This window comes from Stenella coeruleoalba (assembly GCF_951394435.1).
Source record: "Stenella coeruleoalba genome assembly, chromosome: 2".
Taxonomy (NCBI): domain Eukaryota; kingdom Metazoa; phylum Chordata; class Mammalia; order Artiodactyla; family Delphinidae; genus Stenella; species Stenella coeruleoalba.
This window is the reverse complement of record NC_137147.1, coordinates 2,679,150-2,821,913: the sequence shown is the minus strand read 5'-3', so window position 1 is coordinate 2,821,913 and position 142,764 is coordinate 2,679,150. Positions and strand designations below refer to the sequence as shown.

Sequence of the window (142,764 nt, the reverse complement as noted above, 5' to 3'; positions counted from 1 at the left end):
TCAGCGACATCAACTGGGCAATTTCCGCCTGGAAGGCGAACGTCTCCACCTCCTCCTCCTCCATCGGCTGGTCTTGGGTCTGGGTTTCCTCGGGCATCTGGAGAGGACACGGAGCCAGTGAGGCCGCCGGACGGGGTCCCGCCACGTCCCGCGCCCGCTTCGGAAGCCGGTGCGCGCACGAGGCACCGGCTGACAAAGGGATGACCTCATTCCGGGGCCCCAGAGCCGCCGCAGCCCACGCCGGCCGCACGGGCGCCGCTCCCGCGCGACTCCGCCATGACACCCCCCCCCCCTCCGCCGGCTGGGAACCGGGCCCGGGGACTCCTCCCAAGGCGCAGAACCCAGGCCCCCGCGGCCCCGGCCCCCGCCCCCGCTCCCCCAGAGCCCCAAGGCCCGCCCGCTCCCGCAGCGGGGACGGGAGGAAAGGCCGCAGCAGGCCCGAGGCCTGCGAGACGCCACGGCCGCCCCGGCACCGCCTGCCGAGGGGCCCCGGCGGAGGGGGTTGCACCCGCCGCCGTCTCCCGCCCGGCCCCGGATCCCCGTGGAGCCCCCCCACCGTGGAGTCCACCCCCTCCGGAGCCCCCCCCCGCGCGAAGAGCCCCCGCCCGCCGCCCCCTCACCTCGGCTGAAGGACCGCAAAGGCTCCGCAGCGACGCAACACCAGGACGTACAAGCAACTGGCGCGCCGTCCCCGCGCCTCCCTTATATAGAGGCGAGCCCGCCCAGCGCGCGGCGCCTTTTCCAGAAGCCTCCCGAACCTTCCGGAAGAACCCTCCCCAACCGCCGCCGCGGCCGCGCGCCTGCGCCTGCGCCCTGGACGCCGCCCGCCCCTACCCTGGGCCCGCGCGGCCCCACGCCCTCGCGCCCCGCCCCCCACGGCCGCGCCGCGCGCGCCCGCGCGGACCGCAGGACGCCTGCGCGGCCCGGAGCTCCCGGGAAGGTCTCGCGCCTTCCGGGGCCATCACCCCTAGCCCTGCCCCCGCGCCCACTGCGTTCTGCACGCCGTCGGCCCCGCCCCCACGACCCCTGCTCCGCGCGTGTCGGCCCAACGGCCGCCCTGGTGAACCGCCAACCCTGTCCAGGCCGCGGGGAGTGCGACCGGGGGCTGAGTGCCCGGGGACTGAGTGCCCGTGCTCGCGGCTCTGTGAAGTGCAGAAAAGTAAACTCTCGGTGGTTAAAACGTGTCCCCAGGTTGTGGAAGCTTCGGGTCCTCCACCGTCAGGGCCCGAGACTGGGGGCCCGGGGCCAGGTTGGGGGCCTTGAGGCCGCATGTAGGAAATCGAAGCAGGGGTGAGGGGTCCGGTCCTGTGTCACATGTGTACGCCCGGCGCACTGATCAGAGGCTCAGAGCCACGGTTAGGGGTTTGGGGGCCCGGGGCAGCGATTGGGCATCCAGGGCTGTTTCGGGAGGTACGGGGCGCACTTTTTTGCCGGGGTCAGCGATTATGGGTTCAGGGTACAGGAATTCTGGCAACAGGTGCCTGCCAGAGCCTCGTTATGCAGAGGCCCGGGGCTCCGGCCTGGGTGTGGGGTGCAGAGGTGTGTGAGCGAGGGGTGACCCGCGTATGGGCATGGGGAGCAAAGGGGACCCCTGGGCCTCGTGGGGCTCCCGTGCAGCTGTTTCTGAAGCTGAGGCGGGATGGGGAACGAGGGCTTCCCCACACATCGCTATAGACCCCACCTCAAGGCAGGCCACCGCTCGTATTTGGGGACTGGTCCTGTCCTTAGGCCCCGCTGCGACCAGGAAGAAATGTTGAAACGGACACAAAATACGGAATTCTCCCAGCTCTTGCTCAGTCCCTTGGGGACTTGTACCTACTTTGGGTTTGTTGTAAAATCGTATCCTTCAACGCGTTGCGGGCCCTAGTCTGGAATTCTGGGACGTGGTGACCATGCAAACTGACGCAGCTACGCGCATCATGATTTTGTAAAGCTCATCTCTTATTCTTTTGTGTAGTTTGAGGTTTCCATACGAAGTATGTAATTCATGGTTGGGGTGATTAACTTGCTTTAAGAGCCAATTTCTAAGTGGGAATTCCAAACGTGTTTAGAATAGTGCCAGATCACGGAAGAATTTTGGAGGCGGGGTGGCGTCTTTGGGCTTCACCCAGGTCAGTAAGCGGGGGCGGGGGCTGTTCACCGTTGAGGAAACCAACGCCCGGCAGCGCACCCCTGCCCCGTCCAGGCCTCTCCCGGTAAACCCTCCCCCTCCTCCCGGCTCCTTTGTCTCTAACTCCTCCCACCATTGCCCCCCCTCCCCCCGGAACAATCTGGAAGCTCCTTAGGTTGTAAACAAACTTGACTGACGACTCCCTCCACTTCCTAGTCTCCAGAGAAACCCAGCTTTTCCAGCAACAGGGTTCTCCGCTGGGGCTGGAGACCCTTCAGGAGGCAGTGAAATCAACGCAGGGCGTCCTGACTAGCGTTAAAACAGGCAAAATAGACTGGAAACTACCAGCCACGTGGTGAGGGTAGATGGGGGTTGTTATCGTTCGCTGGGGTGCGTTGTAAAATGTGTTTCTGGCCCCAGCTGTGTGTGGAAGCTCCCGGCGGCCCGGGTTTTCCCTGCGGCCTGGGCTGGGGGCGGGCAGTGGGGAGGAAGAGGAGAGGGAGCGGGGGAGGGGAGATGGGGTGGTAGCGCTGAAGTTTCGTTGTCGCCACTGCCACTGTCAGCCGCGCAAGGGCTGCCCTCCTGTAGCCCGGCAGCCGCCCTCCTGTTCTCCTGACTCGGAGGCCCGGCCCGCATCTTTCCACTCCACTCGGGCCACTGCCCGGGCGGTGTAAGATTTCTTGTAGATGAGCCGTTCAAGGCCCCGGCTGTGAAATTCTCGGTTTCTGGAGCTTTCTCCCCTCTCCTCCAGAGGCCGCTTGGGGAGCCAGGGTTTCCCAGCAAGCTCCTGCCTTAACACCCTTCTTCCAAATCCTCTTGCGCTCCGGCTCTCGCCTGCCTGCCTACCTCAGTCGCTGAGTACGAGGATCGTTTTGGCCTCGTCCCTCCAGACGCCTGGGACCGGTTCCACACCAACCGCCGGTGCCCTCCCGACCCCTCCGCTTGGTTATACCAGCAGCACGCTGGGGTTTCCCTCCTCCCCGCTGCTACTTCGCTGCCCCCTCTTAAGACTAGTCCTCTCCCCCTGGCCTTTCGCTGGCCCTCTTCCAACTCCAGACTCGGGTACTGACCTCACTTCCCCCACCTACCTGGCTTTCTTCCAGGGCTCACTAGCCAGATGACTGTCCCACCACCTTCTAGAACCCCAGGCATCCCCGCAGGGGACCTGGCGTGGCCCCTGCCACTTCTATCTCCTAGATACCTCTTGAATCTGTCCACTTTCCTCCATCCTCGTCCCCCACCCCTCCCCCAGTGCTTGGAAGCCGCTCACCTGGAAGCCCTCCGTAGCCGCCAGACTGCTTCCTGCCTCTGCTCTGGTGTGTCTCCGCTCTGTAGCTGGGGCGAGCTGTGAGAGCCCAGATCTGGCCCCGTCAGTCCCTTCCTGCACACACTCCCCAGACACTGGCTGACACCCCGTCACTCCAGAGAGAAAGACAGCTCCTTACCCAGGCCTGCCAGGCCTTGTGGGTGCCCCTGCCGCCCACCGGTGCTCAGTTCCCGCTGTGCTCCGCATCGCTCTCCTTTCAAACCTGACTCCACAGCGCCGTGCGTACACCCTTCCTTCCACCAGAAACACCATCCCCTCTCAGTGTTCTAGTGGACCTTCTGCAAGAATTTCCTTAGGGACCCCTGCGCACCCCCAACTTACCTTTCTACCAGGCCCCGCCCATCCCCTGATGGAAACAGGTCCTCAGGATGTGGGGCCCCTTCCCTCCTGGCTTGGGCACTGCTGAGCCCTCCAGCCCTGCCGTCCACTCTCACTTCTTCCTTTTGCACCCAGCCGTCTCCTGCTCTCTCAACACTAACACATCTCCAAGTCCTGCAGATTTAGCTCCTAAATATTTGTTGAACTCATCCCAAAGTGATCTTGCTGTCAGGAATCTGACCATTTTTCTCTACCATTTGAAACCTTTCAGTGTCCCTCCATTGATAAAGTGGGACACAAGGCACGGACCCTGGATGCAGGTGTCCCAGATTCAAATCCCAGCTCTGCCACTGCCTATCTGCGTGACCCAGGCAAGTCACCTACTCCCTCTGTGCCTTGGGTTCAGCGTCCGAAAAATGGGAGTGCAAGTGTCTTCCTCATAGGGTTGTTATGAGGCCTAAATGAGCACATTCTGTTTTTGGAAATGGCCCAAGACAGGGCCTGGCACACAGTAACTGCTGTATACATGTTTATTAAAGTAAATAAATAATTTTCTGATTTTCCTTTTGATTTCTTCTTTGACCCATGGGTAATTTATAAATGTGTTAGTTTCCAAATACTTGGAGGTTTTCCAGATGTCTTTTTTGTTACTGATTTTTTTTTTTTTTTGGTTGTGTTAGGTCTTTGTTTCTGCACACAGGCTTTCTCTAATTGCGGCAAGTGGGGGCTACTTTTCGTTGTGCTGCGAGGGCTGCTCATTGCGGTGGCTTCCCTTGTTGCGGAGCATGGGCTCTAGGGCTTCAGCAGTTGCGGCACGTGGGCTCTAGAGCGCAGGCTCACTAGTTGTGGCGCACGGGCTTAGTTGCTCCACGGCATGTGGGATCTTCCCAGACCAGGGCTCGAACTCGTGTCCTCTGCATTGGCAGGTGGATTCCTAACCACTGTGCCACCAGGGAGGCCCTTGTTATTGATTTCTAATATTTAATTCCACTGTGGTCAGAGAACATAGTTTCCTTTTATTTAATTTATTGGTTTATGGCCCAGATTATGGTCTATCTTGGTAAATGTTCTCTATGCAAAATAATTATGCTGAGGGAAAGATGCCAGTCGTTTACATAAAATTTTAGGAAACAGCAAACTGCAGGGACAGCGGATCAGTGGTTGCCTGGCTGAGTGTGGCCGACAGGAGCAGGAGGGAGGGATTCGGCATGAGGAAACTTTCAGTTGCAGCATGTGGGATCTAGTTCCCTGACCAGGGATGGAACCCAGGTGCCCTGAATCTGGAGCGCGGAGTCTTAGCCACTGGACCACTGGGGAAGTCCCTTGGTATGAGGAAACTTTAGGTGATGAATCTGATCGCTATCTCGATTGCAGGAGTGATTTCACGGGTGTTTGCCTATCTCAAAGCATATCAAATTGTACTTTAAACATGTGCATTTTATTCCATGTCAATTATATCCCATAAAGCTGTTTTTAAAAAAATTGATGTGTAGCAATGACCTTGGAGAAGTGTTTACAATCAAATTATAACTATATTGGAAACTCATACTTTGGAAAGAGGTACAGTTGACTTGGAGCAGGATGTTTGCTATAGCACAGTCTGCAGTTGGCTGTGTGACTTTGGCAAGCTACGCAACCTCTCTGTGCTTAGGTCATCTCATCTCTACAACAGGGATGTGGGAGGATGCCCCGAGCTAATCCGCAGGAAACCTTAGTGCCTAGCACTAAGGATGGGGGCACTGTTGTTCCCTTGACGGAGAGCAGGGAGACAGGGTGACCGTACTGGCAGCCACAGAAGCACCAGGATGCTGTCCTGCGCTAGTGACCATCTGCTGGGTTTAGGCTCAAGCTTGAGAGGGAAGGGAGGGCTGAGAGTAGAGCCCCAAAGGCGGTGATGAATGCTGCGAGCAAGGGAAGGGGGCCAGCCCTCTGTTTCTGGCCATATGTGTTTTAGAATCAGCTCTAAGGTAGATTTCCACAGAGCAAACTGGTTTTCCTGTTGACTATAAAATTTTCCTGTTGACCAAAATTTTATTTCTTCTGGCAAATTTTAACCCATCCTTCAAAGCGCACGTTGGGCAACCTCTCCTGGAAGTCTGGGAGGGGGCAGGCTGCTTCCTGACATGCTGTCACCAGAAGAGAGGACGGCGAACACTCCCTCCCCCTGCTGTCCCACCGTTGTCAGCACTGAGTGTGGCCGGAAAAAACTTGTTTGCCAGTTTCGATAGAGGAAATGGTGTCTTGTTTAATGAGCACCATTCATTTAAGCCTATCTACTGAAAGCCCGTGTCCAGGCCCTGGGACACGCCGGGCGGCAATCAGGTCGCTGCCCTCGTGGTGGAGGCACACGTGCAGCCAGCACCACATTGACCCGTGGATTCATGAGATGCCGTGTGCTGGCAGGGTGTGGGCCCCACCAGAGGCTTCCCTGAGAGCTGAGGGGGGTGGGCGTTAGCCGCTGCGCTGGGGGGGGCACCCAGGAGAAGGAGAAGGAACAGTGCTTGCAAAAGCGAAATCTAGAAGGATTACTAGGAGTCCGTGGGGAAGAGGGAGAGGGCAAGGCGGAAAAGCAAGTGGCGGTGGGAAGAGCCCTTCCGTGTGATGGGGGAGGGGGACACAGAGCAGCCTGAGGCGGGGGTGGCACATCGTGCAGTGCCCTGAGCCAGGGGACTCAAAATGTGGCCCGAGGACCATGGCAGGTATCAGAGGCCTTCCCCGGGGCCCGGTCAGACCTGTGTCCACTCCGACCACAGTGCAGATGAAGGTCTGGACCAGTGAGTCCCAAGGAGGGCCTGCACCTGCAGACCTCGTGGGTGGAGAAGGGGCAGGCGTGGGAGAGACCAGGAGCGCGAGGTGACAGCCTGGGTGATGTGAAGGAGCCCCGTGGCGCCCTGTGTGCGGGGGCGGGGGGGGGGCTGCAGTCAGCATGGGGTGGCAGGTGACCGGCTCGGTGTCACCATGCTAGGCGCAAACATCTATGAGGCATCCAAGAGGATGGGCGTCCAGTAAACGGGGTGATGGGGATGTGACCAAGAACACGGTGGAAGGGCCGGCCAGGCGGGAGGGAACTGGATGTGTGTGGACAGGAGCACGACTTCCTGAAGACCACAGTCTCAGTGCAGCCGTGGAGCTGGGAGGGGGTGAGAGAAGGGGCTGGGGTCAGGGGCTGCACCTGCGGGGGCCTGTGGGCGCGCGTGCGCGGTGTGGGGTGTGGCCGAGGAGAGGGGTGGGGGCCTCTCCCTCCCTGTCCCACGCCCAGCCCTCCTGGCCTCCCTCCCGAGCCTGCCCCGAGTCAGGCAGAGGACGGGTGTGTGCTGCGCCCCCGGGCAAGGCACACGGAGCTGGAGAATCCCGGCCCCGCGTGCACCATCAGGAGCTCACATTCTAGTGGGGGGCGGGGAGATGGACCATAAACACGCTTGCGAGTGCAGGCCTGTCCTCGGGTCCTAAAGGAACCCGTGGAACTGGGCAGGAACGCAGACTGCTTCCCGGAAGCACTGCCACCTTCCCTTGAACCCATCTTCCAGCCTCTGAGTCATCGTTGGCTTCTCCCTCAGCCCCACATTCTGACAGCTGCCGAGTCTGCGGGAGCTCCTGCCCACGTCCTCGTCACCTGGCTGCCTTCAGCTGCCTCTCCCTGGGCTTATCTGGTCTGCATTCATGTTTCACCTGCCCACCTCCCGGTGCAGAAATGTCACTGGGCTCCCTAGACACTGAGCCAGAGTCCCGTCTAGGTGTTCAAACCCCCAGGCCCAGCTACGAGAGCATCCTGCTCCTGGGCCCCTCACTCCTCCAGCCACTCACTGTGTGACGTCAGCCCACATCCTGACCTCGGGGCTCTCAGCTCTGAGGCCCGGAACGCTGGCCGCCGACACCCACCCGTCACCCAGAGCCCGCCACCGCCAACCCTGATCAGGTGAGCTGGAAGTTAAGAAGAATATGGCAGAGAGTCAGGTACAGAGGGATGAAGGACAGAACGTAAAAGCGTGGTGGTGGTGGTTTCTGGTTTTGTTCTAGCCTCCCTCCTCCCTTCTCGGGCCCCTCGCAGCCTCCCGGGCAGCAGAATGACCCCAGGGCAGGGGATCCAACACACCCTGATGGGGATGATGGTGGAGGCAGGGCCCGTCACCCTTTCGTTCATTCGCTGGACAGAAACCATCACAGACTTTAAGGCCTGGCGCTGATCTACTGTCCCTGACCCTGCTGTCCACTGCCAGCTGTTTCCCAGACACACCTGGAACCTCAGGGCAGTTCCTCCTCCTGGACACCCTTCTCTCTTCCAGGCAACACTTGTAGGAGCTCAGCTCAGCTAAGTAGCCATCTCCTCCAGCCCTCCTTCTGTCTGGGTGCCTCTTCCACAGCTCTAGCCCACGGGGACGAACTGAAATTAGACTCTGTCTTTCTCATCTCTTTACCCCCCAAACCCAGCTCACAACCGGGCACAGAGCAGGTGGCCATCTACCATCTTTGTGCAGAAGTGGTAACTGAGTGTTGGAAGGAACCGGGTAGGAACCCTCCGTCCATAGGCAGATTAGCCTTTGGCGCCATCTACCGGCCAGGTGATTGGTTGTGTTTGGGGCCTCCAACTGGAGATGGATTTGATGTTTAGGAATTTCATTTTTCTTTATTTCTCATGAACTGGAAAGTTAGGAAAGAGAGAATTATGTGAGTTGCAGTCTAGATCACTATCATTTCTTTCTTTTTTTTTTTGGCCACGCCGCGCGTCTTGCGGGATCTTAGTTCCCTGACCAGGGATTGAACCTGGGCCCTCAGCAGTGAGAGCACCAAGTCCTAACCACTGGACCACCAGGGAATTCCCTAGATCACCATCATTAATGTCTCACCCTGGAGAGTTCGTGGCAAAGCTTCCAGCCTTCCACTGAGTAGGAATGAAACTAACTCTGAGAAAACAGGAGACAACTTTTTAAAATTTATATATATATATATATACACACACACACACACACATATATATTGTATTAAATTACATATAATTTGTATATATATGTATTTCACCACTAAAACCCCACATATATGAAAAAAGACCGGAGGATAGAAAAATGCCAACTTTAAATCGAATCTTCTGAGTCTTAAGATGGAGTTAGGGGTGTGCTCAGCCCTGCCTGGGCCTCTCAGCCTCCCTGACATCTCCTGGGATCCCCGGGTGGTGGCCCTAAAGCAGGGCCGGCGGGGGCAGCTATGCCCTCCCTGTTCCCTTCTCCATCTCGGCCAACGCAAGGGCAGAGGCCTTTAGACTGAGACGCACCCAAGGGCAACCTCTTGTTCAGCTGGTGGGAGAGCAGACCCAGCTGCCCTGACAGGTGCCCAGAGGGTGGGCAGGTGCCCAGGGTGGGGTGAAGTGGGTCCGAAGCTGAAACGGGGCGGGGGGACGAGCAGGTGTGATGTCCCTGGCTGGCCTAAGAGCTGACAGTTCCTTTCCAGCTGCACTGAACCAGGGGTCACCTGGCTGTCAGTTAGGACTCTGCCCATGTGGCCTAGGTGGTGGGCAGCTTGGTCGGGCAACGAATGGGGTCGTCGTTTTTGGCACTGACTCCCCATGAGGGGGTCCCTACCAGGCCCTCCACAGCGAGGTGATCCTGTTGCTTCTCCCCCTTCTCCCCACTCACCTCGAAACCCTGCAATAAAGGGTTCCCCTCCGTGGCCCAGACTCCTTCTACTTCACACCTCTGCACCTGTGCCATTGCCCCTGCCTCTCTCTTCTAGTCCTGCCTGGAAAACTCCCACTCCTTTAAGAGCCAGATCATCGTTGCCTCTTCCCTGCCCAGTGAGAGGTGGTGTCTGCCTCTTTGTCCCTCTTTTTCTTCCTCCTCTGCTGACTTTGGGGCAAGTCTCTTTAAGTCTCAGTTTCTTCATCTGGAAAAGGGGGGCAGGGATGGAACAGTTAGAGCAGGTTCCATCTGTCTTCATATGGTTCTAAATTTTTTCACTCAAGGCAGATCAACTGGGGCACAAGTGTGTTACTACATAGAACTGAGCGGTGAATGAGCTACTGGAAAATTCCACACTTTGCAAACACCCTCTACCTTCTCTGAAGTTAGGGCAGACAAGCGTGTGTAAATGTGTTACTTAACAAGTGTGTCCCAATGAATATGTTATGACAAATACTGTGCTGAGTTCACCGTTCAAGTTGCTACTGGATGTATAATAAGAACCTTTTAATTTCTAAACTACGTCACGATGCAGTATTCTGAGCAGCACGCCGACAGCATGCTGCCTGTAAATTCCGAGCCCTTCCAACAACTTGGCATTTCACTTAAAAATACAGGATAAGTAAGTCCACCCAACACGACATTTCAGTCAACGTTCAATCTCATTATCCAAATTAAAATAACGAGGGAATTAAACCTTACAAGTGTACGAAGGGGCTGGTGAAGAATTTCGTGCTCTAGAAACCCCAGGGTGTTCTTAGGGCCGGGAAGCCGCCGCTGTGCCCACCACCCCGCTGTGGATTAGCAACCTGCCCCTGTGTTCTCAGAGGCCTTGGTGTTCCTGTCATTAATGCGATCTCGTCTAATCTCTTTTTTTAAAAAATCTATAAATAAAATTATTATTTTAAAATTCCCCCTTTAAAACAGAAGGGTTGGCAAGCCTCCCAACATGTTTCCTTTTTTAGGGAGGATGGCAGCAGTGAGGGGAATTAAACTCAGTAAATTCTCTCAGGATGCTGATCTATCGTATATATATATATATAAAATCAGCTAGAGAGAGTATAGTATTAGCAGCCATGTAGGGCCACCCTGCTGAATGTTATTCGACATCACTGATCATGTTTTTAATTTTGAGCTTCATTTATTTTTAAACAATGAGCTTTATTTTAAAAATTTTTTTTGGCTGTGCCACGCAGCTTGTGGGATCTTAGTTCCCTGACCAGGGATTGAACACACACCCTCGGCAGTGAGAGTGCCAAGTCCTAACCGCTGGACCGCCAGGGAATTCCCCACCAATCATGTTGAAGTGCTGTGTTTACCATGTGTGCGTGTGTGTGTGTGTGTGTGTCCATCCTTAAAAGATGGATGTGTCTGAACATAAATAAATGGTTATCACATGTATTCTGTGGCTTTTGCTCAACACTGTTTGTTCATATTGGCTGGAATCACTGTAGTTATTCGTTTTTCCCGTTGTATAATATTCCACCGCACGACTGTACTACCGTTTGTGAATCTGTTCTGTTGGTAAACATTTGGGCTATTTCCAGATTTTTGCTATTACTAGCAGTGCTGCTGTGGATATTCCAGTAACATTTCCATGTTTCCTTGGGTACTGAACTCTTCAATTTCAGCCAATATAGCCAAATTGTTTTCAAAACAATGTTATCAATCGACACTCCCAGCAGAGTCCCCGTTGCTCTGCATTACTAGTAACACTTGCTGTGACATAGTAAAAATTGTTTTCCAACCTGGTGGGTGTGCAGTGGCCTCTCACTGATCTTAATTTGCATTTCCTAGATTAGTAATCATATCTTTTCATGTCTTTACTGGCCACTGATTTTTATTTATTTATTTAATATATTTATTTTTGGCTGCATTGGGACTTCGTTGCTGTGCGCGGTCTTTCTCTAGTTGCGGCGAGCGGGGGCTACACTTCGTTGCTGTGCACGGGCTCCTCACTGCGGCGGCTTCTCGTTGCAGAGCACGGGCTCTAGGCGCACAGGCTCAGTAGTTGTGGCACGTGGGCTCAGTAGCTGTGGCTCATGGGCTCTAGAGCGCAGGCTCAGTAGTTGTGGCGCACGGGCTTAGTTGCTCCGCGGCATGTGGGAGCTTCCCGGACCAGGGTTTGAACCCGTGTCTCCTGCATTGGCAGGCGGACTCTTAACCACTGCACCCCCAGGGAAGCCCCTGGCCACGGATTTGAATCCCTGCTCCATGGCTCATTTTGACCTCGGGGTCAAGTCCAAACTCCTCGGTACAGTCTGCCGGGCCCTGCCTTCATTCCGCCACCCACCTCCGGCCAGCAGCACTCTCGTCTCTGGACCCGTCGCGCCAACCCCCTCCCCTCCCCGCAGCACCCCCGGCCCAGCGCTTTCCCCCGTGGGCAGGTGCCCTAGAGCCTCCTCTTCTGGGAGCCCAGGGAACTGGATGCCTTTCTGCTCCTTCCCGGTACTTTTCTCGCATGCACTCTAGCCCTGTACTGCGTGTCAGGTGCACTCAGGCAGGGACCTGGCACCCTCTTGGGCACTGCTTGGACCCTAGCAGGCCCTGAGGTGATGCTAGTGCAACGAAGGAAGAATGGGCAGACAAGGGAATGAACAGCGATGATAGCGCCAACGTTTGCCATTCTGTGGCCCTCACCCCTCTCCAAGGGTGGCATGGAAGGCTGGTGAGCTACTTGGGAGCGTTTAGGGCAGGAATTTTAAACCTTAGTCCCCTTACCCTGAACACTACAAGCAACACACGTGGCTGGCTCCCTTGAGGTCGGACTGTCTCCCGTGGGAGCCTGGTGACCCAGAGGGTGGGACGGGGGTGTGCTCCCAGAGACAGACAGACTGGGCGGCGGATCCAGACACACGCCGGACACCCAGGGGGCACTTCGGCCTCTTTTGGGTCCAAGTGAACAAGCACCCCACGGGCGGCACAAACACCGTCTTCCGGACTTCCAAGCCAAACACAGCAGAGACGAGCAGTCACCTCCTGGTAAAGGCAGAGCCCAGTGGGGGCGGGGCCAGGGTTTCACCAGGTGTCAGGAGAAGTGTTCAAGCCAACACGACAGCAGCAGCCGCAACGTTAACACCTGGAAGCAGAGCCGGGGATCGGCCAGCAAGTCACCCCGACACGGGTGGGGGGGGAACGAAGCCGGTGAGAGAGGCTCTGCAGGAGGGAACCCCCGAATGAGGACAGATACCTCGAACACACACGTGCCAAGCACCTGCTACCTGCCAGGACCTGAGGGGGGCACGGGATGAACTTGGACCTGCCCCAGTAGGACATGCCCGGCTTCCTTAGAATTGTCCCGTCACTGTCAAGGGGATTGACATATGTGGCATGTTCTCATCCTGCTTCGAAAGCCAACTTGGGGACCAGAAAGGTGGACAGAGTCAGAGGAAAGGGAGCTGGGTGACCTCGAGGACGTTCAGCTCATCCTCCCCATCTCCCGTTCCCGAGGAAGGCGGCACGTCTACCCTTGGTGCCGGACAGGCTAGAGGGCCTGCAGCAAAGCCGGAACTTGGTGCTTATTTTCCCAGGCTCCACCGGGCAGCACTGTTCTGACGATGCAGGCGAGCTGAACTGGAGCGTCTGAAGCTCTGGTTGGGTTGCACAGTGGGTGGCTCGGGGGGCAGTCCCCCTGGAAACCCCCCTAGGAGGGCGTCTGTTTGTAGATGTGTGCAGTGGGTTTTCCTCCCGCCTGGAACTGGTGTTGGTTCTTCCTTGAGCACCACATGGGGTGGTTAATTTGATTTTAGGGGCCAAGTGGTATGAAAAACCAGGCTGTTTGCTCCCTGGAACCATGTGAGGGCACAGGCAATGGTGACCAGGGCATATGGACACAGCGGTGGGCACGATTCCTGCACTGGTTACATGGCTGTGTGTGTGTGTGTGTGTGTGTGTGTGTGTGTGTGTGTGTGTGTGTGTGTAGGCTAAATGCATGAATGACATGACTTCTGTAAATCGCAAACTTCTGTCCTCTGTATTGACAGGCCCTGGAACCAAACGCCTGGGCTCACATTCAGGCTCTGTCACACACTTGCCTTGTGATGGTTTCCCCTCCTCAGCCAAACGGGGACGATAATACCTACTTCCTGTGATTATTTTGTATAATTTTTTTTAAATGTATTTATTTTTGGCTGTGTTGGGTGTTTGTTGCTGTGCGCGGGCATTCTCCAGTTGCAGTGAGTGGGGGCTACCCTTCGTTGCAGTGCGTGGGCTTCTCATTGCAGTGGCTTCTCTTGTTGCAGAGCACGGGCTCTTGGCACGTGGGCTCAGTAGTTGTGGAGTGTGGGCTCGGTAGTTGTGGCTCGCCGGCTCTAGAGCACAGGCTCGGTAGTTGTGGCGCACAGACTTAGTTGCTCAGTGGCATGTGGGATCTTCCCGGACAAGGGCTTGAACCCCTGTCCCCTGCATTGGCAGGCGGATTCTTAACCATGGGAAACGCCTGGTACATAGTAAGTGCTCAGGAAGTGGGAGTTGATTTTGACTTGTCATCGTGTCTCAGCAGCAGCGCTAGAACTAGAGACCAGCGGCACAGCAGCCTGGAAGATGGTCACCCACCAGCGTGGTGGACGCTGTTTCTGCTCCCCTGGGTGTTTTTTCCATCCCCTTCCTCTGGTGTCAGTACCTTTGCTCCTTTGGGGCATGCTCCTATCTCATCCTAACCTATGACTCTGGACACATTGACTGGTTCAGGACAGGATCCAATTGAAATCGGACCAATCAGACCTTTCTAACTAGAATTGCTGGGAAGAAGCTTATTTTCCATTCAGATTCAAGGTTACACAGATGGATGTGAGTCTGGGATGTTGAGGCCTAAGTCTGGTATCATGGGGAGTGAATGTCACCAGGATGGTGAGATTTCAAGGTCCAGGCGTGGAATCAAGCTCCCCACCCCCCGCACCTCCCATGGTTTGGCTTTTTCGTTTAGGTGCTGAGACTCGGGATCCTGTTAGTTGCACCCAAAGCGTTTGACTGGTACGTCATGTAAGCATCTTCCAGCATTCTCAGGAAGGAAGACCTCAGAAGAAGAGCGCATTTCCTTTCTTAGGTAGAGCCCAGAGTGTCTTCCAAATTGAAGAGATGGAAACATATTTGCCCATGAGCAGGACTCTTGGGTCACATCAGAACCTAAATTAAGGACTGTTAAATGCTACTTACATTCACTGGCAGACACTCTTCATTGTCTAATCAGTTATTTCCAACCGCCTCTCCCTTGACAGCTCTCACTATGAAGGCTGGAAAGGTGTACTTGCTTTCCCTGCCCCTGAGCAGTCAGAGGGGTCATGTGACCCGGTCCCAGCCAATAAGATGTAAGCAGAAGTCTGTTCCTGGTGAGAGTGGTGGTGGAGGGCTGTGGTTTAATGGTTTGATATCTTCCCTTTCATTATAAGTTACCTCAAATAATTTTTGGCGGTTGGCAGTAGTATAAAAATAATGAAAAAGCTAAATGGATTTTCTATTATAAAATTTTCTAGTTTCTTTTCTTTCTGGATAAGAATAAATATAAGAAAGTATTTCAAACATTTTAAAATAATTTATTTATAAGGTAGATGAAGAGAGAATAGGCGTTGCTAAATGCCTGATGTTCCTTCCAAGAGACAAGAGATTTCATTCAACCTTCATTCAACACACACTGATCTAGGTCTGGAGAGTCCAGGGTCCACAAGGCTCATTTCCTGGTCTTGGGAACTCACTGTTGGGGAGACAGACATGAGAACAGGTAATTGTACTCCCCGACGTAAGTGTAATGATAAAACCAGGCTCAGGGTGTGATGGGAGCACAGTGAGGGCCAGAGGAGGCTTCCCGATGGCTAATGACACCTGAGCTGAGTCACAAGGAAGAGAGGGATTAGGGCGGAGGAAGGGCACGCCAGGTGGAGGGGACCACGTGTGCAAAGGCGTGAGGGGAGAAGCAGTGCGGCAAGAGCAGCTGGGAGGCAGGGAGCCATGTGGGGAGGAGGGCCCGTGGAAGAGGCAGGCCCGGATCTGGAAGGCCCGGGGCTGAACGGAGGGAGGTGGTCTCCAGCCTGCAGGAGACAGCAGGCCACTTGGAGATTTGTGTTCTTGGCGGTTGGTGGGATTGGGACTCAAGGGTCTCAAGCCTGGGCGCATGGAGACAATGAGAAAGCTGTAACAAGGGTCCAAGCAGAGAAGGGAGCGTCCCGTGAACTAGGCACCCAGCATGCGAGCCATTTACATCACATCCGTGTACAGGCCTTGCGGAGTCTGCCTTCTCCAGTTCCTTGCTCGGAAGCAGCCCTCGGAGCAATGATTCCTGACCTCTGAAAGCATCCACCCAAACCACTGTTCAACCCCTCCTGGAAGACTTCTGCTATTTGTATAGCAAAGAATAGCAAAATTCCTTTCAATCAAAGTATTTCATTAGCTTTTGACCTTCAGGGAGCAGAAAAGAGCCACCATTTCATCAAGAACCTTTTATTCTGTCACCTACGATCAAGTAGGGAGCTTCTTTAAAAAGACATCCTGATTACAAATCATGAATAATCATGATGAAGGCGAGGAGAGGGAAGCGGTAGTGGAGATCTGCGCGCCAGCCCCAGCTCCCCGCTGAGCTCATCCTTTGAGGGGAGGACAAAATACAAATGAAGGAGTGCATCATCAGAGTGGATCCTGGGAAATGACACAATCCCCAGAAACACTCAGGAAGTGCTGCGGTTTGCCAGAAACCCTGAGGAAAACAAAAAGGTCTTTAAGGTTATTCTTAGAGCAAGAGGAACACAGAAGGGATAGATCCACTGATGAGGGGACGATACCAAGTAGAGGGATGCTGAGAGAAGGCAGAAATAGCTTCAGGGACAGAAAAGCTGCTGCCTTAGCAGTTATTTCGGCAAAGTATAGGCCATTTCCCCCGATGAGCTCAGCCCTTTCAGAGGGCCTGGGGATGAGGACTCTGGCAGCTCCAGTGCTGCGGGGTGGGGTGGGGACAGTAGTTCAGGCACTCTCATGGTTCCATGGGGAAGGACTTCAGCTTCGAGAACTATAAGGAATTCCTAACCTTTGGGAGGTGTTTGTGGCTGCTGTCACAAATGATCACATCTGGGTGGCATAAACAGAATTTATGGAGGCCAGGAGTCCAATATCAAGGTGTTGGCAGGAGCTCACTCCCTCCTAAAGCTCTAGGGGAGGGACTTCCCTGGTGGCGCAGTGGTTAAGAATCCTCCTGCCAATGCAGGGGACGCGGGTTCGAGCTCTGGTCCGGGAAGATCCCACATGCCACGGAGCAACAAAGCCCATGAGCCACAGCTGCTGAGCCCGCGTGCCCCAACTACTGAAGCCTACGCGCCCGGAGCCCGTGCTCCGCAGCAAGAGAAACCACCGCAATGAGAAGCCCGCGCACCGCAACGAAGAGTAGCCCCCGCTCGCCGCAACTACAGAAAACCTGTGCGCAGCAACAAAGACCAAACGCAGCCAAAAAATAATAATAATAGTAAATTAAAAAAAAAAAAAAAGCTCTAGGGGAGGATCCCCCTGCCTCTTCCAGCCTTTGGTGGCTCCAGGCGTCCTTGGCTTGTGCCCGCATCACTCCAATCTCTGCCTCCAACTGCAGATGGCTTCTCCTCTGCGTCAGAGTGGCTCTCCTCTGTGCGTCTCCTTAAGGACACTTGTCATTGGATTTAGGATAATCCCAGATGATCTCATCTTAAAATCCTTAACTTAATTAATCTACAGAGACCTTTTTTCCAAATGAGGTGACACTCACAGGTTTCAGGGATTAGGATGTGGACACTTATCTTTTGGGGGTCACTATACAACCCACTTTGGCATCATAAGTCACTGTCAGAATCTGATGAGAGCTAATGAGCCCTGAACTGGGTCAGGTTCCTGGAAGCAGAGCCTGAGTCAGGGGTTCTTGCACAAGTGAGTTTTGGAGGGAGTGCTCCAAGGAGAAAGAGAGTGAGGGACGCAGGCTAGGGCAGGGGAGAAGGGCTAAGCCAGAAGGTGGTCCCAGTGGGAGATGCGCTCAACCTGACCTCAGGAGACGCCCTGGAGCATGAGCTGCGCTACACAGTTGTTCCCACCTTGAGGCCAGGGGGTGGCCTTTGACCCCCCCCCCAAGGCAGCCAGTTTCCCCTGGTGGGGGCAGGTATAGCCCCTCTGGCTTGGGGTTCCCTTTTGGTCAAGGAACATTCGTCAAAGGAGGGGGAAGCTGTGACTAACAGCCAATACTTATAGCAGCCCCAGGTCGTGGGTTAAAGGGATCTGGTCGGAGTACCCACAACACCTACTATAGACTCTCTAGAAAAATATCACACACACACGCGCACACACACACACACACACACACACACACACACACACACCCTGTTCCATTTCAGGGACTTCACAGACCCTCAGAAGCCATGGACTGCAGGCTTAGGACCCCTGACTACTCACCTAACACTTCTGGCCTCTCATCCCACCCTGCACCTTTTCCTCCTCTCTTAGAGGACGTGATGGGTGATATTTGGGAGGAGAACTGAACACTCTCAAATCAATCCTCTTCTGATCACCTATCTGCAATCGCATGTATCCTGGCCGGCTCTATGCCCCGGGGTGGGGGGGGGGGCGGTCTGTCATGGTCCCAACAGACTGAGGCAGGGTGGGTAAAATGAATTCAAAAGCAATTTGAACTCAAAGGGAAGTGTCTTTGGCCACAGAGGTACAACCCTTCTTTCTAATCAGCTTTTCAGTAATAAAGCTAATAGCTTAATCGCCACCTGTCCAACTCTTGTGTGTCTCAAGCAGTTCTGAGCTCAGGCAGGGAAGTGAGGTTATTCACAAAGCCCCTGAGACTGTAAGTCATCCCCTAGAAGACAGAGCTACTCAAAGTGTGATGTATGGACTGGCTGCCAGTCCACAGACGCTCACCTGACTGCCTGCCCCAGGATAGACTCAACACGCCATTTCCTTGATAAAGCTTGCGGCAAAAGAAAGTCAGCTGAACTCAACCCTGTGTGCAGGAACGAAGATGGTGTGCATTCTGGTGCAAGCTCTTCTCGTAGACCAGCACCTTGACCAGCACCGATGTAACCAACCACTGACAAAGCCGGGATGGCTGAACCCAGACTGCCTGATGGGACAGGTGGGAACTACCTGAAGGGCTCTCATCTGAAGCTGGAGGACAGGACAACGAGCAGAAGTTAAAGAGAAGCAACATTTGATTCAAAATAATGTAATGGTGACAAAAATTATGAAAGGATAAGTGTTCAGAGCCTTTGCTGCTGCTGCTGCACGGCCAGCTGGGATCCTACAGGCCCAATCACGGCGATGCAGGGGCATCCTGGGGAAGCAAGGGCTGCCTGGGGAAGGACCAGGCGGTACCCGTGGGAAAGAAGAAGGAACAGAGAGGAAAGAAGGGGAGGCAGTCGAAAGAGAAGTCCCGGGCTTCCCTGGTGGCGCCGTGGTTAAGAATCTGCCTGCCAATGCAGGGGACACGGGTTCGAGCCCTGGTCCGGGAAGATTCCACATGCCGCGGAGCAACTAAGCCCGCGAGCCACAACTACTGAGCCCACATGCCACAACTACTGAGCCTGTGCTCCACAACAGGAGAGGCCACCACAATGAAAAGCCCCACGTACCACAGCCAGGAGTAGCCCCCGCTTGCTGCAACTAGAGAGAGCCCGCGCGCAGCAACAGAGTCCCAACGCAGCCAAAACTAAAAATAAATAAAACAAAATAAATTAGAAAAAAAATAAAAAGAAAGAGAAGTCCCCTGGTCTAGATGTGGGAGTGTGTTCTTGATTGGGAGTCGAATGGGGGGTTTGGAGTGTTTTGGGGAACGTTTACCATTAACAGGGGAGGTGGACCTACCACGAAGGGTCCCTCACTTGCACGGGCCCCCTTGGACGGGGCTAGCAATATGCTCACATTTTTGTAAGTCTTGAAAAATTAAGCTACTTCACCGCCAATGGTTCAGACCACTCTCCCTGCTCCATTTCCACTGACACCCTCCTCCTCCTGTTGGAGAGCTACACTTGGTTTGGGTTCCTGGGCGGGGCGGATGTGACTGGGTCTCTTCTCTGTGCAGTCAGCTGTCACTAGCTTGTCCAGTGAGTCAAGGGTGCAGGACCAGCGGTTTCAAGGAGATGGGAAGGTATCCCACGGTGCCTGGCAACGGAAGTGCGTGCTAAGTGGAAGAGAAGCAAGGTTTGAAATACACGAAGCCAGGAGTTAGCTGGTGAAAATTCTTACAGTTACCAGAGGTGTGAGCTGTAAAAGGAGGATTCAGTGCCTGGTCAGAACAGAGGTCTCTTCTGTTAGGGATATACCCTGGAATGCAGTGGACACGATTATAAACACATCACACATTTTTTTTTTCTGTTTTGATAAGAAATACGTGAAATAGACTTGATCCAAAATCCTGTGTCCTCTCCAAGAACCAGTAGCAATACCTCAAATAGGCAAGTACACCCATGTGTGACGTCATGTGTTTTCTACATCCCAGTCAATTGGAATGCAAATTCGCGTATCTGAGGCATCGTATCCTAGTGAAGTTTGGCACGTGAAACTGTCCCAGAAGCAGCAACACAGCGCAGAAACAAGTGTTCCTGTGACAAGGCTCCCACACATTTTCATCAATAAGTCAACATATGAAGTATAAGAACCTTTGATTACGACAATGGGGGGGGCCATACAACACGGAAGTGGAAGCCCATTTGAACTTTTATTCGTATGTGTTAATGTCAGATGAATTTTGTATATTCTTTCTGAATTATTGATCACACCAAAGTTCAGATATGATGAGAAAGAGGTAACCTAGTGGACGTGAAACACAAAATGAAAGAAGACGAACAGAAAGTTTGAAACATTAAAAAGTGTCATTATATCACAACAACTAAAAATTCTTATGGTCCAAATCATGAAGATAAGGAGAAGAATCATGACAGCCAAGAAAAATAGATAATGAACCTTACAGCAGTAGAGTTGAGGAAGATTATGAGAATCAGGACATTCCCAGGTAGGAAATAAAAAAGCAGAAGGAAGATGGACTAGTGAAGAAAACGTTCGTACGCTCAATTGAAGATGAGCAGCAGCTTTCTTTAGATGAATCTGTTGACGTCAATAAATACCATAATCTTTCATTATGGTCTATTACAATGAGCAACCATACTTGTTAATTTGGCAATTATACTTCTTAATTTTCAAAAGCTCTTTTTTTACACCTAGTGTGTTTTTTTGTTTGTTTTTTTGTGTGTTTTTTTTGCGGTACATGGGCCTCTCACTGTTGTGGCCTCTCCCGTTGCGGAGCACAGGCTCCGGACACGCAGGCCCAGCGGCCATGGCTCACGGGCCCAGCCGCTCCGCGGCATGTGGGATCTTCCCGAACCGGGGCACGAACCCGTGTCCCCTGCATTGGCAGGCGGACTCCCAACCACTGCGCCACCAGGGAAGCCCTACACCTAGTGTTTTATTTTTAAATTTTATTTTATTATTATTTTTTATACAGCAGGTTCTTACTAGTTACTTATTTTATACATATTAGTGTATATATGTCAATCCCAATCTCCAATTCATCCCACCATCACCCCTGCCCTGCTTTCCCCGCTTGGTGTCCATACGTTTGTTCTCTACATCTGTATCTCTATTCCTGCCTTGCAAACGGGTTCATCTGTACCATTTTTCTAGATTCCACATATATGCATTAATATATGATATTTGTTTTTCTCTTTCTGACTTACTTCACTCTGTACGACAGTCTCTAGGTCCATCCATGTCTCTACAAATGACCCAATTTCATTCCTTTTTATAGCTGAGTAATATTGCATTGTATATACGTACCATTTTTTTAGTACATTTTTAAAAACATCTTTATTGGAGTATAATTGCTTTACAATGGTGTGTTAGTTTCTGCTGTATAACAAAGTGAATCAGTTATATGTATATATATATCCCCATATTCCCTTTCCTCTTGCACCTCCCTCCCACCCTCCCTATCCCACCCCTCTAGGTGGACACAAAGCACCGAGCTGATCTCCCTGTGCTATGCGGCTGCTTCCCACTAGCTATCTATTTTACATTTGGTAGTGTGTATATGTCCATGCCACTCTCTCACTTCATCCCAGCTTACCCTTCCCCCTCCCCGTGTCCTCAAGTCCATTCTCTACGTCTGCATCTTTATTCCTGTCCTGCCCCTAGGTTCATCAGAACCATTTTTTTGTTTGTTTTTTAGATTCCATATATATGTGTTAGCATATGGTATTTGTTTTTCTCTTTCTGACTTACTTCACTCTGTATGACAGACTCTAGGTCCATCCACCTCACTACAAATAACTCAATTTCATTTCTTTTTATGGCTGAGTAATATTCCATTGTATATATGTGCCACATCTTCTTTATCCATTCATCTGTTGATGGACACTTAGGATGTACCACATCTTCTTTATCCGTTTGTCTGATGGGCATTTAGGTTGCTTCCATGACCTGGCTATTGTAAATAGAGCTGCAATGAACATTGTGGTACATGACTCTTTTTGAATTATGGTTTACTCAGGGTATATGCCCAGTAGTGGGATTGCTGGGTCATATGGTAATTCTATTTTTAGTTTTTTAAGGAACCTCCAAACTGTTCTCCATAGTGGCTGTATCAATTTACATTCCCACGAACAGTGCAAGAGGGTTCTCTTTTCTCCACACCCTCTCCAGCATTTGTTGTTTGTAGATTTTCTGATGACGCCCATTCTAACAGATGTGAGGTGATACCTCATTGTAGTTTTGATTTGCATTTCTCTAATAATTAGTCATGTTGAGCAGCTTTTCATGTGCTCCTTGACCATCTGTATGTCTTCTTTGGAGAAATGTCTATTTAGGTCTTCTGCCCATTTTTGGATTGGGTTTTTTAAAATATTGAGCTGCATGAGCTGTTTATATATTTTGGAGCTTAGTCCTTTGTCTGTTGATTTGTTTGCAAGTATTTTCTCCCATTCTGAGGGCTGTCTTTTCGTTACACCTAGGTTTTTGACCTGAGCGATTTTGTGGGTGGTTGTACTGCTGTTTATGGAGAGGCAAAAGACTGGGGAAGAGTAAGTTTAGGGGTCAAATCAAGAGTTCTGTATTGTTCAACATCTGGAAAAGGAATAGGTAGCACTATTGAATTATAGGTCATTCATCCACTACTAGGTTGTCAACTAGCGCACTAGCTTTCTGTGGCTTTCATGATATTTTATGCTCCTCCTGTCTTTTTTTTTCTCTTCCTTTTGGGTCACACCACACGGGATCTTTAGTTCCCTGACCAGGGATCGAACAAGTACCCACTGCAGTGGAAGCACGGAGTCTTAACCACTGGACCACCAGGGAAGTCCAACGCTCCTCCTGTCTTAAAGTTACCTCTGGAAGGCATGGCCATGTGCAGCTCAGATGCTCCTTCAAGAAAGGGCTAGCTGCCCAGATGCAAGGAGTGCGCTTAGCTGACCAGCTCCAGCTTTTTCTCCTTCAGGGTCCATCTCAGCTTTCCAGCTGAGGTCATGCTCTCTTCAGGGCAGCTCCCAGCCCATGACTGACCAGGGCACTCTCTTTCCTGGGCAGTCCCATGTCAATGACAGGGCCAGGGGGCAGCGCGAGGGCCTAGCCATTTCCCCTGGCGCAGGACTTCTTTATGAAGCAGTCTTTGCTCTGGAGCTCCCTGCTGGGCCAGCAGAGATTTTGCCAGGTCTGCACTTCTGCCCTGTTGTCCGATGGCTCCCCCTCACATGTGTTATTCTTTTTTTAAAAAAAAAATTTTATTTATGTATTTATTTATTTGGTTGTGCCAGGTCTTAGTTGAGGCCAGCAGGCTCCTTAGTCGTGGCATGTGAACTCTGAGTTGCGGCATGCATGTGGGATCTAGTCCCTGACCAGGGCTTGAACCCCAGTGCCCTGCATTGGGAGCTGAGTCTTAACCACTGCACCACCAGGGAAGAACCCCTCACCGGTGTTATTCTTCAGTAAATCTGTACTCCTAACTCCGTCTTAGCATCTGCTTCTTGGAGAACCCAACCTGTAATACTATTTGAGACCAAAATAAAGTCTCAGTTTTCGGCTCTGTGCCATGTATTAGGAAGATCACATGAAAGCTTAACTCGCAGTATGTATTAATCAGATATTGACACAATAATGCTGTGTAACAAACAACCACAGAAGCTTGGCAGTATAAACAACAAGCATTTATTTCTTGCCTACACATGTGAGAGTTAGCTAGGGCAGCTCTGTTTCACGTGTCTCATTCTGGGATCTGGGCTGAAATTATAACAGGGAAGCTCTTTTCATGGCAGAATACCAGAGTGTAAGAGAGCAATCCCAAATGCCCATGCACAAGCACATTTCATGCCTTTGCTCACATCACGTTCACTAGCATTGACCAAAGCTAGGTCACGTGGCCAAATCCAAAATGAAGGGGTAAAGGAAAACCTGACCGCCCTGAGGTCACGGCAGAGGGTTTGGATGTATACTCCTCCTCCTCCAGAAGACCAATAATTCACTTACTGCCAATAATAGTCATATCAAGTCAGTATAAGACTTGACATAACCATACATAGTCAGCTCATACTTCCAGGTTACACACCCTTTCTGTAAGACTGTTAGTGTTCACTTGCAGGGTTTTCTTGGCTTTAAGGATAACTGAGGATTTCTGGGGGAGTCCTGAAGATTATTCAGATTAAAATGGCTTTCTGAATATGCAAAGGCAAAATCTAATGCTTCTTTATTACCAATGTCATATAAAGATTGATAATGCTTCTTGGTTCAGTGAACTCCGATGAACATGCTTGGTGGAATATATTCTGTGAATCTGTCTTGCTGTTAAGTAGCTCTTTCAGAAATATATATGTACAGGCAGACCTCAGAGATATTGTGGGTTTGGTTCCAGACCACCGCAATAAAGCAACTATTGCAATAAAGCTAGTCAACGAATTTTTTTATTTCCTAGGGCATATAAAAGTTATATTTACACCATCTTATAGTCTATTAAGTGTCCAATAAATAGCATTATGTCTAAGAAATGTACATACCTTAATTTAAAAATACTTTATTTCTAAAAAACACTAACCATCATCTGAGCCTTTAGGGAGTCATGGTAGTCACATCAAAGATCACTGATCACAGATAATAACAAATAATAAGGAAAAATTTGAAATATTGAAAGGATTAGCAAAATGTGACACAGAGACACAAAGTGAGCAAATGTTGTTAGAAAAATGGCATGGATAGACTTGCTGGATGCAGGGTTGCCACAAACCTTCGATTTGTAAAAAAAAATGCTGTATCTGTGAAGCACAATCAAGCAAAGCTCAATAAAATGAGGGTGTGCGTGCGTGTACTTTACCGAGGTATGTTTGACGTAGAGAATGCTGTACTTATCGAACGGGTGCAACTTGATGCTTGTTTCAGGATGTTGACGGTAGGCCTGATCTACTGTCAGTATGAAAATGTAGACCTCTAAGCTCTCATCTTCTGATGTTCCTGAATCTGATCTCCTGCACGGATCACAAACACCTGTCTTGAATCCTGGATTTCCAACTTTATGGAACAGGGTTATCAGAGTATAGCAGAATTCTCAGAACTTCTTACTGCTTTCATACTTCTTATTATAACCTAAAATTATTTTTAATTTTTTCAAAGTAATATATAGTTTAAAAATAAAATTGTGGGGACGTCCCTGGTGGCACAGTGGTTAAGAATCTGCCTGCCAATGCAGGGGACACGGGTTTGAGCCCTGGTCCGGGAAGATCCCACGTGCTGTGGAGCAACTAAGCCCGTGCGCCACAACTACTGAGCCTGCGCTCTAGAGCCCGTGAGCCACAACTACTGAGCCCGCATGCCACAACTACTGAAGCCCGTGTGCCTAGAGCCCGTGTTCCACAACAAGAGAAGCCACCGCAATGAGAAGCCCACACACACCGCAACGAAGAGTAGCCCCTGCTCGCCGCAACTAGAGAAAGCCCGCGTGCAGCAACGAAGACCCAATGCAGCCAAAAACAAATAAATTAATAAATGAAAATAAAATTGTGAACTTATTTACAAAACAGAAGCAGATTTATAGCTATTAAAAACAAACTTATGAAACCAAAATTCAAAAAGAGTCATGTACCAAAATGTTCATTGCAGCTCTATTTACAATAGCCAGGATGTGGAAGCAACCTAAGTGTCCATCATCGGATGAATGGATAAAGAAGATGTGGCACATATATACAATGGAATATTACTCAGCCATAAAAAGAAACGAAATTGAGCTATTTGTAATGAGGTGGATAGACCTAGAGTCTGTCATACAGAGTGAAGTAAGTCAGAAAGAAAAAGACAAATACCGTATGCTAACACATATATATGGAATTTAAGAAAAAAAAATGTCATGAAGAACCTAGGGGTAAGACAGGAATAAAGACGCAGACCTACTGGAGAACGGACTTGAGGCTATGGGGAGGGGGAAGGGGCAGCTGTGACAGGGCGAGAGAGAGTCATGGACATATACACACTAACAAACATACTAAGGTAGATAGCTAGTGGGAAGCAGCCGCATGGCACAGGGATATTGGCTCGGTGCTTTGTGACAGCCTGGAGGGGTGGGATAGGGAGGGTGGGAGGGAGGGAGACGCAAGAGGGAAGACATATGGGAACATATGTCTATGTGTAATTGATTCACTTTGTTATAAAGCAGAAACTAACACACCATTGTAAAGCAATTATACCCCAATAAAGATGTTAAAAAAAAAACTTATGGTTACCAAAGGGGAAAGGTCGGGGGCAGGGATAAATCAGGAGCTTGGGATGAACACACGCACACTACTATATATAAGCTAGATGACCAACGGGGAACTACTGCATAGCACAGAGGACTCTACCCAATATTCTGTGATAACCTATATGAGAAAAGAATCTAAAAAAGAATGAATATATGTATATGTATAACTGAATCACTTTGCTGTACACCTGAAACTAACACAACATTGTAAATCAACTATACTCCAATAACATTAAAATATTTTTTAAAATAAGGTAAAATTGTTCTAGAAAGCTATAATGAAAAAGAGCAGCCCCCGTTCTACCACTCCTCTTTCCTCTACGCTGCTACACACAGGCAACCCCTTTCAACTCTTTTAGCAGGTTCCAAATAGTCCTATTGCAGCTACTTAAAAAATTACCAATAGATACTACTGACCTTCTGTTATGATAGATGAAGATTTACCTCTTTTACTACCACTAACCCTAGCTTCTGCTTCCCCATCTTCTCATTATAGTTTACGATAAATTTTGGTTAAATCAATAATCAGGGTTTATATTTTTAAGGATATGTAAAAATAGTTCAACGATGAGCCAGAAGGGTATCATTACATGCCTCCCTCCCCCCCCCTTTATTTTTTGGCCAGCAGCATGCAGTATCTTGGTCCCCCACCAGGAATCGAACGTGTGCCCCCTGCATTGAAAGTGTGGGGCCTTAACCACTGGACCACCAGGGAAGTCCCCTCCCTCCCCTTTTTGATAACTTCTAGTTATTCTGCTAATGATTGCCTTGTACTTACATTTACACTGTTTTGGTTTTTTAAAAAAATTTTTTTCCTAAATTCTCCAACAGATCCTTCAAATACCTATCAATATAATATTTTCAAACCACTTAAATGCAGTGGGTCAACTATTAATTTCCTGGCATCCTACTTCCCACAACCTCGTATCCTTCTGCTCCAACCTAGCCCTGCCACACATTCTGGGAATTCCTTTCCTGCTTTCCTGGGCTAGAATCCTTGCTTCCTAGATCACGTGTCTTCCTCTTTCTTGGTGTAGCCCCTAGTTTTGCAGAAGCACATTCTCCAGGGACGTGGCAAACACTGGTGAGGATGCTGGTGGGAGTGTCAGCTGGCGCAGCTGTTCTGGACGGCCATCTGGAAGTGTCAATCAAAGGAAGAATACGTGAACCCTGTGACCCAGCAATCTCGCTCCCGAGCACTCCTCCAAGGGAAATGGTCACGTGGGCCCATGAGAGGATACACGTGAGGATGCGCACTGTAACGCCTTTGTGTATTTGTGCGTATGAAGTTTTCTGACCTCTGCAGATAATTTATACCCTATCACTTCACTGAATTCACTTAATAGCAGTTTTTTAGCTGATTCTCTTGGGTTTTCTAAGTATTTGATCATATTATCAACAAAGAGTAAATGTTTTACTTCCTCTTTTCTAATTTTTTTTTTTTTTTTTGCGGTACGCGGGCTTCTCACTGTTGTGGCCTCTCCCGTTGCGGAGCACAGGCTCTGGACACGCAGACTCAGCGGCCATGGCTCACGGGCCCAGCCGCTCCGCGGCATGTGGGATGTTCCCGGACCGGGGCACGAACCCGTGTCCCCTGCATCGGCAGGCGGACTCTCAACCACTGCGCCACCAGGGAAGCCCCCTCTTTTCTAATTTTTATACATCTGATTTCTTCCTCTTGTCTGATTGCTTTTGTTAATACCTTCAGTACAATGGTAATGGTAGTAGAGTCAATGGCCATTCTTGTCTTGCCCTGACTTTAATATGTTTTATTTATTTTTATTAGACAATTGGATTTCTTTACTTTTTTTTTATTAAAGTAAACTTACATAAAGTGCTCAAATCCTAAGTGTAGAGCTTGATAAAGTTTTTCAAATGTACGCACCCAGATAAAAACATAGAATTTCCAGCACCCCAGAAGGGTCCCTATATCCTCTCTCAATCATTATCTCCCTCAAAGATAACCACTATTCTGATACTATTCATGAGTTTTGTCTGTTTTGTCTGTTTGTTTTAAATTTTATCTTATTTGTTTTGGTTGCACCGGCTCTTAGCTGTGGAAGGTAGGCTCCCTAGTTGTGGCTCACTGGCTCCTTTAGTTACGACATGTGCTCCTTAGTTGTGGCACGTGTGCTTCTTCGTTATGGCATGCGAACTCTTAGTTGCAGCATGCACGTAGGATCCAGTTCCCTGACCAGGGATTGAACCCGCATCCCCTGCACTGGAAGGCGGATTCTTAACCACTGTGCCACCAGGGAAGTCCCGAGTTTGGTTTGTTTTTGAACTTCATATAAATGGAATTATATAGTATGTACTCTTATGCTGGGTACTTCCACTCAACATGTGGGATTCACCCATGTTGTGTGTGTAACAGTAGTTATTTTTCATTTGTGCGTGGTATTCCACAGAAATATATGAATATACCACAGCCCGTTTCACCATTCTACTGCTGATAGACTTTGGGTTATTTCCAGTCTGGGCTATTATAAATAAAGCTACTTTAAAAATGTTCGTATACATGTTTGTGTTGAACATAGTATGCATCTCAGTTAGGTCTAAACCCAGGAGAGGAACTGCTAGGTCATAGGACATGTGTGTTTTAGCTCATGCTTGCGCTTAGTCTAGTAGATGTTGCAGAACCATCTTCCAAAGTGGTTGTAAGCAGTTTACACTTTCAGTCGTTCCATTTCCTCACCAACAGTTGGTTTTTCAGTCCTTCTAACGTTAGCCACTCTCTTGCGAGTGCAAGGCTATTACTGTGCCTTTATTTCGTATTTCCCTGATGAGTGCTGACGTTTAGCACCTTTTCACATGATTATTGGCCACTGGAATGTTATCTTTTGTGAAGTGTCTGTTCAAGTCTTTGGCTTATTTAAAAAATTGAGTTGTCTTTCTCTTGTTGATTTGCTCTGTAGGTTTAAATTTTTCACAGATAATGTAAAATTATACTCCAAAGAGTTTAGATCAATTTACATTCCTATCGAAATTTATGAAGATGCTAGTTTTGCCACACACTCTCCAATGTTGGATATTATCAAACTTTTTCATGTTTGCCAATATGGCAAGGGTCAAATGGTATTTCATTATTACTCTATTTTTTTTTTTTTTTTTTTTTTTTTTTGCTGTACGCGGGCCTCTCACTGTTGTGGCCTCTCCCGTTGCGGAGCACAGGCTCCGGACGCACAGGCTCAGCGGCCATGGCTCACGGGCCCAGCCGCTCCGCGGCATGTGGGATCTTCCCGGACCGGGGCACGAACCCGCGTCCCCTGCATCGGCAGGCGGACTCTCAACCACTGTGCCCCCAGGGAAGCCCTATTACTCTATTTTTAACTTTTTTAAATTGTGGGATGATTCATACATGCATATATACATACAAAAGTGTGCGTGTGTGTTTAAAAGAATAAGAATAAAACCAATCAATACCACTGTACCCATCACTCAGGTTAAAAACCAGAATATTTTTGGATCTTAGAAGCTCCCTGTGTGCCTCTCCCTGAGGTAGCTACCACCTTGTCTTTTGTGTTATCATTTTGTATTAGTTGGCGGATGGAGAGGATAAAGTGCTGAAATAAAGATATTCAACATTGCATTAAGAAATAAAGAAGTTCTGGGGACTTCCCTGGTGGTACAGTGGGTAAGACTCCATGCTCCCAATGCAGGGGGCCCAGGCTCGATCCCTGGTTGGGGAACTAGATCCTGCGCGCAGGCTGCAACCAAGAAGCCGCAACTAAAAAAAAAAAAACAAGAAAGATCCCGCAGGCCGCAATGAAGATCCCGCAGACCGCAGTGAAGATCCCACATCCCGCAACTAAGGCCTGGCGCAGCCTGAATAAATAAATAAATAAATATTTTTTTAAAAAAAGTTTTTCCCATGCCAGTCCGATGTGCACAGTTCAGGCTGGTGGGGCAGCTCTTATTTTATGTGGTCATTCTGGGAACCTGATTCCTTACATCTTTGTTTTCCGCTATCACTAGGGCATTTCACCATCTGTATGGTTGAAGCTGTCACTGGCACTTGCAGGCGCCAGCGGCAGGAATGGTAAAAAAGGTGGGGGCGGGGCGCCCGAAAGTCTTAGACCCAGACCCAGAAGCAGCACGTCACTTCTACTAGGCCCCATAAGCAAGACCGTAGTCACACACTCAGCACCTCAGAAATGCAGTCCACCTGGACAGCCCTGTGCCCAATCACAGCTCTGTTACCAGGGGAGAAGGGGAGAATACGTTTTGAGATTTTATCACCTGGGTGTATACCTTGCAACAATATCTTTCAGTAAATAAAACAAAGAGAAAACTAAATGGCAAGGAGATACCTGGCTGTGTAAAGAAAGGACAATGTTACCGTGATCCAATGGAAGGTTTCCAGGAAAATATAAACTAAAGAGAGGTTCTAGGTCATAGCCTGGCTTCAGCTTCCGGAATTGTTTACAGGAGCCCCTTTTGGGTAAGATCAGTGGGCAGTTATGCAGAAAACAGTTCACAGAGCAGGCCTGAGACTGCTTTCCTTAGAAAGAAAGGTTGGCCCTTGCAACGTTGGCCCTTGGCTGGCATCTGGGAACTTGGATTTCAGGAGGGTTTCCACCAGTTCCTAAGCGATAAGTGTGGTTCGTGTGCGTAAACTATTTATGCAAACAATACGGCTTGTGTTGAACACCAGCTTTCCTTCTGGGACTCTGGAAGTTTGGTGTGTGCTAGGTGGAGGGTGACTCCAATCAAAAGTCTGGGTACTAAGTCTCTGATGAGCTGCCATGGTTGACATGCTTCACATGCGCTGTCACAATTTGATGCTGGAGGAATTAAGGTAGCCTCTGTGACTCCACTTGGAGAGGACTCTTGGCTCATGCCTGGTTTCCTCTGGACTATGCCCTTTCCTTTTTTCTTTTGCTGATTCTGCTTTGTATCCTTTTGCTGTAATAAATCACAGCCTCGAGTACGACACTATGCTGAGCCCTGTGAGTCCTCCTAGTGAAACCCCAAACATGGGGGTGGTCTTGGGGAAGCTGACACAGTAGGGTTATGAAAGTATGCTGGGAAACCCAAGTGTCACTGAGGTTGGAGCATTTGACTGGACTATAGGGTGGGTCAGTTTCAGGATGTCTCTCGTGACCGATGTCAAGATGAATGGGATTTGCTGTATTTTTCTGCTTCTTAGTTCGTCTTGGCCAACCTCCAACTCTCAGGAGTAGTTCAGAGAAGAGTATTTCTACGGAGCGAAATGAATGCTCTCAGTTCATTCAGGTGGCAGGGGATGGGAGGGAGGGCGAGAACTTCATCAGTGCATGGTCCAGGCAGCTAAGTACAGATAAGAGTCTGGGTCAAGATAACCAGAGCACTTTGTTCTCAGGCAAAATGGTACTACAATGTTGGTGGGCATCTCGGAGGCTGCTCCCATCTGAACTGGTTGTCCTTTACATCAGATGCAGAGCTATTCATCCTGGGATCTCTTTTCACATCTTCCTAGGGGCTTCTCATGTCTCTCCCCCAGCGTTAGGTCTCCTATTTCCCGTACTGTTTGCCTTTCTACGGTTACTCTCTTCTTTTGGTGGACATATCCTCTCGTTGCTTCCTGAGAGAGGGCACAGGGAGGGTAAATCCCATGTCCAAAAATGTCTTTATTCTGCTCTCATACTTGATTGATATTTGGCGTGGGTTTAGTTACAGGCTGGAAGAAGTATTTCCTCAGAATTCTGAAAGTATTTCTCCACTGTTCTCCTTCATTCAACACATTTATTTTCCCAAATATTTATTTATTTATCTAGGCTGCACTGGGTCTCAGTTGCAGCATGCAGGATCTTTTAGTTGTGGCATACGGACTCTTAGTTGTGGCATGCATGCGCGATCTAGTTCCCCGACCAGGGATGAACCCAGGCCCCCTGCCTTGGGAGCGTAGAGTCTTAAGCACTGGACCACCAGGAAAGTCCCAAAACATTTTTTTTTAATAAATTTATTTCTTTTATTTTTGGCTGCGTTGGGTCTTCATTTCAGGCTTCACTGCAGGCTTTCTCTAGTTGCAGCGAGCAGGGGCTACTCTTCGCTGTGGTGCGTGGGCTTCTCATCACGGTGGCTTCTCTTGTTGCGGAGCATGGGCTCTAGGCGCGTGGGCTTCAGTAGTTGTGGCACGAGGATTCAGTAGTTGTGGCTCGCGGGCTCTAGAGCGCAGGCTCAGTCGTTGTGGTGCAAGGGCTTAGTTGCCCCGCGACATGTGGGATCTTAGTTCCCTGACCAAGCGTCTAACCCCCATGCCCTGCATTGCAAGGCAGATCCTTTACCATTGGACCACCAGGGAAGTCCCTTATTTTCTGAAGTTTCTTACAAAAAAAGGTCATCCTGGTTTTGATTCATGGATACAGTATCTATTTACCTAAGAATACTAGCATTTGTTTTCAAATTTCATCTCTTTGCATGACCTGTTTTCTCCAACAATGCTTCTTTTAGTTCATTTGTTTCTCGGATGTACGGATAATCCTTGGTGGTCTGTTTACGATTAAGAGACGGAGATTAAAAAGCTGGTAGGTCTGAGCACATGGTCTTTAGGACTTTCAGAGTTTGGGGTTCACTGCAGGATAATCGGCATGGGCCATTTCTTGGGGGAAGCTTTTATGCCGGTATCTCGGGAACTGCCAGGTTCTCCAGAAAAGAATCCTCTAAAATTTCTGTATTGAGAGTAAAGGCTTGGTGGCCCATATCCTGGGAGCCTAGTGGGGAGAAGGAGGGTTCAGCATCCTCAGTGGTCACACGCTCACTTAATCCTCATATTCAAGACACTACTTGGGACCTTAATTTGGCTTAGAATCCCCTGTACAGAAACTCTTTGTTTTGCCTTTTCCAGAGAATAAACTTTCAGATTTCTGCTAGGAGGGGGAATCTAGATTTGCAAGGGTATACGTAGGATAAACTCCAAGAAGTGGGATTGCTGGATTGAAGAGTACATAAGTTTTAGATTTGTATTAGTCATTGCCAAATTATTCTCTATTGAGCTTGTACCAATTTACACCACGACCAGCAAGATATGAGAGCATCTGTTTCTTCAGACCTTGTAAACAGCAAACTTTTTCACTTTGAAAACAGATGGAAAATATTTTATCTATGCTATTTATTTATTTATTTATTTGTGGTACGCGGGCTTCTCACTGTTGTGGCCTCTCCCGTTGTGGAGCACAGGCTCCGGACGCGCAGGCTCAGCGGCCATGGCTCATGGGCCCAGCCACTCCACGGCATGTGGGATCTTCCCGGACCGGGGCACGAACCCGTGTCCCCTGCATCGGCAGGCGGACTCTCAAACACTGCGCCACCAGGGAAGCCCTATCTATGCTATTTTAATTTACATTTTTCTTAAGTCTGAGATTATCTTTTCATGCTTGAGACGTACTTCCATTTTGTTTCCTCTTAAATGTTTGCTCACATCCTTTTGCCCACTGGATTGTTAGCCTTTCTTTGATTTCTAGGAGCTCTTTACTTTTTCCAGTTTCTTGTTTGTTGATTTTGCTTACAGTGGTTTATCAAAAGGAAAACTTTTTTTTTTTTAAATAAAGCAAACACTTTTCTCTGCAAAGGTGATTCAGAGAATTCATATAAAGGCAGGAGAGGGGCAGCTGACTGGGGAGTTTCCAGTGCAGCTTGCGTGATACAGCCGTGGGATCAGGCGCACCTGCTGGGCCTTCTGTTTTCCCTGGTGGGAGTGGCCGACTGGATGGGAACCTCAGTCTCCACCGTGCCTGCCCTTCCCTAGGTGCCCAGTTAGCAGGGCTTTGGGCCTAGCCTGAGCTCTATCTATCACATCTGAGTTTGGGGGTATTAGATACAGGGGGAGCAGAAGAAAACTGCCTGTGCTGAATCATGTCTTTCCTTGTTTTTTTTTCCGTTTATTTTGTTTTGGAGAGAAAGGTCCCTGCAAGTCCCCTTCCTGGGCTGGGAAGGGACCAAAATGCCATAACAGCAGTAGGGATGACAGCGTCCACCACAGATGACCTTTAAAGAACGCAGGTCTGAATTGGGCCGGTCCACTTACGAGATTTTTTTTCAATAAATACCTACTATAGTACTACACAATCTGTGGTTGGTTGAATCCAAGGATGCAGATCTGGCAATACAGAGGGCCGACTGTAAAGTTATACTGAATTTTTGACTGTGCAGAGGGTCAGCAAACCCCTGAATTGTTTAAGCGTCAACTGTATTGAGGGGGAAAAGCATTTTTTAATGTGGTCAAATTTCTTCTATGGCTTCCAAGTCTTGTGTCATATTGAGAAAGATCTTCTACTTCTGAGATTAAAATTGCCTCCCCTCATTGCTTCTATTATTTTTTCTTTCTTTTGGCCACACCCCACGGCATGTGGGATCTCAGTCTCCCAACCAGGGATCGAACCTGCGCCCCCTGCATTGGAAGCATGGAGTCTTAACCCCTGGACCTCCAGGGAAGTCCCTATTTTTTCTTTTTTATATTTTAATTTTTCATCTATTTGGACTTTTTTCTCCCAGATGGCTACCCAGTTGTCCTAATTCTCTTTATCAAACATTCATCTTTTACTTACAGATTTTAAATATTTTTTAAAAAAAACATACAAAATTTTTACGTGTATTTGTGTTTATTTCTGGAATTCTTGTTCTGCTCCATTGATCATGTGCCTTGCTACATTATTTTATTATAGTTTTATCAAACTTTTAATATTTGATAAGGCTGATTCCCCATTTATTCTTTCTTTTAGAACTCTCATGGGTCTCCTTGTTTGGTTTTTTACTTTTTCCACTTGAACGGTGAAATCATCTTGTCTAGTTTCCAAATACAGTTTGGAATTTTGGAATCACATTAAATTTATAGATTAATTTAGGAAGAACGAATACCCTTATCATGTCGAGTCTTTCTGTTCAAGAACATTGTGTGCCTTTCCACTTGTTCAATTGTTCTTTGGAGTCCTTCTGTAGCATTTTAAAGTTTCTACCATAAAGATCTTGCAGTTCTTATTAAGTATATTTCTAGGTGTTTTATCTTATTCATAACTATTGAAAATAAAGCCGTTTATATCTCTGCTAACTGGTGTGGCTTGCGTACATAATGACTTCTGCACAGTAATTTTGTACCTAGCTACCTTACTGAAATTGCTTACTGTTTGTAATGGTTTCTCCATTCATTTTCTTGCATTTTCCAAACAAATATCATTTGTAAATAATGATAACTTTACTTTTTTCCCTAATTTGTGAGTTTTTCATATCTGAAATTCACTTGTTTTTAGATATCCTGATTACCTCTAGCATCTGTATTCGTCTCTTATGGCTGCTGCAACAAAGTACCACAAACTGGGTGACTTAAACCATTTACTGTCTCACAGTTGTGGAAGCTAGAAGTTTCAAATCAAGGTACAGGCAGGGCCATGCTCTCTCTGAAACTTGCAGGGGAGAATCCTTCCTGCCTCTTCCAACCTTTTGGGGTTTGCTGGCAATCCTGGGGTTCCTTGAATTGCAGCTGCAGCACTTTGCTCACTGCCTGTCTCATGCGGTGTTCTCCCTCCCCTGACTCTGTCTCTTCTTCTCATGAGGACAGCAGTCATTTTGGATCTGGGCCCACCCTAACAGTGTCATCTTAATTTAAGTACATTTGCAAAAGCTGTATTTCCAAGAAAGATCATATCCACAAGCACCGAGGGCTAGAACTTTAACATCTCTTTAGGGAGGACACGAGTCAACCCATAACAGCATTGAAATGTTTTCCTCCTTTTTTTTTTTTATAAATGCATTTATCGTATTTATTTTGGGCTGCGTTGGGCTTCCTCTAGTTGCAGCGAGTGGGGCTACTCTTTGTTGCAGCGCACCAGCTTCTCATTGCTGTGGCTTCTCTTGTTGCGGAGCATGGGCTCCAGGCACGCGGGCTCAGTAATTGTGGTGCAAGGGCTTAGTTGCTCTGCAGCACGGGGGATCTTCCCGGACCAGGGCTCGAACCCGTGTCCCCTGAATCGGCAGGCGGATTCTTAACCACTGCGCCACAAGGGAAGTCCTATATTTGTTTTTTAACAGCTGCTATGTATGGCATTTCCATATTTTATTTATCTAATTCCTTACTGATGGCTATTTAGGGAATTTCCAATTTTTCACTATTAAGAACAATGCTTCAGTGAAAATCCTAATATAAACTTTGCACATTTGTGCAGGTAAATTCCTAAAATTGGAGTTGTTGAGTCAAATCACATAACTACAACAGGTATTTTGATAGTGATTAACAAACTGTCCCCCAGATAATAGCAATCTACATTCCTACCAACGGGGACTGTAAGTGCCTTTTTCTTAATACTTTTGCCAACACAAAAATCTGTGGCAACACTATTATCAAGTTTTTATTGATAATTTATGTTTTCCAACGTGACAGTAAAGAAATTTTTGTTTTAATTTGCATTTCTTTCATTATTAGAAAAGTTGAGCATCTTGGAGCAGGGAAGTTCTTTCTAGGCATGACAGGAAACTCAGAAGTCATAAACAAAAAGTCTGATAAATGCAACTTTTGTGAATTGCTTACTTATGTCCCTTGCCTATTTTTTAAACTGTGTTATTTTTCCTTTCTCATTGACTTAAAGAAGCATTTTTATTTTTAGGGACATTGTCCCCTTGCCATATGTGTCACAAATATTTTTTCCCAAGTTTGTTATCTTTTTAAGCGGTGTTTTGCGCCATGCAAAATATAGAATAAAAATAGACTAAGACTTGTGAGTTTGGGGTGATGTTCAGACAAGACTCCCCTATTTCACGGTTACCAATATATTTATTGAAGTAGTTTCTTTTTGGACTCATGGTTAATTTTTATATTTAAATCTTTGATCCATCTGGAGCTTATTTTGGATTGAGGAAGGAATTAGGAATCCATATTTATTTCATTATAAATGGCTAGTTGGTTGTTCCAGTACCTTTTATTAAATTAACCCTGCCAACTCTATTATATGTCTTTTTTGTTGTTGTTGTTGTGTTGGGTCTGCGTTGCTTCATGCGGGCTTTCTCTAGTTGCAGGAGCGGGGGCTACTCTTTGTTGTGGTGCGCGGGCTTCTTGTTGCAGTGGCTTCTCTTGTTGCGGAGCACAGGCTCTAGGCGTGCGGGCTTCAGTAGATGTGGCACATGGGCTCAGTAGTTGTAGCACGCAGGCTCAGTAGCTGTGGCTTGCGGGCTCTAGAGCACAGGCTCAGAATTTGTGGCGCACGGGCTTAGTTGCTCCGCAGCATGTGGGATCTTCCTGGACCAGGGCTCGAACTGGTGTCCCCTGCCTTGGCAGGCGGATTCTTAACCACCACACCACCAGGGTAAGCCCCAAAACAGATCTTTAACTTAACAAATGCATCTTACTTCCTATCACAGGCCCCCAACCACTATTCTACAGAAGCCTATGGCTAGAAATCACTCAACTTTACTGGCTGCTTCTCAACAGCCCAGTAATATTACCCCAGAGAGTAGCTGAGAAGTTCTACTAATCACGTATAAGCAGCTTGTTAATTTTTTCTTTACATACAGCATACCAACTCTTTTGTTTTCAATCTCCTCTCTCTTTCCTGTTTAAGGTTCTCAGACAACAAGTTAGAAATTGTTACTGAGGCTATTAAGCTCGAAGGTCCTCACTCTAATCTCTAAAGAGATAAAACCCACAAAGTTCATTGGGCTGCTTGGACAGGCTGTCATTGAATCTGTAACTGGAGGAGGTTCACAATGAAAAACAAAGCTAGCTCAAGTTCTAGCCATGAAAAGCGATGTCTTAATTTGGGTGCAGTTCTAAGAATACTCTAAGAAATAATTCAACTGGTTCTGTGTCTGTGAGTGACACAATGTCACAGCCTTGTGATGACTGATTCTCTCATTCTCTTCCTATATTTTTTCCTTCATTGCTATGGTTTGGAGCCCACATTTCTGTCTTCTCTCTAGAGTCTAAGATAATTAAAACAGCACACATGGAATTGTATTTATATGAGGTGGGGGAGACAGCTGTGAGTCTTTTAAGGCTGGGAGTAGAGAGACTGGGCAATAGATAGAGGTGTTTCGTTTTTAAGTGGAGAAAAAGAGCACTTCTGTTGACTAGCATTCCTTGCTTAGCACATTTGCACTGCATGGAAGGAAGCAGTGGAGCAGCAGTGTGGGAACTTGTCTAGGAGACAGGGAACATCACTGCTGAAGCATGCTGTCCTGGAGTGCACAAGAGGGCCTCACTACCAGAGCATGGTGGAGAAATTTGTTTTGAAAAGAAGAGATGCCTCTTCCCTTGATTCTTGAAGAAAAGAGTAAGAATGCGTTCAGAGAGAGATAAAAATGCAGGTACAACCTGGAAATTGAGGGAGGTTCATGCCTCATGGCAGATTCCCAAACTTTCTTGTTTCTCAGAGCCCTTAGCGTCTCAGTAATTTCTTCACCTCACCCCTAGACCAAAAGAACACCTAACAGTTCTGTTTATTGTTTATTAGGTGTGTCCAAACAACCCAATACGTATTTATTCCTAATAATTTAGTGGCTGTTCGAAAAATAAACAGGGCCCTGTGTAGTTTGCTCTAGTTTTGATTTAATAGCACATACAACCTACTCATTTAAAGTGTATAGGGACTTCCCTGGTGGCGCAGTGGTTAAGAATCCGCCTGCCAATGCAGGGGGCACAGGTTCGAGCCCTGGTCCGGGAAGATCCCACATGCTGTGGAGCAACTAAGCCTGTGCGCTACAACTACTGAGCCCGCGCTCTAGAGCCCGCAAGCCACAACTACCAAGCCTGCATGCCACAACTACTGAAGCCCGCGCACCTAGAGCCCATGCTCCGCAACAAGAGAAGCCACCGCAATGAGAAGCCTACACACCACAGCGAAGAGTAGCCCCCACTTGCTGCAACTATTGAAAGCCCGCGCACAGCAATGAAGATCCAATGCAGCCAAAAATAAAATAATTAAAGTGTATAAAATTCAGTGGTTTTTAGTATATTCAGAATTGTATGGGACTTCCCTGGTGGTCCATTGGTTAAGAATCCACCTTCCGATGCAGGGGACACAGGTTCGATCTCTGGTCAGGGAACTAAGATCCCACATGCCCTGGGGCAACTAAGCCCATGTGCCATAACTAATGAGCCCATGTGGCATAACTAGAGAGCCCACGCACTGCAACTAAGATCCCACGTGCAGCAACCAAGACCCGATGCAGCCAAATAAATAATTAAAAAAAAAAGAATCGTGCAACGATTGCAATCAATGTTAGAACATTTCTGTCACTTAAAAAAAAAGCCTGTACCCATTAACAGTCAGTCCTCCTTCCCCCTCACCCTTCCAGCTCTAGGCAACGACTAACCTATTTTCTGTCTCTATAGATTTGCCTGTTCCTGACATTTCATATAAATGGAATCACATGATATGCAGCCTTTTGTGTCAGCCTTCTTTCACTCGGCATGTTTTCAAGGTTTATCCATGTCGTAGCATGCACTGGTACTTCATTCCTTTTTATGGCTGAATAATATTCGACTGTGTGGATAGACCACATTTTGTTTATTAATTTATCAGTCAGTGGACATCTGGACTGTTTCTACTTTTTGGCTATTATGACTAATGCTGCTATGAACATTCGTGTACAAGTTTTTGTGTGGACATGTTTTTACCTCTCTTGGGTATAATATACCTAAGAGTGTAATTGCTAGGTCATTGGTAACTGTTTAAACTTTTGAGGAATACCAGACTATTTTCCAAAGTGGCGGCACTGTTTCACATTCCCACCAGCAGATATGAGGGTTTGAATTTCTCCACATATTCATCACTTGGTATTATCTTTTTTTTTTTTGCGGTATGTGGGCCTCTCACTGCTGTGGCCTCTCCCGTTGCGGAGCACAGGCTCCGGACGCGCAGGCCCAGTGGCTATGGCTCACGGGCCCAGCCGCTCTGCGGCATGTGGGATCCTCCCGGACCGGGACACGAACCCGTGTCCCCCGCATCGGCAGGCGGACCCTCAACCACTGCGCCACCAGGGAAGCCCTATCTGTCTTTTTGATTATAGCCATCCTAGTGGGTGTGAAGTGGGATCTCATTGTGGTTTTGATTTGCATTTCTCTGATGACAATGATGCTGAGCGTCTTTTCATGTGCTTACTGGCCATTTGTATATCTTCTTGGAGAAATGTCTATTCAAGTCCTTTGCCCGTTTAAAAGCTAGGTTGTTTTTCGAGTTGTAGGAGCTGTCTATACATTCTACATACAAGTATCTTATCAGATATATGATTCGCAAACATTTTCTCCCATTCTCTGGGTTGTGTTTTCTAGTTTTGAATTTTTTAAAAAGAAAACCTTTGAATTTAAAAAAATACGTTTGCTAGAGAACAGACTTGTGGTTGCCAAGGGGGAGAGGGGTGGGGGAGAGATGGAGTGGGAGGTTAGGGTTAGCAGATGTAAGCTACTATATATAGAATGGATAAACAACAACGTCCTACTGTATAGCACAGGGAACTATATTCACTATCCTGTGATAAACCATAATGGAAAAGAATATAAAAAAGAATGCATATAGATGTATAACTGAATCACTTTGCTGTACAGCAGAAATTAACACATTGTAAATAAACTATACTTCAAAAAATTTTTTTTAATTTAAAAATACATGTTTGAGGGGCTTCCCTGGTGGCGCAGTGGTTGAGAGTCCGCCTGCTGATGCAGGGGACACGGGTTCGTGCCCTGGTCTGGGAAGATCCTACATGCCGCGGAGTGGCTAGGCCCATGAGCCATGGCCGCTGAGTCTGTGCGTCCGGAGCCTGTGCTCTGCAACGGGAGAGGCCACAACAGTGAGAGGCCCGTGTACTGCAAAAAAAAAAAAACAAAAAAACGTGTTTGCTTCATCTGAATTGCTATTCTTCCCCTTTTAATAATGTATAGTTTAAAAATCAGCATATTGGAAAAAAAAAAAAGAGCATATTGGGACTTCCCTGGTGGCGCAGTGGTTAAGAATCCACCTGACAATGCACGGGACATGGGTTTGAGCCCTGGTCCGGGAAGATCCCACACGTCGCGGAGCAACTAAACCTGTGTGCCACAACTACTGAGCCTGCGCTCCAGAGCCCACGAGCCACAACTACTGAGACCTCATGCCACAACTACTGAAGCCCTCGTGCCAACAGCCCGCGCACCACAACAGAGTGGCCCCCGCTCGCTGCAACTAGAGAATGCCCGGGCACAGCAACGAAGACCCAATGCAGCCAAATTAATTAATTAATTAATTTTAAAAAACAGTATATTTTGTTACTTTACTCCAACAAGTTTCTCTTTTGAGACCTGAATTCGAATTTTGTTTCTGCTAATAGCTAACTCTAGGGTAGTAACTTGGACAAGTCACTTCATCACTCTCTTTTCTCAAGTGTGGACAGGAGATAAGGGTACCTCCTTCACCAGCTTGTGCATGAAGACCAGAGGCTGCGTGAGCACTCGGCATAGTGCCCATATAGTAGGCGCTCCCCAAACGAGCTGTATTGGAAAACCCTAAACGAGCTCTTTAAAAAGCACTTTTATTGCAAGACGTGTGAAATATTAAGTATTGCATCCACTTAATAATGATTAAGAAAGAATAAGATGCTTTATGCAAGATCATTTTGTACATACCATAACTGAACAATCCCAGTGGTGTGTCAGTTTAACCATTCTGCAAATCTGAAGCAGAAAGCTGGAGCGCTCTATTAAGGACACTATATTATGCGATGTTTTCCAAATTTGTTTTCAAGTCTCACAACGCTGTTATAAGGAAGTACCAAGTCATTATGTACTAATAGAATAAACTCATCCACCAAGATAAATCTGGGAGATTGGTTACTGTACATAATGAGTCAGTAAAGAAGTCGAATGTGGTTCCTAAAGACACCCGTCTATGCCCGTTTCTCTTTATAAGGTCACTGTGGCAAACACTATTTCTCTTCAAGGTTACAAAAAAAAAAGCTTTTCAGCATCTTAATGAATTAATCTCTGAATCAGAAAAACAGTAAGTTTGGTCTAAAGTGAATACTCCGTATGTACTAAGCTGCAAAAAAATCGTATTTTTTCATCAACAAATATTCCTCCTCTTCTCCTCCACCTCCTGGATTGTCCCACTGTTCCCACTTGCTCCCTTGGTGACCAGATCCAGGCTTTAGAGACCATCAGCTAAGGTCTGCCAAATACATGCCGGCGGGCCAGACTTCTCTCCAGACCCGAATATTCAACTGCCTCCCGGACATCTCCTGTAAATGCCTAATAGACACTCCACACCCAACGCGCTCAACACTGAACTCCTGGTCCTCCTTTCAAGACCTACTCTTCTCCAGCCTTTTCATCTCAGTTCACGGCACTTCTATCCTCCAGCTGCTCATGCGTATTGTGGAGTCATTCTTGACTCCCCCATTTCTCCCACGAGGTCTGCTGGGAAATTCCATTGGCTTTGGCTTTACCTTCAGAAAACAATTCTCTAGCCCTTTTTCTGGGGGCGCGGGGGGCGCCCTGCACTGTGTGGCTTGTGAGATTTTAGTTCCCCGACCAGGGATCGAACCTGGCAGTGAAGCTCGGAGTCCTAACCACTGGACCGCCAGGGAATTCCTTCTTTAGACTTTCTTATCCTCAACTGCTACCACTCCCTGAGCAAGCCTCCATCCTCCTTGGCCTGGGTGAACACCGCTAACCTCTGAAGTGGATTCCCCATCCACTCTTGCCTCCTTTAGTCTACACTCAAGCCAGCAAACAAATGGATTCTTTTTTATTTATTTTATTTTTGGCTTCGTTGGGTCTCCATTGCTGCGCGCGGGCCTTCTCTAGTTGCGGCGAGGGGGGGCTACTCTTCGTTGCGGTGCGCGGGCTTCTCATTGCTGTGGCTTCTCTTGTTGTGGAGCACGGGCTCTAGGTGTGTGGGCCTCAGTAGTTGTGGCACACGGGCTCAGTAGTTGTGGTGCACGGGCTTAGTTGCTCCGCGGCTTGTGGGATCTTCCCGGACCAGGGCTCGAACCCGTATTCCCTGGATTGGCAGGAGGATTCTTAACCACTGCGCCACCAGGGAAGTCCACAAATGGATTCTTAAACCCTGCAGTGGTTTCCCTGCTCACTCTGCTCTAGCCACACTGGCTGTCTCGCGATTCCTTAACATGCTATGCACACTCCTGCCTTGGGGGCCCTGGAGGGCTTTTTCCTCTGCTTGGTCAGCTCTTTCCCCAGATCTTCCCATGGCCCACTCCGTCACCTCTTTCAAGTCTTTGCTGAAATGTCACCTCTCAAGGAGACTTATCTTGGCCACCACATTTTAAACTGCGAGCTAGTCAGCACACTCCCAACCCCCTTATCTCGCTCTACTTCTTTTTCCTAGCACAATCATGGCATGATTTACTTATTCATGCTGATTATCTTCTGTCTTCTCCTTACAAGAATATAAACTCCATGAGTGAGGGATTTATGTTTTCTGATGTATCCCGAAGGCTACAACAGAGTGGCATATGTAGGCGCTCAAATACATATTTGAGGAGACAAAGAATTTTAACAAGGTCCCTCATATGTTTGAGTGTGCATGACAATCTTGCTGAAAGGCAGCAGTGCATCCTAAAAGACAAACATCAATACAAGACAATTAGCATATGCTGATAAGTACCAAAAGAAAATAACATTTCAGTATAGTACACAGGACAAATGAAAGCTCAGAGAAATGCCAAAGAAGTTTAGAGTGGTAATTTTTAAATTTGGGAGGAAGGTGGTCACACCTCTTTGAAAGTCTGATGAAAGCTATAGACTCCGATGATATAATGAATATGTACACAAAATTTTGAATACTATTACAAGAGGTTCAAACACTCCCTGATGCTATGAATCCTGAATGGAGAATCCTTGGTTTCAAGGATTGTTTTATCACCCAGGGCTTGGGAAAGGCTTGATGAAGATGGGACTCAAACTAGTTCTTAAAGAATAGGCTATGAAGAGGAAACAAGAGGAGGGTCTTTTCAAGCAAGAGAAAGGGCTAAGGGTGACGGCAGAACAGTCGGACTGGAATGGAGGATTCATGCAAAACGTAAGGACAGGCTGAGAATTGCTCGGTGTATGACTTAAATAACATGGATATTCAAAGTCTTTGAGAGTGTTTGGGCAAAAGAATGTAATGTCTAAAGCATTGTTTTAAGAAAATTAATTTGGTAGTTGTTTATAGGATGGAAGTTGAGAGAAAAAAGTGAAATTAAGGAAATACTCATGAAGCTATAATGATTCAACTTTGAAGATGTGGAAAGGGAACTGATAAGGTGAATTTGAGGCACGAATCCATGTAGAAATGCCTGGTTTGAAACTGAAAATCAGAAATAAACTTTAGGTCAGGCCCAGTTATATAAATTTGGTGTTATTTATTGAATCTATGAGTGTGGGGGGGAAAATGACAAGAGAAAAAGTATTAAGAACAGAGATTATTCAAAGGCTTTGGATAGGACGAAGTGAACAGCCTATTATTGCTGTGATCTCAGTAAAATGTTAAATTTATGTAGAATAAAACCTTAAGAGAAGACTAAGGTATACAGGTATTATGGGTAATTGAAAGTTGGTAGTTAATTTGAGGGCTGCTAATATAATTTTTATATTTTTGCGGTACGTGGGCCTCTCACTGTTGTGGCCTCTCCCGTTGCGGAGCACAGGCTCCGGACGCGCAGGCTCAGCGGTCATGGCTCACAGGCCCAGCCGCTCCGCGGCATGTGGGATCTTCCCGGACCGGGGCATGAACCCGTGTACCCTGCGTCGGCAGGCGGACTCTCAACCACTGTGCCACCAGGGAAGCCCTAATTTTTATGTTTTAATTTTTGCTTGCTGAGGTTTTTTTTTCCCTCCAAAATGTATTATTACGCTTTTTTCTCCTTGATAACTAGGGAACACAGCTGACTTACTTTTAGATGATTCAGGATGTCACTATCCCTCAAGGAGAGTATACACATTTCCAATGTAAAATAACATGGTTATAGGAAATTTGAATAAATCCATGGGACCGCAGAATACATCCTGGTCATTTTAAAAGGCTTCTGATATCTTTTTGACCTTTAGCAGAAGACAGATAACATCAAAACAACTGTAACACAAAATTTTAGGTGTTTTAGGTATCTATTCTTTTTTAAAAGTTTACTTATGTATTAATTTTGGCTGCGTTGGGTCTTCGTTGATGCGCACAGGCTTTCTGTAGTTGCGGGCGGGGCTCCTCTTCGTTGCGGTGAGCGGTCTGATTATTGCGGTGGTTTCCTTGTTGCGGAGCACAGGCTCTAGGCGCACAAGCTAAGTAGTTGTGGGGCACGGGCTTAGCTGATCGCGGTGGTTTCCTTGTTGCAGAGCACAGGCTCTAGGCGCGCGGGCTCAGTAGTTGTGGTGCACAAGCTTAACTGCTCTGTGGCACGTGGGATCTTCCCAGACCAGGGCTTGAACCCGTATCTCCTGCACTGGCAGGCGGATTCTTAACAACTGCGCCACCAGGGAAGCCCATAGGTATCTATTCTTTAAGTAGGATTTACTCCACTGCTTTTTTGCCAGCATGTACAAAGGATACAGAATTTTACTGTCAAATGCATTATTACATCATTGGCACAGTTTCCACTGTCATTACCTGCTTATGTATATAAGATGTTTAGGATTCGGACTCCTCTTTAGAACCTACCGCCCTCTACTTCTTTTGTGACCCTCCAGCTATGATTTGTACTTCGGGGGATAAATCATTCTTGGTGTAACAGATGTTGGCTCCCCACCACCCCCACCTGAAATTCTATCAGGATGTTTCTGTCACTTTAGAAACTTTCGTATTCTACTGCAACATGCCAAGAAACCCAGCTACAAAACGGTGATTGTTTAATCTGCAACACGTGTGCCGGCCTTAAATTTGTTTTTCTGCCTTACAATCTAGACCTAGTACAGTATATCCACACAACTATGCCTAGTGAACAATTCTGCAGATTCCACTTGAGCCTTAAAAAAAAAAAAATCAACAGCCTCAAACTTCACTAAGAACTCTTCATAAGCTGTTGAGCAAGAGAAGTGAATCATGCTTAGATTCAGCCTCTGGTTCCCAAAGCCATTTCCCGACCTGACCCGACCCTCCCTTCTCTAAACACCTGGTGGAGACAAACTTAAGAAACAGAAGCGCCAACACAACCTGCTTTCCTTAAAATTAGCCAATGCTCACTACAGATAGGTATTCAGATATTTGACTTGCAAACACAGATGCTGTGTAATCTATACGCTCCTCTCCCCCTGCACCCTACCTTAAAAACAAAACAAAACAAAACATGGTGAAGCGGAAAACTGAGGTCCTTCAGTACCTTCTCGGAAAATGACTCGGGGAGGTGCACAGGGGTTTCCTGACCCGGGCATCCAGACGACTGTGCGGGGTGGCCGAGGGGAGACCCCAGAACAGGGGGACCGGCCCTCTCCCGGACTCGGGGCTCCCCCGCACCCTCCTGCGGGTGTAACACTGGGGCTTGAGCGCTCGGTTCACGGCACCCCACGTGCTGACCCAGAATCTGCGTTGTTAGAGGCGGCTCTCTCCTCCGCTCCTCGGGGTCCCGGGACCTTTCAGGACAGGGCACGAGGCAGCCGAGGAGGCCGCCGCGAGCTCCCTTCAGCGGCGCGGACCGCAGCCCGCTGCGGCTTCCCCTTGCCGGCTCAGCCCGCCGGGCGGCGGAGTAGGCGGCACCACTAGGCAGCCCTCTGACCCCGGACAGCAACACCTGCGCCGCAGCGGGGTGGCCCGGAGGCCCCGCCCGCGGGAGGAGCCTGCGGACACCCCGCAGCGTGGAGCGCGCCAGGTGAGCACGCCTGCGCAGTCGGGCCGTAAACAAGCCCGCCCCTTCTCCTCGCCGGCCTCCGCGGGGCCGGCTCACGGGTGGGAGGGGCCAGGAGGAAGGGGCGGGGGGAGGGCGAGAGCCCGGGACGGCGCCTGCGCGGTGGGCGTGATCCGGGCACTTAGGGCAGGATGAACGCTGCTTTCCAAGATGGCGACGGAGGGAGGAGGGAAGGAGATGAACGAGATTAAGACCCAATTCACCACCCGGGAAGGTCTGTACAAGCTGCTGCCGCACTCGGAGTACAGCCGGCCCAACCGGGTGCCCTTCAACTCGCAGGGATCCAACCCTGTCCGCGTCTCCTTCGTAAACCTCAACGACCAGTCTGGCAACGGCGACCGCCTCTGCTTCAATGTGGGCCGGGAGCTCTACTTCTATATCTACAAGGGGGTCCGCAAGGTACCGACCCGGGCGTCACCGGGGCTCGCCAGCGGCGTGAGCAGAGGCCAGGAGCAGGGCGGTGACAGCGGGGGCCAGGGTGACCGATGGGCTGGCCGTCGCTCTTACTTTTGAGTGGGCCGGTAACTCCACTGGAGTGCTCCTGAGGAAGGGGGATTCGGGAGTGAGGAGGGTGGTGGCGGTGGTGTTTCGGGGGGAGGCGGTGGAACGGGACCGCGGGGCGCGGGGCTCCGGCTGGGAGGCCCCAGAAAGGGCCGGCTGCCGCCCCTGCGGGTCCGTCAGGCTCTGACACGGCCCGGGAGCGGGCCTGCGAGTCCCCGGAAGAGGTGGGGTGGCCGTCTGGTCTGCTGAGACCGCCTCGCCTCCCAGGAGGGTGGAGAGTCTCGCTCTGGGTTAGAGACCAGGGGCGCGGGGCGGCTTGGGAAAATCTGTAAGGCGGAACCGGGTCTGGGAAGCGGAGGACTTGAGACTAGGTCAGAAAGGACCTGCTCGGCACGAAGGGCTACTCCACCTGCTGCCACACTGACACTTCCTAGGAGCCTCTCCTTCTGGTGTTAACACTTTGTTTCCGAAAACATCCGAGGGAGGACGGCTGTCACTGCCTCCTCGAAGGGAACCTTCTCCTGAGAGAATGTTAAAGAGGGTCCTTCTGTCCCTTATAGGTATGGGAAGGGCTGAGTACTACTACAGTTAAGAGGTCCAAACGATGTTTCCAGTGGACTGGGCTGGTTCATAGGGGTTGTGTGTGAGCGTGCCCAGATCAGTCTTGTCCAACAAGTCAGACTGTGTCACAAACAGGGAGGGATATGCCTTAAAAGCTACTTCACAAGAACCATTATTCTTGGCGGGCGATTTAACAGGAATGCTGTCAAGCATGTAATCATCCTTTAAAAATATCTCTTTAAAAGAAGCAACTTATTAGAGCTGTCCTTTCATTGGCTACGTAACTTTGTTCTCATTGAGAACTGCTTACTTCTGAGATATGTGGTCTTTGAGTTGACTCTTGAAAGAGTGAGGAGATTAATGCCCTCCACAGTACCTGGACGTGGGAGAAGGTGATAACAGATTAATTTATAAATAGTTAGTTAGTGTGAAAATAAATTGTGTATATTGAAGAGCGGACATTTTCCAGGATTTACTGTATCCAGAAGCAGTAGGTTTTTGCTTGGTTACAAGAACTAGGGACGTGACGGTGGTATCTAAATGTAACAAGTTGTCTCATTTGTTCGAGGTGAGTCTTTTTGTTAGTGTTTATAAGTGTACTACTGTGTTTGAGGTATCTTGATATAAATTACTGAAAGTAAATCTCTTGACTTTACTTTTTCGGAATTGGAAAAGTGTGAAGTAATTAGTAGTCTAGGAGCTGAAGTTTTAGTCCTATCTCCAACTTTGTCACTGACTTTTTCTGTGACCTTGGAGGAGTTGCTTAACTTCTATCTGCAGCTCTTTAGAAAGAGAATATTGCGATGCACCCGTTGTGATTAATAGCATAATGACTGTAATGAACTTTAAAGCCCCGAAACACTCAGTAGATGTAAAATATAGTTAAAATAGTCATTAAGAGCATCTGTCAAACAGGAGCTGCTATCTTGAGATTGATACAAGGACTGAAAGGATCAGCTTTTTCTCTGGTGACCAGTTTAAAATTTTAAGTTATTAAATGGATTTACATAAAAATTTAAAAGTGCATAAAAACTAAATATATTAATGATTACTAGTGTAGGTGTTACCTTTTTAAACAAGTTTTCTTTTAAAGTATATTATTTCTGAAGCATTCTAGTGGCAAACCTTATCTGGATCTGGTAGCTCTGGTTTGCATCATAAAAACACGTCTCTTGCCTGGAAGTATCATAATAGTGTCCTCTTTTAGTGGGATACTATTGAATGAAGAATAAACTAGGAGAGCTTTTCAAAGCTACAGCAAAAAATTATTTTAAACAAGACAAATCTTAAACATGTAGATTTGCCTTCAGCTGCATAATTTACTTGAGCACATTAACTTTTTTGTAAAGTTTCATGGTAGTATCTTGTAGATATATTTGCATTATATGGTGGACATTTCAACTGTCTCCTAGCCACTGTAATTTTTTAAAAAATTCGTTTTCCATGAATGAGTTTGCATTTATTTTTTGTTATTTCTGAATACAAGTGATTGTTTTTGTGACTTTTTTTCTGATTTTAAAACAGAGCAGATACTTTTCCTTAATCAAAAAACCAAATTTTACTTTTTGGGGTTAGGAGTTATAAATCCGTTTTTGACATTTGGTCGTTTTGACTCTTTAAAATTTTTTTTTCTTTGGGGCATATAAAGTTTTACAACAATTAATCAGATTATTTAGAACATTCAGAAGGTTTAAATTGGATGAATACATTCAACTTAAATCTGCATGTGAAATGAGTGGAAACTAGGTCTTTTTATTCTTTTATTAAAGTATAGTTGATTTACAATATGATATTGGTTTCAGGTGTACAGCATGATGATTCAGTATTTTTACAGATTATACTCCATTAAATGTATAAGATAATGGCTATAATTCCCCATTTTATGCAATATATCCTTGTTGCTTGTCTATCTTATACATAATAGTTTGTATCTCTTAATCCCAGATTTAGGAGATAGTCTAAAATCTAAGCTAAGGAGTGTAATCTTCGTCCCTTTAAAATACTTACAGGTCAGTTTCTAGAGCTAGAAGGCACCTTCAGTTTATGGAGTCTCACCCTTCAGAGAAAGCCAAGGCTAGAGAGCGTGTGCAAACCTGTGATGCAGTTTCTTCCTCATGGTAAAGAATTCATTGTAAAGAAGCACAACTGAATCTAAAGAACTGTCTTAGAAGAGACTGATCTAGCTTTTTGGTTACACAGATAACCGTATACTCCAAGCACTTCAGAATTTACCCCAGCGTTTTACCCTATGTTATCTCATTGAATCTTGCAATCCTGTGAGGTAGATGAAAGCATCTTCTTTTCTTTTTCTTTTCTTTTTTTAATTTAATTTTATTTATTTTTTTATACAGCAGGTTCTTATTAGTTATCCATTTTATACATATTAGTGTATATATGTCAATCCCAGTCTCCCAATTCATCACGCATCTTCTTTTCAAAACTGAAGTTCGGAGTAGGGTTTCTTGTGTGAGGACATCTAGTTTTGTGAATTTGTTTTGCTGAGCTAAAAATAATATGAACATTGATTTAATATGGAGGTGAACTCAGCATTTCAGCAAAGATTTGAGTGACTACCAAGGGGATGTGGGGTAACCAAAGATGAGTGAGACACTGCCCCTCCTCCCAAAGAACTTTCAGCTACTAGCTTTCAGATCTCTTTATAGCATACTTTGCTTTCCTCTTTTTAAAAAAGAGGTGGTTTTAGGATAAAGATGCCAAAGGTGCTGGGCTTATTGTACCAACCCTTTCATTTTATGGAGATCTGTTTTTACGTAAATGCAAATGGCTACCATTCAGATCTAAGTTTAAACATCACTTCCTCAGTATGTCCTTCTTTGAATTCGCAGGCTGGATCAGTTTTCCCTGTTACACGTTTTTATAGCATCCTGTACTTTGCCTTTCTAGCACTTTTCTCAATTTGTAATTCTCTGTCTCTTCTGTAAACAAAGCTCCCTTAGAATAGGATGTCTTTTCTGCTTTCTCTGTCTTCCTGGTGCCCAGCACAGCATCCAGCATAGAGTAGACCCCTACTGTTAATTTGTTGAGTGAATGACTGGATAAAGCATCTCTGTCCATCTATGTCTTACTTTAAAAAGATCTTTAGGAGCTAAAAATCTGTTCAATTTTGGGCCCAAAAGTAACAGGTATTTTTAGTAGCTCACATCTTTTAAAAGACATTTTTATTTAATTAAAAAAATTTTTTTTTTGGCTGCGCTGCATGGCGTGTGGGATCTTAGTTCCCCAACCAGGGATTGAACCCAGGCCCCTGGCAGTGAAAGCACCAAGTCCTAACCACTGGACTGCCAGGGAATTCACAAAAGACATTTAAAATTATTGGTAACAAATTTAGCTTCTTATAACTGGGAAATTATGTAGCAAGAGACAGTGAAGTAGTGGAAAGTAGGCAAATGGTGCGGATTACTTTTGATCTACTTCTGTCAAACCATGTTACCTACCAGATCTATGTACTGTCAAACAACTTTTCAAATTAAAAGAAATTGTTTTATTGAAGTATAGTTGATTTATAATGCATTCGTTTCTGGTGTACAGCAAAGTAATTCAGTTATACATATATATATATACATATCCTTTTCATATTCTTTCCCATTATGGTTTATTACAGGATACTGAATACAGTTCTTGTGCTATACAGTAGGACCTTGTTGTTTATCTATTGTATATATAGTAGTTTGTATCTGCTAATCCCAAACTCCTAATTTAACCCTCCATGACCCCACCTTTTTTTTAATTGAATCAAGAATCTTTTTAAAGCTATACTCAGAATTACTTAACATTCAAATCAAAGAGCCTTTACTTTTTTCCCCCTCCATCTTAACATTCTAGGCCACAAATACACTGTCCAGAGATTGAAGCAATTCCTACAATAGATGAAAGGTAGAATTGGATGGTGTCCAGGGCCTTTTCAACCCTTAAGGTTGTATAATTCTGTGCTCAGTAATTTTTAAATGAAAATGCATCTTTGTACTGGGGAGATGTCTTCATGTCTTGGATTCTTTGCCTACTTCTCTGAATGGGAATTGGGAAGAGTGAGGTGTGTTGTGAAAGCAAGTTGAACACATAGTGACTCTAGGTCTTTGTGCTGGAAAAAGCTTGGGTACTCACCAGGCTGAGATGAAGCTGGGGCCAGAAGTCCAGTTAAGAATAACAGCTAAAGGGCCTTCCCTGGTGGTCCAGTGGAAGCAGACTCCGTGCTTCCACTGCAGGGGGTGCGGGTTCAATCCCTGGTCCGGAAACTAAGATCCCACATGCCGCAAGATGCCGCCAAGAAGTAAATAAATAAAAATTAAAAAAAAATAGCAGCTAGAATATTTTTAGAGCTGGAGTTATCCAGGAGGGTAATGGGTTGACTTGAGAGAGAATGAGCATTCCATATAGGAAATATTCTGTCTCTTTATCAAAGACTGCAGGACTACCTGTTGGTGACTGAGGGATTCATGCTTTGTGTGGGAGGGTGAACTTAAATGCCTTTTAAAGGTTTTTACCCACAGACTAGTTTTAGATACTGCATTGCTCCAGAGAGGATCATGTTCGCACCCTTCTGCCCATTTGTTATTTTCACATCTCTCTGCTCTCCATTTATTATTTAGAAAAAGGCTTAGAAGTCTAGAATTTTTTATATCAAATTCACTTTAAGAAATTTTGTACCTAATTTAGTAGGGCATATGTGGAATTGGATGGGAATCTGTTTTGTTTTGGTTTTGTTTTCCCCATTAAGGGCCACTTAATGACTTCTGAAGTATTGATATAAAGATTTAGTTATTTGACTATAGCATCTTCTATACCGAGGGAAAAGCATGTTAATTTATCCCTTAAAGCAGGCTTGAGAAACTTTCATATGATACCTTGGTTCTCTTGACCTTGAAGAGGAGGATGGTGATGAGATTTTGAGAGACTCCATGGATGGATGTAAGCAATGGTAAACTCCCAGAGTGTGTCAGTGAGATCCATGAGCTAGTCATGAATGTCATTTTTTCAGCAAATATTTGTGGGGCACACCTACCAGATATGAGGTACTAGATATGTTTTAGATGCTTGGTATAGACAAAGTCTTGCCCTCAAGAGACTTGTCACCTATATTTATTAACATTCAGTTAATCATCTCGTGCCTTTATTTGTTTATTGTGCTCTGGTAGAAAACTTGAGCAAGAATCAAAACATAGTTAGTGGATTTTGTCACTGAGTACTTTGGCTATATGCCTAAAGAGCCTTATTTTAAAATTAATGTAGGGCTTCCCTGGTGGTGCAGTGATTAAGAATCCGCCTCCCAATGCAGGGGACACGGGTTCAAGCCCTGGTCTGGGAAGATCCCACATGCTGCAGGGCAACTAAGCCCTTGCACCACAGCTACTGAGCCTGCGCTCTGGAGTCCGCGTGCCACAACTACTGAAGCCCGCGTGCCTAGAGCCGGTGCTCCGCAACGAGAGAAGCCCGTGCACCGCAATGAAGAGTAGCCCCCAGTCGCTGCAACTACAGAAAGCCCGTGCGCAGCAACGAAGACCCAGTGTGGCCAAAAATATATAAATAAATTGAAAAACAAATTTTTTAATAAAAGTAAATGTAAAGATTTTTGTAGTTTGATATTTGATGTCTTAGAGAACAGTTTTATTTGTATTTCAGCTAGGTTAGTTTGTGCAGAAATATCAAATGTCTTATTTGTTTATTCAGGAATAGATATCAAAAACAGAAATAAATTGGCAGACATTCTCAGTTTTAATTTTCAGGACATTTAAAATTCAGAATATCAATGACAAGTTATCCTCTGAACATTTGGCATCTACTTTTCATAATAGAGTGCAAGATGCGTCTTGCTTTGAAAAAAGTAATCCTCATTCATCAAGTGTTTATTGCTGAATTGTTATATGCAAGTTACTACTGTCTGCTGTGGGTGATGTGAGGGTAAATTAAGACACTCCTTGTCTGTAAGGAGCTTGTATTTTTGTCTTGATAATTGTAAGGTAAAGTAGGTGTGTGCTCAGCACATGGCATAAGCAGTATAGGCATCAGGTGGAATTAAGGAGTAAAGGTGAAATGAAGAGGTATTTCTCTGCCTAGTGGAAGAATTTTGGGTTGGATTTCAACTAGATGATTTGTCCCAAAATGTTGTGTACAGATCACATTTTTGTAAATTTCCAAATGGGTAGCCTTGTATTTTTCTTTTTTTTTAAATAGATTTATTTATTTATTCAGTTAGTTAGTTAGTTTTGGCAGCGTTGGGTCTTCGTTGCTGCCCGTGGACTTTCTCTAGTTGCAGCGAGTGGGGGTTGCTCTTTGTTGCGGTGCGCGGGCTTCTCATTGCGGTGGCCTCTCTTGTTGCCGAGTACGAGCTTTAGGCACACGGGCTTCAACAGTTGCAGCGCGTGGGCTCAGTAGTTGTGGCTCGTGGGCTCTAGAGCACAGGCTAAGTAGTTGTGGCACGCGGGCTTAGTTGCTCCACAGCACATGGGATCTTCCTGGACCAGGGCTCGAACCCGTGTCCCCTGCATTGGCAGGCGTATTCTTAACCACTGCACCACCAGGGAAGCCCAGCCTTGTATTTCTAATTTCAGAAATGTTTTATCTTCATTTCTGATTAAGCCTTACTTGGCAGTTACTCTTACCTTTCCCCACTTTCCATTTATTTATGTATTTATATTGGACTGTAGTTGATTTACAATGTTATGTTAGTTTCAGGTATGTAGCTAAGTGAGTCTGTTATACACATATCCACCTTTTTTAGATTCTTTTCCCATCTAGGCCATTACAGAGTATTGAGTAGAGTTCCCTGTGCTATACAGTACGTCCTTATTAGTTATCTTTTTTTAAAATTAATTAATTTATTTTTGGCTGTGTTGGGTCTTCATTGCTGCGCGCAGGCTTTCTCTAATTGCGGTGAGCCGGGGTTACCCTTCGTTGCAGCGCAGGCTGCTCATTGCGGTGGCTTCTCTTGTTGCGCAGCACGGGCTCTAGGTGCGCAGGCTTCAATAGTTGTGACTCGTGGGCTCGGTAGTTGTGGGTCATGGGCTCTAGAGCGCAGGCTCAGTAGTTGTGGCGCTTGGGCTTTGTTGCTCCGCAGCATGTGGGATCTTCCCGGACCAGGGCTCGAACCCATGTCCCCTGCATTGGCAGGCAGATTCTTAACCACTGTGCCAACAGGGAAGTCCTATTCTACGTATAGTAGTGTGGTATATGTCAGTCCCAATCTTCCAATTTATCCCTCCCCCCCACTCTTATAGCATTTTTCTCAACTTCACAGCTTCTCTTCCAATTGGTAATTTGTGAACTGAGTAATGTTTTGCATTGTCAATTCTATTTGGTAGTATGGAATTTTTAAAAGTAGGGTATATTGTACTAAAAACAGGCCAAATAAGTCTGTGCTACATTTTATCTTGTTTTGTAGCAGTAGGAAAATGTACTTGAAACTATAGAATTTATGAGAAAGAAGCAAGAACCATTCACGAGGAAGGAATTTTTAAGGTTTTTGTATTTTAAAGTAAGAAGAGGAATATTTTAATATATTTTCAAGTAACCAAATTGTAGGTTATCCCTGTGACCTTAAGCTGTTTTTCCTTTGGTTGGTTCACAGCCAGCTCACTGTTGGGCTGTGTGTGTTTTTTGTTTTCCTGCTGCAGCAAAACTGGTACAGGTGCTCATTCTCTACTTACTTTGATCTTCATTTCAGAGGCTCTGTCATGTCTTAATGCTTCATTTAATAGATATTTGAGTGGTTTTATGTGAAAAGCAGTATACTAGACTATGGGAAATCAAAGAAGTATAAGACATCCCTGACCTTAAGAGGATATCTTCTAACCAAGGAGGCAAGATATCCACACACTCATTTATTCTACAAGATTCAAGTGCCTGCTCTATATTGTTGTTGAGACAGAATCTCAGCCATCAGGGAGTTCACAGTCCAGTAGAATAATAAATGGCTTGTCCATCCACCTAACATTTATTGGACCTATAGGCCTAAAGACAAATAAGACAGTCCCTGGCCTAAGGTGACTACAATCTAGTGGGAAGATGGATGAGTAAATAGTGGTGAGATGTACGGTGTCTGCTATTTTAGACAGTATTCACTTCTTAGGGCTTTTTTTTTTTTTTTTTTTGCCACACCATGCGGCTTGTGGGATCTTAGTTCCTTGACCAGGGATTGAACCCGGGCCCTCCACAGTGAGAGCACCGAGTCCTAACCACTGGACTGCCGGGAATTCCCTAGGGCTTCTTAATCTGATTAGAATTTAGGAGGTATGTCAACCTAGATGGAAAGAAATATTTTACATCCTTATTTTTAACTGAACTTCTAACTGAATTTTAACATGTTCTTCAATTATGAATATAGGCAACAAATCACAGTAGTAACAGACCTGTGACTTTATCACCAGTGAAAATCACAGATGTTTGCATATCATATTATGGTTGTTGCAGACATATCAAATATCATTTGTACTCATCACTGCTTTGAAATTACAGTAGTTAGTGGATCTGCTGCTAGAGCCTTTCAGTGTGAAATAAACTTTAAAAAATCCTAAATTTGTTTAATGTAGTACAACTGTATTTTAATATAATTGATCTCCTTTGTAATCTTTTGTATTTAAAAACATCATTTTGAGAAGGAGTCCACGCACAGAAAGTTTCAGCACCCTGGTTAGATGTCTTGGCTTACCTTCTTTAGTGTCATGTGTGTGATTGAATGCGAGGAGGGTAACTGGTTTCTTCTGTCAGGTGAAACTTTTAGCTCTGTGGAGAGGTCTTTGTGGTGCTTGTGGTGGTGTAATATTTTACAAAGCAGTTGAATATGTAGAATTCTGAGTTGGTTGTGCCATGTGCTTCCTTTCGTTTTCCTCCTCCTCATTCTTTGCCCATGCCGTGCTAAATAGAGGGAGAAATACAAGAACTGCTCTACCAGATTGACTCTGTGTTCCTTTTGGTTCAGATGATTGATTACATTGTAATGTTTGTTTGTCTCAAACGCAGTGGGAACTTAGGTTTTAACAAGGTGACCTTTGAACTGAATTCTTATGGGTGGGTGCACTGAAGGGGGAGAGGATTCTGAACTAGGGAACTAGAAGCCCAAGGCCTAAGGTTGTGGCATTTGATGGCTCCTCCTGAAAGTCGTGAGCCGCTCTGTGAGGGTTGAAGCTTGTGCAGGTCTTGGGAGGATAAGATTGTCTTCCTTGGGGCTTCCCTGGTGGCGCAGTGGTTGGGAGTCCGCCTGCCGATGCAGGGGACACGGGTTCGTGCCCTGGTCCGGGAGGATCCTACATGCCGCAGAGCGGCTGGGACCGTGAGCTGTGGCCGCTGAGCCTGCGTGTCCAGAGCCTGTGCTCCGCAACGGGAGAGGCCACAACAGTGAGAGGCCTGCGTACCGCAAAAAAAAAAAAAAAGATTATCTTCGTTAGTGGTGATCGTTTAAGTATTGGCTATATCCTAGCTTCTAAAACTTTCAGTATGATTTTTTTAAAGATATTTTTAAATGTATTTTCTTTCTTTTGGTACTACTTCTAAGGTGATGTACTATGTTAGTGTATTATCCTCCTTCAGGATTCCTAGTGTATTATCCTCTTTCAGGACTCAGCCTATTAGACTGTGTCACCACCACCTGTCATTGGACCCTCATCACTTTCCTTCAGTTCTCCTGCCACCCACTGCTGTCTCCAGCACACTCCTATCTTAAATGCTGTGGCTAATCACTTTAACTTCCTTTGCACACACTCTCTGTTCTAGCCCTGACTGAATCAAATTTTACAGCAATCATGTTGTTATTCCCTCCATCTTAAGAAAGGAAGGGAGAACCCTTTTCTGGCCCCCACCCACTCCCTACAGGTCCTTTGTCTGGGGCAGCTACTGCCCCATTTCTCAGCAGCTGCTTAGAGCAAAGCTCCTCTAGTTGTCTGGACCCTTCGAAGTGTGGTCCACAGACAAGCACCATCAGCGTCGTCACCTGGGAGCTTGTTGGAAGTTCAGAACTGGGCCCCACTCCAGACTTACTGAATCCAAATCCACCTTCTAGGAGGGTCCCCAGCTGACTCATGTGCTCACTAAAGTTGGAGAGGCGGTGGTCTTTACAGCTTTCTCTCTTTTACTGCCTCTTCAGACTTAATCCAGTCAAATTATTGTACCTTCCTGCCCTCTATTGTAAGTGTCCAATTCTTTTTTTTTTTTTAGTAAATTTACCAAGTCGTGCAACTGTTACTGTAATCCAGTTTTAGTATGTGAGAGATCTTTTTAGAGTTTAATTTTGTGTAAGTTCAGTTATGCTAGATGCATGAATTCTAGAGATCTGCTGTATAGCATAGTGCCTGTAGTTAGCAGTACAGTATGTGTACATCACAATTTGTTAAGAGGGTAGATCTCATTAGTGTTCTTACTACAAAAAACAAAAATGGAGGGACACAAGGGAACTGTGAGAGGTGTTAGGTATGTCTGTTACCTTGATTGTGGTTATGGTGTCATGGGTGCTTGCATATGTCCAGGCTCATCACATCGTACACGTTCAACATGTGCAGTTCTTTGTATATCATTATACCTTTATAAAGCTGTCAAAAATACATTTTTTGTGTGTTTTAATTATGTAAAACATTTATGTGGCTCTAACATCGGAAATATAAAACAAGGTGATATTCAGAGACCTCAAGTTTCCATTTCTGTCCGACCCCTCACTCAGTTCCCTTCCTCTCCCTGTAGTCATTTTATTTGTTTCTGACTCATCCTTCTCTTATTATAAGAATAAGATGATATTTGAGCACAGATTTGAAGGAATTGAAGGAGCATACTGTGTATGGTATTTTGCATCTTCTTTTCTTCTGCTTAATGGTATATACTGAAGGTCTTTCCATATTAGTAAATAGAGAGCTTCTTCACTCTTTCTTACAATTGCTTTATACTCCATGCTGTGCATGTACCATAATTTATTTAACCAGATGACTCTCGACTTAATATTTTTTAAATTACAAATAATGCTGCAGTGCATAGCTTTGCGTGTATATTATTTTGCACAGCAGCAGGTATGTCTGTAGTACGTATTTCCAGAGGAGATACTGCTGAGTCAAAGGGTAAATGTGTATATGTTTTCAATAGATATCATCAAACTGCCCTCCACAGGGAGGGGTTATACTAATTTGTGTTGCATCACAGCCACAGCCTCACCAACAGCGTGTCACCAGACTTTTGCATTTGATCTGGTAGGTGAGAAATTAGTGTAAGTTTGGTTTTTTCCTTGTACCAAATGAGGTTGCGCATCTTTCTATATATTAAGAGTGAAACGTACTTCTTTTTCTATGAACTCTTTCGTATCCCTTACCCATTTTTCTGTTGGGTTTTTGGACATCTTGGGTGGGTTTTTTTGTTTTTAAGGAGCTCTTTATACATTAGGGAGATGAGTCCTTTGTGACAATGAATGAACCGATTTTTTCCTTCTCAGTTTGTCCCCTGTCTTGTAACTGTGCTCAGGGCTGTGCACGTGTAGGTATGTTTGTGCTTGCTTGTTTTTGCTATGAAGAAGTTTCATATTTTTATAGTTAAGTTTATAAATTTGTAAATTTCCTTTTATAATTTTTTTATAATTTTGAGCCACAGTTTTATTATTTAGGTGTTAACCAGTTGCCCTTCTCCAAGGTTTAAATAAGAGGGAAAAGATTTACATTTTAAAATTTAGCCTTAACAGACTTTTCTGGAAGCAAGAGATGAACATTAGAATGTGCTATACAGCAGCTGGTGGGCAGCGATTCACTAGTGGTTTGGGGGTTTAGCACACCTTGAATATATTATAATGTTAGGTATGTTTTGGTTTGCAAGTAACAGGAAACCCAACTCAAACAAGTTTAAACTTTATAGGGGATGCGTTGACTTATGATATTGAAAATTCCGGAGGTAAGGTGAGCTTCAGATGTGGATTGATTGTGACACCAGCTCTGTTTTGCTGAGAGTCTCCGGATTTTGCTTTCTACTGTGTATCAACCTGTCTTCGGTGGCAGAATAGTGGTGGGGTGCTAGGCTTCACATTTCTGTGCCACTGGACCACATTGAGAGCCAGTACCCAGGATGAGGATGAACAGTTCTTCTAATCAGTTTCTCAGAAGAATAAAGAAGATTGTTTCATAGAAGCCCCCAGCAAACCTCCTTTGACTCATTGCCCCAAACTGGATTACCAGCCCATTCTTGTGGCCAAGGAAATTTGCAGTGTTTGACCGGGAGTCTTGGCTAACCCACACCTTTAGCATGGGGGTTGGATTATCTGATATCCTGATTGCTCTGGAGCTCATGCTGGAGCTGCAGTGTGGGTAGATACCAGCCAGGAGAATAGATCTGTAGATCAATACTGGGTGGGCAACCAAGAGATGCAAACTACACCGAAGGTCTTACACTGTGTTAGGTATTGGGGATCCAGACATAGTAGACACAGCTCTTTCCTCAAGAGAAGAGCTCATGGTGAGATGAATCAGTAAAGCAAGGAAGGAATACAACCCACTGCAGCTGCACACGGAGCACAGCTTGGGCTGTGTGGTGCTTCTGCGTGGTTTAGAAACCTCTCTTTCCCTTGCTCTTGCTGTTGGACTATTATGAGTGTCCTCCCACCTTTTCACAGTGTTGGAATTTTTTGTTTGAATCTTTGTCTCCTCCACAAAACGGTGAATCTTGAGGGCAGAAATCATCTTATTCATGTTATATCCATTGCAGTGCCTGTGCATGGTAGGCATATTGTGTTTGATTTTAAATGAATGAGTTGGTTGCACTTAGAGTCCCCTAAGGATTTACTGGAGTAAATTCAGTAATCTCTCAAAATCCCTGTCACAAGACAAACATGGTTAGTGTTTGTTACTAAAGCTCATAGAGCTAGGCTTGCCAGCCCCTTTTCACTGGTTGAGAGGCTCTTAGAAGTTAGTCACAGCCTCGAATCTTGTGCTGTTAGAGTTCTTCTGGGCAAGCCAGGAGGCAGCTTCATCTGGTGTCTTGATTGCCTGGTGCTAGCCTTGTTCAGAAGCGACATCTTCCTTTTCCTGGTGTCCTGGAAAAAAGTGCTCAAACTCTCCCTCCCAGTCCCTTCTTACTTCCCACTTAATTCTAGGAATTGTACAACTCCTTACATCTTTCCCCCCTCTGGATTTTGGAATAGGTGTACATGTAGCTAGCAAGACTGAGGGCGATATTAGCTCAGCTAATTAAAAATTGGTAGGTGTTACGCTCAGGACTTTACTTGTTTGCAGTCCCAGAGAGCTCAGAGGGCGGGGTGCATGCGGGCTGCACTGGAAAGGCTCCGCTGAGTCCTGACTACTACGCTGCACCGTGCACAACAGTAGACGAGGAGTAGGTCCGCTTGCCACTGCTCCTGGCGTCTCTCTGGAGCCTCTGCCCTTAGACTCGTGCCACCTTTCTCTTTCTTCCTCACGGCCATGAGCCGACTTCCTAGCCGCCTCTGCTCATTGAACACCTTGGTCCCTGCCTCACAGCCTTCCTTTCCACTCCAGTTCCTGCCACCGTCCTGGGTGGTTTCCTATCCACTGCATAACCCATCAGACACCTTGGCATCTCGATTTCTTGTCCTCCACGTCCACCCCAAGTGACCTCCTGTAGTCCACCTCTGGCGCTCTCTTCTCTGGTGACACTCTGGGTCTTGTCATCAGCTGACATGGCTTCAGCTCCACAATTACTAATTCAGATGGAAACAGTTGTCCCCCCGCTCCAGTGTGCCCTTGGCTCCCACTGCTCTAATTTCTTCAGGATACAGGTCACTCAGTGTCACGCTGCCGGATCCATTGGACACCATGCAGCCCACAGCTTCCTTGACCTCTCAGCAGCATTTGACACAGGTGATCATCTTCTCTTTATTGAAACCCTCCTTGTCGTGACACTTTAACCTTGACTTCCTTTCTCCCTCTCTGGTCCACGTGCCTCTGGCCACTCTCTACTTCACCTCTGTCCGTTCCTTCTGCTCTACCTAGTCTGTAACTGGATTTCCCTATGGCTCAGTCCTATTCCCTTTTCTTTTCTTACTCCCATTATATGGAGTACAGATACTCCTCTGTATCTGTATCTTTTGTACCTAAAATTGTTTGCTTGTGCCTTTTCTCACCGCCCCAAAGGAAAAAGTATTTATTGCAGCAAATTAATCCAGTGGGTATTCCCCTGAAAGCACACATCCGTTTGTTAGGGCAATTAAAACTCACACTACATGCGCTCCAGCAAAGCTCCGTCTCTGTCACTGTCAGCTCTAGAGCTTCCTTCTTGATAGTGACTTTTGCCAGTTCCTTCTTCTGCTCCTGTTGTCTTTTGCTTTCTGGAGCATCTGTCAGCCATCATGTATGTGGCCATCTCTGGGTTGGAACTGTGGCCCCCTCTGCAGAGGGACCTGCTGTGGAGTCACTGGGACACTCATGTTTCTGCCATTCTTAGGCAGCTACTGGCCTCAGTCACCAGCTTGAGCTTCACCCCTCATTCATATTTTAATTTTTTCTTGAACAGACTTGTAAGAATTTGTCAATTAAAATTTTGTTTCACAGAATCAGCTGTTTCTTTGTTTTCTGTTTTGTAATATCTGTTATCTTTACTTCCTTTGTTTTCTTTAGATTTACTCTATTCTTTTAATAGCTTTCTGAATTGAAAACATAGGTTATTAGACTTTCTTGCTTTTTTTTTTTTTTTTTTTTTTGCTGTACGCGGGCCTCTCACTGTTGTGGCCTCTCCCGTTGCGGAGATGCGCAGGCTCAGCGGCCATGGCTCACGGGCCCAGCCGCTCCGCGGCATGTGGGATCTTCCTGGACCGGGGCACAAACCCATGTCCCCTGCATCGGCAGGCGGACTCTCAACCACTGCGCCACCAGGGAAGCCCGACTTTCTTGCTTTTTAATGCTGTGCTCAAGGCTGTAGAAATCCCTCTTATGTATTGCCTTAACAGTCACCCATATGTTACACATGTGGTAATATCATTGTCATGAAGATCTAAATATTTTGTAATTTCCATTTTTTTCCCTCTTTAACCCTGAATTTCTAAACAAGCATTTTTTTTTTGTTTCTATTCATGGTGTTTAGTTTTGTTATTAACTTATTCACATGGTATGGTCATAGAGTATGTTTTTTTGATACCAGTTACTTGAAACGTAATGATCTTTTTCCTTGTAACCTAGTTAAAATGTTCCATGTGTTTTTTTAAAAAAATTTATTATTTATTTATTGAGCCACACTTTCATTTATTTATTTATTTTAATTAATTAATTAATTTTTGGCCACATTGGGTCTTTGTTGCTGAGTGCAGGCTTTCTCTAGGTGTTGTGATCAGGGGCTACTCTTCACTAAGTGCGCGGGCTTCTCATTGCGGTGGCTTCTCTTGTTGTGGAGAACGGGCTCTAGGTGCCAGGGCTTCAGTAGTTGTGGCACGCAGGTTCAGTAGTTGTGGCATGCAGGTTCAGTAGTTGTGGCACGCAGGCTTAGTAGTTGTGGTGCACGGGCTTAGTTGCTCCGTGGCATGTGGGATCTTCCTGGGCCGGGGCTTGAACTGGTGTTCCCTGCGTTGGCAGGTGGATTCTTAACCAGTGCGCCACCAGGGAAGTCCTATTTATTTAATTTTTGGCCGCGTGGCATGTGGGATCTTAGTTCCCCGACCAGGGATCAAATCTGTGCTCCCTGCATTGGAAGAGCGCAGTCTTAACCACTGGACAGCCAGGGAACGCAACGGTGAGAGGCCCGCGTACCGCAAAAAAAAAAAAAAGGTTTTCTTAGAAGGAGAGTCTGCCGATCATTCAAATTACTAAGCTTGCCCTGTAGGAATTTTTCCTTCATTGGCAGCAGTAAAAAGGAGAGATTTTTTTCCTCCTTAAAGTTAAAAGTAAGTTATGTTTATGGTAGAAAATTTGGAAAATTCAAGGAAGAAAAAAACCTGTATGCCACAGCTATTAATATTTTGGTGTTTTTCCTCCCAATCCTTTTATGGTGCTCAGTTATATAATTTAGGTCTCTAGTACCTAATACTCTGCCTGGCACAGTGTAAATGCTCATTAAGTATTTAGAGAATGGACCCAGGTGTATGTTCTATTTAGTATGTAGATGAGCATTGCTTTTTGTTGATGGTATTTATAACCCATTTTAGAGTAGCTGAGCTTTGTATGAAGGTGTGACTTTTTTTTTTTAAATGAACCTATTAGATCATTGTAAAAAGTTGCTTGGGTAAATACTTTGGAGTCACCTTTGACTTCTTTCTTTTTCTTAGTCTACTTGCAACCATTCAGTAAAGCCTGTTGGCCCTGCCTTAAATTATATCCAGAACCTGATCACTTCCCACCTCCACCCACTACCTTGCTAGTTTGAGGAAGCACCATCTCTCACTTGGATTGTTACAGTGAGCTCCATGGGCTCCCTTCGTCTACCCTTGCCTCTTACGGTCTCTTCTCCTGATGGCAGCCAGAGGGATCTTTTAAATAATACAGGTCACAACACATTTCTCCACTGTTTAAAAACTTCTAGGGACTTCCCTGATGGCACAGTGGTTAAGACTCCACACTCCCAATGCAGGGGACACGGGTTCAATCCCTGGCCAGGGAACTAGATCCCACATGCATGCCACAACTAAGAGTTTGCATGCCACAACTAAGGAGCCCACATGCCGCAAATAAAGGAGTCCGCCTGCTGCAACTAAGACCCGGTGCAACCAAATAAATAAATATTTTTTAAAAAATTTCTAATGCTTTTCCATATCACTTAGAATAAGACCTAAATTCCTTATTATGATCTGGTACCTCCCGCCCGCCCCCAATGAGATTTTCTGCCACGCTCTCTCTCACTCCCTCCGTTCTCCTCCTTGAAGGGGAGTACATCCCACCCTCAGTGCCATTATGTGTGCTGTTGCGTGCATTATGCATTCCTTCCAACAAGAATCCTTTCCCTGGGCAGCCAACAGGTCTGGCTCCCTCACTGCTTCATATTTCTGCTGAAGTGTGTCCCTGTCAAAGAAGCTTTCCGACACCTCTACCCAGAAAGGCTCTATAATCACCCTTCCACCTCAGTCCCACAACTCCCTTTTCCTGACTGAATTTTCTTCATAGCCCTTTCCACTCTGATGCTCAGTTGATTATTTGTTTACTGGCTGCATCCCTCCTAAGTCCACGAGAGGAGGGTATATCTGTCTTCCCTGCTGGGATGCAGTGCCTACAACAGTGCTTGGCACACGTAGAACTCAATAAGTATTGAGTGAGTAGTGAAAGGAACTTATTATCTCAGGTAACCTAGTGAGAAAATCTTCATTTAGAACATAGGTATTATCACCCCAAAGTTCATAGCAGCACTATTCACAATAACCAAGACCTGGAAGCAACCTAAATGTCTGTCAACAGATGAATGGGTAAAGAAGATTTGGTACATACATACAATGGAATAGTACTCAGCCATAAAAAAGAATGAAATAATGCCATTTACAGCAACATGGATGGACCTAGAGATTATCATACTAAGTGAAGTAAGTCGGAAAGAGAAAGGCAAGTATCATATTATGATATCACTTATATGTGGAATCTAAAAAAATGATACAAATGAACTTATTTAAAAACCAGAAACAGACTCACAGACTTAGAAAACAAAGTTATGCTTACCAAAGGGGAAGGGGGGAGTGGGGGTGGATAAATTAGGGGTTTGGGGTTAACATATATACACTACTATATATAAAATAGATAATCAACAAGGACCTACTGTATGGCACAGGGAACTCTATTCAGTACTCTGTAATAACCTAAATGGGCAGAGAATCTGAAAAAGAGTAGATATATGTGTATACATATGAACTGAATCTCTGTGCTGTACACGTGAAACTAACACAACATTGGAAATCAACTATACTCCACTATAAAGTAAAAATTTAAAAAAGAGCATAGGTATTCTGACTTCTCATAGGCATATTGTATTTTTTAAGTAGGTAATACATGCATGTGGTTCAAAGTTCAAATGGCATGCAGTGAAACGTCTCTCATACCCTGTCCCCTAGCCACCCTGTAACCAGGGTTATGTTCATGTGTATATTTCCAGAGACAGGCTATGGTTCTACACATAAAATCACAGATATATTCCTCCCTCCTTTAAAAAAAAATGTAAGTTTTAGCATCTGTACTGTTCTGTACCTTATTTCTGTTTTGTTTTATAAAATATATTTTGGAGATTATTCTTTGTCAGTGTGTAAAGAGCTCTTTATTTTGTGAATAGCTGCACAATATCCCATTGTATGACTGTACGATAGTTCCTTCTTTGATGAACATTGAAGTTGTTTCCAGTCTTTAGCTGTTACGGACTATGCTGCAGTAAATAACATTGTACATATATCACTTTGCCCTGTTGCTAGTATATCTGAGGAATAAATTCCTATGAGTGGAATTGCTGCGTCAAAGGAATGTGCATTTGTACTTTTGATAGACACTGTCAGATTATCTTACACGGGTTGTACCGATTTATACTTCTGGCACAGTGTGCTATTAGTTGATCTTTGCCAGTTTGATAAATGATAAGTGATATGAGCATCATTTCATATATTTAAGAGCCATTTATATTTTCTGTGAGTTGTCAATATCCTGTGCACATTTTTCTACTAGGATTTTGGTCTTTCTTTCTTTTTTTTTTTTTACTTGTAGGAGCTCTCCTTTATGTAAATTAGCCCTTAATTTGTGATCTGAGTTGCAGACATTCGGTTCCATTTGTCATTTGTTTTCTGATTTTGCTCGTGGTGGTTTTTCCTAGGTAGAAATTTTATTTTTTAGAGGAAAACGTATTAGTCTTTTCCCTTTTGGCTGTGGGTTTGGGGTCATACTTATTAGCCCTTCTAATTTTTTTTTTAAAATCCTCATGGTTTCTTCTTGTACTTCTGAAGTTTCATTAGTTACATTTGACATCTCTTTGATACTGCTGAGATTTATTCGGGAATAAGATGTGAGATGGAGTTTCAACCCCCCCTTATTATTATTATTTTTTACAACAGTCTTAGCATTTTTTTATTTCTTATGTCTTACGTGGAAAATAATCTGTCAGCAGTTTTCTGCTGAACTCTGAGTAGATCATGATGTCCTGTGTATTTTTTCATTATAAGTTATAGTTATCTTTTTTTTCTTTTTTTTTGGGGGGGGGGCACTGCGTGGCTTACAGGATCTTAGTTCCCCAACCAGGGATTAAAGCTGGGCCCTGGCAGTGAAAGCACCAAGTCCTAAGCACTGGACCACCAGGGAATTCCCAAGTTGTAGTTATCTTTATCTTACCAATGTTGACTTAAAAATAATGATTGAAGTATAGTCTATTGGTGAGCATTGTTTTGAGATAAATTTTGTAGGATTTTCAGTTGGTAAATTAAGATTAGTTGGACATATATACACTACCAAATGTAAAATAGCTAGCTAGTGGGAAGCAGCCGCATAGCACAGGGAGATCAGCTCGGTGCCTTGTGTTCCCCTAGAGGGTGGGATGGAGATGCAAGAGGGAGGAGATATGGAATATATGTGTATGTATAGCTGATTCACTTTGTTATGCAGCAGAAACTAACACACGATTGTAAAGCAATTATACTCCAATAAAGATGTTTAAAAAAAAAGATTAGTAATAATAGGTATAATGATAGCTAATTAATATCATGTGCTACACTAAAGGAACACGTTTAGTAAATGATATAAAACTAAAGAAGTAAGAGATTTTACCCTCTCATTTGAGTGAGTCGTGGTTGAGGTCTCTTGGCTTCCTTGATTAATGCATGGCTGTGCTACGTTGATAAATAGGGTTTCCTGGGGCTTGATTCTCATGTCTGGTAGGCTCCCTTTATGGGTGATCATCTCGCAGACTGAAGGCTCTGAAGGTCCTGGCTGTAAGTGAGGGAGGATGCTTTGGGATCACCTGCATAGACTCAATGGTGGTCCTTCACTACTGTTGCTCTTTTCTTCCTATTTCTATGCCACCTTGCCTGGCCTTATCTATTGTTGCATCTCTGCTTGAAGTTGCCATTTTCACCATGTGGTTAACTTTTTCAAGGTTTGTAAATGGCTCACTTTACTAAACTATCAAAAATCCAAGCTGAGCCTAGTAAGAAATTTAGCCTACCAATGGCCTCTTCAGAATCTTTCGGACAGTTCTCGTAATGAGATACTTAACCAGCCAAGCTGACACCTTGTTGTCCCTGTACATTTGTTTTGTCTGTCTGTCTGTCTTGGTCTTTTCTCAAGTGCCATCCCACACCTTTTTGCTCAGCTATACCATTGCCTAAATATTTGACCTGTCACATTTTCAAAAACAGAAGGGTTCCTCTTCTCTCTTCCCTTACATCAGAGGTTCTCTTACATGTGGTCCTCAACTAGCATCAGCATCTCCTCAGAACTTGTGGAAATGCAGATCTCTGCCCTCCCCCTTGACCAACTGAATCAGATACTCTAGGGGTGGGGCCCAGCACTCTGTTTAACTAGCAGGTGATTCTGATGTGCTAGTTTTGTTTTTTAAAAAAATAATTAATTAATTAACTTGGCTGCATCGGGTCTTAGTTACAGCATGCGGAAACTTTGTTGTGGCGCGCAGCTTCTCTCTAGTTGAGGTGCGCAGGCTCAGTAGTTGTGGTGCGTGGGCTTAGTTGCCCCAGGGCATGTGGGATCTTAGTTCCCCGACCTGGGATTGAACCCGCGTCCCCTGCATTGGAAGGTAGATAGATTCTTAACCACTGGACCACCAGGGAAGTCCCTGATGCACTAAAGTTTGAGAACCACTGCCTTATGGGATCTAATTCAGGGCTCTCCTCATAGCTTTAACACTCAGTTAAAGCTTATTGGCCATTTAATTTGTGGAGTATATTAATAGCCATTGATTAATTTGTTTATCATCACAGTTATCATTTATTGAACACCTACTCAGTGCTGGGCACTAAACTAGGTGCTTTCACATACATTGTCTCATCCTCACAAACACTTTGCAAAATAGGGAGTGGTGTTTCCCACTTTATATATAGATGAGAAAGGGGAGGCTCTGAGGAATGCAGTAACTTGCCAAGGCGGCTGGCTACACAGCTGGTAAGTGACAGCATGAGATTTCAGTGGGTCTGTCAGACTCCTAAGCCTATGTCCTTTCTGGCACATCACACTGCCTTTCATATAAAACCTTGTTCCCAGAGAGTACATGTGAGTCTGTGGCTGTCATGTCATATAAAAAATGGTTGTAATGCACATGATTCTGGACTTCTCCCCTCACATTCTTTTTTTTTTTATATAACTTTATTTTATTTATTTATTTTTGGCTGCGTTGGGTCTTCGTTGCTGCATGCGGGCTTTCTCTAGTTGTGGAGAGCTTTCTCTAGTTGTGTTCGTTGCAGTGCGCAGGCTCCTCATTGCAGTGGCTTCTCTTGTTGCGGAGCACGGGCTCTAGGTGCGCAGGCTTCAGTAGTTGTGACACGGGTTCTACAGCGCAGGCTCAATAGTTGCGGCGCGTGGGCTTAGTTGCTCTGCAGCATGTGGGATCCTCCCGGACCAGGGCCCAAACCTGTGTCCCCTGCATTGGCAGGCGGACTCCCAACCACTGCGCCGCCAGGGAAGCCCTCCCCTCACATTCTTAACCTGATCTACTAAGCAACAACCTTCTAGCTTTTTTTTTTTTTTTTTTTTTGCGGTATGCGGGCCTCTCACTGTTGTGGCCTCTCCTGTTGCGGAGCACAGGCTCCGGACGCGCAGGCTCAGCGGCCATGGCTCACAGGCCCAGCCGTTCCTTAGCATGTGGGATCTTCCCGGACCGGGGCACGAACCCGTGTCCCCTGAAGCGGCAGGCAGACTCTCAACCACTGCACCACCAGGGAAGCCCTAGCTTTTTTTTTTTTTTTTAATAGAAACACAGACTTCTATTTCCTTTTCTTAATATTCATTTACTTAACAGTAGATCAGAGAATTGGGAGGTAAAAGAGACTTTGAGATCATAGTCCAGCCTCTATGTTTTCACACATCTAGTCATTACATTATATGTGCTACTCAGTATTTTTGTCTCAGAAATCAACTTGTATTTTTGTTGAGGTATAAATTGGTATACGACACAACTCTGGCCTGTGCACTTGTATTATTTTTGCAACTTAAAAAAATATGTTACATTGAACTTAGAAAATTTTTAATTGGTTGGGAAAAGTAATTTTGCTGGCTTTGCTTTAGTCCCGCTGTGTTATGAAAGTGAAGTGAGCGCGTGTTAGCAGATTGAGCACCTCTTTGACCCAGGAGACAGCTGCCGTCTCTGGTGAGGGGAGAGGCCTTGTTATTTAGGCTGTTTGCTCCTCTCACCTCTTTGACCTTCGCTCCCTCACTTCCAAACCCCCACCCCTCCAAACACATTTTTGGACAGGCAGTTGAATAGAAAAATACATTTATTTTTAAAATTCCTACAAGGAGTTAAGTGCTTATTTCCAAGCTTCCTCACTGTACTTTTTGGTTTGAATGCATTTATCAAATGTGAATTGATATTATTTACTTAATAATGATAATAGCTAATACTTGGGTAGCTTTTTGAGTGAGCACTATTCCAGTCGCTTTACATATTTTAACTCCCTAATCCTCAAACATTGTATATAGTAGGAACTATTGTATTATCCCCATTTCCCCATTTTGTGGAAACAGTAGTGTGGAAAACTAAATAACTTGTCCAAGCTCACAGCGCTAGGAGTGGCAGAACCCAAATCAAACCCAGGCATCCTAGCTCCACAGTCTGCGCTCCTAATCACTCCTCAAAGTGTAGTGTAGGTTTTCAGCCAGAGCTTTCTCAGTAACATGTCACTTTACATTTTTGAAATGGTACCCTATTCAGTGTTTTTGTTTTCCTGCATTAGGACCTGTGTGGAGGATGGGATTGATGTGTGAGCTTCCATAGAGAAATAATTTAGCCCCTTCAAAAATGTCAAATAATTGAGGTGTTTGCTAGGGACACAGGCTGTGCTGAAGGCAGGTGGCCTTCTGGAGTGGGACACACCAGGCTTGAAAACAGTCTCCCAGTGCCTTTCTCAGCCTCGTCCTGCACCAGGATGGGCCCTGGCTGGCTCTCTGTGCTTTGCCATGCTCTCCCTCCTTTGGGGTCTTGAGTGTGCCGTGGTTTTTCACCGCCCGACGAGCATGTATGTGCTTGAGGTCTGAGAATTTTGTGAGAACAGCGCAAGTACTCAGACTTGCTGTGGACAACAAGAAAATTTGGGGATGTCATGTTACTGTGTGTCTCTTCTAATTTAAAGACAAATCTAGCGGCAGTACTCTACATGGAGGAGAGATGAGGTCTTTCCATACCACCCTGAAGACTGCCTTTTAGTTTATGGTCACTTATAAACTTATAAATGCTGCTTATTGGACCTGCTGGTATTTGGAGCCTCAGCCTTTGTCATAACCATGGGTACCACCAAGCTGAGCTCCTGGCCTGCATTTCTTAGCTTTCAGTGTCTATGCAGCCTAGCTTAAAATTGCTGCCTATTTCTGCCATCCTTCTTGTATTTGCATACAAAATTTGGGTACATCCCTGCTGGCCAGAATTTTATTAGTGGGCATTTGACCTGGCTGCAGAGGGAAGATTTTCTGGAAGACAGTCAGGGGCTTTGGAAAGAGCTGTGGGAGTGGGTATTGGCCTTAGTTGCTCAGGACACAGCAGCTCCAGAGCTTTGACTTATCAAGAGGCAAGCAGCTCCCTTTCTCCCTCCTCCCTTCTCAGCCTGGAGAAGGCTCGCAGCAGTTGGAACTTGGTGCCAACTAAATGAGCGTCATTTGGTTATGCTAAGCTTAATGAGTTTTGAGAAGTCTTGTGTATTTCTTCACTCTATGTTATAAATAATGTAATTTCAAGTTCTGACAGCTAGTTATTACGTCTGATGTAGAAGCAAGAAGGCCACAGGTGAAAGGAAAGGAGACGGAAATGAGGGCGTTGGGTTAGGCTACTCTAGTGCTTTTCCTGAGTTATAGAGCTCCACGTTCAGCTGCGGTATGAATTGATTTTGTGATTTTAGACAATTTACTTCCTCGGTCTTAAGTTGTAACATCTTGAGAGCAAATGTGACTTTTTTAAAGCTCCGCTCCAGCTGTTTGTCTGTTTTCTGATTCCGTGAATGTGAGACTTAGGTTACCTATGTTCGCATAAGACCACTGTCTATAGAGATATGTTACAGAATTATTCATGCTGGGAAATAAATGAGTTGCTTCTTCAGTCCACTTCTTTGTGAATAGCTTCATATTTAACTTTTTAAGCTAGTAGTTGCAAGTTTTAAATTATGTATGTTTTATTATGTGAGATGATGAATGATAAGTGCTTAGAGTGAAGCAGATGTGCGATTGTCACCAAGTGCTACCTTTCGGATTATGGTTGATTTCAGGCTTCAGTTTGAAACTGCTTATTCAGCTGGTTGGCCTGCTAACCTACATTTAAAATGCAGTACTGTCCCCATGGAGAGTACAAATACAATACTGTCCCTCTTGAGCCTAATATTTTTATTTCAGGCCTCCAGATTTTAAATGTTAAAATATTGCCGAATACCAAAGGAGAAATTCTACTGTGTAACCCTTTTAGCTATTTCTTCTGGATTGAGGATAATTTAGGGCCTAGAATCTCTAGAAAATCATGGGATTGATGATAAATTTGCAGCTCAATTCTTGTGAGAAAGATGGGGATTCAATCTTAGACCTACATTGGAGGCAAAATTGGGAAGTAAACTTGGAACAGATTGAATTTCCCAAACAGGACTCTGGGAAAAGTTATCTGTATTTGCCACTGTAGCAAATTAGGAGCACACAGTGAATGCTTCTCACACTGTAGTACTATTTGAAGAGTGAAACAATAGAACCAGCCACCGCCTCCTTATCTGTCCCCTGAATGGTTGGCTTCTTTAAAGAATTTTCCTGTCCTGTCTCATCTCATTGAGTGACATCACTGGTGCCACAGAAATATTATTAACAGACACCAGCAGTCGTAATTGGTGTGAAACTTATGATTTGGCCAGTTCAAAATATATCATCACCTCTTGGCGATATATCATCCCTGCTCATACATTTACTTCGTGTAACCGTAGGCTTCATTTTATGGTGAATTTTACTGTTTGTTCACAAGGCATGTATTTTCCTGTGACTCTCTGCTAGGCCATGACATGCTTTTAAACTACCAGAATAATTTTCAAATAGTTTCAGTTGGTTTTTTGGCCTGTGTTTTCTTCTTTTTCTATTTAAAAAATTACACAAGTAATATATAATTATTGAGGAAAAGTTAGAAATTAAGATAGGCAAAAAATGGTCATCTAAGTACTACCCTCCCCTTTAGTAACCACTTTTAATACTTTACTGAATATCTTTTCAAATTATTCTCTTTGCAAACATATACATCTCAAACGGAATGAAACTTTTTTAATTACGGAAAATTTACTTACACAGAAGTAGAGAGAATGTCTCCCGGCTTCACCAGTTGTCGACATATGGCTAGTCTCATTTCATCTATTATCTCACCCTTACTGCATTATTTTAAAGCAAACCCCAAACATCATCTGTTTTCTTCTGTACTTTTTCTACAATTCATAGACTGGAGAAATAAAACCATATTTTCACATGTAAAAAATTTACATTCGATCAAAGTCTGTTCTTTGACAGATTCATAAATATTTTTTACAGTTGGTTTCTTGATACATAAGGATCTTTTAATTATTTTATTTATTTTTTAATTTGAAATAAAGATTCATGGGAACTGGCAAAAAATGTGCAAGGAGGTCCCATGTACCCGTCACCTAGTTTCCCCCAGAAGGTAATAGTTTGCATAACTATAGTGTAATATCAAAACCAGGAAATTGACATTGTGAAGTCTGCAGAGCGCATTTGGCTTTCACTAGGATCGTGTGTGTGTGTGTGTGTGTGTGTGTCTGTGTATATTCCATGCGGTGTTATCCCACGTGTAGATTCATGTAACCACTGCCACAAATAAGTGTTGTTTCATAATCAGTTTATTCAAATTAATTTTGTAATTGGTTTGTTTAAATTTGTTTCCAAGCAAGGACCACACATTGCAGTTAGTGTCCATGCCTCTTAAATCTCTTTTTAATAAAAAATTAGTTGGTTGTAATTTCACTTACAGAAAATGACAATCATAGTACAAAGAACCCTCAGATGGACTAATTATTTAAAATTTGCCTATTTGTTTTATCATTTGTGTTTTCCCTCCCCCTCTTCTCCTCCATTCCTCCTCCCTTCCCTCCATGTGTATGTATGTACATATATAATACAAATCATTTGAGAGTAATTTGTAGACATCATGTCCATTTATTCATATAAACCTCAGTTTCTATTTCCCAAGAACAAGATTTTCTCTTACATAACCCCAGTACTGTACATTTATCAGAATCTAAATATAACTGATCTGATCTGCAGTTCACATTAAAATTTCACTAGTTACCTCCATGCTGTCCTTTAAGAACCATTTTCCCCTGGTTTGGGAGCCAGTCCAGGTTCACAGACTACAGGTAGTTGCAGGCTCTTTAGTCTCATTCAGTGTTCAGCAGTTTCTTCTTTGTTTTCACGACCTTGATGTCTTGAAGAGTTCAGACCAGTTATTTTGTAGAATCTCTCAGTTTAGATTTGTCTGCTATTTTTGTGATTAGATTCATAGTCTACAGTTGGGGGGGCACCACAGAACCACTGTTGTGTCTTTCTTGGAGCAGCAGGTCAGGAGACACAGGACGCTGCTTTGTTCTGGTCACAGTGGTGATGTGAACCTTGACTAAGGTTGTGTTTGCTAAATTAATCCATGGTCAAGTTCCACTTTTCTCTTTGTAATTGGTATGTAATTTGTGAAGGGATACTTTGGGACTACATAAATACCGTTTTTCTCCTCAGACCTTTATCCGCTAGTTTTAGCATCCATTGATGATTTTTGGCTGAATTGGTTATTACTGTATTACTGTGATGGTTATAAAATGGTGATTTTCAAACTCCATTATTTTTTCCTTCTACATTTATTAGGTGTTAGTCTACTGTAGGGGAAAGCTTTTTTTTCTCCCCATTTATTGATATTAGTGTGAACTCAGATTCTTACTTTATTCCATGATAATTCTGTAGTATTGTTTTTATGTGTAAATTGTCCCATCATTGACCAATGATAGTCCCTCTGCTTTGCCCCCTGAGTCTTTTTTTTTGGCCACACTGTGCGGCATGTGGGATCTTCCCCGACCAGGGATCGAACTAGCGCCCCCTGCAGTAGAAGCGCAGAGTCTTAACCACTGCACCACCAGGGAAGTCCAGCCCCTGAATCTTTTGGACACAACTTCAGTAGTCTTTGATAGCTTTCTTGCTCAGCGGTACAGAAAGATGTTCCAGATTCATCTTGTGCACTTCCTGCCCCATACCTGGTATCAAGTATATGGGAGCCTTGATGACTTTGAAAAATAGCATTCGTGACACAGTCTGGGCACTAGGGTCTCCTCTTGTCATTTGCTCATTGCTTCTATACATTTAATACATCTTATGTGGAAAATCTGAATTCCTAATGACATTCATATAATTGATTTTTTGTTTTATTCTACAAGACATTGAGAATGGCAATATACTGGGACTTCCCTGATGGTGCAGTGGTTAAGACTCTATGCTCCCAGCGCAGCGGGCACGGGTTCGATCCCTGGGCAGGGAGCTGAGATCCTGCATGCCGCACGGCACAGCCAAAATAAAAGAGTAACAATGTACTCTTATTGCTAACAGTATGATTACAGTGTGAGTACAGTTTTAAGATTTCTTTATAACTCTTTTAATCTTTTGAATCCTATTTTTTTATTGTTGCATTTTTCACTTAATGCTATACCATATAACATCCTTCTTTGCTGGTAAGTAAATGTCTTCATTTTAAATGGCTGCATGATATATTTACCCATTTCATTTTTCAAACACATAAGATGTTAATAATGTTTTGTTAGAAACAAAGCTGAGTTGACTGTCTTTGTATGTGTGTTTGATCATTAAAATTATTTATTTATTTATTTATTTTTTGTGGTACGTGGGCCTCTCACTGTTGTGGCTTCTCCCGTTGCGGAGCACAGGCTCCGGACGCGCAGGCTCAGCGGCCATGGCTCACGGGCCCAGCCGCTCCGCGGCATGTGGGATCCTCCCGGACCGGGACATGAACTCGTGTCCCCTGCATCGGCAGGCGGACTCTCAACCACTGCGCCACCAGGGAAACCCAAAATTATTTTTTAACTTAAGGATAGCATCCAAACAGAAATGTGTATAAATGTAAAGTTCTATTAGTTTTTCACAAAGTAGAACCAACCCCAGGTTAAGAAACAGCATTCCTAGCCACCTGGAGCCTCCCTGTGACCCCTTCCCACACTCCTGAAGGGGTAGCCACCGTCCTCACTTCCAGCATCACATGAGTTTTCCTTATTTTTGAACTTTATGTAAGTACAATTACTTAGTATATGCTATGCTTCTTTTATATCTGGCTGCTTTCACTCCAGATTATTTTTTGAGGTTTGTCCATGTTTTTTCTCAGTGCGTGTCTTCCACGGGTAGTATTCCATGTACAGCCTGCTATTCACCTAGCCTACTGTGGATGGGCATTTGTGTTGGGCCAGCTCTGGGCTATTACAGATAGATTACACACTTGGAAAATATTTTCTAAGGACAGATTCCTAGGCGTTGAATTTGTGTTTAAAGGAAAGGAGGCTTTTGCTCCGTGCTGGCGAGTTGCTCTGCATGAAGGCTGGCCAGTTCACACTCCCGTCACAGTTAGGTGAGGCCTGCCCCTCCACATCCGTGTGTGCTAGTCTTAACTGGCTGCTATCGCATTACTAGTGCTGTGCCAGTGCATGGTACATTTCAGGTGCCTCAAAAGGCGTTTTTAATCTGGTAGGGGAAGAAACATCAGAAATGTCTGAGTGGCTGTCATTGAGGTAGCCTATAAGACAGTTATGTCCCCCCAAAATTTAGCTGGGGAGATAAGACATGACAAACAGCAGAAGTGCCAAGTGAACAGTAGTTCCAGTGATACTGTAAAACTTTAGATGAAGGAAAGAGCAAAGCTTTTCTGCATAGTAGTATTTAGAAATCGGTCAGCTCTCTGTAACTGTCATTGAATTGAGTCTGCTTTCTTCACCTGAGGCCTGGCTGGATCAGAAAATAACTATTTGAATTACAGAGACCAAATCCAGTGTTTTGGCCGTCGATTTTAGTGGCTGGTCTCCTTTCATTGTAAGATAAGTTTGATGTGCTCTCTGGCTCTCTTGCTTCCTATTTGAAAACCCAGCAATGTACTGGTTCCAAAGTACTGTCATTTGGTGTAAAATTACTGGTACACATCAGTGCCATGTTTTGAAATTTCATATATTACAGATTCAGTAGTTCACTGTTCCACTTGAAGTTGGGTGATTGAAAAGGTAGCAACTTGATGTGACTGAAAGCACAGTTCTAAGGTCTGTGCAACCTTGGGCAGATCACCACCCCTCCCTGGGCCTCAGTTTCAATGTAGGGTAAGGAAATGAGTGTCAGAAAATTGCAGGGCCTCTACACAATTGGAGATTTAGGGCATTTCCCCCTTCGAACGGGATCTCCTCTGCAGAGCGCTGCTTGTGTTGCTCAGCACCTTGATTGAGAAAATTGAAAAATCATCTGTGTGCCGTGCCAAACATACGAAGCTCATGGGCATATAAATGCCAGGAAGGCAGTGGGATAGCAGCTAAGCAGCATACAGGAACTACTCACTGTCTTGGAGTGGTCTTTACCAGTGTTGTCACAGCACTTTTAGAAGGTCACAGAATTTCTCCCCACCCCCACCCCTTTTAGGGGAAACTTTAAAAATACCTATTTTCTAAGAATTTGAAATGAGTATCTTTTGCAGAAACGAAAGCCTCTTGCCTTTTCTTCCACTTGAGATGTTGGTATTCCCTTGGGAATAGGAATGCATATGTCTATGCATATTTAACAGAAGGGTTTAATAAAAATAGGTCATTTGAATATGTCAGCATTTTAATGGGGTGAGATCTGGTGTTAGAATGTGTGCAAATTGATTTTATCTAATTTTTATTCATAGTTTTTCTTTAATGAAGAAATCAGTATTTCATTAGCCTAAATGAAGCACCAGGACAACCATTTGTAGCGTTTCGCATTGTGATAAGAGCCTTAACCTGAATGTGGAGTGCAACATAAGAAAACGAAGAGATGGCGAAGATGTTGCAGTTTAGTAGCTTATCAAGTTCATTTTTGAAAAATCACTCTGGGGGAAGAGGAGTAGAGTTTACATAGCTAACAGTTTTTAAGTGACAGACTGCCTTGGGAAAAAATGGCATGTGATAACAACAGAAGTTTATTATTTCAGCAGACACTTGACTGACAGTGCTGGGCCAGGGGAGAAGAAGACGCTTCACATAATCTCAGCCCTGCTTCCTCTGGGTGGCTGCTCCCACCCCGCCCCAAACAGAGTTCCAAAGGAGGAGCCTTCTCTGGCTCCTGTGGGAAGTATTTCTTTGGTGAACAGTACGCAGTTCCACAGATCGTAGCTGTGAATGAACACATTTTATGCATTTTGTGACTGTGCATCTCTTCCCATTTTGGAATGACCTAAAGGTGGCGCCCCTCGCATTTTACGTCTTGTTATTTGCCTGTATTCTGATGGTGGATGGCATTGTTCGTCCCTTCTCTCTCCTTGCATGGAGTTCCCTGCCCCACTTCTCCTGGCCTCGCTGCTGCTGTCGTGCACAGGAGAGGAGCTCTGGAATGTGAGCGCTGGGTGCTCATTCGGGGGTCAGGACTGGCAGAAGACTGCTGGCAGACGACTGACAGTTGTTTTCAGTAAAGGGAGTGGGTCTGGTGTGCCAGTGCAAGTGTGGGCGTGTGCTAGTATGTCTGACAATGAAGGAGGAATAGAGACTAAGGAAGGAAAGGTACTGTCTTGTTTTGGAAAATTATATTGGAAGGAAAACATGCTCTCAACTTGGCTTCTGCTGTTTTTCTCCAGGAAATTTAGGGCAGAAAGAAATATCCCTGTTTTTCCTTATTTAGATTTCTTTGAAAGTATTAACGAATGATGAGGATTTTCAAAGCCTCTCTGGTAAGCAGCAAGTCCTTACGTATTCAAAAGGAGAAATGTGAGTTTTCACTAACTTTTCTAGAGTGCCCTTTACGTGTCGGGTATTATGCTTGGGATTATCTCCATTTTAAGAGAACGGCCCTGCAAGGCAAATGCGTTGAGAAGGGGGGTCTGGGCCACACTGAGCAAGGCTGGGGTATCCGATCGCCACCCCAGCGAGCATAGGGGCCTGGGGTCACACAGTAACAGAATTGTAGACTAGGTGCTACCTGGTGTTATCTCGTCAACTTCCTGTCATAGCACCATGATGCAGGAGGAGGAGCACAGGGGCTGGAATGTAGAGGCCTCATCTCCACCACTTGCTGCTGCTTGACAGCTGATTCTGTTTCTCTGTTTATAAAATGGGAGTGGCCATAGTTCTTCTGTGCACAGGTTCATAATGATGGTCAGAAGAATTGATGCTTGAGGGTGCGCCCTGTTGAGGGTGCTCTGGAAACCGTCAAGTGACTTTCCGGTATTCGCTAAGGGAGGTTGTTTGCTTTCATAGATGGGCGCCCAAGAAGGCATTAGTTGTTAGTTAGGCTTTTGGTCAGCAGAAGGATTATATATTTGCTTTTATATATATGTCTGGCTCTGAGTTTCTTCTAGTTCCCATCACTTTACTTTTCTTTCCTGTTTTCGGAATTGTTCCATTTCTACGGCAGATACTTAACAACGTCTTCTGTGTGTCGGGAGCTTTAGTAGGCATTGGAGGTAGAGTGGCGAGTAAGACAGACATGCTTCTGGCCTTTTTGAAACGCTGGAATGGTACAGTTGAGTGACCTTTTTTTTTCCTACTGGGATAAGTTATCCCAAACCTGACTTCCTAATACCCCTGATATCTCTTTTTTTAATGTGTTAGACTCTAAATACCATTAATGCCAATTATGCAGAGATCTTGAATGTAACTATTGAACTGAAGAAACTCTGAGAAAGATGCGTTATGGGGCTATTTCACAAGATTAGCCTGGTTTTGTGTCTACTTCAAGGGCAGGTGGCTTGGACTGTGGAATCAGCATCTGTGCAGTGCCTTACAACTGACTCTTACCTGAGTTTTAAACTGCTCACCTGGGCAGTGAAGATGTTTGAAAATCAGTGTTTGGTAATTTGGTCATGACAGCCGCAGGTTATTTTCCACTGTGCTGAAGAATATTTGTATTAAATAGTACATTGATCTTTGTTCACAAAGCAAATATAACAGCTCAGAGTGGTCTGAGTCTCATTTCATTCACTCTTGTGACCGGGAGGCGTTTCCCCAGGATGACCAGCTAGGTGTGGTCCAGCCCCAGGCTGTGGACAAATCCCTCGCAGGCATTAGAAACCCCAAGCCTGACTAGGTTAAAAGTCTCCCCCAGGAAAAACTGTGGAACAGTCTTTATAATGTGGTTTGGTTTGGATCCCAGGTCTTGAGATAGGACTCCAGGTGTTCCTCCTCTTTCCAACTCGGTGATCTTCTGGGGCACTGGGAAGTAATCCCCTGTCCACTTCTGGCTCCTGTTTTGGTTGTCTGAGCTGTGGTCAAAAGGAACGGTAATAGAAAGCACTACAGCAGTTCTCTTTTGATTTTCAAATGGCATAATGGAGACCTTTGATGCCACTGGAGCTGCTCCTGCTGTTTTGGGCTAATCCATTCAGGCAGTCAGTGACTGAGCAGCCTCCTGACTTTTTTGTTGTTTCTGAAAGGCCTTTCACAATATATGGAGTACAGTTCACATATTACCGCTAATAAATGTGGCACATGGGGATAGGCACTCAGTGGAGGCCCAGTGAAAGCCTGCCTCCCGGGGTGAGATCAGGAGGAAATGACACTGGCGCTGCAGTGAGCAGCATTTGTGTGATGGAGGGGGGAGGGGGAAGGGAGTATTATAAGTGAGGGGGGAAATGTAAGGAAAGGCAGGAAGGTGCAAAGGGCGCAGGCAGCGTGTGAACACGTGCTGCCCTTGCGGGTAGTGTGTGTGAAGGGGCAGGGGATGGTGAGGCCTGTAAGAGGAAGGCCTGTGGATGCCAACTAAGCAGTTTAGCCGTCGGTACGGCCGGCAGAGCCGAGGAGACTTGGAGTGGGAGAGTGACCTGAGTCTCTATGAGGATTAATCTGGCAAGTGTGGGGGAAGAGCGGCAGGTGTGTAGAAATGGGTGGAAGGAGCCTGGTGCTAAACCCGTAATCTGCCCCTAGGCCAGGAGGGGGCCTGGAGGAGGACAGGCTGCTGGCAGGGCTCTGAGCTGGCATGGGGGGCGCCAGGCGGGGGACCCAGCCAAGGCGACAGGCTTAAAGCTCGGGAGAGGGGCTGCGGAGGGAAGAGAGTGATTTCTGGTGTAGACGGGGTGAGCTTCTGGTCTGGGTGGACATTGGGCAGCTTTTAGCTAGACCAGTAAAAGGAGTCTCTTCTGGCAAGTTCTGTGAGACGGTTCTCTCTGAGGTGATTCTCTAAAGGGGAGGGAGAATGTGACATTTAGGGAAAATAAAGCCCCCCTTTAGTACCTACATGCTTCCCACATACCATCATCTGGCATACATTTTTCAGAAGAGGTCTTTCTGAGATTATTTTCCACATCACATCAAATGCTTCTGGGCACTCAAGAGTATCAAGAAGCAGGTTCCCATGACAAGGGCTCGGCCCGGGCCCACCGTGTGCCTTCTCTGAGCTCCTGGAATGACTGTGACAGGGCGCCTGTGGGAGCCCATTCCCTGCTGGTTCAGTCCCTCCTCCATGTTCCTGTCGGCTCCCCAGCATTCCCTGGGGCCGGGCAGGGATCTGGGGTGAAGGTGTGGGCTGCAGCAGCTTGGTTTCTTTTGCAGACCTTTGTGATAAATGTTCGTTAATTCCATGCTAAACCCACCGAGCTGACTTCATGTCTTGACAGTATTGTCATGAAGAGAATTCCAGGGATTTTAAGGATCAAAAGTCCAAGGAAAAAAGAAACATGACTTTTTAAAGTTTGTACTTATTGACAGGATTTTGGTTAACCAGCTCTGTTTCTGTAGTAGGAATTTTTAAGCCATCATTTAAATTTTTTCTGTTGAGAATGAGACACTGACAAATTAATTGTAATCATAACTCCTTATGCAGAAACTAATGAGCATAATGATGAAATTTAATTGAAAAATTGAAAAGTTTGGAACAATCGCAGTTTCATTTGTTAAACAGATATTGAGCATTTGTGACAAACTGGATACTCTGTTGGGGCTGAATAACCAGATATTCTTACCAGTTCTTAAAATTCTTGTCAATTCTTAAAATTGGTAAGACTTTTAAATAAATTGGTTCTGCTATAAATTCACATTTAAGAATTTAGATAATTGGCAATAATTAGGATGCAAAAGCACTAAAAAAATACCAAAGTATCTGTAGCCTGTCTATGCAGGATTTACCAGAAAGCTGAGAAACAGAAGTAGTTTTGTGGAATAACAATAGTAACTGCCTAATAAAGACGTTCTGCTTTTTAAGGAAGTTTCTGTTGTAGTTTTAGTCGTAATTCTAATTGATGATAACAGACATAAAACAATACTGTGATCACGTAAGTGATTAAATACTAAATTTTGTGCAACGAACTAAGTACTTGAGAATTGTGATAAAGGGGCCAGCTCAGGAAACGGTAGTTGGGAAAATGCTTGCTGGAGGTGGCGGGACTTGAACTGATGGGTAATACTCCTGGGAACAGGGGCAGAGGAGACTCTCCCAACCCAGGGGGCGACTTAATGAAGCCAGGAAGAGAGGACGTCTGCCTGCACCAGACTCAACACACCTGGTTGGGGGCGAGGACGGGTGGGACGGTAGAACAAGGTGGAGTGGTGGGACATGGCCCTCGACCCCTTAACTCCTTCCCAGGTTCCTCAGCCGTAAAACATGGATGGTATTAGTGCCGACTCTGAGGGGCGGACTGTGAGATTAAACGAGATGGTAAGTGTGAACGTCCTGGTGCATAGAAAGTGTTCAGCGGACAGAAGTTGCTGTTGCTGTTGCTGTTGGGGAGACGGATGGGGCCCAGCCACGAAGGGCAGGACTGCTTGGGAGTTGTCCTATTCTGATGTGATGGAAATTAGGAAGCCACTGAGACATTTGCCCCCAGGTAGGATGTGACAGGGATAAATTAATAATGGTAGCTCCCGTTAGAGTGCTGATGCGTGCTCTGTGCTTTATATCCATTACCTGCGGGCCTTTCCGTGACCCTGCAGTGGAGCTAGGGGACTTTGTTCTCTGCGGCTCTGGGAGAGGTGACAAGCACCTTGGCCAAGGCCACCTAGCTACCAAGAGGGAAGGCGAGGTTTGAACCCAGGCCTGCCTGGTTCCAAAGTCTGGGCTCTTTCTCCTCCTACCAGACTGCCTTGACCTGGGAAGCCATCTGTCAGGGGGCTGACGACCCCACGGGGAAGGAGTGGCTGGCTCAGGTCGTTGTTACAGCTACTGAAAGGGGGGTGGGTTCAGGATTCCCAGTGGCACACCCCCACCCCACCTCCTAGGAAAATAGGAGGAGGAGGAAGAGGAAAGAAGACAGCGGCACAGCAATGGAAAAAGAGACAGGACTCGGTGATTGGCTGTAAGAGGAAAGAGGACGAGATGAGCTGGAGGTGACGGTGCTGTTAGAAATGAAGGCAGGCACTGGTGGACCCACCTTTCCCTGCACCTGGGGTCGGGCTCCAAAAAGCCCAGGCACCGCTGGGGGAGTCCCCAGGCTTCTCGGAAGAATAACTTCCTGTGGATACACCCCTCGCAGTCACTACAGGGCTCACAGTAGGTCTTGCCGGGTGTAAGTGGCATGTTGCTTGGCTAACGTTCTGCTCTTGTAGTGCCATCAGGGCCATTGGGGGTTTGTGGGGGAAGCAGTGACCTTAAGTAAGAGATATTTTTGTGTTCCTTGGGCCTAGGTCTACTTTTATGCCTTCTAGGACAGTGTTTCTCCCACCAGTACTGAAAGACCAATTCTTAAAATTTCCAGTCTATCTGGGCTGATACTTTTGTAAAATAAAAGAAGGATTACTAGAAAACCTGAAAAAGACATGGAGAATGCAAACTTGAATTTTTTATTATTGGATTCAACAGGTATAAAATCACTCTGTCACATTGCCGTAAAAGTTTCTCAATGTGTGTTCTCAATCTGTGTACTTAGTGTGTGTGTGCGTGTGTGTGCGCACGTGTGTGCGTGTGTGTGCGCGCGCGTGTGCGTGTGTGCGCGCGTGTGTGTGTGTGCGTGTGTGTGTGTGTGTGTACTTAATTTTGACTGCAGGCTAGCAGACTGTTCATGGTCTGGTACACCTTGAGAGCAATGATCTAGGGAGAAACTTTGTTAAGCAAATTAGTAACAGGACGTTTTTGGAATAGATACATGATTCAAGAGTAAAAATTGTCTTTCAGTTGGCATTTAAAATACTTTAGATGTGTGTTCCTGTGTGATCCAATGACATCTGTGACAAATGACGTCTTTTCAGTAAAGTTCCATATTAGGGGGCAGGAATGTGAGAGAAATATACCAAGAACTGAGGCTAACATTGTTATTGTAAGGGATCCATAAGTTTAAAACTAGTAGCAATACTTGGAAAAATTGGTGCTTTAAACTTTCTCTGTTGTTCTGAGAATCATTGTATTTCTTTTGCTCGTTTAAGTTATATTTGTTCTCTCTATTAATGTTTGGTTTGCCTTTGAATTGATTTTTATATTTTGGTGCATAATTTTATGTATATTCTTTCACAGGGTAGTTTCTTTTTTTAATATAAATTTATTATTATTATTTTTGGCTGCATTGGGTCTTTGTTGCTGCGCGTGGTCTTTCTCTAGTTGCGGTGAGCGGGGGCTACTCTTGGTTGCAGTGCGCGGGCTTCTCATAGCGGTGGCTTCTCTTGTTGTGGAGCACAGGCTCTAGGTGCATGGGCTTCAGTATTTGTGGCACACAGGCTCAGTAGTTGTGGCTCACGGGCTCTAGAGCGCAGGCTCAATAGTTGTGGCGCCACATGTGGGATCTTCCTGGACCAGGGTTCGAACCCGTGTCCCCTGCATTGGCAGGTGGATTCTTAACCACTGCACCACCAGGGAAGTCCACGGGGTAGTTGCTTAAGCAAACTAAAAAGAAAAAGTCTCGAGTTAACATACGCCGATATAGAGATCATATAATGATTTAGTTGTTCATATTTCAAATTTGATTTTTGACTCTATCTTATATTTTGAGCATTTTTACTTTTGCTGCTGTTTCCTTGCACTGAGATCGTTTGCTGTGTTGTTCCCTTAGCCTAGACTTCTCTTTCCCTGCCCTTAGGGCCCAGCCCAGGAGCTGCTTCCCTCCAGGCAGACTGTCAGCAGTGAAGGGGCTCCTGTCTCTGGCATCCGACTTCTGCTGAGCACCCACTTCCTTGCCCACTGTCCCTTTTCTCCTTGCTCCAAAGTCAGGACTTCCTTTTGTTTTGCATCATACTATATATTACACTTTTCAAGGCTCTTTCGTGTATATGTTCTCTTATTTCATCCTCCAGACAGTACCATGAGGTTGGTAGAACGGATTCTCATCCCCATTTTAACTGAGGTGAGGCAGGGAGAGTGTCCACATGGCATGAATCTTCATTCCTTTGCCAGGGCTCCCAGGGTCACTTGTGCCACTCAGGTCCAGACTGCCAAATGCTCAGATTTTGAGCCTGTCATTTTGAGGTCCTCTTTTTTTTTTGCGGTACGCGGGCCTCTCACTGTTGTGGCCTCTCCCGTTGCGGAGCACAGGCTCCGGACGCGCAGGCTCAGCGGCCGTGGCTCACGGGCCCAGCCGCTCCACGGCATGTGGTACCTTCCCTGACCGGGGCACGAACCCGTGTCCCCTGCATCGGCAGGTGGACTCTCAACCACTGCGCCACCAGGGAAGCCCTTGAGGTCCTCTTTTTTTACACAGTATTTGTTATCTGAAAAATCTAGAATTCTCAGTGCAGTGTCACAGGTCTCTTTGGAAGAAAAAAATCTTCAGAACCTAACCCTGGGGATGGTCCGTAGAGAACCAGAGCTGTGAACCCAGGAACTGCACGCAGGGCCAAAGTGGGTGTTTTAAAGGATGTGTTCAGTTGTCTCCACCTGTGATTTTCAAATGACAGTGGGAGGGGTTGGGTTTCCTTTATTTCAACAATAACAGCCCAGCATTTTGGATTGCACAGAAGGTTTCTCATGAAGAGAAGATCCTGCTTTAAAAGGGGTGAGGCACTTTGAAAAATCACATTTAGCCCAAGTCAGGAGTCAGAATTTGGAGTGTGTGTGGTGTGTTTCCTCCCCATCCCCTTTATGGTAAAACCGACCTGTGTTCCAAATGCAGTCCTTCCACTTACTAGGTAGGTATGGTGACCTCGGCTGAGTTATTTAACTTCCCTAAACTTGTTTTCTCATCTGTAAAATGGGGGAAATACTATCTATTTTGAAGGATCATTGTAAGGATTAAAGATGATGCATGTACCAGACTTGGGGTACAGGCTCGACGAGTGAGAGTTACTTGGAAGCTGATGCAGAAGAGAGAATGTGACCCAGTACAGGAGTCACTGCCTGTGTACAGCTGGCCATAGTAGTGGTTCTCAGCCTGGGTAGGTGTCAGAATCACCTGGAAGACTGTTTTAACTACAGTTTGCTGGGTCCACCCTGCCTGCCCCCTGTAGTTTGATTCATTTGGTGTGGTGTGGGCCTTGAGAATTTGCATCTCTTGAGTTTCCAGGTGATGCTGCTGCTGCTACCGCTGGTCTGGGGACCACGCTTTGAGAATGACTGGGCTGCAGGTGAACTCACCGATGAGCATTTAGGTGCTGTAGCTGTATTTGAAAGCCGAGCTTTTATGTGGTTAAAGTTAACTTTGTTAGAAAGCGCTCGGAATGCATTTCGCAAATACTGAATTTGGTATCTCAAGGATTTTTCCTCCTGAAGTCCAGGAGTCTTTGTTAAATATACTTGAAGAAGAATAAGTTACGAGAGTAACAGTTATAAACATATTATGGGTAGTCAAACAATATCAGATTGGCTGAGGTATGTGAAAGTGCTTTTATAAAATTCTAAAAACCGCAAAAATATTTTAATACTTTTTATTTTTAAGATTGAACATCATAATGGAGTATAAAATAGTGTAACTTAGATTTCTCATCTCAATGTGCTGTTTACCGTGTGTATTTTTCTCTTTCTCCTCCAGGCTGCTGACTTGAGTAAACCAATAGATAAAAGGATATACAAAGGAACACAGCCTACTTGTCATGACTTCAACCACCTAACAGCCACAGCAGAAAGTGTCTCTCTCCTAGTGGGCTTTTCCGCAGGCCAAGTCCAGCTTATAGACCCAATCAAAAAAGAAACTAGCAAACTATTTAATGAGGAAGTAAGTAGCACCCTGTCTTAGCTGTTAAGAATCCCTTTAAGAATGTATACGTTCTTACCGAGGGTAGTGGGCCTTGTTTTACACTGTGAGCGAAGCCCGTTTTCCATTCTCAGATGTCCTACCTAGTATTACCCAAGTTTAAATGTGGTGCGTTGCCTCGTTGACTTTTACCTGTTCTTCCTTTGGGCTAACTGTTCTGTGCGTTTTTTATGGAGGTGCTCAGGTGTCTATAGCAGATGCTTTAAAAATTTTTTTATAATGGAGATAGGGATGAGACTTGTAGCTTGATATTTATAATTTAAATAAGAAAATAAAGAATTTATTCACATCACCAGAAAATTTCATGCAGATCAAAGAACTTGATAATATTTCCTTAGGTTGCTTAAGTTGTAGCTAAAATTTGGTGTGTATGTTTGACAGGCGTTTGACTGAGAATTTGTTCTCTTGCTCTTGTAAATGTTTGCTATTAAATCACCTTTGACATGGTTAGAAATCCTGGCACTTAAAATTGGATCCTATGACATAGCTTTTGCCAGTGTTGTAGCATGTGCTGGGGTTTCTAGTGTCTTCAGTTTCATTCTGGCAGGAGCCTGAGATATCTGAGCTGTCCATTCAGGAACATGTCAACCATTAAACATAGTAGGTGTAAGTTGCCAAACAGATTGTATTTTTATAAGCGATTGAAGTGGCTTTTCAGCCCCAAGTATTGCCATTACATATTTGACGTACTTCCTCCTCTGTGTCTGTATGACTTTCCTAGTAAATGGAAAAGATGAGGCAGTCTTGCTGAGTTAGAAGCCCTGGGTTGCAGTCTGCTTGTGGCCTCAGCCCTGGTGTGACAGGGGCCGGGTCACGTGGATTCCTCTCAGGAAGGGCGAGTGGTTTTGATTGTTGCATGGTTTTAAAGTCATTAACTTGGAACAGAAGTGCATTATAAATTCTGATTTTTAAGAAATAATTTTGCTTGGGGAAGAATACTCCACAAATTGCAGTTAAAATTCTGACTCTTTTTGCAGTCCCCGTGGCATATGCTGTCCATGCATATCCAGTCTCCAGCCACGGTGCTCCTGGCTGGCATTGCCAGTGGATTTGGTGAAATCCTTTGAACCATGCCATCTCTTCTTCTAGTTTCATCTGGGTTGACTGGAAACAAAACTTGCCGTCTGGATTGACAGAAGTATTTAAACCCATTTTCTGTTAAAAAAAAAAATCTTAAGCAGAAAATTATTCTATTTACCTAAACATTTTATTAACATCATTTGACGGAGTGACTTCTAAGTAGCTGGATGATCTTTTTGGGGGGTAGTGGTGGGGAGAGTGAGGGCACAAAACTAGACTGCTCTGCATTCTTAATAGAAATTGTGAATTTGGCGTCACTGTGGGGTTTTATTTGTGTTTAGGTAGGGGACGTGTTTTTGAGGGGGAAGGGTTTGGAGCCATGTAAAGGGCTGTTGGTAAACAAGGTCGGGAGGCTGATCGGCTGAGGATGGCACAGAATGCCACTTAGAGAACAAGAAGGGTTTGTGTGTCATCGCTGGGGGAGGGTGCAGCAGAGACCACAGGGCCCTGAGAGCACTCGGACGCATCAGCTAGACCCATTCCTTACAGGAATGGGACAGCTGGGAGTCACGGGCTGGAGAGCAGCTCCTCACTCTTAATGAGTGAAGCATGAGTTACCTCCTACTCTTTTTACATTTTATTTGAAAAATGGCTGTTCAAGGTTCTAGGATTGTGTATGGCTTAATACCAACTTGGCATTTACAACTTGAGGCAGACATTGATTGCCCTTCGCAGTAAGGACATTCTTCGGCTTGTATGGGTAACATTCGCATCAGATTTTGCTCAGGATGTCTAAGAGAAAGGGTCATCAGGGGTTTGTTTCTCAGAGAGTGCCAGGGATGGTGGTCGAAGCTGTCGTAGGCTGTGCTTTGCATTGGTATGGGACGTGGAGGTTTCAAAGTGTTTTGTCTCTTTCCTCGGCTTGGGAGGGTGGGTTGCTGTCTCCATTGTGCGCAGATGAGGAAATAGTCAAAGAGAAGGTAAGTGAATTGTCCACATCAGGTAACAATTTGATGATAGAGCTGGATCCAGAAATTAATTCCATGAGCTCTTATTGGTCATAGATTGTAAGCCCCACCGTGTGTGGTTGCCAGATGGGCTCTTGCCTCCCCAGGAGCTCACAGTTTAGTGAGATGGACCAAAAGGATACTGGAACGTGTGTTATCCCAGTGTTATGAACAAAGTACCAAGGAATAATGTATTAATTGCATTCCTCAGTATGTATCAGATATCATAAAATAAAAACAAAAGTTAAGTTCAGTGGGGACAGTTCGAGAAAGCTTCCAGAAGGTGACATTTGACCTGGGTTTGAAAGATGCATAGGAGTTGGAGGAGGATGAGAAAGGCCTTCAAAGCTGGAGAAAACAGCTTAGCATGTGGAGGCCAAGGGTGGCCACACCACAGCATGTGGGTCTTGGAGTGGCAGAAGTTAAAGCCAGACAGATGAGCTGGAACCAGATTGTAAAAGCCCTTTGATCACATGCTGGGAGATTTGGATCTGACACTGGATGCTGTGGGGGACCTTTGGGCTTTTATTTAATCAAGGGAGTGACAGGATCAAATGTATTTTTTTAGAACTCTTGTCAGCACTTGTGGAAGGTGGATTGGAATGAAGAAAGAGAGAATGAAGGTAGCAAGACCAGTGAGGAGGCTCTAGTAACTGTCCAGGTGAGAGCTGAGGACTTGAACTAGGGTTGTGGCCATTTCCTCATCCATTTGACGGACCTTGATAGCCTACCACGTGCCCGGCACTGGGTCTGCAGCGGCAGATAACAGCTGCCCTGTGTTTCCCCTCCAGAGAGAGGGGAGAGAAGTGTGAACAGCACCACACACACACATACACACAATTATGGCAGATGGTGGTGACTTGTTGTGATGTCAGAGGAGATAGAGGGCCTGAAGGAGAGACAGACGTGGAGGCCTGCTTTACGGGGACGTGGGGAGCGTCCGTCTCTTGGAGGAAGTGAAGTGCTTTGAGCTGAGCCTCGCCTGAGGAGGCCCCCAGGTAAGGAGCTGGAGGTAGAGCGCCCCTGCAGAGGGAGAGCCGGTGAAGGCCCCTGGAGGGAAGAGCTTGGGGCCAAGAGACCTGAGAGAGGACGGTGGACCTGGGAGGGCGTTGTGAAGTGAGAGGGCATGAGTCTGGAGGCCCTGCCACTCAGGACCTGACCCGGGTTTGCTTCTTCGAGCTGTGGGAGCTCACAGACGGGAGCAAGAGGTGGTCAGATCGATGTTTTTGAAAATAACCCTGGCTGCTTCTTGGAGACGGAACTGGAGAGACGAGGGAACAGATCTTGAGATTGTGGCCCACTTACTGCACTGGGGAAGGCGGGGAAGGAGCAGGTGCTGGGAACAGAGTCCGTTCTGTGCTTGTTAAGCTCGAGAGGCCAGTAGGTGGTTGCATACCTGGATAGGAGCACAAAACTGGAGGTGAATGTTGGGGGCTGTCAGCATATAAATAGTAATCATGTCCCTGAGATTAGACGGCAGGCCTGTGGAGAAGGCACAGTAGAGCAAAGACGAGTCTTTGCTAAGTCCTAGACGTGTCTGGGGCTGAGCCCTGTTTATACTCCAAGATTCTGGTCATCTGCTCATGGCCCGCAAAGGAGCACTTACAACCGTCAGTGTATTACCATGAAATTTACAGACTCACAGCCCAGTGGCTAAGAACATAGACCCTTGAACCCGAATGCCTAGAGCTCAGACACCCTTCTGCCACTTACTGCCTGCAGGATGTGGGTCTTTACTTCATCTCTTCTCCTCAGCCAGAAAGTGGATAAGAGCGGTCCCCGCCTGGAGGTGTGGTGAGGATGAGATGTTAGCAGAGGGCCTGGAGAGCAAGCCCTGGGGAGAAAAGTTCCAGGTGGAGGGGAAACTCAGAGGGTTTCTTTCACTAGAGGTTGGAGGAAAGGCTTCTTGGGAGGTGAGATACCAGCAGTTTTGAAGGAGAAGCACAAATGATTTTCCAGGACAAGAAGGTAAGAAGAACAGGGCAACCCAGACAGAGAAGCAACATGAGTAAGGCAGACGATGGGGACTGTTTATCATGACTGTTTGGCGTCTGTCTGTCTTACTCACCAGAGAGCTCCTCAGCCTCCCATTACACACATGCACGTGTGCGTGCACACACTCCACTACTGATTACTCTGACCTTTGCTCCTTTCTGGAGGTGTCTGGTGCATGAAAGTATAGTAAATGTTTGGATGGATGGATAGGTGGGTAGGTGAATGGAAAAGAAATTGTAAGTTCCAGAAATCCACACTAGACCAAAGATAGGTGAAAATTTCTATCTGGGAATAGAGTGTATCTTAAAAGGTGATTTTTTCCCCCCATTGATTAAAAAACTTAAAATACTTGTTTATAGAAAAAATTGGGACATAGAGAAGTACAAAGAAGATGGGAAAACATCACCTAGAAATCCCATTGCTCACTGTTAACTTTATTGTCTTTGTAATTTTTTATGTTTTTAATGAGGCAGAACTGTCAGATTCACACCTTCCATTAGAGCTGCTGGCAACCTTCACCTCCTGGTCTGGCCCTCAGTCCATCCAGTTCATGTCAGATAGCAGAGGCAAGCCCTGCTCCCCGGGCCGTCCCAGTCATACTGAGACCCTGGCTGCTGCACCAGTTCAGCCCCGGAGGAAGGCTGGTCCTTGCTAGCGTCCCTTGGGGAATGATAGCCTAGATCCCCTGAGACACTGCTTTCTCTCAAGCCTTAGAGTAGACTTGAGGTCTCTGTGTGTAGTGTTCTGTATGTTTTATGCCCTTGATGGTATCTAACGGCACATCTGATGAGCTCCCAGACCGTGGAGCCTACCTTCATGGTCAGGGTCACCAGGGAGGGAGAGGTACCCTGGTCAGCGCCCGGAAGGGGTGAGGGGTCCACTTTTCATCACTAACGGTTACGATGTACTGGGGAGAAAGTCATAAAGGGGCAGTTTCTGTGTGGGAATGAACTCAGCCTTGTTTGCCTTTGTAAAAATTCTGATTATATCTGGGTTGTATCCAGAGAACAGTAACTTCAAAGGATTTTTAAGTATGTTTGGTTATTGGGTGGATGTAAAATCTAAGAAGAACTTGTCATTTCGGCTTCTTCATCCCTGGCGTGTAATGAGCCCCCCTGTTCTTGACTTTCTCCTCTCTCGCAGGTTGTGAGGCCAGGGCAGCGCACTGGGTAGGCTGTAGGCTCCTCGTGGACGCCTGTCCCTGCTGCTGCCTGAGGCTGTGTCTGCTCTTTCATCCCAGGCTGCAGGCTCCCTCTGCACGCAGCGCCCCCAGGAGTGGGGAGGAGAGGAGGCCCAGCTTCGCAATATTCTGTCTAGTCCTCTAACGAGAGAGTGGCTCTGGGCATCTTGTTAGTTTTGTTTTTGTTGTTGTTTTTTTTAATCAAAGGAAGGAAATGAGCACTTAATGATCTACTCCTTAAAGTTTTTTTTTTTTTTTTTTTTTCCTCCTTAAAGTTTTGACATGGATAAAAATGACATCTGATCCTCTTTCACAGGGCTTTGAAATACCTTTTCCTAATACTTCCTGAGGGAAGAAGCAGCTGTCTTTAAATGCCTTTACAGAATCAAAGCCCTTAGTCACCGTTTTTGCTTGTGGCTACATTACTTTGTGGCTACATTACGGCTTTTCCAGCAGCTGCTGTGGTTTTGGAATTGTTTGTTTTTAGTACTTCTGTTATAAATTAATATCTGCATTGTAAAATGCATACCCAGCAACCCCCCAAGAATTTTTTCCTGCTTATCATGTTGATAGCAGTGAAAAAAAGAAAATTAAAAAGTATGTGCCTTGGAAAGCTTCATTGTAGCCGCGGTGCTTTAACGTGGTTAGGGATTTGTTTTTATTCTTGCTTCCTCTAGACTAGTTTAGTATACTTAGGAAGTCTTGTTTGTGAATGCCATTAAGGACGGTAGTTTTGGTGTTTGTTGGACTTTGACTGATTGATGTTAGAAATGAGGCAGTGTCTTCTGCATTCAGAAGGGGGAATGTGGGAGCCGTGGGTGATTACCAGGGAGAGAAGTGGGTGTGGGAGCCCGCTTCCTGGGTAGGTGGCTTGACGTACAGACCTGGCATAGTAATACCCAGATTTTGGTTTTGGTTTTTATGGAAGTGATTTTAAAAGTAGGCCTTTGAGCGTTGTGGAATTTCCCTCCTTAATGGAAAGCTCAGTGGTCCTGCCAGATGACCTGAGCGCCTGTCTTTCCCTGAGACCTGCCCCGCTCTCCTCTCCTTGCCCTTCCTGCCAGGGCGGCCTCACCTCAGCCTCGGAGCAAGGGGCTTTCTTCTCCTGGACCCCCGCCCAGCTCCCTCACTGCCTCCCCTCCTGGCCTGTAGCACAGAGCCGCCCCCAGAGACCCTGTGACGGGATGGAGGGAATCGTGATGCAGGGAGCAGAGCCCCTGGCCTGTCCGACATTCACTCAGTGTCAGTTCCTTCCTCTCCTCATGGGACTTCTGGCTGGTTTTCTCGGCTTTCCTTCTGCTTTCCTGACTTTTGTCCTGCTCCCTATAAGTAGTCTTTTCCCAAAGTTGCACACTCTCCTCCTCTTCCTTGTACACCTTCTGCCTTGGAGAGCTCAGGATGTCACAGATCTGGCTCTTATAAGTTCACAGCCCATTTCCTCATCTTCCACAGTCATTCTCATCAGCTGCCTGCTCGATGAGGACACTTGAACTTCTCCCCAGCATGGTCACCCCTCCTCTCTGTTCTGTCACCCCCCTTCCCAGTCACTCAGGCTCAAAACCTAGGAGTCTGTTCACACGCCTCCTTCACCCCCACCCCACCTCCTAATACATCCAGCCTAGCCCACTGTTAAACAGTCCATCCTGCCACACCACCGCTGGTCAAGTTTAAGACCTTTTTGTCCACGGACAATTGTCACAGCTTCCTAACCGGTCTCTCTTCACCCGCACCATTCTGTACCTGCTGACGGGAGACTTCACTTCATTCTGGTGCTTCCCTTTTCAGAAATCTTCAGTGCCCCTACTGTCTGCAGCAGTACAGCCAGCAGAAATATATTGTGAGCCACAAATTCAATTTAAAATGTCTAATAGCCACATTACATCAATTTAAAAATAGGTGAAGTTAAGATACTTTATCTTGGGACTTCCCTGGTGGCGCAGTGGTTAAGAATCCGCCTGCCAGTGCAGGGGACATGGGTTCAATCCCTCGTCCAGGAAGATCCCACATGCCGCAGAGTAACTAAGCCCGAGCGCCACAACTACTGAGCCCTCATGCCACAACTCCTGAAGCCCATGCGCCGCAACTACTGAGCCTATGCGCTGTAACTGCTGAAGCCTGCGTGCCTAGAGCCGATGCTCCGCAGCAAGAGAAGCCACCACAATGAGAAGCCCGCGCACCGCAACAAAGAGTAGCCCCCGCTCGCCGCAACTAGACAGAGCCCACGCGCAGCAACGAGGACCCAACGCAGCCAAAAAAAAAATGTATTACTTTATCTAATACATCCAAACATTATTTCAACATATAATCAATATAAAATTATGAATGAGATACTTTCCATAATTTTTCAAGTCTTCAGGATCTAGTGTGTAATTTACACTCACAGCATGTCTCACTTTGGACCAGTCACTTTCAAGTGCTTGGGGCTGTGGGATTGGTCAGCACAGGGATTCAAGGTCACAGCCCAGACCCCTTAGCCTGGTACTGCATGTCCTTGAGTCCCAGCTAGCGATTCCAGACCTAATTTCCTGCCCCTGCTCAGGTGCTCCAGCCAAAACGGTTACCGTGCACATCCGCAGACCCAACTGCACTGTGCTGAGCCTTGATCTGGCCGCCCGCCCCCAGCACAGGCCCGGCCCCACCTGTACTCGGGAGCTCCTCAGGGGACCTGGGCTTTTGCCAAGGGTGTTTTTTCAACATACTCAAACGCATCATCCAGATCACGGCCCCACTGACACTGGAGAAGTCAAGCCCGGCGGGGAAATCCTGTTAGTTAGCTCTGAGAACTGACCAAGATGCCTTACTTTTTTTATTAGACATTTTCTGGAACAAAAATATACCCATATGGTGCAGAAAGTGGGTTGCATTCTTTATATTTATTGAATAAGATGTTCTAGGTATTTGTTTTTTAATTTCTGTTCTCTAACTTTTTTGCTAAACCCAAACCAAGTGATAGCCCAGGGCAGTTTACTTCAGTGACTCCGAGCTAGCCCTGAAGTTGTGCCTCCCACTGCCCGGGGTCTGCAGGGGGGGGCGCCCTGGTTTATTGACGTTTGTCAGTGGCACAGAAGGCGCCAGCCCCACTTTGGGGCTGACGGGCCTGTGCCGGGTGTCGTCTTACCCGCTCCATCCCCCTTGCATCAGCGCCTTCCGTGTCTCTAGGATGAAGAGCGCTTGGTTTGCTCCCCCATCAGCGCCCCCACCATTGTCCCCTCTGTGAGGATGCTCTGACCTGCTTCCTCCCAGCCCGCTTCTTCTGCTGCCCCTTTACCTCTTTGCTCAGCACGCCCTCATCCCAGAGATAGAGGCCTTTCTAGGCCTTCCTCCTTGAGACTGGAATCACTCTAATCCTCCTGCCCTTTGTCTTCTTTCCCTGGTTGGGTTTTGCTCACAGTACAGCACTCCTTACCGTCAGATCCTGTCAATTTCACTACCTTTTCCTCCCACTTGAACATCAGTTCCACTCAGGAAGGGATGTCTGTCTGTTGGCGCTGTCAGTGCCTGGCGTGTAGTGTACATTCAGTAAAGGATGGAAGGAGGAATGAGCGAAACATGAGTGAGTGGCGAGCGGGAGGGACCACAGGCGAGCTTGCGGACCTCTCTGATGCTGTTCTTGGTGGGTAACCGGCAATAGCACCTACCTTCCTATGGGGAAATGAGCACTCATACTTACACTGCTGGTGGGAATATAAATTGTTACATCCTGTATGGGAGGTGATTTGGCGATATCTGTAAAAAATTATAAATGTATGTACCTCCTGAACCAGCTATTCCAGTGGGAATTTATCCTGCAAGTATATTTATACATGTGAAAATTGCCATATGTGCAGGTTATTCTTTGCTATACAAATGTCCTTCAGTGGGGGACTTCTCAAATAAACCACAGTATATCCATGTAATTGAGTACTCTGCAGCTGTAGAAAAGAATGAGGAAGCTGTCTTCGTACCAGTACAGAGAGACGCACGTGTGTGACTGCATGAGAAAACAGAGGCGCAGACAGTGAAAAAAAGGAGTGTGGATAAACTTGTATCTGTGTTTGTCTTGTCCACACAGGAAGACACTTGCAGAGATAAACAAGAAGCTAATGACAGTAATTCTGGGGGCAAGGGATCTGGGATGGAGGAAAGGGGTGTGAGTGAGGCTTTCTACTGGATACTTTTATTAATATATATGAATTATGACTGTATTACCTATTAAAAAAATAAAAGCTTACGTTGCGGGGTTATTTTGAGGATGAAACAGCATGTGTGCAGAGCCACTGGTCAGTGCTTGGCCGCAGAGTAGATCCTCAGGTTGGAAGCTAGCACGGCTGCCCTGATATGCCTGCCACGTACCCCGCGATGAAGCAGACGTTTTCCCTGCACTTGAGCACACAATCTGGTAGGGAAAACTGATGGTGTAGAACAACTGAGAAAGCCTTCCCGCGTTAGCGTTGGTATGTGGTCCGTTAACGGTTTTGGTTTGCAGTTGCTTAGCCGCTGTGCGTGCTTCCCAAGTGCTGAGGTGGCGTGTCTGCGTGGGCGCCCCAGCAGGGCCGCAGAAGGTGGGCTCAGGTTTTTGTCCGTAAGTTACATCCACGTGTCCACTACAGCAGGCTCAATGCACCTTTTTAACGTGGAGCAAAGTCTTTAAATGTGTCTTGTCACCCCAGTAACATGTGTTTTAATAATGGTGCTATGATTATTTATCTCCATTCCTCACAGTTGCAGGGAAATACCGTTTTTACTTGACAGTATTCCAGTTTTGAGTTCTAATGGAATTATTTTTGTTTTGCCTTTTTAAGCCAAAAATAAAATTTTTCTCCTAACCATAGTGCTAGAAGTTTTTATGTCCATCCTTAAAATTTTCCACACATGATAGAGTAACGGTGGAGAGCTGTTGGGAAAATTGAGATTAGATTTGGTTGTGGTGAAATGTGAGGTGCAGGGGTTGAAAGCCACACACCGTGCCAGGGCACGGCCAGCAGCCTGGCTTCTCAGCCTGAGGTCGCTTCTGTAGCCGCCCAGTGAGGCCACCAATGGGGGTGAACCGGCACCACCCTTGGACACTAAGCCAGCAGACCAGTCCTGGTTAAGGGATCAGGAGTGCTGGGGCAGCCTGAGCCCGGTGGGTACAGCAAGGTCTGCTGGGTGGGGGTAGGCTCCCCCAAGACCAAAGCCCTGACCTGGCCTCGTAAGGTGCCTCTGACCTCTGTGGAAGAAATGGTGACGGTCTCGTGGAAACCCTGACAGAGCAGCACTGGGCTTCCAGGTTGTTGGCGTTAGCATAGGTCAGCGGCCGTATACAGGAAGGTCACCGGGCAGGAGAGGCAAGAGGCAGGGGGTGACAGTGCGGCTGTGACACTGCAGAGCGACAGCAGTGACCCCTGCTGCTCAGTAACCCTTGCCGGGCCTGCTAGCCCCGGGCCCTCATGCCAGGCAGGGTCAGGCCTCTCCACTCTTCCCTGGCTGGGACCATTGTTGGCCACCTCCCTTCCAGGGCCTAATTTTCTGCAGCAGTTTGCATGGTTCATTAGTCTTTTTGAAGAAACCAAGTGTTTTCGTTTTCTGTGACTTTCTGTAAAGATGCGGCACACACAGCAGACACACAGTGCAAGGCCGCCAAGGCAGGAGGCCCTGCGTCCCGGTGCGCTTCCCGTCCCTGTGGCCCGTGGCCCTCTGAGGCTCGAGTCGGGGAGCCCCAAGCACGTGAGGGAAGTGGGAGCATGTAGCTCACCGAAGCCCGCCGGGCTCCCGAGGCACCCGCTTGCCAGGCTGGCAGTGGAGAGCGTCTGGCAGCAGGACTTGCTGAGAACTCAGGGGTCTTGGGAACTCCCAGATGGTTTCTGGTGCTGTGATTTGGGGACCAGGCAGCCTCATGGAAGCCGCTGTGCCAGTGAGCCCCACGAAAGGTCTGCAAGCAGGGAAGCGTACTCGGGGGGTGGTCGTCCCTTTTGAGGGGTTTCTCCTTTTGCCTTTTGTTCTTTTAAAGGCAAGACTCCCGACCTGTGCCTGTTAAAGAAACAGTTGGTCAGTGGATCAAAAATAAACGTGGAGTAGAGTGGCAGTGATTAGGCACATACTCCTGAGTGTTAATCATCTGTTTATTTTTTTAAACACCACCTTGTTCCAAAGAAGATGGAGGAATGGCTCCTAAAGATACACACATGACAGCGACTGTGAGTGAGGAAGTTGCGGTGCATCAGGGCCGAGGCAGAGCCCAGGGAGGTGTGCGTTGCTGTCCTGGGTGCTGCTGGCTGCACGTGGACTAACCACCCCCACCCCCGCCCAGCAGCCGGAAGAGGCAGGGGTAGTCAGCACGGGGCACGCGGGGCTGATGCAGTGCAGAGAGCCCCTGGGGGCCCAGGGCTCCCGGCTGTGGGGACTGCGAGACTTTCCCGGGGACATCGTAGTGAGGACCCTGTGCAGGTGCAGGAGTCACAGGCCCAGCCGCTCCTGGCGTGAGACGTGCGAAGTGCCCGGGGCTGTCCCTCTCCCCGGTGTGTCCCGGCGCCTGGTATAGTATCTGTCGGGCACATACTAGGCTCTCAACAGTGTTTGCTGAATGACTGACTCGGTGAAACCCAGTGGCCTGACACCCAGGTGCAGTTCTAGACGGTAATTCCACAAGGGGCCAAAATGCCTTCGCTGGCCTGACCGCGGGATAGGACGTGGAGTGCCTGGATGGACGCGTCCCTTCTCACCGAGAAGCAGACAAGTTTTCTTGCTGGAAAAGTAGACCTTTAAAACTTCTCCCTTGTGATAACTTGTTCTCCTTTGTCTTCACAGAGACTAATAGACAAGTCGCGAGTAACCTGTGTCAAATGGGTTCCTGGTTCGGAAAGCCTTTTCCTAGTAGCCCATTCGAGTGGGAACATGTACTTGTATAACGTGGAGCACGCTTGTGGCACCACAGCCCCCCACTACCAGCTTCTGAAGCAGGGAGAGAGCTTTGCCGTGCACACTTGCAAGAGCAAATCCACGAGGAACCCTCTCCTCAAGTGGACGGTGGGCGAGGGGGCCCTCAACGAGTTTGCTTTCTCCCCAGATGGCAAGTTCTTGGCGTGCGTGAGCCAGGACGGCTTCCTGCGGGTGTTCAACTTTGACTCAGTGGAGCTGCACGGCACCATGAAAAGCTACTTTGGAGGCTTGCTGTGCGTGTGCTGGAGCCCGGACGGCAAGTACGTCGTGACGGGCGGAGAGGACGACCTTGTGACCGTCTGGTCCTTTGGAGACTGCCGCGTGATCGCGCGGGGCCACGGGCACAAATCCTGGGTCAGCGTGGTGGCGTTCGACCCCTACACCACTAGTGTGGAAGAGAGCGACCCTATGGAGTTAAGTGGCAGCGACGAGGACTTCCAGGACCTTCTTCACTTTGGGAGAGACCGAGCAAACAGTACCCAGTCCCGGCTGTCCAAGCGGAACTCGACCGAGAGCCGCCCCGTCAGTGTCACGTATCGGTTCGGCTCCGTGGGCCAGGACACGCAGCTCTGCTTATGGGACCTCACGGAAGACATCCTTTTCCCCCACCAGCCCCTCTCCAGAGCAAGGACGCACACGAACGTCATGAACGCCACGAGTCCTCCTGCCGGAAGCACTGGCAACAGCGTCACGACCCCCGGCAACTCGGCGCCCCCTCCCCTGCCGCGGTCCAACAGCCTCCCGCATTCCGCCGTCTCCAGCACCGGCAGCAAGGGCAGCATCGCGGACGGGGCCATCGCTTCCGGGGTCAGCAAATTCGCGACGCTCTCACTACACGACCGGAAGGACAGGCACCATGAGAAAGATCACAAACGAAACCATAGCATGGGACACATCTCTAGCAAGAGCAGCGACAAACTGAACCTAGTTACTAAAACCAAAACGGACCCAGCTAAAACTTTGGGGACGCCCCTGTGTCCTCGGATGGAAGACGTTCCCTTGTTAGAGCCGCTCATCTGTAAAAAGATAGCACATGAAAGACTGACTGTGTTAATTTTTCTTGAGGACTGCATAGTCACTGCTTGTCAGGAGGGATTTATTTGCACATGGGGGAGGCCTGGTAAAGTGGTAAGTTTTAACCCTTAATGCTGCACCAGATCTAGAACTTGAATAGGTAGTGATTTTTTTCTTGCGGGAGGGGCGGGGTGTACAATGAATGTGAATGACACTTCTTATTCTTAATGTAAATCTAAATGCATCAGAGCCATAATTTTGGATCCTGCATGCCATGTAGTTCTGAATCGTTTGCTAATTCACCGTAGAACGTTTAAAAACCATAATCAAACTAATGGCCAGCCAAGTCAGTCACCCTCCTGGGAGTATATAGAGTCCCAAGGTTAGCGCTCCTGTATTAGACTATTTCGATTTTAGGAAAATCATGACAGTGTGGGGAAACAATGACTTTAAAATGCTAAAATTAAAATTTCTGCTTTAACTGGAATATTTTTGCTTAACTACTCAATTAGAATATTGTACACCTGATCAGAGTGTGTATTCAATACGAACGGCCATTAATTGTCATTTATAGTCCAACTTTTTATCTTAATCATCAAATGTTTAGGAATCTATGAAATTTAACTTTAGGAACAAAGTGTTCAGCAGGGTTGATTGATATTATTTTTACATCGTTCTGGCAATCCACAGAAAGAGAAGAGCCTTAATTTTTAAAACCCATTTTAGTCATTTTATGACAATTAAAATTGTTTAATAAACATCTTTTTTCAAAGAAGCAGTTTGTAGCACTTTGATTGAGACTCTGTGCACTAAATAAAATACCCACGTTTCTCAGAGCCTGGACAGTTACCGCGAACTGCGGGCTGAGGGCGCCAGCAGTGTTGTCAGAAGTGCCTCTTGCCACACAAGCCAAGATCTTTTATGGTGGATGTGATTTGCTTAACGTTTTTTCCAACAAGGGGAAGGAGCTTTTCTTTTCTTTTCCTTTTTTTTATTTTTTGGTGTGGGTTTTTGTTTTTTGGTCAAAAAGGCACGTGACCTTAGGCCCTAGGCAGACTCCTCAGCCTTGTTTGTGAAGACTGATAGGCCCCCAAGGTTCAGAGAACTTGAAATTTTTCCCTCGTTTGGGTTTTGTGTTCCCACCAGAGGGGAAGGGCAGGTGCAGGTTGCTCCTTCTCCTTGGAGGGCAGTCGTGGTCCCGGATCTTCCGGATCATTCTCGGGATGCCCTTGGCCTCTGTCTCAGGGACGCCATCCCCTACCCCAGCGCCTGCCCCTGGGGGCCTGTGGCTGCTGGGGGCAGGGCTGGCTCTCCCTCTGCCCAGAAAGCCGCGACTCTAATTCCTTCAGATCCTTATCAGCTGTCAGACGAGTTGCTTTTCAAATTCTAGTTTTCACAGTGGATGAGAGGGCTCTTTGACCCATATGTTTCGTGTCAAGATGATAATGATCTCATTTGTTAGCTCACTTTGGTCACTTAGGTTTGTTTTTCTGTTGTGCACGCCTTTGTAATTAAATATAGAGATACTGATAATTTATACTGGTTTGAGTAGTGAACGCGATTCAGCAAAGTGCCGACCGGGAGGCTCCAGTGTGTCGGGTGCGAGGCTCTGGTTGATGGGGCAGCTCCGTGCTCTTAAAGCCGCCCTCCTGGGAAGGCCAGGCCGGCTCCCCGCTCCACACGCATCCGGGCCGAGCCGTTCACTCTGTGTCCCCCGTGCTCATTAGTGTGGTGGTTTCTGCGACCTGTGACAGCGGGGGTGTTCATGCATCGCGGTCCATGGGGATGTTAGTGTCCTGTCTGCCTTTAAGATATGGTCCTTTGTTCCTAAATGTTAACTGATCTGAGGTAGCAAAGACAGCCGTGCTTGTGGACTCTTGCAGCTTTGGAGGCTAGGAAATTGGGCTGTCAGGTGGAGAGCAGGAACCAGCACTCCATGTGCAATTTTGTGTACCTGCATAGTTTTAGAAATTCAGTTTCAAATGCTTCTGAGGCATTGAGTATGCAGTTTCAAAATTCAGGACTTTGTAATTGGCCCAAGTGGCTGAATCCCAGGTAAGTAGCCTTTACGGGGGAGTGTGTCGCGCACAACCTTCCAATTCCGAGCGCTGTGCTCCTTCAGTGCGGGCAGGAAAGCCACGGGTGGGGCCCGTGTAGCTGATGCTTGTGCGACGGGGGCCCTTTCTGGTTCTTTCTGTCCTTCAGCGTCCGCTGGGGCAGCTTACCCAGGGCGCGGTCTGTGGGTTGGAGCCGGGGTGGGAGAGGCAAGAGGAGGGTGTTACTGGCCCCTTAAAAAACAAGCCCCGCAACGCGCTCGTCGAAGCCGGGCTCCATCTCCTCCACGCCGCCCCCACATTAAACCTCCGTGGTCCCTGCACAGTTTGGGGTTTGGGGCTTGGTCACAGTCTCGGTCTTCCAGCTGCTGCTGGTGAGTGTATCCTTGATGTCTGGCCGGGGCCCTGGCTGAGTGTCAGGTGCCGGGGAGGGGCTGCTCGGACGCGGCAGGGCGACGCTGCTTCCGCCCGCTCTGCCTCTCTGATGCCTCCGCCCTTCTGTGACAGCCAGCAACACCGTTCTCCTGCAGTCAGGAGGGCAGAGCGCAAGGTCCTCTCCAAGACCAGGACTAAAGTCGCCGGCAGCTTGAGGAGAGGGGGCACGGGAGGGAGGGGGCGGGCGGGCCCCTCCCCTCCACCCTCGGGTTTGTTTCGGGGCGCCAGGGCTCCTGCAGACCGGGGTCAGGAGGGGGGTTGCTTCGAGGGGTTCCAGGGCGCCAGTCGCAGGTATATAAGGCGCCGTGGCCACTAAGGGAAATCTGGGGAGTGTTTTTTTGTAGTTTTCTCCCCACATTTTGAGCTTCCTCATTGAAACTTTTCAGTTTTTCAGCTTAAACGTTATCCTGAGCAAGAGTATCTTTTCTAACCTAACCTCTGGAATAAAACAGCTTGTGGCCACAAGAGGTTATTCCTACTCGCTCAGCACGATTTTTCCACCATGCACTGAGACGCATCGATGAAAAGCAGAGAAATAAAGTGCTCAGGGTAGCACGTGAGCCGAGCTGCTCCCCCCCCAACAAGAGGTGGCTCTGCCCGCCTGCGGCGACAGGACCCCTCGGAGGGCATTAGCCAGGCTGTGGGGTCTTCTCTGCCTGCCCTGCCCTGGCTCGCCCCTTAAAGCTTCTGGCAATTCCAGAGCTGGGTTTGTGTTGTGACCTGGGCGATGCAGGCTTCTGAATCCACTGGCTGCCCCAGCCCCAGCCCTTCTCTGTTTCTCCTCCGCTGGGAGAGCTGGGGTGGGAAGCCTTTGGAAAACCTGGCCTCTTAGTTTATTTTTATTTTTATTTTTGGCCTTCTTTTAAAGGCAAATGTGGAAAAGGGAGTAGGCAGACTCTTTAAAAATAACCAGTAGCTTTGGGTTCTAAATTGATTTAAATAGTGGTAAAGAATCTTAATTTTGTTTTTTGTGCTGACTGGACCTTCTCACATTTTTGAAGGGTTCTCCTGTGAGCCGTTGACTTGGGACTAAGGATAAATGCCTTAATGGAAGAAGAAGAGAGGAGTGGAAATACAGGGATAAGCTCTGACAGTGATTATTGCCTCAGACGTCCAGAAACGATGAGGGACAAAAGGCCCTGAAGCTTTCTCAGTTTTTACAGGCGTGTAACACGCGTGCCCCCAGTATTCTGTTCCACCGCTGGGCTCCACAGCCACGTGCAAGTGCAGGCTGGCAGGTGGCCCGGCAGCCGCTTCTCCCCGATTCCTCCACTTCCTGTGGTACATCCTGAATTTTTAAGAAATTGTCAAGTATTGAACTTGTGCTGAAGTTGGTGAAGCAGCTTTATCGATGTCCGCACCCGTGTACAAGGTTCTCGTTACCTCCTGCTTGGGAGGGAGAGCTTTGATTTCCTGGTTGAGGAAGCTCAAAGTGTGAGGGGAGAGCCAAAGGGCCGGGGAGCACCGCGGAAGGAATCCTTTGAAAACCCAAAGGCCACGTTCGTGGACCTGTCTGTCCGAGGAGGAACTAGAAGCAGAGGTCGACCGTGGTTTCCCGGGAAAAACACACGGCGCGCCGCGTCCCGTTCTCTGCGGGAGGGCTTGGCCCAGGGTGACTGGCCGCAGCCCCTGCGCGTAGGGGAACGAGGGGCAGCGGTTGGCCTCCTGTGCGGGTCATCCCGCTGTGCCGGGCGTGTCCACTCCTGGGGCTTCCTTCCTCCGCATTCACGTGTAGGCCTGATAAGTGACCCGGAGGAGATGTCCCCCTCGGGCACCACGGCAGGGAACAATGGGCAAAGGCTCCCTCCTTGTCCAGAGCACACCTGTCGCGCTGGGCTGCTTGGGACTGTCACCTGTTCAGGTAGTCAGGGGGCTCAGCCCCACCACCCCAGTGCTGGCCAGTGAGAGGGGCGGTCTGGGAGGGTGGAGTCCAGGGCTCCTCTTGCAAGGCACTTGTATCCAGCTGTTCCCTTTGAAACTCAGAGCCAAGTTCAAAGCTGTGTGTAGAAGCGCCTCCGGGAGAGGGAAGCTCTTCCACGGGTACTTTCTAGTCATTGCTGCCTCTGTGACGTGGACTTTGTGTCATGGTCACATCGCTGTTGCGCGAGTTGAATATGTAAAAGAAAACTCCTCTGCATTTTGATTTCTGTATACCTAAGTTTATTAAAGGTCACTGTGTTAGGTGACACTGTGTAAAACTGTATGAATATTTACCCTTAATGAAAATCAAAACTCATATGTATTTCCTTTTTTACATTCTCATCTAATTTCTTGAAAACTTGAATAAATTTCATAAAGAGCCTTCCTAACATGAAATGTTGGTAAATTAAGTTCTTAACTGTTGCAATAATTAATGAAGCTTTAATACCAGTATTGTTACTTTATAATTTTAAGAAAATCGTGTTTCTGTTTCACCGCCTTGGTTTTTAGCTGTTCCCTTGTCACTGTCACAGCTAGAGACTTACTACATACTTGATATTCTGAAGAACTTTGGGGTTGTCCTCTGTATAATGACGTTAAATAAACGCGTGAATGAACCGTAAATGTAGATAAATTTTCAGTAGTCACTTTCACATCAGAGCTTTAAAAAAATGTCAGTGAACCGAAAAAGAAAAGCTTCTAAATGCTGTAAAATCAAGGGCCTTGTTAATGTTTATAGAACGAAGAGCCCCAGGAATTGCTACCTCTTATTACTGATGCTGAGTTTTTCCGAATTAGAAGCTTTCTAAGTGAGATGTTTGTTCTGAGCACAGGAGGTATTCCCTGTTTTCTGTGACCTTCCTCTGAGCCAAGTCCCATGTGGGGAAGGACCGTGGGTTGGCTTTGCGGCCGAGCTGGTGCCGGTTCTGTGTGGAGCGCGCGCTGAGTTCCCAGGCGGCGGGCAGGCGACGCTGTAGCAGCTCTTCTCCTGAGGAGGGTTTGTCATTTTCCGTTTGCCGGAGGCGTTGTCATCGCCGTGGAGGTGGTCCTGCCTCGCGCCCGGGCCCCGAGGCTCCGGTGCAGGACGAGCCCCGTGAGCAGGGCAGTGGGAGCCGGTCCTCCCGGGGCGGGAAGCAGAAGCGATGTGCACTGGCCTGCTCTGGACCGCCCCTCGCTCTCGGCAGCGCCGGCACCTCCGGCCCCGAAAGAACCTTCATGGCAAGAGTTCCAGGCCTCGGCCCGCACGCTCAGCCTGGGGCTCGTGGGGGCAGCAGTGAGCTGCCCGGGTCAGAGGCCTCGTCAGGCCCTGGGGCTCCCACTCAGCCGCTGCGTCCCTGCCGTTTCGTGAGACGCCTGGGCCTGGAGCTCGGGGCTGGCAAAGCCTCTGGAAGCCCCTCCTGGCCGCCTGTCCTTCTCGGTGGACTCCAGAATCTTCCTGGTCCTCCTGAGCCGCCCGTGCTGCAGGGTGTTGGGCTCTTGCCTTTGACTCGAAGCTTCCAGAGCAGAAGAGACGGTCCGATTCTCCGCCCTCAGAGGGACCTGCTTGGACTTTACTACCACAGGAGCTGCACGTTGTCTCCTTAGCGCGCGAGGGGATTTTAAGCCCTGAACTCTAGTAGGTTGACAGGAAGTCTAAAAAGACGCACACAGGCACAGCATTTTGATCTTTTAAAGATAACTAGTTTGTACACCTTGAAAACATAAGTCCATTCTCCCACGTGTGGCTGCCTTTTGAAACAGTCGGTTCTGGACCAGCAGATCTCTTGAAAGGGACAGAACATCTAGGGGTGCTCAGCCCCACCCCCTCTGGTGTTGGTAACCTCTAAACCAGCCTTCACGTGGATGCCCCATGACGGGACTCAAGCTAGAAGACACTGGAGGTCCCGGCCTGCAGAGAGGATGTCAGAGCCTCAGCGGGTCACCCGGCGGGAGGGCCTGTAGGCCGTGGGCGAGGCTCTCTTCCCCAGCACGGTTCTCGCAGGAGCCCTTGACTGGTTGTGCCCTAAGAAAGACTTTTCGCAGGTGTCTGAAAACACCACGATCGTTTTCCCTGGGCGACTTTTCCCAGGTTGAGTGGCCTCTTTGGGGAAATGTGTCACCGCCAGTGTGGCCAGTCACCGGGCAGGTCAGGGCCGGCCAAGGGGCAGCTGCCTAGTGGAGCCAAGGTCCCAGGCCGCCGTGAACAGTGGGTCTGGGGCAGGGAGGGGTCCAGATGCTCAGAGAACGGCTCAGAGGACACGCCGGTGGAGTGGGCCCCTCCCAGCCCGCACCCACTTCCTAAACTTGGCTCACTGAGTCCGGGCCTCACGCGCCTTGGAATGAAATGGGAGGTCCTCTGTCCAGCTCTTCTATGGTTCTTTTATGCAGCGGCCTGGGCAGTGTGAGTGGCGGGATTCTTGTGGATGAAATAAGGAGAATGTATCCATAGCTAGAAGCGGCCCTGAGGAAGTTAGCCGGGTGACGGTTCTCATCGTTTGTGTACCGTCTCTAAAAGGGCCTCACTTAGCAAATATTTACCTCTTAGTCTCCGAGTGAAGTGAGATAATTCGGGGGAGCTCCTGGCAGGTTGCCTGGAACCGGAGCCTCCAGGGTTAAGTGCTCTGTGGCAGGTGCAGGGCCACCCCTCCAGGTGAGGCTGACCTGGCCGAGGGCCGCAGCAGCGCTGAGCTCCTCCTGTAGCACTTCTCTGCCGGTCTCGAGAGGCTGCTAGTCTGCAGCAAGACCTGTCCCGGGGCCAGTGTGCACGTCACTTTCGTCTGGGGTGAAGAGGGTGATTCTGGGAGTCGACTGACCAGGCTTTGAACAGCGCCGGATGCCCATCCCACGACCACTCTCTCGAGGGTCTGCGGTCTCACACGTTTCCAGATGAGTCCATGGTAGCCGGAGTCGGATGGGGAGGCCTCCCGTGGGCCCAGCGGGACTTCAGGACGAGGCCGTTCTCTGACGAGGGCCTCTGAGACCCTCACGGTCTTTTCTTGCTGTCAGGGTCTCTGATCTCGGCAGCACCCATGAACAAAGACATGTTCCTTTGTTGTAAATTGTTTTTTAGCCGAAATATTACTTTTTCTATATATACATTCTTATGAAACAAGGTTTAATTCTGTTAGCTTAGTATTATAAATTATAATCAAACCCAAACTAAGAGCTGGGGTATTTTATCAATTTTCACATGAAATCTCTAGCAGGAATAAAATGGCAACTCTGGTGAGAACAGAACAACCTATTAAATATTAGATCCAAGAGCTGCCACTATTTCTGTGATAGGCTTCCTTCCTGGAGGGGTAACGGGACATGAAGCAGGTTCTTGGCTGGAGAAATCTGTTGCTTGAGTGATGTATGTAAAGCCCTCGTTTGCCAGCTGTCCGGCGTCAGGTGGAGAGACCAGCAGCTACCGTGCTGCCTGGACAGCTGGAAGCCAGCAGGGTCGCTGAGGCCAGGCGCTTGATCCTCCCTGAGAAAGTCATCGGGGAGGATGCGGTCAGAGGGCAGGCCGCCCTCACGGGCAGCCACAGCGGGGCAGACGGCGGCGGGTCCTCCTCGCTGAAAAACCTGCCCCAAACTGTGCCCTTAGGTTAACGTGTCCAGCCAGCCTTCCCCCTAAGAGTGTTCTGGAGTCTTCGATGGAGGCCTGCAAGTGTGTCTTCCATCTTTCTTATCATCACCCAGCAACTTCGAAACTAAAGCACAGGCTTCCAGAAATAAGGTTACTCTTCACATTTTCTTTTGAATAGTGGTGTTTCCCCCGATGCCTCCACGGTGTGTCTGTCCTGCAGAACAATTCCATCTCTGGGAAGAGGACAGGGGTCAGGCCTCGCCCCCTGACAGGCTCCTGGCCTGCGTGCCGGGCACCGAGCAGATCCTGAGGCCTTGCTCTGCTCACCCCGGGGAGCTTAGTCCCGGGCCGCCCTCTCCTTGCCTGTGGCTGACCCGCGAAGGTCAGAGTCCCCTTGCTTCAGACACCTTAGACCGGATGAGGTCATCTGTGATGTTACAGGCTTCTTCCCTCCAGACTGTCCGCGACGGACAGGGATTTGGGCCTGGCGGCCTCACTGCAGCTCAGTTCAGACTCGGGGGGAGCGTTTCTCATCACTTGGCCAAAGGTTCCCTTCATCACCGAGGCGGTAAACCAGCCGTCCTCCGCTCTGTGGACTGGGCCGGGACGGGCACAGTGTCCAAAAGAGCTCCTCCCTCCCGTTGGGCCGGCCAGAGCTTTACCTCTTCTGTCAGGCTCCATCCACGCTGTCTTGAGGGCTTTGAGTGAGAAGCTGCCCGTCGCCGTGGAGATCAGACAGGGCTGTGTGCCTTTCCGGCAGTAACTCCAAGGTCAAGGAAAAGCACTCCTGTAGATTCTGAGCGGGGGCGAGTTGCTAAGTTCCGTTCGCCCCTGCTTCCTGATCTTGCCTAGATGAACGGATTTCGGGTTTAAGGTGAGAAACGAGATAAAGTGACTTGGAGCGGGACCACGTGCTTCCCGGCTTCCCTCCAACAAGGCGTGGGCGAAGCTGAGGGTCAGTTTCAGATCGTCACCCTTCATCTGTGCCAGCCCGAGGCCAGGTGTGAAAACGCAGCCGTGTTTGCTTAAAGGCGTGTCCTGTGTGCAGCATTTTGGGGGACAGCTTAAGGATGCTTGTGTTCACAGAACTGAAAATCTGTAGCTTCAGTGTTGCAATACTGGAACCTTAAAATTATTCTTAATAAATGAGTGCCCGACTGTGCTGGAACCACGTGCAGCCCAGCAAATGCAGGGAGATGTAAGTGCTCTTCGCTGTACAAGAGGTGAAAACCCTTGCGGGGTTACCTAAGCTCACGCCTGTATTGCAAGAGATCCGTGACAGCCTCCTGCCTCTCCGTAGGAGCCAGCCCAGAGGGACAGACACCACCCCTTACTGGTGCAGAGAGTCCCCAGATCCACTGCAGCCGAGCGGCAGCCTTTGTCCTGAGCCGCCCCACCCACGTGACTGGATCCTGCTTTCTCTACCTGCTGGGCCCGGTGGGCTGGCGCTAATGCCAGAGGGGCACCACCATCACACCACCCATCAGAGAGAGCAAAGAAAACGCCTCTTCAAAAATGTCACTAGACTCTGTCCTTGGCGGCCACCCCGGCCCTTGGGGGACTGGGCGTGCAGCTGTCTGGCCTCACTGGGCGAGCTGGCCTCGGAGCCGGGGGGACCCCTCTGTGGCCCGGAGCTGCAGCCCTTGGGGAGGGCAGTGAACAGCCCCCCTGGGAGGTGCCCCTGGCCTTTGGGCAGTGATGCTGCAAGGAACCCTGGCCCTGAGAGACCACTCTCTCCCCCAGGCCAGCCCCGCCCAAAGCGTGCCACCCGAGGTGTGGGGGCGGGGCAGGCTCAGGATTCCGATGAGTTAGGAATTAAGTAGATGGACACGGAGGGGCTGTTAAAACCCTGGCTTCCAAACCAACAGAAAGCTAATTGTGCTCCTGTGAAACTGCTGCAAAGGATGAGCGACTGTGACTTTCTTCGCGGCCCCGTGTTCTGCTGGATTAATGTAAACTGCTTTGTTTGCAGGGTTTAATGTCAGCCCCAAACCAGGCCAGTTCTCCAGGTGGGACTATAGTGTAGCGAGCCCGCTCCCGCTCGGAGGTTCTCACCCCGGACCGGGTCTTGAGGGAGCGACGACGGAGCCCAGGGCCGCACGTGAGCCGCGTGGGCGTCAGGCCCCGGCCGCAGGCAGGCATCGCCCGCGTGGAGAGCAGCGCGGAAGAGGAAAGCGGGGCTCGGCGCCGCTCACCCAAAGAAGCTGTTTCCATTTTTAAATCGTTCTCTTGGGGCTGCAGTAAAAAATAAGAAATGAGATTTTCTTGCTTTTTACTCTAAAACTCAATGTAATAAAAATGTTATATATATTTATGTAATATATACATATATACATAGTGTGAAATAAAATGTTTCTTGGACAAGAAATCCCCTTAAATCCAACTGTTAAAAATAGTACTTCACTCTATTTTTGCTGATTTTCTTTTTAACACCTTAGGTGTCAGAAGACAACCTGGAATGCACTCATCAAGAAAGTTGTTACTTCCTGGCTTAAATATGTAATTCAGGAAGACGGATGCTGCGCGCAAAGGTTTTTAAAAATTGTTTGCACTTGAAATAGTTTAATGCTGTTAAAAAATAACTTTGAGGGCTTCCCTGGTGGCTCAGTGGTTGAGAGTCCGCCTGCCGATGCAGGGGACACGGGTTTGTGCCCCGGTCCGGGAGGATCCCACATGCCGCGGAGCGGCTGGGCCCGTGAGCCATGGCCGCTGAACCTGCGCGTCCGGAGCCTGTGCTCCACAACGGGAGAGGCCACAACAGTGAGAGGCCCGCGTACCGCAAAAAAAATAAAAATAATAATAACTTTGAGTATGGGTGTAGCAGGCCTCCAAGGTGTGGCGTGAAGATGCCCTTTTTAATCTGTTAACATTTAACACTCTTGTTCCAATGCAATCGGCTCTGTATTATATGTATAAATAATGTCATTCTGCAGTTGGGGAAATGGTTGCTTCAGTAGTACTTTTCATCTTCTAAGAGTGATATTTCTAATTCACAAAAAAATTAAAACTTGCTTGAATATACCATTTGTTTATCTTCTGTTAAATTGGCTCAACTTTTACTGTATTGTTTTTGTTGAATTAAATGTTTACACCATGTCCCTTGCAGCCCTGATGTGAGGCAGGCTCTTCAAGACCGTGGCTCGTCCGGAGAGCCCTGCGGTTCTCTGGCCCCTTCTTGCTGTCTCCCCATCTTCGGCCTTTGTGGGCAGCTGCCCATGCATGCGGACTGCGGTCTCAGGGAACAGTTTTCTCCTTACAGCTTCAAGTCCACGAGTCCACCTTCTGTTGTTGGAAGATCACACATGACTCTGTACGGTGAGTGTGAAAGTGCTTTGTTAAGGATGCAGAGAAAAAAAGGCTGATGACAATTACATGGGATTTTTATCTGGCTGAAGCCAGCTGGTGAGCATCTTGGTCATGCCCACGCCTACTTGTAAGCACTACAGGGGACTAGGATCATGACAGTGTAGCCGCCAAGTACAGGAACTTTTCTCAGTTGAAAAAAATCATACACAGTTGAACCCTTTGAAGGCCTTTTTATGTGGTCAGACTCTAAACCACGAAGTGCCTAAAACACATTTCTCTAAGTGATCCCAATGAACTGGGGGCGCGTCTAAGTGATTTTAGGCTAGAAGAGATGTGTCCACGCTCCGTTGCCATCATTTCTGTGAACGTAGCAACAGGATAATGTTACGGTTGCAGAAAAATTCTCATCAGCCTGGGTCTTGGCTTCCTTCTCAGAGGAGAGGAGGGTCAGGGAGCCAGTTCTTCACCAGCCGCCGGCCCAGGAGGGCTGTGCCACGGGGAGACTCCGTCACAGGGCCGGGGAGCCTTCGAGAAAGGTGGAAACCACCACACACCAGGACACCCTCTCGCTGTAAGTGAAAGAAGCAGGATTTATATGTTGGACACATTCAGAATGCCCTTCCTGTGAAAACATCAGCACGTTTTACATAGTTTGGTATTCGTCATCCTAGTCAAAGCACTGGTCACTAAGTGCTGTCCGTCACACTGAAGGCCTACGAGGAAGCCACGCGTATTTCTGGAGATCAGAAAAGGCCGCCTTGGAACTCGAGTCCAGAATCCTGAGCCTTGCGGTTCTTCTGGGTCGACTCCTTTGCCTGTGAACTTCCTGCTTGTTTGTAGGAAGTGACGGGTGTGTACCTGGCGGCCCCAGGACAACAGCAGTGTGAAAGGTCCGAGGACCCAGGGCGCGGCCCAGCTCTCGGCGCCCCGAGGCTGACGTCGCTCCGGCCCTATTAGCTCCGCCCACCGCCCTCCGTGCGACTCTGCGGTGCAGTTTGCGAGATGCATCCGTGCTGGGAACGCATCTTTTTCTTTTTTCGGCTGGTCCCTGGCCAAGTGCTCCAAGATGGCTTCCAAAATCGGCCGGCCTCCTACCCGCCCCCGCCCGCCCCGCCAGCACGCGCCCCGCGGCCGCAGGCCCAGGGCAGAGGGTCCCCAGGCCGGCCCCCACCCCTCCTCTCGGAAGCCACGGAGGGTCGGCTTGGCGCACCCGGTACGCTTCGTCGGCTCTTACTGCTCGCCTGGAGCGCCCTCATCCCTCGGCAGCGTCGCCCCTGCTCTGTCTTCTCGGGAGCAGGTTTACATCAACAGCCGGCAGGGCCGGGCTCCTTGGACTGGGGTGTCCGCCTGCGGCCTCTGGCCCCAACCGCGTCTCAAACGTGGACGAGGGCGTCGGTCGGGGTGGTGATGAGGGAGCTCCCTTGCTCGGGTCTGTGGAGACGGGCCCTCCAGTGGCCCCGGGGAGGCTGAGATGGCCCAGCCGCCCGTCCTCGCAACCGGTCAGGTTTGGGGTGCACGGAGACCCACCAGCGCTCTGGCAGCAGGGCCCGGCGGCCTCCTGTGCCCCCAGAGCCTGGCCAGCGCCCGCCCGTCGCCAGGCCCACAGGGCACAGAGACCTAGTGGACGCAGGGGCCCCTGGGGAAACCAGACCCACCCCCTGAAACCGAGGCGGAGGCCCACGGGGCCCAGGGCACCACGCCCGCAGGGAGGAGGGTTCCTTCACAAAAAGGTACAGCTCCGAAGAACTTTAGAGAGGCCCTTCGCGTTTATATACTTAAAGGGGGGAACGATTTCCCTAAATTGTCCTTGCACCTGCCCTCACTTGGAGCCGCGCTCAGAGCGCGGGCCTGTCCGTGGCCTCTCCCGAGTTCGCCGAGCCCGCAGCGCCCCCGGGACGCGGCGCTCCCAGCCCTCTGCCTGCCCCGCCCCGACGCCACTTCCACCCGGGACGTCCCCGAAGCCCCCCAGGTCTCCCCACGTGAACCGGCTCTGCCCGCCCTGGGCCCGCACGCTCCCGCGCCCATGGCTCCCCCTCTCCCGGGCACCGGGAAATGCTGGCCACGGCCTGCCCTCCACCCCGCCCCCCGCGGGTCCACCTCCCCCAGCCCCTCGCCCTGTCCCTCCTGGCCCCTTGCCCTGCCCCTTCCGGCGCCACCAATGCTCTGCCACCTCCCCTCCCTCCCCCACGGGAAACAGGTTTCTTCTTGTGCCCGCTTATTGCTGGCACCCCAGAAACGAAGCTGGGCGCGCCCGCAGGCCATCGGGAAGCAGCGGCCTCTACTCACGGAGGAAGCTGGGCCTTGGGAGCTGGACCGGCGACCTGCCCGCGGCCCACACCCGGGGGCTCCGAGGGCCGAGCGCCAGCCCGTGTCGTTCCTCAGTGGACGGTCAAGTGAACAGTGAAGCTGTACCGAAGTGTCCCAACAAAGTCAATGCCCCTGATACGCCCACGAAAGTCACAATAAAGGAATGGCTAATCAGGACACATGTTTAACTCAAGATATATTAAGATGCAACACTGTAATGACAGCTTATTGTTTAATAAAAATCAGGGTCTCCAAGGTATAATCTGGAAGCCAAACGTGCTAGGACACTGCTGGTGGATGCACTAAGGAAGGCACCGTGTGCAGAGCCTCGGTGAAACCGGGCCTAAATAATCCATAACGAAGTATAATTTCTGTTTTGATTCATATAAAAAATTACAAAATATTCCCTGCCCCAAATTCTTACGTTACGGAAAGGAACCGAAACCCTAGAATGAGGTGGTTTTACAAAGGTCTGAGACTGGAACCTACAGTACGGCTGCCTTTAGGACGCAAGCAGCCTCGGGCCGGCAGGCTCCAAGCCGAGGTGCTGGTGCTGGTCTGGGGGCAGCTCTCCCGGGACGCTCGCTGGGGCCCGGCCGGGTGGGAGTCGCCCCGAGCAGGGGAGCCGCAGCGCCACTCAGTAGCCTCCACCTCTCCGCTCTACTGTGGGCCGGCGGTACTGTTTCAGGTTAGGCTGGATGTCCTTCTGTGTGTCTGTCTGTTAAAGAAAGTGACAGACACTCAGCAGAGGGCGGGATGGGCGCGAGCGCGGCGCCAGGGGAACCGCTGGGACACCCACCTTCTGGTTCGGGCCAACACACTTCGGGGGTCTCAGCACCGGGACCTTCCGGGTCGCTCCGGGGGCAACCACTGACTGCAGCGCTGGGCTGTAGTACAAGGGCTGCTTGGTCACTCCCGATAGCTTGAGCTTGGGCAGTGCCATCACGTAGGCTGGTCCGTGTCTCCTGGGATGGTCCTCCTCTTGCTTTAGGGGCTGTTTCTAGAAAAAAAGCAAAGGTCAGATGAACATACAATGCTTTCCACTTTGTGGGAATTAGGAAAAGCAAAGGGGGCTCTTTTGTACTACTTTTGCCTCATACAATTTCTTGACCGTGAGGTGTGACGGCGTGGTGACTGGACAACACGTACCGCGTCCCAGCCCCCTAGATGTGCGGTGGCCGCTCCCTGGGCCGGGGCCAGGGCGGACAGCGGGGGAGGCCGCGCTGACGCACGTGCAGCTCCAAGGGCCGAGGCCACGGTGACGCTTCCCGCTCGGATTCCCTGAGGTCGGCCAAAGCGGCCTGCAGCCAGCTTCTGTGTGGCCAGTGCGCTAAGAATGGATTTCACATCTTCTAATAGTTGGAGAAAATTTCACGGCACGTGATTATGAGACTCCAGTTTCAGGGTCCACAGTTTTATTGAAACCCATCCCCACCATTCGTTTTTTTTTTTTGCGGTCCGCGGGCCTCTCACTGCTGTGGCCTCTCCCGTTGCGGAGCACAGGCTCCGGACGCTCAGGCTCAGCGGCCACGGCTCACGGGCCCAGCCGCTCCGCGGCATGTGGGATCTTCCCGGACCGGGGCACGAACCCGCGTCCCCTGCATCGGCAGGCGGACTCTCAACCACTGCGCCACCAGGGAAGCCCCCCCAACCATTCGTTTACGTATGGTCCGCGGCGCCACCGGCCAGAATAGTGGGCAGTCGCGCCAGACGTTATGGCCGGCACAGCCTGAACCCTCACTCCGGGGCCCTGGCAGACAGCGTGCGCCTCGGCTCTGCCGCGGGGGCGCCCGCGGCGGGTGCCAACTGCTGACCAAGAGGGAGAGGAGGCCCGGCAGGGAGGGCAGTTAGGGGCAAAGTGAGGGAGGCTCAGCGGGGGGGCGGGGGGGCGCTTCGTCCCCGGTTGGCGGCCTGAGCAGCTGAAGGGGAGCCGCCTTCACCCGCCCTTGGAGGGAAGGCACGGGGACAGAGGCAGGTCTGGGGGAAGAGACAGGAGATCGGGTTTGAACAAGTCTGCCTTTTGGACATTCAGCTGGAGCCGTCGAGCAGGTGTCTGGACACGGGGGTCCGGATTTCTGGAAAGCAGCCTGGCTGCAGGTATACCTGCGTCCTCGGCTCCCAGCGCAGAGTGACACTCAACAGATGCTGGGCTGAGTGAGAAACGATGGAAGGCCGCGGTTACCACAGAGCTCGGTGCCAGCCCACAACTGTAAAGCTGGGGGAGCCGAGCAAAGGGGGCCCCGCGGCACATGAGAGAAAGGGGGAGCTATCGCGGGATGCAGCTCTGCTTTCTACACCAAGAAGCGCGCAAGGCCACCTCTGTGCCAGGCACAGTGCTCCTCTGGGGCTGCTGCTCTCGCAGGGGCTCAGCGGCCGAGTAGGGACGGTCACCTGGGCCAGTGTTGGCTTCCTGTGCCCGGCTAGGGTCCTCTGCGGGCACAACGTGCTTGGGCACCGGCCTGGCCCTGCGGCTGGGAGGATCCCAGCCCGCGACACTGTGGACCTTAGCTGGGGGCGCAGAAAGGCCGGGGGCGCAGAGGTACCACCTGGCGTGGCGGCAGGTCGCTGACGGGCGCATTTTCCAGGCAGATGTGGCACCTCCCCAGGTGGCATCTGCGTCAGAGAGATACGGGCCCCTGAGGGTGTCCAGTCCCAGCTCAGACGGCCTGATCGCTCAGTACCTGCTTGCTGCCCTCCTGTGCCGGCTGCCAGTTGTTACTGAGTAGTTCCGGTGCCACCGGCCGCTTGGGGCAGAGAGCAGAGGCCTTCCTCCTGGGCCTGGCTGGAGCCTGCTTCTCAGCTGCCCTACAGGACGGAAGGGGCAAGGGGCGCCTCTGCTGAGAACCTGGCCGCCACAGGGCTTGTCGGCCTCCTCTGTCCCCAGTGTGGGCTTGTGCCTGTCGCCCCTCCTCTCACCCGAGGAGCTTTTCTTTTCCTTTCCTGTCTCAGCCTGACAGCCTCTGGGCTCCGGAGCCGTGGGCCCAGCCCTGCCCAGTGACTCGAGGTTCGGGTCAGACGTCACCCCCACGTCACACACGCACGAGGGGACAGAGGGGTGGAGTCCGAAGCCCTCAGGGCAGGTACTTCCAATGGCAGGTGTCGCCCAACACACGCGCCCTGGAACCTCACAGCGAGCGAGCTCAGCCCGCTCCCCCCGCTGTGTGCCACGTGACCCTCCAGGGCTCAACACCACAGCCTTGGCATCAACCGCAAAGGGGCCACAGGCCCTCCCTCCACCCTGCCGTGATGCCACTAATCGCCTCCTTTCGGGGGAAGATACCAGAAAGGAGCAAGGTGCGGGTTCCCAGAGGGACCGGCACTGTTCCCGGGAAGCAGCCACCCATCCGTGTGGCCCACGGGAACCCAGCAGGCGCCTACCTCTGTTCCTGGAAGTAGGGGTGCTGCAGGGCCTGGTGGGCAGTGATTCTCTCATCGGGATCATAGGCCACCATTGCGTGCAGGAGGGAGAGGCATTGCGGGGACAAACTGGCTGTCAGTAGAGGTATTCCTGATCCCTTTTTAAAAGTAAAATCAAAACTCATAGCTCTCGACCTGTATTGAAAGCCCAATGATAATAAACGATCACGCCGTCATTTAGAGCACGTGGCCAGTCCAGCATCACGACCCTACAGGGACCTGCACTGAAGGTAACAGCTTACAATCTAAAAAGGGCAGGGGGCGGGGGGGCATAAAGCCCATAGAATACAAGATCCTCGTGGAAACCGTGGACTTCGGGTGAGAATGACGTGTCAGCACAGGTTTGATGATAGCAGACATGCCACCCCGGGGCCGGTGCTGGTGGCCGGGAGGCTGTGCACTGCGTGGGGCCGGGCGGTAGATGGGAAATCTTTGTACCTTCCGCTCAGTTCTTCTGTGAACCTAAAACCGCTCTAAAAAAATTAAGTCTGTTTTTTTAAAAAGGGTGGGAGGTCGTGAAATCCGTTACGCTGTAAGTGTAAGAAAACTTTTTCTTGAGAAGACTAATACCACATTCCCACCAGAAAAGAATGAAATAAAGTTTTAAAAAAGAAAAAGAAGGGCTTCCCTGGTGGCTCAGTGGTTGAGAGTCCGCCTGCCAATGCAAGGGACACGGGTTGGTGTCCCGGTCTGGGAAGATCCCACATGCCGCGGAGCGGCTGGGCCCATGAGCCATGGCCACTGAGCCTGCGCATCAGGAGCCTGTGCTCCGCAACGGAAGAGGCCACAACAGTGAGAGGCCCGCGTACTGGAAAAAAAAAGAAAAAGAAAAAAATCTAGCATGGCTGTCATCTCCTTACCTCCCTAGGGTTCTGGGAGCTGCTGGGTGCTGCCCACGCCCCCGAGTCCCCCTTGAGGGGTCAGGGTGGCCAAGCTGCCAGCTCTGCAGGGTCTGTGCGTGCAGCCTGTGCTGGGGAGCCTTTCCCACCCAAAGACCTCTGTGGCCTGAGTGAACATTCCCGGGACAAAACCCGCGTGCCGGGCTCGTGGGGCTGTGAAGAGGCCCCTGGGGGCGACAGAGGCAGGGCGGGTCCGTGGTGGTGGGGCGGCCTGTGGGCTGCACTTACCGTTTGAACTTGGTGATGGTCTTCCCAGTAGGTGTGCCAATGACGTCGTGGATCCTCGAGATCTGGTCCAACTCGTTGGCTCCGGGGAAGAGGGGCTGCAGGCTGGGCGGGCGGCCAGGGCTGTGGTCAGGGCGGCGGCCTCCCAGCAGAGGGACCTCCAGCCCCCCCGCCCATGCTTGGGCCTTCCTCCTCCTACTGTCCCTACGGGTCGGTGTCTTTCTAAGGGACAGGGCCACACTCCCGTATCTGCACAGCAGGTGCCTCTGCCTGCTGAGAGATGAAAGCCCCCAGAGCCTCCTTACGGCCCGGGGAGTTTACTTGACAAAAATTCAGGCTGGGTCAGGTCGGGCTGTGTAGACAAATGAGGTCCAAGGAGCGTTTTGGTTCTGGAGCAGTCACGGATTTGGGAATTGTGGATAAAAGATTTTAGACCCATACACATTACAGGCCACAAAGAAGAGTTTAAAAACGTAGCTCTGGGCTTCCCTGGTGGCGCAGTGGTTGAGAGTCCGCCTGCCGATGCAGGGGACACGGGTTCGTGCCCCGGTCCGGGAAGATCCCACATGCCGCGGAGCGGCTGGGCCCGTGAGCCACGGCCGCTGAGCCTGCGTGTCCAGAGCTTGTGCTCCGCAACGGGAGAGGCCACAGTGGTGAGAGGCCCGTGTACCGCAAAAAAAAAAAAAACAAAAAAAACGTAGCTCTGACGGTAAGATGACTTCTATTCAGGGAAAACGGCAGGAGCTCAGGCCGCAGGGGAGAATAGGAAACGCAGAGGAGCTGGACGCCTCTGAGGTGCGGCAGGCCGGGCACAGAGTGCAGTCAGCGAGGCTCAGCGTAGGCTGCCCAATGCCCTGAGTGGATGCCGCCAGCACCAGCGCCTCTGACATCCCTCCAAACTGACTCAGGGATTTTAGCACGGGAGAAAAGATCATTTGTTGGTACTTTAGTATCAGTGAAATCACCACTCTCCTTTCCAAAAATAACAGTCACTTATCAATACGAATGATCTAGAATCAGAAGGCGTGTCCCGAAGGGCCCAAACGTCTGTATTTATCAAGGGGTCAGTTGAGCAGGCGGGACTGGACGACCCGGGTCCTGCCTGCGCTGGGCTGTACCATCCTGACGTGCATCACCCCAAGGTTAAACCACCCACCCGTCCTGCATGACCCACTACGAGCAGGTGCCGCCCCACCTCCTCCCGGGGCTTCTTCCACCCAGTGCCCCCGCCGCCGGTGGACGGAACAGGCCCTCCTCCCTTCCCGGGCCTCTGCCCTGGCCCTGCTGCGCCCAGCGGTAAAGCACAAAGGCTGGGGGAGGGGAGGACGGTTAGGGCTGGGGCTTCCTGGACTCCATCCAGCTCGCCCTCACTCCCGGGGCCAGAGCACCCCACCCGAGCGACTGCACTCTGAGGGTAGACCGGGGGGCACCGCTCGCACCCCGCCCCCATGGCAGGCCCCACGAGGTGGCAGTAAGCACGCCTCGACTCTGTTCCTTCATTTGTCTTCATCAATCCTGTCGCTGATGGGGCCAATTGGAGAGGCCCACCGACCCAGGGCCGGGGCGGGCCAGTGGGAAAGAAGTAACTGACAGTGTTCTTTCCTCCACACCCAGAAAGCAAGGACAAGCGCTTGACACCTTTCCTGTCGAGTTAAAAAACCACCATGACACCAGGACTGTAAACTCGGCACCGCAGAGGGAGGGACTGGCACGAAGCCACTGGACGGCCGAGCCCCGCGTGGACCGGCCTCAGGACCCTGACGCAGCCCCCCAGCCCAGCAGCAGCTGCAACTCGGGCACCACCTGGCCATCTCATAGAGCACGCAGCCCGCGCTCCACAGGTCCATCTTGTAGGTATAGAAGCCATCAGTGAGGAGACACTCTGGGGCCCGGTACCAGCGGGTGGAGATGTATTCCGTGTACGGCTGCTTAGAATAGATACTCCGGCAGGACCCAAAGTCCCCTAATTTCAGGACATCCTGCTGCAAGGGGGGAGAGAAGCAGGGACAAATAACATCTCATCAAGCAGCGACTGTAATACAAACCATTTCAAATATTTATGCACCAACGGGAAAATTCCTAGCACATAACTAGCTTGTAGAACATAAAGTACTAGCTTTATAAGCACCTGAAGTAGCCTGTAGCAGGTGAGGAAGCGGGATTTCTCTTCAGCGGAACACATTTGCGAATATTCTGGCTATGTTGAACAGACATTTCAAAACGTCTACAGGCTGTGGAAAGTTTTAAGTCGCAGCGTAAGTCTACAGATGAACTCTACACCCTGGTCACATGCCCTGTTATGCCTCAAACTCCCCACCGCGTCCAGTGCTTCTGGAAGCTTGGTTCCCATTCGGGGGAGGCTGGGGGCCTGGCCTACACCACGTGGGATCCTTGAAGGAAGTCAGACAGCCCAGGGAAACAGGTTTCAAGGTGTTTCTTCCATCTTCTCTACCTCTCACATTCAAGTAATAAAATTCATGCCGTCGATAAATTTGAAGCCTCGGGCACCTACAGCCAGAGCAAACATTAAGCAGCAGTTCTCTTAGCCAGATTACCAAGAAACCTACCCTAACAGCCTTTTACCTCTGTTCCCATTCCCCAATACGTTCAACAAAAATTACAAGGCATATTAAAAGGCAAGAAAAAACAGTCTGAAGAGACAAAGCATGCATCAAAACCAGACTCAGATACGGCGCAGGTTTTAGAATTTTAGAATTCCCAGACAGGAAATTTATAATAACTATGGTTAATTTGTTAAGGGCTCTAATGGAAAAAGAAGACAGCGTGAAAGTTCAGATAGGAAACGTAAGCAGAGAGATGGAAACCCTAAGAAAACATCAAAAGGAAACACTAGAAATAAAAAACACTGTAACAGGGACTTGCCTGGTGGCACAGCGGTTAAGAATCCACCTGCCAATGCAGGGGACATGGGTTCAAGCCCTGATCCAGGAAGATCCCACATGCCGTGGAGCAACTAAGCCCGTGAGCCACAACTGCTGAGCCCACGTGCCTAGAGCCCGTGCTCCGCAACAAGAGAAGCCACCGCAATGAGAAGCCCGCGCACCGCAACGAAGAGTAGACCCCACTCGCCGCAGCTAGAGGAAGCCCGTGTACAGCAACAAAGACCCAACACAGCCAAAAATAAGTAAATTAATTTATTTAAAAAAAAAGAAGACACCACGATGAGAAGTCCGCGCACCACAACGAAGAGTAGCCCCCGCTCGCCACAACTGGAAAAAGCTGGCATGCAGCAACAAAGACCCAACGCAGCAAAAAATTTAAAAAATTAAAAACAAACAAACAAAAAACACTGTAACAAAAATTTTAAAAGACTTTGATAGACTCAACACAGCCAAGGAAAGAATCAGTGAGCTTGAAGATATGCCAATAGAAACTTCCCAAACCGAAATGCCAAGCAATAGAGGAACGTCAAAAACAAAACCGAACATCCAAGAACTGTGGGACAATTTCAAAAGGCGTGGCACACACACGACAATGTGGTTGAACCTCAACATAACGATGCTGAGTGAAACAGACCAAGGAAGGGTATATGCTATGTAATTCCACTTATAGAACGTTCTAGCTCGTCTTTGCCTGGGGACAAGGGACAGGGGCAAGGATTACCAAAGGGCAAGAGGGGGCTTTCAGGGGTTTTGGATTTGTTTGTGAAGTTGACTGGGATGATGGATTCGTGGGTGTACGCATATGCCCAAACGGAGCAAATTGTACACAGGCATAGTTGAAGGGCTTTCAAGTGAGACGTATCAGAGCTCAAATCCTGCCTCTCCCACTTTTATCTTTAGAGTGTTTAGCATGATGATTTGAACGGAGTTTATTTTGTATATAGTATAAGGAGGGCGCCTTCTTCCAGATGCACAGTTATGCTGATGGCATTTACTAAATTAACCATTTGTTCCCAAACTGGAAGGAAAGAACCAAACATGTTATAACAAACATGGTATCCACTGGGATTGAAAACATATCCAGGGAAAAGTTTTTATATTCTACCTTTCTTCTGATACCAATTTTTCATATAAAAGTTCTTACCTTTATTAATATATTTTCTGGTTTTACATCTCTGTGAAATATTCCATTTCTGCATTCAATATAAAAGGAAGGATAGAATTAATTGTGCCTCGTTCATTCCAATTCTTTTATACTATATTCTTAATGAACGGTAATACATTTTATTAACTTGAAAGCTGCCAGGTCTCCAAGTGCCTACCTGTGCATGTGATCAAGGGATTTACACAACTGGTACATATAGTGCATAATTTTTTTTTCCGATAATGGGTGTCTTCTCCCTGTGCAGTCAAGAAAATAGCCAGATATGGTTACCAATGATCCGTATCCGCTTTTTCGAAACGAAAGATGGAATCCATTTTTATTTAGCAATGTGTGAAAATCTAACTTCCTCAGTGAAAATAACCCGGAGTAGTTCTAGGAAGTATGGAGTCTACCTACAAAATATGCCATTTAGAATCCTACATGCTGGCATGATTTCATTTAAAATCACAGAGCGCCAGGCCTTCTGACTGCAGTCAGGACAGTGCTGAGCGGATCACCGCAAGGGCAGCTCGGTATGGAGGTCCTAACACAGCCTCGGGTGGGCCTCCCGGGCACCCTCCTTCACGCTGATTATGAGCTCAAATCCAGGGTTTTCCTCGGCTTCCTGGCTACGTGGAGATCTCCGTCTTTAAGGGGATGGATTACGTTTTCTTAACCCAAGAAGACCAATGGCTGCTCTCACTTGCACAGCCGCACGTTCCTCTCTCACAGAAGGAAGCAGTCACTGGGCGCCGGCTGACAGCGCCCTGCAGCAGCCTGTAAGCTACACCTTCTCCCCTCCTGCAGCTTTCAGGATGCTCCAAAGCTCTTAATACCACACTCCAGCGTCAGAGCTGCCCTTGCTCTCGAAGGTGTCACATTTTACTTGATTTTAATATCAGAGGTATGTGTTTCTAAGCCATTAGGTTTTAAATCTGCAAAATACCCACTCTCACCTAACAACTCAGAAAACCACTTTCCCCTCCCTCCGTGAGCACATATCCCTCTAGACATTTTTCATCCTAAGCTTGCAATTTCTGTCGAAAAATCAATGTATTCTTTTTCTCGCATAACAAGACTGTTTATGTTAATAATAGAAAGTAATTTAAATTACAAAGCGTCTAAGTGCAATGAATTTTTTCCATGACATGCTATAATCCTTTTATTCTGTTTCACGTAATTTATCATCAGTTTTCCAGAATTTAAATTGAAAGAATTAAAACTAAGACTTTGTCAGCTTCCCCCCACTTGAGGAATTTTATCAAATTATTATCTACATAAAGGTGAAAAAAAAGTAAAATTTCTACTCTCTGTCACATGCGAGGCTGGACGAACCTTCGTGAGGCTCGGCCCTCTTCGGGCAGGGGGTCTCGCTGCCCACTGACTAGCCCGGCTCTCCAGACACCCCTTGGCAGACTCCCTCCCAGCACAGGGCTCTCAGGACCCAGGAGCCCCCGAGTCCCCGGGGCTTGTGAAGATACAGAATGCCCCATCATCAGCCCCGGCACTCCTGGTTCAGTAGGTCTGCGGCGGGGCCCCAGAAGCTGCCTTTCCAGCAAGTTCTCAGAATGGGCCGCCAGGCCCGGTCCCTCCCCTTAGGAACTGCACCCCATCACATCCTGCTTGTTTATAGAAGGCTCCAGCCACATTCACTCGGGGACATTTCTGCGCGCCCCCAAAGCTCTCCTGCTGCATCCTGTACTCACGCTGCTCTGTTCCTAGAAGCACCCTTCCCAGCCATGTCCACACGTCCACATCTTATAGCGTACAACTGCCGTTACAGTCATCTGAACTTGAACTCAGAAAAGGTGGACTCTTTTAGGAAAGGTCTAATCCATCCAACCTTCATAAGCACCTAGGGAGCTTCGAAAAAGTAGATTCCAAGGCCCAAACCTAGACCCAGTGAATCACAAATCCAGGCAGGTGGGCCAGGAATCTGCATTTTTGGCTGCCTTCAGTCCCCAGTGGCGGAGGACTCTTGGGATGCCTGCCCTTCCTTTCCTCCTGGGCCTCCCCTGCTCCCCCCATTCACAGCCGTGGGGCAAGGCCACGACTCCCTCCCCTGTCCTCCGTGAGAGCGCCTGCCTGCACACGGGGGCTCCAGGTGGACAGAGGGGCCCTCATGAGCCATGTGGGCCACTGGTCTGAACCATCGGAGTCCACACCCTTGACAAGGAGGGGACTGACCGCGGACTTCCACACTATTTTCCCAAAACAAGATCCTAACTCGCCAGGTTCCCACCAGATGCTTGCTCACAAACATCTTGAAACACACACACATAGTGCAATTAATAAACCACTCTGAAGCTCCTGGTGTGACCCGTTACCGATGCCAGCAGACTGCAAACAGTATTTCTCTCTTTTGGCTCTCCCGACCAAATTAATGTTCCCAAGTTAATTTTTACCCAATATTCTCATTAAGAAGGTACTAAAAAATGTCATATACAATACCAGCAATGTAAAAAATCTGAAGTGAACACAGTGATCAACTATGGCATTGGCTGTCAGTACCAACAGAAGGAAGAGGGCCTCCAGTGCAGCCAGCACTGCAACAGAATATCCAGCACACTGCCTTCTCCCAGGAGACCCTGTACCCAGGCCTGCGCCTGGCTTTCCTGGCCAGGCTTGGGGGTGCATTCTGGGTCCACCATGCACAGCCAAATGCCCACAGTCTACACTTGGGCCCAGAGGCTATGCCCTGTGAGCACGTGTTTGCCATCGGTGTCTTCCAAAGGAGAGCCTTGCCTGCTGGCACACTGTTCTGAGAGAAGTTACAGGGTAGCAGGTGGGGTGTCAGGCGCAGCATGGAGCTGGAGCCGTCACCAGCACCCCTCTCTCAGCAAGACAAAATTCCAGGAGGGGTCCTCCCAGTTCTGCTCTTTGAAGCTGGCTCGTCTCAGGCAAGTGCTCTAAGTTCTTGGACGTTCAAGTGCCTCACCTCTGTAATGGAGTTGAGCTCACAGAGTGGGAAGAGCAAATGCAGGGACACAGAGCAAGCACACTATAAACTGTAAAGTCATAACGATGATGATGGTAATGACAGCAGCTGACCTTGACTGAAGGCTACACAAGCCAGCACTGTGCCAAACACCTCACACATTATTACTCCTCACAACAACCCTAAGAGTCAGACACTATGATTATCCCCATTTGACAGACAAGGACTAAGGCTCAAAGGGCCTAACCAGGACCGACCATCATGAAATGCACACGGCACTGCGCATGCTCTACCCAGTGTGTTGACGTGGGACATCCAAGCTGCGTCAACACAGCCAAACTGGAGCGGCCCTTCCCAGAAGCACCTGCATTAAAAGTAACAGGATGGGCTTCCCTGGTAGCGCAGCGGTTAAGAATCCTCCTGCCAAGGCAGGGGACACGGGTTCGAGCCCTGGTCTGGGAAGATCCCACATGCCGCGGAGCAACTAAGCCCATGAGCCACAACTACTGAGCCTGCGCGTTGCAACTACTGAAGCCCACACGCCTAGAGCTCATGCTCCGCAACAAGAGAAGCCACCGCACTGAGAAGCCCGCGCACCGCAGCGAAGAGCAGCCCCCGCTCGCCTCAATTAGAGAAAGCCCGTGCGCAGCAATGGAGACCCAACGCAGCCAAAAATAAATAAATAAAATAAATTTATTTTTAAAAAAAAAAGAGAGAAAGGAAATGAATGAGCACTCTGCAATACAGGGGACTTCATAAGAATGCGAACAGAAGGAAGTTCCCTCTCAGAGGGATTATCTGAGCAGGGAGCCCTGCCTCATTCTGAAGCATAGAGTAGAATGTCGAGCAGCAGAGCCGGGAAAGATGCTAGAAGGGGACAGGCTTGAGGAAGGGCTGAGCCGCCGCCGCCCTCTGCGCCCTCCTCACCACGTCACCCAGCCGGCCTGAACGCCTCGTGGCTTTGCTCGTTTGCAGCTGAGTTCTGAGCAGACAAGACTGCCAGAAAAACACCTCCCATGAGTACTGTACGTGTACAGCCCAGTACCGTATATTTAGATGAAACTACTGCACAAATGATTTTGAGAACTAAAACAAATATATGGGAACTACAAGCTCTAAAAGACCTTAGATTAGCTTTGAAATTATTCTACGTACCTCGTATTAGTTCATAAATATTCATGTCCATAAGTTCACATATTAGTGCAAGAGAACCAGATTTTCTGTCACTGAAGAAGAAAGTAGGTTTTTAAAATGTTTTCTTTTTCTTGTCTTCATCAGAAAAAATAACCAAATATTTAATTCATTTGTAAACACTTCTGATAAACACAAAGCACTCCTATATCAGACAAAGATTAAAGTGTAATGATTGAAACAGCAGAAGTTTTGATTTTTAATCAATGTTTCAGGCAAAAATAATTTAAATAATAGTAAAACTCTACTTCAGGCAAAAATTCTAAAAGCCCCCCTCCCCACAATTTTTAAAGAGAAGTGTCTTGAAAATCGAAAAGTTAACTATCAGCAGAAAGAAGAAATGAGGTTTGAGGAGTTGTAGAAGCAAAACAAAGAAAGCAGGATTTGATTCATGCTCTGTGGCTGCAAATGTAGTTTTAATTTACCTAAATTACTTCCATGTGATTGGGATACATCCCAGTGCAGGGAGCAAAACCAAAAATCCAGCCGAGGCAAAAAGGAGGAAGATGAGTCACATCACACCCCTGCAGTGTCACCCCCGGACCCTGCTCCAGGCGCCTCTGGTGGGGCTGGAAGGGGTCCCCGCTGTCACTCAGGACTGTCAGGAGGCCCACGTGCAACCGTGCACAGAAGTGCTTTGCAAAGTGCACATAAAGCACCCTCAGCACAGGCAGTGCTGTGACCGTCACACGCAGACTGCGGTCTCTGGATCTGGCCCCAACTAATGGCTCAGAGCACGCGGGCCAGGACGCCACACAGCCATGACAAGACATTGCATTTTGAGTTTAGAACTGTTCAGCCTCCTGAACAGTTAAAATCTCCTGCACTTTAAGGGTCAGAGGCTGCGGTTTCTCGGCTGGCTGTACAGGCCAGGCTTCCTGCTGAGGGGTGCCTTCTCAGAGCTCCAGGCCAGGACCCCAGCCCCAGCCCCTGGCAGACAAGCCCCTCCAGACAAGCTGTGCTCTGCCTTCTTGATCAACAGGTAAACCTTACGGAAGCTACTCTATAATTAGAAGAGAAATTAAAAGTCCCCTGAAATTATGTCAGTTGTAGTAAGAAAGGCTGCATGAGACCACACAGAGATGGCAAGTGGCAGCAATAAAGTACAGCTCCTGAAAGAGGACAACAGGGCCTTTCCCGGTAGGTCACAACTCACACTCGGATGCCCAGGGCCACCACCGTCTACACAGAAGCCCAACTGCTACAGGAGAGGAACTATTTGAATGTTGTTTGCTTTTATCATGTGGAGTCACTGAAATGAAGGCCTTTCCACGTTAGGACTCAGATACAGACACTGGTCCAAATAAGTAAGTGACTTAAGATAAAATAAAAATTATTATTCTCTGAGCTACAAAGCAAATATTTAAAATGCCTACCATGGTTTTCTTTCTTAAAAAGAGATTTAATAATTATCATCAATTTTAGATAATGTTTAAAGCCCCATATATACTTACAAAACCACTTCGTGCAAGGTAAGAATGTTTGGGTGTGGATTCAGGTGCCTCAGTGCTTGTATCTCTCGTAGATTGTTCACTTGCTCAATACTATGGTGTAGGTAAAAATAAAAAACTAATTTATAATTCAGTCAACTTCAGGTCAACTTCAAGCCCCCCTGGTGAATTATTTTAAACATTTAAGAAAGAAACACTCAGGCTTCCCTGGTGGCGCAGTGGTTAGGAATCCACCTGCCAATGCAAGGGACACGGGTTCGAGCCCTGGTCCGGGAAGATCCCACATGCCATGGAGCAACTAACCCCGTGAGCCACAACTATTGAAGCCACGCGCCTAGAGCCCGTGCTCCACAATGAGAGAAGCCACCACAATGAGAAGCCCATGCACCACAATGAAGAGTAGCCCCTGCTCGCCGCAACTACAGAAAGCCCGTGTGCAGCAACAAAGACCCAACACAGCCAAAAATAAATAAAATTAATTTTAAAAAATGAAAACATATAACCACAAGAAGTCTAGTGTAAAGTTATACAGCAGATTTATTCAGAGCAGTCCAAAACCAGAAACCCAAAAGTTCCTCAACAGGAGACCAGATAAACAAGTTGTTTTGTAGTCATAGATTGGAATGAATACTACTCAGCAGTAAAAAGGTATGAACTACTGGTACGACAGATGAATCTCAAGGACTTTATGCTGTGCTGAAGGAGCTGGACACAAGAGCACAGACTGTGAGATTCCATTTAATATGAATTTCTAGGGACTTCTCTGGTGGTACAGTGGGTAAGACCCCGCGCTCCCAGTGCAAGTGGCCTGGGTTCGATCCTGGTCAGACAACTAGATCCCACATGCATGCCGCAACTAAGAGTCTGCATGCTGCAATGAAGATCCCGTGTGCCGCAACAAAGACCCGGTGCAGCCAAAATAAAAATAAATAAATATATATTTTTAAAATGTAGACATTTGAATTTCTAGAAGAGGATACAGGGAAACAAAACAAAACCCAGAACAGTGGCTACCTGCGATGGGGATGGAGAACTGAGTAAAAAGGAATATGAAGGAATTTTTGAGGGTGACAGAAATGTTCTATGTCTTGATTACATGGAGATATCTACTTGGCAAAATTATACAGTTAAAAAACTTGCATCTCCAGGCTTCTCTGGTGGTACAGTGGTTGAGAGTCCGCCTGCCGATGCAGGGGACACGGGTTCGTGCCCCGGTCCGGGAGGATCCCACATGCTGTGGAGCGGCTGGGCCCGTGAGCCATGGCTGCTGAGCCTGCGCGTCCGGAGCCTGTGCTCCGCAATGGGAGAGGCCACAGCAGTGAGAGGCCCGCTTAACGCAAAAAAAAAAAAAAAAAAAAAAAAAAAAAATGTGCATCGCAACATATGCAAATTTTGCCTTTAAAAAAAAAAAAAAAATTTGGGACTTCCCTGGTGGTCCAGTGGCTAAGACTCTGCACTCCCAATGCAGGGGGCCTGGGGTTTGATTCCTCGGCAGGGAGCTAGATCCCACATGCCACAACTGAAAAATCCTGCACACTGCAACGAAGATCCTGCGTGCCGCCAACTAAGACCCGGTGCAGCCAAATACATAAATAAATATTTTTTAAAAAGAATTGTATAATAATAACCAAGTGGGGAAGGAGACTGGGTGGAGGTATAGATTAAATAAAAATCACAGGGGCTTCCCTGGTGGCGCAGTGGTTAAGAATCCACCTGCCAATGCAGGGGACACGGGTTCAATCCCTGGTCCAGGAAGATCCCACATGCCACAGAGCAACTAAGCCCGTGAGCCACAACTACTGAGCCTGCGCTCTAGAGCCCGCAAGCCACAGCTAGTGGAGCCCACATGCCACAACTACTGAAGCCCATGCGCCTAGAGCCAGTGCTGTGCAACAAGAGAAGCCACCGCAATGAGAAGCCCGCGCACTGCAACGATGAGTAGCCCCCGCTCACTGCAACTAGACAAAGCCTGCACATAGCAGTGAAGACCCAACGCAGCCAAAATATAAAGAAAGAAAAAGAGAAATTTATTAAAAAAAAAAACAAACAAGAAAAACAACTGGGTCATGTTGCAGACCTTACACAAGTAACTAACTTCATTATCTCCAAACTAAGACTTTGAGCCACTGAGGAAAACGGTCCTCAGGAGCTGAAAGCACGCCTCCTGACACAATACTAATGCACTGGTTTATTATACCTTACCCGGACTTCATATGAGCAAAGATTACTGCAAAAGCCATCAATTTCTGGGAGGAGGTGGGGTCAGAGGCTCCAAAACCAAGCTCCTCCGGCCTGTGTGACTCAGCGTGCTTTTCCCGTTACTGACTCTTGTTTCTCACATCACCCACACAGCGGCACGAGGTGACTGAGGGTTCAGTTAGGCAACGATAAGCAGAGCAGAAATGGATTTTTAAAGGAACCTAAAATTATTCTTCAAGTGAATAAGATTAAACTGTTTTATAATGATGATAGATACTCTGGAACTCTAAAAGCTAGAGATATTATTTTCACAGTTGAAAAACAAAAATAAAACCAAAGAACAGCATAAAACTTGTGGATCAAGGATCAGTGACACTGGACCATCCAATAAATTATTAGCAATAATATTCCTAGAAATGACACCAAAAGCAGTTGTCTTTCTTCTAGAACTTTCTTCTAGAAACTATAAAGTCATTTCTTCCTGTAAATCAGAAATAACAGAAATACCCTTTTCAACGTTAGAAGCTATGTGCAATATGACTCATTCCGGACCCTCTATGGTCATTTTCTGTTTGTTTTTTTTATATAAGTTTATTTATTTATTTTTGGCTGCGTTGGGTCTTCGTTGCTGTGTGCGGGCTTTCTCTAGTTGCAGCGAGTGGGGCTATTCTTTGTTGTGGTGCGCGGGCTTGTCATTGTAGTGGCTTCTCTTGTTGCGGAGCACGGGCTCTAGGCACGCGGGCTCAGTAGTTGTGGTTCACGGGCTCAAGAGCGCAGGCTCAGTAGTTGTGGCGCACGGGCTTAGTTGCTCCGCGGCATGTGGGATCTTCCCAGACCAGGGCTCGAACCCGTGTCCCCTGAATTAGCAGGGCTCAAACCCATGTCCCCTGAATTAGCAGATTCTTAACCACTGTGCCACCAGGGAAGTCCTGTTTTGATTTGTTTTTTACTTTTAATTTTGAAATTATTTTAGACTAACAGAAGAGTCGCAACAATAGTAAAGGAAGTCCCCTTCACCTAGCTTCCCCTAATGTTAACATCTTACATAACATTTATCAAAACTAAAAATTAACATTGGTACAAATCTATTAACTACACTAGACACTTTATTTGGATTTCCCCGGTTCTTCCATTAATGTCTTTTTCTCTTCCAGGATCCAGGAGACCACACTGCAATTAAGATGTCATGTCCCCTCAGTCACCTCCACTCTGCAACAGCTCCACAGTCTGTCTTTGCTTTTCGTTATCTTCACGGTTTTGAGGAGTACTGGGCAGGTATTTTGTAGAATGCCCGTCAGTTTGGTCTCTTCTGATGTATTCTCATAATTCAGCCAAGATTATGGATCCGTGGGAAAGAACACCACGGAGGCGACATGCTCTTCCCGTGCTGCTTTATCAGAAGGTACATGATATCAATATGTCTTATTACTGATGATGTTAATCTTAATCATTTAGTTAAGCTGGTATCTACCAGGTCTCTCATTGTAAAGCTACTATCATTCCCTTTCTATTTTCTATTCTTTATCAGCAAGTTAGCAAGTCCAGCCCACAGTCAAATGGAAGGAAATTAAGCCCCACCTCCTGGAAGAAGGAATATCAAACAATTTGTGGATATAAGTTAAAACCACCACAGTGATTAATAAATATTTGGGAGGAGATCACTCGAGGCTGTGCAGAAATTCCGTTCTATTTATTTATTTAAACTTTTTTGGCCATACTACAGGGCATGCAGGATCTCAGCTCCCTGACCAGGGATCGAACCCGTGGCCCCTGCAGTGGAAGATCGGAGTCTTAACCACCGGACCACCAGGGAAGTCCCAGAAATCCTGTTCTCTTTAAAGTTTCACCTTACTAATTTTAGCATTCATCAGTTTATCTTGCCTGCAGAAATTATTACTATGTATTCTAATGATGATTTTCCATTTCCCTCATTCCTCTGTATTTATGAATTAGAATTCTTCTGTAAGGAAGAATTTTCCCCTCATCCCAATTTGTTTATTCATTCGGCCATTTATTTACATCAGTATGCACTCATGGTTATTTGAATGAAGAGGGAGAGAGAGAGGTGCACACATGGGTTAGTATACATACCCACTAGCTCTGTCTGCTCAGAGGACCCAGACGTACTGACATTGCAGGAGCAATGAGCATACCTGGTGCCAAGGTCTGATTTTCTGAATACCTTTCTCTGATAAAAGGGACCAAAACTCCTTTGAGAAATGGAGGATTCTAGGGGCAGGGAAAATACAAGATGAGCTTAGAGAATCTTGTAGTACCAAAAAGTAAAGAAGTGTTAAAAAAAAAAAAAAGAAAATGCTGGGTGATGTCAAAGGAACATAGGAGCCAACGTGAAAGTGCTCCCCACGGCCAGAGCGGAACAATTCTCAAATAATGATGGCACTGGATTATAATCGCCTACAGTTTTGGACATGTGTATCAAGAGCAAGTGAGAACTCACAAGAGGAAACCCAAGATCCAATTCCCCGTGGGTTTAGATTACACAGGCTAGCAGACACCTATCAGAACTAAGCTGGAGACTCTGTCCCTGATTCTGGACATCAAAGGGCCACAGGCCACCACCAGCTCAAAGTGCATTTCCTTTTAAGTAAAGGAAATACGTGACAATGGTTGACAATAACTCCCCCCCCAACACACACACACACAAACTTTGAAAAAAAAAAGTAAAGTATCACTGATACTTATCAGTGACTCTGTCTGCTCTGTGGATATGGGACCATCAGAACACTGTGCATCGAATTCTCTACCACGAGTAGTTTAAAGGTAAAGACGGAGTGTGGGTGGGGGGAGGCGGGAGATAAAGAAATGCAAAGAATTCAGAATACAGAGGAAGCCACGATAGGAGAGAGGAAAAGCAGAAGCCCCAGGGACTTCAGAGTCTTGGCAGTGGTAGGTAAACACCATATGCTTTGGCCTGGCTCTGCCCACCTAGTGACCTAGAGTGACAACTCTCTAGTAACTTCACATCACTAACCACCTTTCCTCACGTGATTACGCCTACCATCTGGGGATGTCACGAGGTTGACATTACTGTTCTCCATACTCCCTGACACGGTTAACTGGCCTATACTCCTTCCTGATCTGAAAAACTATCTTTCATACTAAGAGTTTGAAATCAAGGTCTATACCCCAAAACACTTCGGAAGGCTCTACATCAATGTAGGGCAATTACTGTGTCTTTTAAAAACTTTGCTTTAGATATTTAGAGGCTTCAATTCCTTTGAGATTAAAAAAAAAAACATGAAACCAGAGTTTCAAACCTTTTTTTTTTTTTCCCCTTTTTTTTTTTTTTTTTTTTGCGGTACGCGGGCCTCTCACTGCTGTGGCCTCTTCCGTTGCGGAGCCCAGGCTCCGGACACGCAGGCTCAGCGGCCATGGCTCACGGGCCCAGCCGCTCTGCGGCATGTGGGATCTTCCCGGACCGGGGCATGAACCCGTGTCCCCTGCATCGGCAGGCGGACTCTCAACCACTGCGCCACCAGGGAAGCCCCAAACCTTTTTATTGAAAAGTTTAACAGTTGCAGTGAAGCCATTGTTTACTTCATTATTCTGACAGAGTTTCCTAAACACATCTGGTCTTGGACTCCTTAGTGTAACACATGTGAAGAAGCTGTAAGCTCAAGCACGTTAGGAGGCTGCTCTGTGGGAGAAGCCCCAGCAGTCTCCAAGGGGCTGATCTAGAACCGGAGAGTTGCCCTCTCCACAAACTGCAACTGGTCACTCCCAGGGAATACATTTCTCTAACCCTATCTGAAACTTATTTTTCAATATATTCAATAGTAACTGATTTACAACTAATTAAATCACAAGGACCTCTAATATCTTTCTTTTTAACTTTTTTTTTTTTTTTTTTGACCACATGGCATGTGGGATCCTAGTTCCCCGACCAGGGATCGAACCCGCGCCCCCTGCATTGGAAGGGCAGAGTCCTAACCACTGGGCTACCAGGGAAGTCCCCGGACCTCCAATGTCTGAAATCTAAGGTTTCAATTATAAAAATCCAACATATACACAACTCTTAGGAACATATAAACTGTTTAAAGTGAGGCATACCTCTACCACTTAAACTCTTTGTGAACATCAATCACTGATATTGTAGTAAACTTGGACATGAACAAACTCCAGTATGATAATATAAAATTAGCCTATAATCCTCACTGCCCAAAGAACTCTGATATGACATGTTATCACATGAATACAATTTCCCCATTAAGTTGCTCTCATCGATTTAAACCTGTGTCTGCAGATGTAGAGAACAAACGTATGGACACCAAGGGGGGAAAGTGGCAGGGGTGGTGGTGGTGGTGGGATGAACTGGGAGATTGGGATTGATATGTATAAAATGGATAACTAATAAGAACCTGCTGTATAAAAAAATAAATAAAATAAAATTCAAAAAAAACGAAAACCAAAACCTGTGTCTGTATTTAGTCTCAAATAGGTCTCACGTTGCCTACCTTCCAAAGTGCTGTTTCATTTGTTTACATGCATAATAGTTTCCATCTCTCAGGTTCTGCATCTTCACAACTTCAGAAAACGTTCCCTCTCCTATTTTGCCAATTGCTTTATAGTCTATAAATGAAAACAATTATAAAAATAAAAGTTTATTTATGCATCTGTTTTGTACTCACTTCCAGATAGCAGACGTCTTTATCTGTAAAATAATCCAATGGCAATATATTGAGGATACTTCGCCTATGTTTTCTAAGGTTCAGTGTTTCCCTCATTTCAAGAGAGACTGGGTTGTATGCTGGCAACACGCAGCCTCTGCTCCCTCTCGTGCAGCGGGGAACCACATGACTTGAATCCTGACCAGCGAGGAAAGGCTCAGCTCCCCTACGAGATGCTCGCAGACCAAGCATCCACTGAGCCTGTCGGCCCAGGGAAAGTGGCGGCAAGAGTCAGAATGACAATGCGTTGAACACTACTGACTGCCTGGGCAAGAGATCTCAGGACGAAAGTGAGCTCAGGAGAAAACAGCTACTTTCCAAGCAGAAATGGAAGCAATGAGAGAAGTCCAGAAAGCAAAAGTCTCTTTGGGTTGGAAAAGCTTCCGCAGCCCAAATAATAGGAGGATAAAACCAAAAAAATCTTGACAGAAAGCAGCTGTGAGACTTGACAAACAACCTAGTCAGCCTTGCACCAAGGTCACGGGAAGGCAGCCACTCCCCACCCAACCCAGGCGCTTGCCTCAGAGAGGAAGGAGGCTCCTGCAGATTGAGACGGAGAAGCAAAGCAGCAAGGTCCCAAAGAAATAAGACAGGCTTGAGAAGAATGTTTAGAAAAGAACCTTGAGTGTGGACCTGACCAGAAGCAAACAGATCAGAAACCTATTAAACAAACTTGGACCAAAAGGAGCCCATCACCTTTGGGTCCCAAACCGACATCAACACAGAGCAGGCTTTTAAAACTGTCCCCGCTCCAAAGGAGGGCCTCCCCTTCAACACCTCTTTTAGACAGAGCACATTTTTAACACCTTGTGTGAATTCTGATTTGAACAAACCAACAGAAAAAAGGCACAACTGTTTTTAGAATAACGTTTTTTAGAAATGATATGTTTAAAGATTTTTAAAGTCCTTTTCTGTTAGCAAGAAGTACTAAACTGTTTTAGGATGAAATGATATTATGTTTAGATTTGCTTTAAAAGTCTATACATTCCCATTCACTTCTGCTGGAAGTATAAACTGGTATAGTCATTTTGGAGGGCAGTTTGACAATATCTATTAAATATTTTAGATGTGTATATCCTTTGACCCAGCAATTCGAATTCTACAACTTATCCTGCAAAACATACTTGCTCAAGTATATGTGAGATGAGAATGTTAGCGTAACATTACTTAATAGGGAAAAACTAATGCCCCCAAACAGAAAACTGTATAAACTAAATACGGTTTATCTATATAATGGGATGTATTGAATATATTTGAAAGAATGACACAGATACACAGATCCTTAAAAATAATGTCCTTAAAGGCAATACACACACACACACACACACACACGCACGCACCAGTTTGTGCCTGCTTTGAGGGATAAGGTTGCAGGTATTTCACTATCTAAGTCAGGTATATTCCATAATGAAAGTACTATTTTATTTAAAAAACAACAATAAAAAATAAAGACTCCAGGAAAAAAAAGTGATGGGGGTAAAAATGACAAAATGTTGATCACTGTTGAAACTAGGTAACAGATACACAAGAGCATTCACTCTACTAATTTCTCTACTTCTGGCATGCTTGAAAGTTTCCATGATGAAAAGTTAAAAGAAAAGGGCAAAACCTCCCTCAGGATCCTCCCTGTCGATGCCCCCTTGTGACTAGCCAGAATAGAAACGACCTCCAGGAGACCTTGGGAGCCATGACATAAAGATGGTGCCAGGAAAGACTCTCAACCAGGAATACCCACGTAGGACATTCATACGAACAAGAGAAATACCTTTCTGGTATAAAGGCCATGAGAATTGTGGGTTTAACCATTACAGCATCTAGTAAGCATTATCCTAACATACTAATATATAAATAAATGTCATAATTTACAAAACATATAGAACAGTAGACTTTTCAGAATTTGTATTTGCAAGATTTCACTTGTTTATATTTGTCTGAGATTTTATCCCACTTGTAAGTTACTATCTTAGCCTGCCACTGTTTCATGGATGCTGGCAGAAGACACAGCCTCTTGGGTAAGAGACAAAGGACTTCATTTCTCATGGTGCAGCAACATATATGAGCATCAGCATATTAGCATTGGTTCCCGTTGCCCCGAAGTCCCACAGGGGTGACAGGATGGGCCCAGGTGACACCTGCACACGCAGTGGATTGCTTTACAGGAGAGGAATCTAGGGCCAATGGCCCAGCACTTTTTCAACAAGCAGTAAACAAGATGAATAGCCCTTGCCATCTGGCACACCCAGCAAGAACACGCAGGGAAGCTCAGGGCCTGAGGCAAATTGTTTTCCCAATGGTTCATTACAGTTTAATACCTACATTAACCAGTTTTGCTGATACAGGGTACTTGGTATGGTATTACTCTTATAAAAATTCATATATAGGTAATATTGATTTTAATGCTGCTTTTTTTTTTTCTTCTTTTTTGGCTGTGTTGGGTCTTCGTTGCTGCGTGCAGGCTTTCTCTAGTTGCGGCGAGCAGGGGCTACTCTTTGTTGTAGTGCGCGGGCTTCTCATTGCGGTGGTTTCTCTTGTTGCACAGCACGGGCTCTAGAGCGCAGGCTCAGTAGTTGTGGCGCACGGCCTTAGTTGCTCCGTGGTATGTGGGATCTTCCCGGACCAGGGCTCGAACCCGTGTCCCCTGCATTGGCAGGCAGATTCTTAACCACTGAGCCACCAGGGAAGTCCCTAATGCCAATTTTTTTTTCTTTTTTTTAGCAGATATTCATTTTTAATTATTATTTATTTATTTATTTTTGGCTGTGTTGGGTCTTCGTTTCTGTGCAAGGGCTTTCTCCAGTTGTGGCAAGCGGGGGCCACTCTTCATCGCGGTGCGCGGGCCTCTCACTATCGTGGCCTCTCTTGTTGTGGAGCACAGGCTCTGGACGCGCAGGCTTAGTAGTTGTGGCCCATGGGCCCAGTCACTCCACGGCATGTGGGATCTTCCCAGACCAGGGCTCGAATCTGTGTCCCCTGCATCAGCAGGCAGACTCTCAACCACTGCGCCACCAGGGAAGCCCCCTAATGCCGCTTTTTAATCTTACTAAAAAATAACAATTTCAGTGTACATTTTCGTATATACTAGCTTCAGGCCATGCAAAATAAGAAAATCCTATTTGTAATCACATATTTGTAGAAATTGGAAAAACTACTTTTCCCCCAAAACAGCATCTAACCATGTTATTACCATTCAAAATACCGTATACCAGTACCAGTCTGTAGTAACTGTCACAGGAAGAAAGAAGAACCTGTAACTGCTGTGCATATGGTAGATGCCCAACAACTCCTGAAGAGAAGGTTTGAAGAAAATAATTCTTAAAGCTTTACACAGGGCTTCCCTGGTTGCACAGTGGTTGAGAGTCCGCCTGCCGATGCAGGGGACACGGGTTCGTGCCCCGGTCCGGGAAGATCCCACATGCCGCAGAGCGGCTGGGCCCGTGAGCCATGGCCGCTGAGCCTGCGCGTCCGGAGCCTGTGCTCCGCAACGGGAGAGGCCACAGCGGTGAGAGGCCCGCGTACCACAAAAAAAAAAAAAAAAGCTTTACACAAAAATTTATTTTCCAAAGATGATTTCTAGGGAGGAAAATAAAAGCACTGAGAGTGTGAAGTGTGTTGAATGGTGGTCCCCAAAACGACATGTCCTCGTCCTAAGCCCCAGTACCTGTGAATGTGACCTTATTTGGAAATAAGGTCTTTGCAGGTGTGATTAAGTTAAGGCGCTTGAAACGAGAACGTCCTAGACTCTCTGGGTGGGTCCTAAGTCCAATGGCAAGGGTCCTTATAAGAGACACACAGAGAAAGTAGAACGGTGGCTCCAGGGGCTGGTGGGAGGGGGAAATGGGGAGTTGTTACTGAATGGGTACCGAGTTTCAGTCATGCAAGATAAAAAAGTTGTAGAGATCTGTAGTACAACAATGTGCACACAGTTAACGATACTATACACTTAAAAATTTATTAAGAGGGTAGATCTCACGTTATGTGATTTTTACGACAACAAAATAAGAGAGACACACACATGCAGACATAGAAGAGGCGCCTGTGTGAACACAGGGGCAGAGACTGGAGGGACGCGGCCACAAGCCAAGGGACGCCCGGAGCCACGGGGGGTGGGGGTGGGGGGTGGGAGGAGGGGTCCTGCCCTGGCGGCCTCGGAGGGCGCGTGGCCCCGCCCACACCTTGATTTCAGGCTTCTGTCTCCAGAACTGGAGAGAAGAAATTTCTGTGGTATTAAGCCACCAAACTTGTGACAAAGTGTTGCAGCAGCCCCAGAAATTTAACATAGAATGTAACGGATATCTTTTTTAATCTAAGGAAAACATTCATTTTTTTCACTAAAGGAAAAAGCCTTTCTAAGCATAACGAGGTAGGAAGTCACTCGGAAGAGGCTGATTTATTTGACTACGTAAAATTAAAAAGTCTAGCACCTCAAGAAACACCCGAAAAATGGTTAACTAAATTATGAAAAAGCCATACAAAGGACTATTATATGGCAGATAAAGAGGGGTAAGGCAGCTCTTCAGCTTCTGACAGGGAACATCCTTTCAAGATATAGTATTAAATGAAAAAGACAAACGAAAGAACGGTGTGTAAACCGTGTTAACATTGCTTTCAAAACAGTTTACACACTGTGTCAGGCAGTATGACGGCGCCCAACAATGTCCATGTTCTAATCCCTGGAGCCTGTGAATGTCAGGCTGCACAGCAAGAGAGAGTTAACGGCTAAGCCTGCTGAGGAGCCGGCCTTAAAACAAGGGTATGATCTTGGATTTACTGGGTGGGCGCAATGCGTCAGCCACAGGGAGCTCATCAGTGGCAGAAGGAGGCAGAGGAAACAGAATCAGAGACAGATGGGAAGACATGACGCTTTGCAGATGGAGGACAGACGGGAAGATGTGACGCTTTGCAGACAGAGGAGAGGCTACAAGTCAAGGAGCACAGGTGGCCTCTGGAAGCTGGACAAGACCAGGAAACAGATTCTCCCCTGGAGCCCCCAGAAGGGACGCCACCTGCCAGCAACTTGATCTCAGTCCAGGGAGAGTCGTTTAAGTTGTGTGGTTCTAAGCTGCTGAGTTTGTGACAATTTGTTATAGCAGCAATAAAAAACTTATACACACAACACTCACACATTTCTGCTAACCTATACACAGAAGGAACACAAGGAAGTGCCACAGTGGTTACCTTGCGGGGGAGGGTCTAGATGGGTGGGAGGGCAGGAACGGAAGAGAGACTCACTTTTCACTATATATAAATCTGTGCTTCTTTTTGTTTTACACTTTGTATATGGATTAATTTTTTATTTTTTTAATTTTTATTTTATTTTATTTTTTTTTTTTTGCGGTACGCGGGTCTCTCACTGTTGTGGCCTCTCCCATTGCAGAGCACAGGCTCCGGACGCGCAGGCTCAGCGGCCATGGCTCACGGGCCCAGCCGCTCCGCGGCATGTGGGATCTTCCCGGACTGGGGCACGAACCCACGTCCCCTGCATCGGCAGGCGGACTCTCAACCACTGCGTCACCAGGGAAGCCCATGTATTAATTTTTTAAAGTAATTAAAAACAATTTTTAAAGGGTGATTTTCTTTGTGATTCCTTTAAGGAAAATGGCATTTGAGATTAAAAGCTAAGTATATTTATTTTTATATAATATCGTCGTAAAGAAAGTGGCAATTTATGAAATATAAAATAATTGACAAGAAAATTAAAAACAACAAAAACATAAGACACCACTTCACACCCACTAGAATGTCTAGACTCAAAAAGATAGATAATAACAAGTATTGCTGAGGATATGGATAAGTGAGAACTCTCATACATTGCTGGTGGAAATGCAAAATGGTGCAGCCACTGTGGAAAACAGTTTAGCAGCTCAAGATATTAAATGGAGTCCCACATGACTCAGAATTCCACTCCTAGGTATATACTCAAGAAAAATGAAAACATATGTCCAAACAATAACCTGTACACATATGTTCACGGAAGCATTATTCATAATAGCCAAAGGTGGAAACAACACAAATGTGCATCAGCTAATGAACGGATAAACAAAATATGGTCTATCCATACAACGGACTGTTATTCAGCCACAGACCCATGGATGAACCCTGAAAACGTTACGCTAAGTAAAAGAAGCCAAGCGCAAAAGGCCATTTACATGAAATGTGCAGAATAGGCAAATCCCCGGACACGGAAGTAGATTAGTGGTTGCCTAGGGTGGGTGGGGTCTGGGGGAAACGGGGAATCAATGCTAATTTCTTTTGGGGATGATGAAAGTGTTTTAACAGACGATGATGATGGTTGCACCACTCAGTAAAAATACCTAAAATCACTGCATTGTATACTTTAACTGGGTGAACTTTAGAGTATGTAAATTGTATCTCAATAAAGCTGTTAAAACAAACAAATCCGTGGTGCCTGAGTCAGAGCAGCGGTTACCCTGGGGATTTCCAGGACACGGGTAACGCTCTGTTCCTTGATCTTGGAGCAGGTTACACAAGCAGGTTCACTTTCTGAAAATTCACCAACCTGTACTTGTAATTCGTGCAGTTTTCTGGATGTATGTTATACTCCAATATTTAAAAATCGGAAGAAAAAAAGCAAGCCAAAGTTAGGAATAAGCAGGAAGTATGAGGAACAGAAAAGATATACAATAAAGAATATATTCAAGGAAAGGCCCAAAGAAAAACAGATTCAGATCATATTAGTGTCGGAATAACCACATCCACAAATTCCCACTGCTGAGACCCAACAAGGAGGTGCTTTCACCACGGTTCTGGTTCCCAGGAGGGCCAGGCCTTCCTGCTCTAGAGTGTTCCTGTTCTCAAGCTCACCCTTAACTGACTGTTATAATTATAATACGCTTCCATATTGGGAACTGTAGTCTGACTTACTGGTCTTCACAACTGAAGCAGACTAAAACAACCTCTTGAATGAGAACAAAGTTTAGGGGCCACGTATATTCTTCAACAGACCCCCCCCAACAGGGAGACTGGTTATCCTCTGCCATGGTTAGCTTCAGAGAGCCTCTTCTGGTTCCCTGCAACAGGTCTCCATCCTATTTCCCAGGTGGCTCCTTTGTCCTAAGTGAAAACCCTCTGCGAAGGACTGCCAGCCCCAGCACTAACATTTCTTAGTCCTGGCAACTAACAAGAGTTGGAGATAAACTACATTGCACCAAGACAAAGAAACACATAAAAATAACAGCAGAAACAAAGAATGCTTGGGGCGATGGAGTATGACTTTAGTACTAAGACCATTCCATTCATAACTAAGGAAATCTGTACACTACAAGCCACAGCCCTCAGCAAACACTGCGATGGAAGCCAAGCCTCGTGATGGAAGCCAAGCCTGTGCTTTGTGTGAGAAGAGGGTGGGCCATCACGCCCGGAGGGGCCTCCCTGCACGTCATCAGCAGGAAAACCACCTGAGGGTGCTGAATCTCTAGACTAGCATTTTCTGAATTGAGTTCCTCAAAACACTAGTACCCCCCAAACACTAATGGGTATTCCACAAAAGGGGGTTCTATGAGCAAATAAATCTAAGAAATGCAGGGCTAAATAAAGAGAAACACGTTTGACTACAGACCTCAGTACTTCTCTCTGAAAAGGCAGTGTGTCTCCAGGGCACCAAGCAGCACACAGGAGGGGTGTGCTGTGTGCAAGCAGACATGTCTCCCAAGAATACCAGTTAATACCCCAGCG

The 142,764-nt window shown here is 47.4% G+C and overlaps 3 protein-coding genes across 12 annotated transcripts in view; 1 reads left to right on the top strand and 2 right to left on the bottom strand.

Moving 5' to 3' along the window:
• HSP90AA1 (heat shock protein 90 alpha family class A member 1) overlaps nt 1-806 on the bottom strand; it is a 5,667-nt gene extending 4,861 nt beyond the window's left edge. The window contains exons 1-2 of the mRNA XM_079913345.1: nt 621-806; nt 1-97 (exon numbers count right to left, since the gene is read on the bottom strand). The exon at nt 1-97 is cut by the window's left edge and continues 65 nt beyond it. Of these exons, the coding sequence (XP_079769471.1) occupies nt 1-97 (97 nt within the window). The 5' untranslated portion in view covers nt 621-806. The remainder of the gene's footprint in view (nt 98-620) is intronic.
• A 46,223-nt stretch (nt 807-47,029) lies between these two features.
• WDR20 (WD repeat domain 20) lies at nt 47,030-110,682 on the top strand. 10 transcript variants are annotated; one of them, XM_079915001.1, is made up of 5 exons: nt 47,034-47,297; nt 87,108-87,290; nt 89,925-90,017; nt 99,297-100,556; nt 110,377-110,679. In XM_079915001.1, exons 1-5 carry the CDS (start codon nt 47,049-47,051, stop codon nt 110,428-110,430), a joined length of 1,839 nt encoding a protein of 612 aa, XP_079771127.1. In that variant the 5' UTR covers nt 47,034-47,048; the 3' UTR covers nt 110,431-110,679. The 10 variants fall into 10 exon arrangements, 9 of the variants coding, with proteins under 9 accessions (XP_079771124.1, XP_079771123.1, XP_079771127.1 ...); XR_013827344.1 differs by lacking the exons at nt 89,925-90,017; nt 110,377-110,679 and adding an exon at nt 103,933-105,227 and having other exon boundaries at nt 99,297-102,870; XM_079915002.1 differs by lacking the exon at nt 89,925-90,017 and having other exon boundaries at nt 110,377-110,656.
• A 3,886-nt stretch (nt 110,683-114,568) lies between these two features.
• Nucleotides 114,569-135,043, bottom strand: MOK (MOK protein kinase). Its single transcript, XM_079911647.1, has 11 exons — nt 134,860-135,043; nt 128,189-128,278; nt 126,699-126,769; nt 122,784-122,862; nt 122,606-122,654; nt 120,362-120,540; nt 118,562-118,663; nt 117,396-117,569; nt 116,699-116,822; nt 114,817-115,017; nt 114,569-114,735 (listed from the first exon to the last, which is right to left on the bottom strand). The coding sequence occupies exons 1-11, from the start codon at nt 134,919-134,921 to the stop codon at nt 114,655-114,657; spliced, it is 1,212 nt and encodes a 403-aa protein (XP_079767773.1). The 5' UTR covers nt 134,922-135,043; the 3' UTR covers nt 114,569-114,654.
• Nucleotides 135,044-142,764: the final 7,721 nt, after the last annotated feature.

What these genes read in the sequence shown, in the direction of transcription:
- WDR20 (XM_079915001.1), top strand. Translation starts at nt 47,049, where the DNA reads ATGGCGACGGAGGGAGGAGGGAAGGAGATGAACGAGATTAAGACCCAA. An exon ending in TCTACAAGGGGGTCCGCAAG is followed by an intron (nt 47,298 to 87,107) that starts GTACCGACCCGG and finishes TTTCTCCTCCAG; the next exon opens with GCTGCTGACTTGAGTAAACC. An exon ending in GGGGGAGGCCTGGTAAAGTG is followed by an intron (nt 100,557 to 110,376) that starts GTAAGTTTTAAC and finishes CTTTGTTTGCAG; the next exon opens with GGTTTAATGTCAGCCCCAAA.
- MOK (XM_079911647.1), bottom strand. Translation starts at nt 134,921, where the DNA reads ATGCAGAACCTGAGAGATGGAAACTATTATGCATGTAAACAAATGAAA. An exon ending in ATGAAACAGCACTTTGGAAG is followed by an intron (nt 128,279 to 134,859) that starts GTAGGCAACGTG and finishes CCTACACCATAG; the next exon opens with TATTGAGCAAGTGAACAATC. An exon ending in CACAGGAGGGCAGCAAGCAG is followed by an intron (nt 115,018 to 116,698) that starts GTACTGAGCGAT and finishes CTTTTTTTCTAG; the next exon opens with AAACAGCCCCTAAAGCAAGA.